The sequence below is a fragment of the Phragmites australis genome, chromosome 6 (assembly GCF_958298935.1).
Source record: "Phragmites australis chromosome 6, lpPhrAust1.1, whole genome shotgun sequence".
In the NCBI taxonomy this organism is placed as follows: domain Eukaryota; kingdom Viridiplantae; phylum Streptophyta; class Magnoliopsida; order Poales; family Poaceae; genus Phragmites; species Phragmites australis.
Window position 1 is genome coordinate 43798104 of NC_084926.1, and position 138373 is coordinate 43936476.

The 138373-nt window shown below is 43.3% G+C and overlaps 9 protein-coding genes, 1 long non-coding RNA gene and 1 pseudogene across 16 annotated transcripts; 8 read left to right on the plus strand and 3 right to left on the minus strand.

Annotated features, from left to right (window-relative positions):
- The first annotated feature begins 6287 nt into the window (after window positions 1–6287).
- On the plus strand, window positions 6288–10010 carry LOC133922721 (cyclin-T1-1-like). The gene is made up of 6 exons (XM_062368170.1): window positions 6288–6720; window positions 6939–7020; window positions 8295–8429; window positions 8536–8711; window positions 8800–8951; window positions 9074–10010. The coding sequence occupies exons 1-6, from the start codon at window positions 6536–6538 to the stop codon at window positions 9646–9648; spliced, it is 1305 nt and encodes a 434-aa protein (XP_062224154.1). The 5' UTR covers window positions 6288–6535; the 3' UTR covers window positions 9649–10010.
- Window positions 10011–11264: 1254 nt separating this feature from the next.
- On the plus strand, window positions 11265–17925 carry LOC133923267 (pentatricopeptide repeat-containing protein At4g04790, mitochondrial-like; annotated as a pseudogene).
- Window positions 17926–36742: 18817 nt separating this feature from the next.
- Window positions 36743–38425, plus strand: LOC133922722 (bZIP transcription factor 44-like). Its single transcript, XM_062368171.1, has one exon. The coding sequence runs from the start codon at window positions 37592–37594 to the stop codon at window positions 38090–38092; it is 501 nt and encodes a 166-aa protein (XP_062224155.1). The 5' UTR covers window positions 36743–37591; the 3' UTR covers window positions 38093–38425.
- Window positions 38426–53142: 14717 nt separating this feature from the next.
- On the plus strand, window positions 53143–54030 carry LOC133920717 (protein FAR1-RELATED SEQUENCE 8-like). The gene is made up of 2 exons (XM_062365316.1): window positions 53143–53181; window positions 53497–54030. The coding sequence occupies exons 1-2, from the start codon at window positions 53146–53148 to the stop codon at window positions 54010–54012; spliced, it is 552 nt and encodes a 183-aa protein (XP_062221300.1). The 5' UTR covers window positions 53143–53145; the 3' UTR covers window positions 54013–54030.
- A 220-nt stretch (window positions 54031–54250) lies between these two features.
- LOC133923268 (uncharacterized) lies at window positions 54251–56645 on the plus strand. Its single transcript, XM_062368673.1, has 5 exons — window positions 54251–54306; window positions 54424–54485; window positions 54572–55029; window positions 55107–55181; window positions 55923–56645. The coding sequence occupies exons 1-5, from the start codon at window positions 54251–54253 to the stop codon at window positions 56643–56645; spliced, it is 1374 nt and encodes a 457-aa protein (XP_062224657.1).
- A 7599-nt stretch (window positions 56646–64244) lies between these two features.
- On the minus strand, window positions 64245–64775 carry LOC133923269 (isocitrate dehydrogenase [NAD] regulatory subunit 1, mitochondrial-like). Its single transcript, XM_062368674.1, has 2 exons — window positions 64350–64775; window positions 64245–64253 (listed from the first exon to the last, which is right to left on the minus strand). The coding sequence occupies exons 1-2, from the start codon at window positions 64773–64775 to the stop codon at window positions 64245–64247; spliced, it is 435 nt and encodes a 144-aa protein (XP_062224658.1).
- A 6163-nt stretch (window positions 64776–70938) lies between these two features.
- LOC133922723 (uncharacterized) lies at window positions 70939–72531 on the minus strand. 2 transcript variants are annotated; one of them, XR_009910526.1, is made up of 3 exons: window positions 72053–72531; window positions 71151–71263; window positions 70939–71012 (listed from the first exon to the last, which is right to left on the minus strand). It is a non-coding gene; the product is annotated as an uncharacterized LOC133922723 (long non-coding RNA). The 2 variants fall into 2 exon arrangements; XR_009910527.1 differs by having other exon boundaries at window positions 70939–71021.
- Window positions 72532–75251: 2720 nt separating this feature from the next.
- LOC133922724 (uncharacterized) lies at window positions 75252–79920 on the plus strand. Its single transcript, XM_062368172.1, has 7 exons — window positions 75252–75513; window positions 75601–75682; window positions 77332–78369; window positions 78477–78539; window positions 78620–78840; window positions 79295–79398; window positions 79583–79920. Exons 1-7 carry the CDS (start codon window positions 75451–75453, stop codon window positions 79695–79697), a joined length of 1686 nt encoding a protein of 561 aa, XP_062224156.1. The 5' UTR covers window positions 75252–75450; the 3' UTR covers window positions 79698–79920.
- Window positions 79921–88539: 8619 nt separating this feature from the next.
- On the plus strand, window positions 88540–96560 carry LOC133922725 (pentatricopeptide repeat-containing protein At2g17140-like). 6 transcript variants are annotated; one of them, XM_062368174.1, is made up of 7 exons: window positions 88540–91103; window positions 91346–91475; window positions 94810–95006; window positions 95280–95430; window positions 95508–95596; window positions 96171–96331; window positions 96419–96560. In XM_062368174.1, exons 1-2 carry the CDS (start codon window positions 88630–88632, stop codon window positions 91473–91475), a joined length of 2604 nt encoding a protein of 867 aa, XP_062224158.1. In that variant the 5' UTR covers window positions 88540–88629; the 3' UTR covers window positions 94810–95006; window positions 95280–95430; window positions 95508–95596; window positions 96171–96331; window positions 96419–96560. The 6 variants fall into 6 exon arrangements, with proteins under 6 accessions (XP_062224158.1, XP_062224162.1, XP_062224160.1 ...); XM_062368178.1 differs by having other exon boundaries at window positions 96177–96331; XM_062368176.1 differs by having other exon boundaries at window positions 95330–95430.
- Window positions 96561–121594: 25034 nt separating this feature from the next.
- LOC133922727 (uncharacterized) lies at window positions 121595–126699 on the plus strand. The gene is made up of 5 exons (XM_062368179.1): window positions 121595–122082; window positions 122217–122295; window positions 123271–124146; window positions 124325–124582; window positions 125690–126699. The coding sequence occupies exons 1-5, from the start codon at window positions 121689–121691 to the stop codon at window positions 125847–125849; spliced, it is 1767 nt and encodes a 588-aa protein (XP_062224163.1). The 5' UTR covers window positions 121595–121688; the 3' UTR covers window positions 125850–126699.
- Window positions 126700–130840: 4141 nt separating this feature from the next.
- LOC133920718 (cyclin-dependent protein kinase inhibitor SMR6-like) lies at window positions 130841–131648 on the minus strand. Its single transcript, XM_062365317.1, has one exon. The coding sequence runs from the start codon at window positions 131458–131460 to the stop codon at window positions 131041–131043; it is 420 nt and encodes a 139-aa protein (XP_062221301.1). The 5' UTR covers window positions 131461–131648; the 3' UTR covers window positions 130841–131040.
- Between the last annotated feature and the right edge of the window lie 6725 nt (window positions 131649–138373).

Here is a 138373-nt window from a genome sequence, read left to right on the forward strand (position 1 = left end):
GCGAACCCTCTTCTACATCCCCAACAAGCACATCTACGTGGCCTTCTCCACCAATCTACACCCACTAAGGGCTTCACCGAACCCTCTTCCCTAAACAACCGAGATCCACCTAATGGCGTCACTTAACCAAGGTCAAACCCATCTAATTTTGCAGTACCGCTAAGTGTTCTTGCAATTAGGCTATGCAGTCAATGTTAATTAGTTCATCTTAGCTCACACATTTTATTTCTACATTTTAGATTGCACTTTAGCTACGAACAAATGCATTTTTAGTAGTGCTGTCTTATACATATAAAATGCTGATATTACGTAAAGCTCACGTTTCGTGCTATAATGGGGAATGTGGTTCTCCAAGACAATACAGCGTGTGGAAAAAAGAAGGCCGGCCTTTGAAAATCTGGCAACGATACGATGTTTCGCATGTGCATCTTGTCAAGTGGCAACATGATATTTTCAATTAGACATACTAAAAGACTTGTCACCTTCCTCTCTGCGGAAAAACTCTGAAGGTGAGCACATCCGGTCTTAAACAGACGTGGTTTATGTTTAGGTACAGTCATACTTTACAAACTTTAACGATTAATATATTTAAAAGTATTAAACTTTGTCAGATTTATCATAAAAAAATGCTTTCAAATAATTATATTTTCTATTAACGTTTGATAACAAATGCTAAAAAAATAATAGCCTCATAACTTCGATAGTAGCCTGGTTGTTTACTACCGGATTGGTTATGTCCTTTTGTCATAGCTAGTTTGTTTATAAAGTTTGAATTTGCGCAGACCATTAACAATATATGTTTCATCCATATCACCTTGTAGGCTCGTGGCTCTGTGACTTTCAGGATCCGTGTGTCGTGTTCGGGGATAAGTTACCTAATTATACCATTTGATCGTTTTGTAGCTATTTTTGATATTGAAGGACCATATCTTTAGAAGTCATGTGCTCCTCGATATATCTATCGTGAAGTACGGTGCTACGTATCGTGATCCGTCATTGCTGTATATATCCCTGCAAGTAGCTAAGACATGTGAACACGGAATATAATGCAATTTTGACTTATTATATTTGCACTTCACCTCATGAGGCCTAAATTGACATTACTGTGCAGTATCCCCTACGCTATACCCTGAAACATACATACGACGGCACATGACTTTGAATTTGTTATTAGCTAGGTCGTAGATCCTCGTTCAATAAAAATGTGTATTGTTCCTCCTTCTGGATACGATTTCTTTCAGTATTTTAATAGATTGAATTAAAATACTAATTAAACATGTGCATACCACTATTAATTAAAAAATTTAATTTGATAATTTTTTGATGCATTGTGATTTTTATGAAATCTTTTTGTCTAACCTAAATTTTTTGAATCTTTCTGAAATTTATTTTTATCCTTGCCCTTTCTTTTTTCCTTTCATTTTATTTCTTTCTTTTTATTGCACCGATACTCTACTTATACCTATGGAGAGTACGAATAAACTAGACCACCACTCTACACCACCACTAGCACAAAGTGTCACCACTAAAACATCATGTTATTAAACTAGTTAAATCATCTAATTATATCGACTAATCAAATTCATGCTAATTACTATTGTACAATTTATTTACTCCAACTGAGCAAATAATTACTATTATACAAATTCACGCTAATTATTATTACATTGAGTAAGTAAATAATCAAATTCATATAATCAAACTAAACAAATAATTATACAAATATAATTGAACGGATTAAATAATCTACTTACTCTAATTACTATTATTGCTACAAGTATTAATTTAATACATAATTTAAGTATTTATTGTAACTCGCGTTACTGCTTCTCCTCGTCTCGGACTGATTCTTCTCTCCTTACGCTGCTTCTCCTCTCCACGCGCTATGCGGTTGCTTCTTCTCTCCTCCCTTTGCTTGCGCTGCTCGTCTACTCTCTGGTCGCACTACGGGTCCTTACCAGCTCATTCTTATTTTATAGCGAAACGCGACAGTGCGTGGGTTAAAAAACCGACAAAAAGCGAAATGACGCGACTAGGCGTATCGAAAGCACCGACACGACGCAATGTGAGCAGGAATGGCCTATATTCGGCACCCGAGGTGTCCAATACAGTGAAGAGTGTCGTATTCGATACATCATGTGCTAAATACTGAAGTTTTCGGTATCTCAGGTACCAGAATCGATTTTTCGGTGTTTAAGATGTCGAATATATGTGCTAGATTTACAAATATACTGATATAATATCTATTTCAGTAAATACGGTGATATCTATCATGTATTTTTAAATTTTTAACTCTAGTTGTCCAAATTTAGAGGGGGCCATGCCCACTTGACCCAGTGAAACTCCACCTTTGAGATGGCCAGACCGCCGGATGCACCATGAGAGGCTGGAGGAACACGAAGACCTCCATTCCTTTTTTTTAAAAAATATCTTCAAGCTTTGACCTGGTGCGCGCGCGGGGTACGGATCAGGGAGCGGGAGCAAGGAGCCCCACGTGGCTGTTGCTGCACGTGGCAGGGAGCGGGAATAAGGGGCCCCACGCGCGGTCGGCTTCTAGACGTTGCAATACAGCTAGTAGCAGGTGCACTTTGCATTTGGGACCTCCGCATCGCACGTAAACGCAGCACAGGCCCCTCTCACTCATGCTCGTCGTCGTCGGCGCGTAGCACAGCAACCAACGCCCCCCTACTCTACTGCACCACCATTTTGTCGGAGTAGCCCAGCCGGGTCGCACTCCCCTCCGCCCACCTGGTCGGCGACGAGACGCCCCCGTCTCAATCCCATGAGGGCATCTCTCTATCTGAGCCAAAAAAAATTTACATTAATTTTATCTCTATTTCTACTTATTTTTTTCTTTCTGCACATTACAATAATAAGAGTTAACTATTATTTATAATCATTCTAGTTGCGCTGAGAGCGAGAGAGCGCGCGCATAGGATTCTCTTGTCGAGGTTCGCTTGTCGAGGTCTGCAGCAGGGCCCAAGGGGACGTTGAACGGCGGCACTGCTGCTCCGATACCGGTTCCGGTCCTGACTCCTGAGCCGGCCGGTGCAGTGCGATTTATAACTACGTGCTGCTGTGCTGCAGCCTGCCGGGAGCACTGGAGCAATAACTACGTCCTCGCGTTTTGCAGCTACTTGCTACGTACTCCACTACTGCTGCTGTAGAAAATCCCACATCATCACCGTCCGGTGACAGCGTCAGCAGCTCCAGACTCGTGGCGGGCAGCGAGGTTTCACTGACTGCTTCGGTTTTTTAATTTCACCATGCATGCAGATAAAATAGCTTCAGAAAATAAACGGCTGCGTCAACAAGGGAAACCGCTGAAACCTTCTTTCAGTTATCAAGTCAATATATAATTCAGTATTTTAATTTCATATGAGATCTAAAAAAGAGGAGAAGATTATCTATTACTTTTTTCTCATAATTTTTTTATTTATTGTTATTAATAAAAATATATTCTATATTCGTAGCTGGTAATGAGCCAGGAATAGTGAATGACGAGGATAGATAATAAAAGTAGATATTATTTAAAATTTAGAGGATTTCATTAGGTAAGAAAAGAGTAGGTAAGATATGATAAAAAATTATGTTATATTTTATATAGTAAAGATTATATGTATGAGAGTCAGTCTCATCTGACTCCTCACTAGACTGCTCAAAATTGTCAACCCTTTTTCCTCTCAGAAAAACGAGCAACGCTGTTTGACCAGCCCAAATACCCAATTTCCGACCAACTAATCGAGCGCCACAAATCATTAAGGCCAGCGCAGGTGCATCATCGGTGGAACAACTCTAGCTGTCTGACTGTCTCATTGGTCAAAACTTGCGTGTATTTTTCTCTAGTTAGCCCCTCTTCCACTCTATTACCATGTGTAGTCTTCGTTTACCAAATCAAAATTCAAATTATAGCGCTCACTATTTACTAGTGATATTATTTGTAGCACGTGTGCATTTTCAGTGTGTGAGTGTGGTGTGTCACCCTCTAATCTTAAAAAAAAAAGTGTTGAACCGCTCAAATCATACCAATTAAGTCATTCGCAAAAAAAATTATACCAATTAAGTAGCTTATTTCTTTTCTCTGTCGATCTCAAGTTCTCATTAGCCCTTGTAAAAAAGCTCAAATTCTCATTTGGTCCATTGAAACAGCATCAATCCTCACGCCCCTGATTAAGAAAATAAAAAGGCTTAGTTAGCTAGCGCATCATTTCGCAGCAGCATGCATGCAGCTGCTTCGTTTGACTAGACTTGCTCCGGCCGGCCCGGTGGGTTGGCGCGTACCAGCTGCATGCCTGCTGCTGCTGCTGCTGCTGGCCGGATCGACCAGCCCTGCCATTTGTCTCGTTCATCCATCGGCCGCCTCTCACTGTAGACTCTCAATGATCCTCTTGATCAAGCTAGCGTTGATTAAGGCAGCTTGACGCGATCCATCCATGGATCCAGCTGCTGATACATCCATGTCGTTCACACGGCCGATTAAACAAACGAACATGGCCAGGCCATTGATTAGTGCAGCTCGATCATGGACGGCTGTTGAGCCTAACATTTGTCCTCGGAGTCGCTGGGAGGAGAAAAAAAACGAATCGCGGGCCTAACGAGTGGCGGAGGTAGGGGAAATAAGTTAAGGGCTACTCTTCTCTCCCTCCTCTTTCACATCATCTATCTTCTCCTCAGCGTCTGTTTGGTAAGGATGCTAACGTTTGTCATCGATTTTTATCAAACTCGTCTAAAGTTTTGACGATCAAATTTGGCGTCACACTTAGGCTAGCCTAAGACAATCTTGCTCCCCTTTTTGTGTGTGTCTATGAAGTATAAGACTTAGGCAATACAAAATGAATCTTGCCACAACTGCGGCTATAAATTAAACATGTGTGTAAGATGATCAAATTTGCCTAATTTATAGTGTGACAAAATATGACAAGGTATGACCCCAAGCCAAACATACTCTCATTCTTCTCTTGCAAACCCCGTGCCTCCATGGTAGATCGGCCTGCCCCTGAATCTAAGATTGTCACGTCCAACCTTAGGTAGCCATAAATTTAATAGCTAGTGTTTTATTTACTGCCATATTTTTAACTTGTCTAACTTTACCCTCATGACCCACCTCTCGGACACTACATTTATTTTTTTGCTAAACTTTGCCTAAGCTTAGGTTGTCAAATTTCTTGCCAACAAGTATGGCAAACCTAACGGTAGGCAAAGGATGCGTAGCAAAACTAGTTACCAACCAAACGGGCCCACGAGTTTTCTCAATAACGTCACGTACAATTAGCCCATCCAGTACACTGGGCCTTATAGCCGTGTACCGGCCCAAAAAAATCCGGCCCGGCACTCCAAGAGATCGGTGTTTTTTTTTCCCACTCCAAGAGATTTTTGGCTCCTCTAAAAAAAGAGATTTTTGCGAAGGCAGAGAGACACGCTGTAAAAGTCACATCAAATTATCCAAGACGGAGTCCACCCAAGAACCTTTTTACATTTTTTAAATCAAAATATTGCAAATATATACCTTACTGTTTATATTTTTAAGAAATAAAAATAACAAATTTCGGTCCACCCAAGCTCCCGGCCCCACACTCCATAGACGCAATACACGCACATGCTGCATCGGAGAGGAAAGGAATGTTAGAAATCTAAGTTATCTTCGTCTAATCGTCGAGCAGTTACTTTCCATGGTTGATTGATCGAATAGCTTTTCGTTTAGGAGGAATATCTTCATGTGAATTTAGCCTATTTATACATTATATTATATCATTTTTTATAAGTTTTACATACAAATTTTTTCATAAAAGATTTTTTTAAACTAATATCTACACAAAATTATAAGTTATAACTCTTATTTTTCATATTATAGGTTTTAAAGAGGTATACAAGACATATCTATTATTCTCTAAACTTATTTATGAGTTTTTCCTTTTACAAGATTTTCTCATATGAGTTAATAAAAATACAATAATTAATATATGTTGTATAATTTTCTACTAGTTTTTAAAAAAGTTTTAACAGCATATCACTACTACTATTTTCATATTTTAACTATAAGATTTTTAGAGGAGTTTTCAAAATGAAATATATAAATACATGGACTAACATCAATCCAGAGAGAGTGTATTAGAAATCAAGTGATCTTCACCTATCCGTTAGAATATCTTCTCAAATAAACAACTCATTAACATGTATATATTTATAATAATCACCAATAAAAAATTAAGAGTTCAAATCATTATTTTATCTAATATTATATTGTAATCCAAATTACTTTAAACAAGGAAGACCAACCAACCGCCTCTCCCGTTCCGCGTGGCGCAGCCGCCAAGTCAAGCCTCCGCCCGGCCGCCTTCGTCCCCAAGTCCACTCGAACCCTCCCCCACTTCCCGTCCACCCCATCCAGGCAAGCCTTCGCCCTTAAGCTTTTCCTCCCTCTACGTCTACTGAATTTCGAGCCTCTCTCCAAGAAGAAAATTCGGATTTTTTCCTCTCTCTCTCTCTCTCTCTCTCTCTCTCTCTCTCGGGCGAGCCGGCGGCGGGGGCGATCGCGATGGGTGCCGCGCGGGTGGAGGAGGTGGGGGGCGACGGCGAGCGGTTCCGGTCGTGGTACCTGAGCCGGGAGGAGATCGAGCGGGGCTCGCCGTCGCGGCGGGACGGCGTCGGAGCGGCCAAGGAGGCCGAGCTCCGGGCCACCTACTGCTCATTCATCCGCGACGTCTGCCTCAGGCTTCAATTGTGAGTGCTCGCCTCGTCCTTCTCCTTTTCTTCTCCCAATCGCGTTCGCGGGCCTGGATGGATTGCTCGGTTCAATCTGTTAGGTTAGATGTTAGGCGACGGCGACGGCGACACCATTGTTGGTAATGGTGGCGAGTTTGCGAGTTGATGTGACATTTTAGTGTTAAGCGTTGGGTCTTTCTGATGAAAGATGCCATTTTTTGTTGTTGTTGTTGCAGGCCGCAGATTACGATCGCAACGGCGATCCTGCTTTGCCATCGCTTTTATCTCCGTCAATCCCATGCCAAGAACGAGTGGCAGGTAAAGATATGTGCAATGCATAGCACATACTTGCCTGATGCATCCATACGACCACCCAATATTTTGCTGAGAATTATGTATAATGTACATTGATATCTGCTTTTTAGTTGGATCTTGTGGGTTTCATCTCTAGCCTACCCCAACTTGCTTGGGACAAAGGCTGCTGTGGTTGTGGTTGTGTACATTGATATCTGCAGATGTAATGTAATAGTTCTGCTTTCTCCAGCACGGAATCATGCTATGGCCTAATAACCTAGCAGACAAAGGGAGCATTGTGTTCTGGTACAGGACCCCATTTGACTATGGTGTGATGTTCCTCCAAAATTCACCAATCTGGCGACCAAACAACACTTGATCCCTGATGAATCACGACCGTGCATCCCTTAACTAACTGTTTGGCATAATGTCTAAATGCATCCAAAATTACGAAGCAAGTTTAATTTTCTTGACATAAGAAGCTTGCCTGACCGCAATGGCTTTCCACATTCCATTTGGGTAAAAGGGATGCCTGACTAACTTTTTTCTTTTTTCTAATGCTTACCTATTATTTTTCCCTAAAGGTCCCTGACTAACTTTTTCCTTCTCTTTCTTTTAGAGAGAATAACTAACTATTTTTCTTGTGTAGATTTTTGAAAGTGTTCACATTTTCCTTTATGACCATCGGACCCTAACATTACCTGACTATGTACCTTCGTCAGGGGTTAGTCGAGGGTAATGTGTGTCACAAGAAAAATATACAGGCTTGGGTATACAGATACGTTCAAGCTGGCTTCATGAGAGGTTGTTGGCACATGCGCACTTAACTCGAGTATGCATTAAGTGATCTACTGGTTGTTTGAGTGGCGTAAATTTCCATGATGCTTTTTATATGGATGATAAGTTGAAATTATTCCCGAGGAGTTGAGCGATTTGCCCCTTTTAAGTAATGGGTGTGGATGTGAGTCTTAGCTTTAAGCAATTTACCTGGATCACCTAAAATTGCAATCGTGGACGAAGGTGTGATTCTTTTGGAGCAACTTTATCGAACTTGAAGCATCACTTTCTAATAATACTCGTATCAGTAAGTATTAACAACTTGTTGCACTGCTATCTAAGTTCTTTCCAGCAATTCATATCAGATTTATGCTTTATTTTTCTTTCGTTCTTGGGTATTTCTCTCTTTAAATTTTGTACGCATCTGAATGCCTTAAAATATACAAATGTATACTATTAATTCCATTCTATTGGTTCTTGAACAGTTGAAGGTTATTCACCAACTCTTTTTATTCTTCCAGACTGTTGCAACTGTTTGCGTATTTCTTGCTTCAAAAATTGAAGACACACCTTGCCCATTAAAACGTGTCGTCATTGTGGCATATGAGACAATGTACCGGAAAAACCCTGATGCTGCTAAGAGAATCCACCAGCAGGTATTTAACTTTTTTTTAATCTTTTGTACTATTACTCCTGACATTTTGCCTGTTGTTTTTGTGATATTTTTGGGATTTGTTGCATAATTTTTTTGATGAAAAACAGGAAGTTCTTGAGAAGCAGAAAGCCCTGATTTTGGTGGGGGAGACACTATTGCTTTCAACAATTAGGTTTGATTTCAGTATACAACATCCTTATGAACCACTAAAGCTCGCTTTGAAGAATCTGGGGATCTACCAGAAGGAAGTTAGACAAGTTGCCATGAATCTCATAAATGATACGTGAGTTATTGGAGCTACTTGTCAATTTGTTATTCTTGAAATTGGCAATATTGTTATTTCTGAACTGATTCTGCACCTATACATGTAGGCTTCCAACTACTTTAGTTGTGCAATTCAAACCACACTACATAGCTGCTGGATCGCTCTTCCTCGCTGCTAAGTTTCAGAACATCAGACTTCCTTCTGAGATGGAAAAAGTATGGTGGCAAGCATTTGATGTTGCTCCAAAACAGTTGCAAGGTACAGTGTTGATACAGTGAACTCATGAAGTTAGTTTTTTTTTTGGCATCCATTGAGCCATTGTTATTTACTTCATAATACCATCAGTTTCTATCATGTCTGACGATCAATCACTCTTGCAGCTGTTGTGCAGCAAATGACAGAATTATTTAAGAAAAGAGACCCATGCTCCATGGGTCCTGCTATGCCCACTCCAACTCCAACTCCAACTCCAACTCCGCTGGATAAACAGCGGATAACAAGGACCCCAGATCCTGCGCTCAGGCATACACAACCTTCAAGGATAAGTATCGGAAACAGTGATACAGAAGCTTCTAGATGTGTGCCCATGGACAGATCGTTGAATAATAAATCCACCAGCAGCTCAGGAAGGAATGGAGAGAATCAGTCATTCCGGACACACCTAAATCATAACTTGAATATTGTTGCTGTGGATCGGAGGTTTGAGAAACAATATTCCCGGGGAACTCTAAAGGCTGATCGTGTTTATCATGTTTGCAGTGGGTCAAAAGATATGCATGCAACAAGAATCAGGGACTTGACCAGACAGAAAAGAAGGATTCAAGAGGTTGAAGGGCCCCCAACTCCTGTTTATATATCTGATACAGATGCTTGGAAGGTTGGGAGGCAAGTTAGAAGCATAATGGTTGTTGAAACGAATTCATCTTGGAAGAAACAGAAGGTAGAGAGAGGATGAATAATATTTTCTTTTCTGGTAAAGACCCATTGTTTGACTGCTAATGAGACAAAGGTCTCCTGAAGGCGATGAGATGAAGTATCTTGAAAGATATGACCGGCCTGTAAATTAAGTTACTGATGCACGTCGAATACACTCAGCTTGCACTGAAATGTCATACACGTCTCATTTATGTTGTAGGCTATTTTTTCTTATCAGTGCATGTGGATGGAGATGAAAATGTAGATTCTGGGCAGGACTAATCGTCAATATTTCGTAACCAAGCTGTATATAGCCTTGGAGACAAATTTTGTAGTAACATGACCGATGACTCGGTTGCCTGTGTATAATTGAATTTTGCAGCAATGTTCATTTGTATACTATCTTCTTGTCACCTCAGAGCTTGTGAGCGGTGTTCTGATGCTATACTTTTCCTGAGATCATCTGCAAATTCACAGTATTCTCGTCATTTCTTCTGTTTAATGTATTTGAAAGTTTTCAAGAGGATAATGATTTTTTTTTGGGGGGGTTTTAGGAGATTTGCTCATCAATACAACCCCCTGCACATTTTATCATAACCTCTACAAATTTTACTGAAAAGTATGGAAATATAATTGGAATTACCTTCGAGTTTTGATGACAAGTATGCTTATGCCAGTTCCATCGTTTTTTTACACCAACCTCCTGTTCCATTAACACTGGCGAATATCTAGATCGCTAGCAGACACCTCCACGACAAAGTCGGGAGCTTGAATGCTTGATGACAAGAATCCAAACATCCTTTCTAGATAATTTAGCAGTCAAAATTTTGGAAGCTTAGCTATAGTCAGCGCATTTTGAAAGTTAACCCCTTTTGGAGTACAAGCATCTGCATCATGATTATAGGAATGATTGGTTGCCTAGCCTAGCCCCTATCTAGGCTTTCATAATACAGGACAAGCGTGTTTGATTAGGTGCACATATCTGTTAGCTAAGACGGGGCTATACATAAGTGGCCCGTTAGCATGTCTGAATTGCTCGTTTTAGCATGGCCAGGCTCAGCTAGTGTAGGCGGAGTGTGTGTGGTGGCCCTGATAGTGTAGGCAAATTAGTTTCTTCCTACACAGGCATCAAAACACCATCTCATGCATATAGGTTAAGCTAATACAGGGCAACCAAACATCAGCTACTTGCATTGCTCAGCATGTGTTGGCTTGCGCTGGCGATCGTGCCGGTGGCCACGGATCAACAGGTGCACCGCCTCTAACATTACACACGACGATGTTTCTGGGCGGAGCACTGCTGCATTTATCCCAGCAACTGGTTCAATTGCTGCGAGTGCTATTAGAGATAATTTCTCATGTGTCACTAAATGTTGATAAAGTTCTCAATTTATTATTGAAAAAATCATAGTCCCTTTCATATAATTAATTTAGTTTTTTCATTCTCTAAGTGCTATCATTGTCATAGCGGAGGTGATTACAATATCACGTAGGAATGAAAAACTGTCATAACAAAGGTAACTGTAGTATCACACAGAGGATGAAAAATCAATGTTGTGACCTCTGTTATGATGGCAATGGCACATTGGGAAAAGAAAAAATTAAGGTGGTATTTGGATATAGATTTGGAATGGGAAAAAGATATGAATAGCTGATATGAGATGCAGGTTTTGGTTTGAGAAATAAGCATCTTATCCTATTCTCATGTTTGGCATTTGGGTATGTTATATGGGCAGGAATTGAGGAACAGATGTATAATTTATTAAAATACCTTTACCTTATATAATAATTTTCATTTTATATAAGAATATTTTGTAATTTCGCATAGCATAACCTCGAATCTCTGCCATAACTTAACCCACCCGTTAGGATATAAATTGTGAGATATGATCCTATTATTTACCTATCCCAAACCCCTTCGTTTCACAAATCCTCGTACCAAACATTATAGTACTCTTATCCCACCCCTATTTACCATTCTCACATCTCATTTCTAACCGTCTAAACGCCAACTAAGTGATAGTATGAAAATGAATATAATTTTTTTCAATGATAAATCAAGAATTTCATTAATTATCTCTTCGATTAATCTTTGAACTGAATTGGATGTGTCACAGCCGACACAAATCGTCAGATGCTTCTTCAAGCTCGTCGTATCACTCACGAGCAATTTTCAAGCCACCGATGTGGAAGCGCCTGCTGGAGACGACCAAGCAGTCCGCCACTGCCCCCAAGCTCTCCACCCTGAAGAACCCCTCCTCCAGCCGCCGCGCCGCCATCACCCCCAGCCACCGCTGTCAGCCAGGCCTCCCTCCTGCGCCTCAAGCAGGCTGCGGCCTCGAAGAAGACCACCTTGCCATCCTCCCTCCCCCACGCCCAAGGTAATCAGCACCTCCCTCCTCCCCATGCACATCGCTCTTCCTCCACCTCTCTCTCACACTGGCTTGGCTTTCCTTTCACTCCTTCACCCTCTCCTGCGCAGATGAGGAGGAACCCCCTCACGCACTCACCAAGGCGCTTGTGTCCGTCTTAGATGGTAACATTACACTCTCCTAGCATCCTGCAACTCTTTCACTTGTAACTGCAATTGTGAGTTATTAGTTCAATGCTCAGGACCTGACGACATGGAAGAGTTGAGGCCCTCGGAAGCGCCAGCGGAGGACTCTGAAGATGCTGGGGAGGTTGTCAGGAACAAGGTGTTGGACATTGAATGGTTTGCGGCGCCACCATCGAGGGACCCACTGATGCATTGGAGGAGGGAGGTGGCGAGGGAGAAGAAGTAGTACATCTTCAAGAACACAGAGAGCTGGCGCTTCACAAAGCTGATGCGGACATGAGCCCATAAGCTTGGCGTGGAGTCGACGCCCGGGTTTTTCGGGAAGCTGGGGGAGAGATTTTTTTTTGGATAAGGTGCTTTATTAACTCTTATCGTTACATTAACTGATACAATCGCACAAGAGTTTGCCTTCGACTAACCACTATCTAAGAAACAAGAACCCGATACATGAGATGCCCACAAAATGGAATATGGGGGTGAAGGAGTTCAATGCGTTGATTAGGGATTGTTTGGACAATGCAGGGACTTGCAGGGACATTGACTCTTCCGTGGAACATATTTATAGGGCATATAACCTTTTTGAGATGATGAGAGACAGGGGGCTTAGGATTGAGCAAGATAGTTATGGCCCATTCCTCTTGTATCTGGTGGACGTGGGGATGTCTGAAAGAATTTGAGATGTTCAATACATTCTTTAAGGATGCAAATCCACAATCCTACTCTAGAATAGCTTATTATGAAATGTTGCTTTGCATTAGAGTTCAAGACAAAGAAAAAATTCAAGAACTTTGTCACTCTGTTGAAGACCACAATGAGGAAGCTCACTATGACGTAGCAGATAAACAACCAAAATCATAATCAGATCTTTTTTTTTCTTGTTCATTCATGGTAATGCTGATTCGTCTTTCATAACTTTTTCATGCTCGCATACTGACATACCATTCTCACAGCAGCATCCTATTGAATGCCTCTGTTTTACAGAAAGTTATATGTTAGCATTTGCTGAAAGCGGCAGAAAGGAGGATCTGATCACCTTGTTGGAATTACTTGATCTAACAAAAGTTTCAGGCTCAAAGTACATATCCAGTATATTCAACTCATTGGGTAGGTTAGAGACGCAGAACTATGCAGAGAAACTTTTTCAGGTGATGAAGTCGAAAGGTAATAAATCGTGTGGAAATGATTCCAAATTTGATTCACATTTCTTTTCATGACAATAAGATGTACACAAGTTATATTAGCAGATAATATGTTCGTTGAATTTTAATTTTATTTACCACTAAATACTGCAGAGCCCTTTTCTTTTCCTCCTCCCTTTCTTGGTTTAACTTAAGACTGTCCACTGGGTTAATTTTTTTACCTGCTAATGTTATTTTTTTTTTGTTTCAGAATCTGCTGATGGAAACATTTCATCCTTAATTTTTGACTATGCTGCAAATACACCGAACATAATGGTGAGGAATTTTTCATGATGACTACCGGTAATATTCATAGCTTTGAATATAAAGCAGACTGTATGTGCAATTCATTGCATCGAACTGAACTACTAATTTACTGCTTTATCTAAGTTAGTAATAATTTTACAAAGTAGAAAGGTATTAGTTCTACACTTTTGTCATACATAAAAGGAGCATGCTAGATTTCCATATTCAAATCACATGCGTGCAGAAATACCTTGCATTTGGAGTAATTACTGGGAGTAGTAGAAATTGTCCAAAAGATTAATCAAACCATTTCTATTTGGAAGGATGGCTTTTTTCATCATGAACCGCTACCTGACCTTATATGGTTATCTTGCCAACCGATCATTATTTCTTTTGGGTTCTTGTTACTATCCTTATATTTAGTCTTTATAAAGCAAATACACTTATTGAATATCGATATTGTTAATTATTGTAAACATTATTCTGCATTCCTCATTGTAAGGAATAATTTATCCATGCAAAGGCAGCCGTTTACAAAGTTAACAAAAGAGCCCTTCTATCTAAACTTTATTGTCAGACCACCTTTCAATGCTGAATTTTCTTGAAGGTTGAAGATGTTGTAGTTGCATTTCATAAATGGCACGAGAAGATTGAGGTAGCACCCTCTATTGCTGCATACCACAAGATCATCTCTATCTGTTGCCATTCATCAAAGGTAGTGGCAAATGCATTCACAACTCTCTTGTAATCCTAGTTGAATGAATGACTTGATTCAGTTGTGTTTTGTACATTATTATTATTTTTCAAATAGTGGAAATACGCATACTCCTGTATTTTGTCACCAGGCATACATACGTTGCATCAATATTTGTCATATTCATAAATGTTCTTTTCCTATTGTATTTTTGGCTTTCTGCTTGCTTGGGTATTACCTAACCGACTTTTATGTTTCCAAGATACATAGCATGATTAACAACTGTTTCATCTATTGGTTTATTTGGCCATCTTCCCAATGATTTTTCTTTTGTAATTCATTTAAATTTGGCTGTCAGAACTGCTATACCTCATAGAAGGTAAAAAAAAATTGTTTACTTGAATTTGGATGCAATGGAACTTTTTGGTTGCTTGGAACCTTGAATGATCTGGTTCTTGATATGGGTTGATGCATATTTAGCATCCCATATGTGAAAAGTTACTTGGGAGAAACGGATAATTATTTGATGTCTTTATTAAAGGGATATACTGAAGTGTGTTGTTCCTTGGGTTACTCTGTGCTTGAATGGTCTAGTCTGGTGCTGGTTGGGCCTTCCCCCCATGCCTGAGCTGAGAGAAGTGGCAAATGTGGCATACTGCTGTCCTGGTGTGCCATGCTTGGTTTAAGCTCATGCTCGGTCCTCAAGCCATCTCTCTCTCTCTCTCTCTCTCTCTCTCTCTCTCTCTCTCTCTCTCTCTCTCTCTCTCTCTCCCTCTCCAAACTATTATCATGTATGGTATACTAAATTACAGAAATAAGTTTAGAGCCGGTGCTGAGTGTTTTAATTCTTCCGTACCCCACAAAGCAATATTGTAACCATGGTATTTACCTTATGGTCTTTGCAGATCAGCTTAGCTCTTGATTTAGCTGACTGCATCTGTAAATCCAATTCCGATGTGTCAATTGAATCGTTTCATCGAATCATACAGGCTTGTGAGCAAAGATACGAACTTCACATGGTAAGTGGGTGAGTATGCAGGTGTATCAAGCAGTTGTGTCTTCCTTATCATGTTAGTTTTTAGGATATATCTTGTAGATTAGAAGAATCGATGCACTGTTGTAGAGGACTGCATATACTAACCAACTGTGAAGGTGTTTCAGAATATTTGAACAATAACAAGCATAAGCACCTATCTGATCACAAAATTTTCTAGTATGAACTTAGACCGGCCTTTTTTTTCTTTAAAAGGACAAAGAAAATCAACCCAACCTAAAAGTTAAAACACGAGTAGTGCCACATTTTCTCAAACTGTTGAAGCATTAATTTGATTGTTGGTTACACTATGCGACCTATCACAAGTCACCATGCAGGATGCATCATAACCCACCCTGCAGTATTACCTATAATTTCCCATTGTAATTCCATTGGAAATAATTGTGTGAAACTCATGCTGTAAATCCCTTTCTATATATAGTTTCTAATGTTACAACTGCTGAGTATCGAAATGTTTGACAGTATCATGACCAATTACGTCAAGTTGGAATTCAAATGACCAGACATATATATATGGCACTCATTAATGCATACTCAAGACTTGGGAACTTTGACATGGCCAAGTAGGTAAATGGTGTTTGCTGATCAGAATATTCTTTGAAATTAGCTGCACTTTCGTGCTTTCAATTTTTCTCACATATCTCTCAATAACATAGAATGAGGCCTGTGCTGTACTTTGTTATATTGGCTACTTTAAACTGTTCTTGTTTCCTTAGATTCCACTAGATAAGGAAATACCATGTAAGCTCCTCGAGGACATTAAGAGCGCACTTGTATGCATGCTTGCATCAAATGGGCAAGTATTAGATGCACTTAGCATATACGATGAAATAAAGCAATCCGGAAGCTCCCTTGAGCCAAAGGCTGCCATAGTCCTGATTGTGAGTAAAGCTATGAAACATTTTTCCTGTTGAAATGAGTGAATCTGCATAATTCAGAATTAGTTGCTGTCTCCATTGTTTATAGCATTGTATTTGCTTCTACAGGAGAATATTATAACAGAAGGTGAACTGGATAGAATGCATCAACTTCTGGAGGAGCTGAGTGACTCAAGCCGCTGGTTTGAGGGGTGTGGCAGAGCACTTCTATACTATGTTCAGCAAAACCATCCTGACTATAATAGTTGGTGTTTATGCAGTTGCCTTTCTACTGCGATTTAATCAAACTTTTTACAAAGTGTTTATTTGCTATGTTTTCCCCCCAGTGCTGCGATTGATTTACTTAAGCAGCTCAAGGCGAAAGATGAAATGAGTACATGTATGGTTGTCGATCAGGTATGTTTTTGGACTGATCTTTTTGGGCATTGACATATCTGATAGCCTTCTGATTTCCATAGTTTGATAAAAAAAAGGTCCAAATATTTTGTCTTAATACACATACCTGATCTCTTGTGGAAATGTGCACTTTTGCCTTTAATTTGTTGCAGAGTTATTGCATGATATCAAATGATCTAGGCGATATCCATAAACTATGACTTGCAGATGCACTAACTTCTTTGCATCCTTTGCCCATCTTTTTTTTTTACCCAATGCACATTTACTAGAAATTGAATTCAGTAGAAGATCTTCATGTCGTTTGTTCAATCAGTGTTAAACTATGTATGCTCTTTACTTACTTTTCACATTGCCTACCTTTTTGTTTCCAGCATGTTGAAAATGAATTCCCTTCTGTGTTGGTTGTCCCATTCAGTATCTGTTTGTTATGCAATTAGACTGTTCATTAAAACAAAATTTGATTACTCATAGTGTCAACCCAATTAAACTGGAATGATTTCTCCAAACTAACAAAACAATAAACAAGTGAGATCACATCAAGCACTCATGAAATACTCACTAGAGACAAAAGGCAGTAAAAAAATGCAGCTTATAACTGCATTTGTTGGTGATGCAGATTCCTCTGAATTGTTTTCCTTAAGGGTGCATTAAATGTTCCAAAATGGAACTATATGTTTCCATTTTTTTGGTCTACGTTATAACTTCATTTACTTGCTTGCGGGCTTTGAAGGTTTTTGGCCACATATGGGATATGGAGCCCACAAATTTGGATCTTGGAATGGAACTTCTCCATGCTGCCAAAGAGCTTGGACTTAACGTTTCTTGGACAAGCCTTGATTTTCTTCTCAGCGCATGTGTAAAGGCAAAGGATTCACAGCGTGCCCAGCAGATCTGGACAGAATATGAATCTGCTGGCCTTCCACACAACGTGCTGACTTCTTTGAGGTTGAATTATTTATCTCTGACATAGGCCAAGAATTGGTAAAATATTTTCTTCAGCATATGGTACATTATGTGGAGCATTGGAAGGTCCTTTTAGGGAGTTCAACACCATGATCAGTGTGCTTGCTTTGATATCACGTCCGATTCCTCTTTATGTGATCTTTACAACATTTGTGCCGGCAGGATGCATCAGGCTCTTTTTTCATCTGGGAGACGGAAGGCAGCTAAGAAATTACTGAAAGAGATAACCAAAGGAAGATGATCATGTGCACTACATAATAGACTCTTGTCATGACATACTACAGTGAGGAATTTAAGCCTTCTGCTATCGTTAGGTTCAGTTCAAAACAAAGAGCTACCAACAAGGGGTAAGAGATCTATTACTTTTATCACTTCGGTTTAGTGAAACACTGAAATGAAATGAAATCAATTCCTTTGCTCTAGCAAAATCTGTTGCTAGCATTGAACCAGATCTTCATAAGCGATTGGTTACTCATGAACCTGATCAAAACCATGGATTAAATGAAATAAATTGAGTGATGGAATGCTCCAGTGGAACAGACAAAGTCTGCCCACTCACTATAGGCTTTTCTGAGCATGTCCTTTTGTTAGTTTCTCAAAATTATTTGCACCGTTTGAAGGAGCTGCATGTATTCCTGTTTCTAGCCTGAAACAAGCAATCATACATCCAAGCCATTACCAAAAGATCATGAGACCACTAGCCGCATTTGAGACCCCTTCGGTGTGACAACTGGCCACCATTCCTGCCTGCCCCACTTGGCTTAATGGTCTCAGCTACTAGAGCCTTCTCTTCTCAATAGTGCAGTCCGTGTGACCACAAGAGTTAGGTCACAGTGAAACAATCTATAGGAACAAGATTGACTGTTAAAGGGGTAAATAGATATCTTAAGAATTTTTTTACAAAATCGATGATTTTCTCTTATTTAGATTACTCAACGTACCTCAAAATTCAAGTAGAAGTAAAAATAAAAGAATTTCTAACAAGATAAAATCGAGACAATACGACTCCATAGATATTATATGAACCATGAGATCCATTTAAGATCAATCCATGTGTCTTAGCACTTGAAATATCAGAACTTGCACAGAAATAAGAAAAGATGAACATCAAGTAACGAAACTCTATAAATTGATTGTTTAGAGGTAAACGAATTCAAAATCTTATCACATAAACGTGTGTATGCTGATTTTATATCTCTAGTCATAAGAAGAATAACCTCACAAAGTGCTAAATTTCAGCTAAAAAATAAAACGAAAATCAAATCTAGAAACTGAAAAACTTGTAAACTTGCAAGGGAACTAATAGAGGGAAACTAGAAGGAGGTGAGCACAATAATATGAAGAAAAATTAACTTTATTCCAGCAGAGGTTAACCCTATTTTAGACAGATTACAAAGATTTTTCTCATAAAGCTCTCACCTAATATATAAGCTAAACACTTTTTTTCATCTTCTAACCCTAGCATAAAACTCTTATATGGATGTTATAACAGGCTTAAAATAGCTAGTTCATATCCTTTTATAGCTCTACCCCTCTATTTATAAGCCTAGGAAATTTGATCCTTAAATTTTCTAACTTTTTTTTTATAAAATACCTATCTCTTGTAGTACACTCCTACCTACCATCAAAGGTATTTTGATCAATTTTCTTCTCGTTTTATCGGACGGCTGTGGCGCTTTCACGACTTAGCTTCGCCTTGACGCAAGTTTCGCGGTGGTGCCACGTACTCCTTCAGTTCTCTCACGGTTTTGAGGTCAAACCGCGAAATCCTAGCACGCTTCTCAAATCATGACTCCCCACTTGCTTACATCTTAAGCAAGCATTCTGGTGTCAACGCGTGTACTCCGTCTTGCGATCCTGACCGTCGGCATGTCTCTTCCACTCCCAATCCCTCAGGTCGTCTTGTCACTTGCACCTGCATCTCCTTCGTTTGACTTTGTCAATACACCGTCTTCATCCGTCTTTCATACTTTGCTTGATCTCGACATGTTCAGCTAGGATCACCCTTGACTTTGCTCGTCCTCCTTGATCATCCGGCACCAAGCACTCCGCTTGGCTCTAATCATCTTGCCATCGACCGCTAAGTTTCATCCATCACCTGCATACTATGAGACAAGCAAACACATATATCCAATTCCAATTAGTCCATAACAAATATGCTCAAATGGAACCCTAAATCAATTCAAATCACATCAAAGCTCATGAAAAATCGAAGATCATCAAACCAAATAAATACCAATGTCAATCACTCATCGTAAGTAAACCAAGACATGTTTCAACTTGGTTTCTTAATCTCTCCCTTGATGAGTGCATTGACAATCCTCATAGCATAAAGATTTTGGTTTAAAGAAATTAAAACAAGATAAACTCATGCAAGTGACAAAAATTTGAGAAAGAGCAAAATATGTCATTTGGCATAATAAAGGTTACAAAAACTCTAATAGAGACAAAGATGAGCTAAAAGCCTCAAAAGTGCAAGAAAAACTCAAAAACCTAAAAACACATGCTCCTACTTGATGATTGCATATTTTCTATTTTTTCTCCCTTTCATTTCTAGATAAATGCAATTTTTCCCATTTTGTTGAATATTTGTGCATAATATTTTTAGGTATATTTTCTCAAAAACGCACAAAGTCTCAAAGTGAGTTCATGTCACAAGCATCAAGAGTAAAGCAAGTTTTGATCATATTGTTCAATTTTTCAAAAGATATCACCACAAAATCATCCATAGTTTCATAATCAGTGAAAAGATTAGAGAAACTAGTGCTAAGTCAAGTTCAAACTAGGCAATTAAGTTGAACCCGACGGGCTATGCAAACACCCACATATCAATCCAAAACTTAGTTTGACAACATAAAAAAGAGCATTATTAGCAGATTAAAAAAACACATGTTAACTTTCTCATTCATTTTATTAATTTAACATAGGATTCAAGATATGAAATTTTTCACAAAGCCAAAATAAGTTATACCTTTACGACACAAAAGAGCACATGCTCTTATAAGGGTTAATCATAGGCTAAATATTTACATAGACAAAAGTCAAAGATCCCTAATCGGTTGAACTGAACAAAGTGGCTTATCACAAGCTAATGACAAGTATCAGAGGTACTCTTCCTGTCAATTCTACAACTAGCAAAATCCGCATCCGAAAAGCCACGAAGAGAAAGCGAAGATGATACAGAAAACCAAAGGTCATACTCAAAAGTGTGCTTGAAATACCTTAGAATGTGTTTCACTGCTTGGCGGTGAGACGTCCTCGGTGAAGCCTGGAAGCGAGGACACAAGCATACGGCGAAGTGGATGTTAGGTCTTATCGCCATCAGATACAGGAGGGAGCTGATCATTGCTCCTATAATCCCGTTGATCCACCTCCTCGCCATCTTCATCCGGATCAAGCACGGTCGAGATAGCCATCGACGTCATCAATAGCTTTACATCGTACATGTCGAACTTCTTCAACATATCCTTGGTGTACTTCGCCTGGTGGACGAAGGTGCCTTACTTGCACTGCTTGATTTGAAGTCCAAGGAAGAAGTTGAGCTCATCCACCATCGACATCTCGAACTTTCTGCTCATATTTTCTGCAAACTTGGCCATAAGTGCATAAGAAGAGTAAAAAAAAAATGATATTATCAACGTAAATCTGAACAAGTAAGAAACCACTGCTATACCTGAGAGTGAACAAAGTTTTATCTACTGACCCCATCACATATTCATGCCCTAGCAAAAAATATCTAAGTCTATCATATCGAGCCCTAGGTACCTGCTTAAGCTCATACAAATTTTTTTTAAGCTTGTATATTCTATGACGGTATTTGGGATGCTGGACATAGACCTCGTCCTCTAAAAAACTATTTAGTAAAGCACTCTTGACATCCATTTGATACAACTTGAAACCTCGAGATGCCACAAATGTAAGGAGGATCCTAATAGCTTTGAGCCTAGCTACTGGTGCAAAGGTCTCTCCAAAGTCTATCCTCTCTACCTGAGTGAAACCTTGAGCTACCAGTCTAGCCTTGTTTCTTACTACAGATCCATCCTCCCCCTGTTTATTTTTGAAAACTCATTTGGTGCTTATGGTGTGAACATTTGGGATGGCTCTACAAGGACCCAAACTTGGTTCTTCTAAAAGTTTTCTAGCTCTTCATATATGGCATTGACCCAACTCAAATAAGATAAAAGCATGTTCAACATCATGGGGCTCAAAGGAAACAACAAATACAGAATTAGTGAAATAAGCATAATGAACAGATTTTGAACCTCGTTACCCTTTCATTGATGTTGCCAATCATCATCTGTGGAGGGTGTCACCGCTGAATGTGTTGAAGAGTTTTGCGCTATGAGATGATCTCCCCCTCAAATACTGCTGGTGTAAGCTCGAAAGCAGCTGAAGTGGAAGTAGAGGCTACAGGACCATTTGTTAGTGTAGAAGAGGCAGGAACCAACTCGGGAGTAAGTGTGGTAGTAGGAAGTAGTGGATCATCCTCGTCATCCCCGAAAGCTGGAAGGTCGCTATTTCTTTTGCTCATCTCCTGGTCACCTGTACACTCAAAGATCGGGCTAGCACAATGGATTGATTCATCAAAGGTCACATCACATGACTCTGTGATGGTGTTAGTGTCAAGATTAAAGATCCTATAAAAATAACCATGAAGATAATACCTAAAAAAATACCATCGGAAGAACATGACTCGAACCTGCCAAGATTACAACATTTTAGGATAAAGTGCCGACATTCAAAAACTCTCAAATGTGAAACATTCGGTTTCCTCCCAAAACACAACTCATAAGAAGTCAAATTCAAGACCGGGAGCAAGAAAATTTGATTGGAGATATAGCACGCCGTGCTAATAGCATGAACCTAAAGCTTCCTAGGAGTATTATACTCATCGAGCATCGTTCTAACCATCTCCACCAAAGTGCGATTCTTTTTCTCAACCATGCCATTCTGTTAAAGAACACGTGAGATAGAAAATTGATGTTCAATACCATGCTCAAGATAGAAAATATCAAATAGATAGTTCTTAAACTCGGTGCCATTATCACCGCGAATTGCTTTCAATGCACTAGGGAATTCTTTGAAAAATCTCAAAACCAAGCTCCGAAAGTGTGAAATACTTCATCCTTGCTCACAAGAAAGAAGACCCAAGAGTAGCAATGGAAGTCATCAATAATGACAAGAACATACCACTTTATGCTCGCCGAACGAATCCGGGAAGAACCAACAGTGTCCATATGGAGAAGTTCTCCTGGTCGTTCAGTCATCACCAAATTGATTGGTGGGTGAGGAGCGAAAACCATCTTGCCATACCGATAAGGAGCACAAACAAGGTTCTTCTCAAACTTGAGCTTGAAAAAACCTCGGATCAAACCTAGATTTGCCAAATTCCTAGAGTTGGGAGAGTTTTTGGAGCTGATTTTCCTGATTCTTTTAGTTCTTCTCGTTGTTTGATTGCACATCTTTCTTCTGAGCTTTGGATGTGGCATAGGAGACTAGGGCACATGAGCTTTAATTTTCTTACTCGTTTGAGTGTTCAAAGCGCTAAAAGAATCAAGAACTCGAGAAGCATCGTGTTTGAAATGCACTTCCAAGTCCTCATTTAGCAACTAAGATACGAAGAGAAGATTGTATCTCAGATGCTCCATCAAAACCATATCTTTGAGAGTGAAACTCTCATTCACCCTTATCATACATTTGGCTTTCACTCTTTCTTTCTGATCATCCTCGAAAGTGATGTACTTGTTCCACTTCATTGGAGTGAGGCTAGAGAACCATGATAAATCTATGGTCATATGGTGAGAACAACCGAAGTCGATGAGCTACTTGCTCTCCAGACCTCGACCTGCCACTTATATAAGAAGAATAGTAGGTGGATGGCTGGGTACTGAGGTTAGATAGAAATCCCTTAGGATTCCAATATTGGGTCATTCGTCCTGAAGCAGTGAAAGCAGTTGAATGCAGATCAACACTAGTACACTGGGGGTGAGAACCACGATGAGGAAAACGTGATCCGTCAAAGCGTTATGACTCAAAGACTCTTATATGTGGACCGAAACCATATTAGTCATGGTAAAATCCACGCCGAGAAAGCCTTAGAAGAAAACTAACGAGCGTCTAAGACTCGTAGGTGAGAGCGAGCAAAAGGCTCATGTACACAAATAGAGGGGTGTTACATGTCTCGTGTACTCCACTCTCACTCACGTCGCTCATATCTCCTACGACGAAATCAAAACTCAACAAGATGACCCTCTCTCTGGTAGTAGGTGCAGTAGTAGCATCTCTTGGGAACTTGACTGCTAGTCATTCTAGGCTTTTTTATTGGGGCTCTCACCTTAGGTTGTAGAGTTTTCTTGGGTTTGGTGCTAGATTCTTCTTGTAGGTTGTGGTGTGGGTTTCTTCTTGATGGGTTGTGGTGTGATATTGATTTTGAACTTCTTAGCTTCTAGGATAGTAGATGTGGTGAAAATAGTCTTACTATTCATATTGTAAGTAACTCTCTTAAATCCCAACCCAAGAGCCGAACGCACCTTATCAGCACACATCTTGGTCTTAGCTAAGATCAAATTTATTTTTTCCTTACCCTCTGAGTACTTCTCCACTAGAGAAAATAGATACTCATTCTCATTCAAGAGTTTCTGAACTTGCCCTCTAACCCAGCTGAGTTTGTCCTGAAAGACTAGGCAAGTGGAATAGTTCGGCTACACATCTTTCGAACACCCAGCACTCACCAATCTAGATTCTAGCTCTTTAAGGCGCTTATCTTTCAGTTAAACATCCTTTGCAAGTAAAGGAAAATTCTTGCAAGCATCTAAGAGAGTAGACCTAGACTCCTCCTCAAGGAGCTTCTTCTCGGTATTTTTAAGCCGACTGGCGACTTGAGCATGCACATTATAAAGCTCGACAAGTTCAGTCATAAGCAACAAACAATTCTCACACTCCTCATCATCAGACTTAGACCTAAGCAATGCAAGTTCAAAAGAAACAGACTCATACTTAGGCCTAAACTCTTTCAACTCACATATAACTTTCTTAAGTAACATACCCTAGCTAATAAGAGCATCATTCAAGGTATCAACTTGGATAGAAAGTTGGTCGTAGGAAGATTATACCTCGGAGGGATAAAGCTCAGGGTTGTTGTCGTCGTTGTCCTCTGCCATGAAGCAGAGGCCAGTGAAGACTTTGTTCGTCTTCTTCTTGTTGTCCTTCACCGGCAGCTCCTCCTTCGAACTCTCCTCCAAGATAGAAGAGGTGTTGATGTCGTCTAGAGCAACCACGAACACCCTAGAAGCTGCCTTGGCCATCTTGGCTATCTTGTCATGGTTCTTCTTGAAAAAGAGCTTCTTGATCCTTATCTTGTGCTTGTTGTGGTTGTGGTAGCGGTTCCCTCTTCTTGAGCTTGGGGAAGTCCGCCTTGAAGTGTGTGGTATCACCACACTTAAAACAGGCACCAGAATCACTCCTCCTCTAGTCTCGGCGATTGTTGTAGAAGCGGGTGAACTTCTTCACAATGAGAGCAAGATCTTCATCATCCAAAGTGTCTATTTGCTCCTCTTTGATAGAAACCAAAGAAGACAAAGCAAAACCACATGATGAAGTGTTAGCATAAGAGAAGCTAGCTTAAGCCTGATTGCCCCCATTCGATCCGGAAACCAACACCATGTTCTGAGATAGAGGGTTTCCAAGACATACAAGCTGCCTTGGCTATCTCGGTTGACTTTAGCTTGCTGAAGAGTCCATCATAAGTCAATGTGTCATAACTTATTGACTCTTAAATACTCGAGATCTTCACTTCCCATATGTTATGGTCAAGAGCATAGAGAAGCTTGATCGCTCTCTCGTGGTCAGAATAGAGCAGAACACCTGTGGATCGAAGATTGCTAATGATCCCATCAAAGCAAGTAAACATCGTATCCAAAGACTCTCCGAGGCCTTGCACAAATATTTGATATTCTTGTTTGTATGTGCTTTGGCGTCTAGCCTTAATCTGATTAGTGTTTTCATGAAAGACACTTAAAGTAGACCAGATCTCCTGGGCAATATGGAGGTGTTGGATCCTGTCAAACTTATTCCGACTTAGACTTGTGAGTAAAATATTTCTACCCTTGTTGGCCTCATACTGTTCAATTTGAATCTGATTCGTGTGAGCAGCAGGAATCACATAGTTGAAATCAACTATTTCTCAAATTGCACTTTCTTGGTTTAGAAGATAAGTCTACATACGCATCTTCCATCAAATAGAAGAATCTTCCCACTTCTCTTCATGTCGTCTACGAATCACAAAGTCGGTAAATGTTAACAAGTGATCAAACCGGCTATGATACCAATTGTAGGAATGAGATTGACGACTAGAGGGGGTGAATAGGCGCATCAACAAATTTCGTGCGAAATCGATGAACTTCTCCTATTTAGATCACCCAACTCACCTCAAAACTCAAGCGAAAGCAAAAATACAGAGAAGTTTTAACAAGAGAAAATTGAGGCAACACGACTTCACGAATGATATATGAACCATAAGTTTTATTTAAGATCAATCCACGTGTTTTAGCACTCAAAAGATCACAACTTGAAAAAAACAAGAAAAGATGAACACCAAGTAACGAAACTCTCCAAGTTAATTATCTAGAGACAAATGAATTCAAGACCCTATTACATAAATATGTATATGAATTTTATACCTCTAGCAACAAGAAGAATGACTTCACAAAGTGCTAAAATTTCAGCCCAAAAATTAAAACAAAAATCAAATCCGGAAACCGAAAAATATGCAAACTTGCAAGAGAAACAATAGAGAAAAACTAGAAGAAAATGAGCACAATAACATGAAGAAAAATAAAGTTTATTGCAGCAAAGATCAACCCTATTTTAGACAGATTGAAAATATTTATCCTCATAAAACTCTCACCTAATACATAGGCTAACCACTCCTCTTAATCTACTCTAAAATCCTAACACAAGACTCTTATATGGATGGCACAAGGGGCTCAAAATAGATGGTTCATCTCATCCCATAGTCTAACCCCTCTATTTATAAGCTTAGTAAACTTGACTCTTAAGTTTCCTAATTTTTTCTCAAAACATCCATATCTTGTAGTACACTCTTACCTATCACTAAGTGTATTTTGGTCTATTTTCTTCTCGATTCATCGGACGATCATGGTGCCTTTACGACTTAGCTTCACCTCAACACAAGCTTCGTGATGGTATCACGTATTCCTCTAGTCCTCCTACAGTTTTGAGGCCAAACCGCGAAACCCTAGCACGCTTCTCAAAGCGTGACTCCTCACTTGCTAACACCTTAAGCAATCACTCTGATGTCGATGCGTGTATTCCGTCTTGCAATCCTGACAATCAGCAAGTCTCTCCTGCTTCTGATCCCTCGGGCCGCCTTGTCATTTACACCGACATCCCTTTCACTTGACTTTGTCAAAACGCCGTCTCTATCAGTTTTCCATGCTTTGCTTGGCATCCACGTATTCAGCTAGGATCACCCTTGACTCCGCTCGGCCTTCTTGACCGTCTGGCACTAAGCACTCCGCTTGGTCCCGATCATCTCACCATCGATCATCAAGTTGTATCTATCATCTGTACACTATAAGACAAGCAAACACATATCTCTAACTTCAATTCCAGTTAGCTCATAATCAATATGCTCAAATAAAATCTCAAATCAATTCAAATTACATCATAGCTCATGCAAAAGCAAAGATCATCAAACCAAATAAATATCAATATCAATTACTCATTATAAATAATCCAAAACACATTTTAACTTGGTTTATCACAATCGCTACCCTACAGTTCTCAGTGTCTCACCAACCAGAAAAAAGATATGTCGATCAGTTCTGTTTCGATGAGTGGTGGGAATTAGGTGTAGGAAAGATGATTTTTTTGATTTCATTGCATGCAACTGCAATAGAGTATATCTGGTTCCGAATCAGATGCATTGCATCATGGCTGCCTCATGTTCGGTTCCTGTCAGACTAATGGATTGGACACTGGCATTACCTTAAAACGTGCATATGTGTGGACACTAGCATTGTGTACTTGAAGATACGAAAAGTCTGAGGCTTAGATATGCCGAAAACGAGATGCTCATTTGTGTCCCCAGATGAAAGAATAAGGAACCAAGAAGCTTAAGTTGCACGACGGTTTGGCATATACCCTAGCCATGCATACTCTTGGTCTCCATCACACGGGCTTTAGCTAGTATTCGCATTCAAGCTTTATTTATTTGCTTGCACCCCTTTTCCTTTTACAGATTTTTTTTTTCATCACTTTGAAAGGTCTTGGGCCAATGAATTGGATGTATGTAACGTTGAAACGTTCTAATGGAACAGAACATGTTGGAACTAGCTAGGCTGTCGTATCAGTCCTGTTCTAGCATTCAATGCATTACAAACTTTGTGAAAGAAATCGCAACACAATTACATTTTGCGCGCTAAACAACGTTTATTATGCCCATTTCATATGCAGCACTGCATAACATTTCATATGCAGCACTGACATATCTGGGTTTTACACACGCCTGATCATCGAAGCCTAGAATGATATATATAATCTCTGTTTGTGACTAAAACCTAACATTATTGTTGATTTGCTATAATACGGAGGGTAAATATTATTGAAGGGAGAAACCGCTTACATGGTAGTATGTGTTGGGTGCCAAACCAGCTCCCAGGATTGAAGCAAGCCAGCATGCACACACCACAGTGCAGCAGCAGCAGCAGGAACAGGAAATGCAACTCCACATGGACGTACGGCCGTTCATCTACCCCATTTGATGCATTCTCATCAATTAATTTTTCACACATACTTATAATGCTTTTCACCTACCTCTCCAGCACAAATAACAGTCTTGATAAGCAATGTGTGCACAAGGGTTAACGAAATTTCGCTTTCAACAGGAACAGCAGCAGCCAGCAGGGGCAGCATCCAACCCACTAACTGGTTAGCATGCAGCATGCACTGCCCACATGCAATATGCCGAGCCACTACTCCCAAAGGTGCACACACCTCTTTTCACCCCCTCTTGAATCTTTGGTAGGAGAGAGGGGTGAGATCGAGGTTCCCTTTTGGCCATGTTGTTGGGTGGGTGCATGCCTGGTTGTTGCATTGGTGCCCCCACAAACGACCATGTAAAGACGATGATATATGTATCTCTCATCCCTTCGAATCTCCCATGAATTCCCAGCCAAGTTGATGAGCAGATTCCCCATGGATCAAAAAGGTGCTCTGCACATCCTCTTGTTTTTGCCAGAAAAAATGACTTGATCACCCACTCCAAAAAAATCGCTTGCCACATCGTCGTCCGCGTAGTATTTAAAATTTAGCGCGTCTAATTACCTTGTCCTTTTTCAAAAACCTCCAGTGATGAGAAATGATCTTTTCGATCGGTCTCTCAATTGTAATGAGCCCATCATCTATATATCACACAACTGCAATTCGTAGTAATAGCAACACGGTTGAACAGTCATTTGCAAGAGTAGGCATGCAGGTCCATGCATGCAAAGCGTAGATAGATAGATGTAGTGCTGCTTCCATTGCACTGCATTGCTCAAGGAGTCAAGGGCAGCATGCACGCATGCATGCATGGAGTTGTCATGGCCCTCAGGAGCACCACCAGCAGGAGGCACACAGGCAAAGGCAGCCAGGCAGCTACGTACCACTAGGGTTGTTCCTTGCTCGTGCTCTGCAATTATGCCTTGGGTACTAAGAAAGAAGCTGTGCACACTGGTTAGCTAGCTGCTACCTTCATCGATGCTTGCCTAGCTAAGCTACCTAGTGGTGTCACCTCACTCCTCGTTGCTCTTGTGGTCACGGCACATCAGGACAGGATAACGCCAAAAATCTCCCTCTCTCTCTCTCTTCGCACCCCCCCCCCCTCCCTCTCCTCAAGAACAGTATAAGGACACATCGATAGGTCAAAACATGAGAGATGAGATCCACCAAATCTCTTAGCTGACCTTTTACTTCCTTACTGCGGCCTTCCGATGCTAAGCAAGGGCAATTACAATGCAAGAACTTTTGACAGGCCGCGCCTGTACCGCCGTTAAGCATCCATTTAGGATCTCGATTTTGCAGTACCATAAGCGCTTGTTGATACAGGTGATTGGGTAGTTTCACAAACGACTTCCAATCCAATGTGCCAATAAGCACTGATGAATCAAGAAAGCAATGTCTGGGAATGAAAAACCTACGTCTTCCTGTAAACATCTCTATGCTATGCATGGGTACTCGTTTCATTCTCAAATAGATATCATTTAGCTAGAGATGTGTGCAGTTAAACTTTAAAAAATTTGATCAATCATATACATAAACATATTTAAGATTTTAATAAATTCTATTAGATTTATCATGAAAAATACACATTCAAATGTGTATTAAATTTATCATGAAAAATACACATTCAAATGACTATATTTTCAATAAATTCTACAACAAGTGCTTAAAAAAATAATGGTTAAAGATATATTAATGACCGTATCGATATCTTAAACAACTCGTAAAAAAGAAAGGAGTTAGTATTTTGCATTGTACACACGCTGTCTAGTTTGGCTCATCGGCAGCTTAGCAGTGCACCATATTTACATCCTGATATCCTCTACCATGGAACATTGAAGTTGCTCTATCACCAGCAATTAATTGTGCACCACGACATATATACTTTCATCCATTTTATCCTAGGAGTAGCTAGAGATCGAAGAATGAAAATATCCGAAAAGAGTGGCCGGTGCAGATCGCTGACGACGTACGTACAAAAGAATGAATACTATATCCTGAAAGAGTGGCTCAGATGGCTACACGGGTCAAGATCATCACTCTATGTCAGAGATCGCAGTAGAGCCGGACGGGCGGACGGCCATAGTGCATGTAACTACAGCTGGGACAAGCCGAGGCCATGCATGCAAAGCCCATAGCCAGATTCATCGAACCAAACTGTTGGATCGATTCGTCCCTGTCGAGTAGGGATGGCAATTGGATCCGTTCTGTGGTAGTTTGTAGAGAATTTTTTTATTAAGGGATGGGTATAAAAATATTTAATCCTAGTAAACTTATAAGAAGATAGGGATGGGAAGACACTTTCGTCTTTATTATCCGTTATATTCTCGATATCACCGTATATATTATTTTTAGTATATAAATATTATATTATATAGGAAAAATAATAAATTACTTTTATATTTTTTGTCTAACCTAAATATTTAACTCATCTTATATTAATTACTATTGTTTGTATCAATAAATTATTTATATATATTAGAAATATATTGTTAATATATTAAAATAATCAAATATGATTTAATTTTATATTCTCGTTAGGGAGTCAATCCTCGTTAAATTTCTCGCCGGATAAAGATAGGAGAAAACTTCCCGTGATAGCTAAATGGGGATGAGAAAGCATTCTCTCCGGTGGGGATTGTTCCTGTTATCATCCCTACTTGCGAACTGTTAATCTGCAGCTGACGTACGTCAAAATCACGAGACGCCAGCCACTGATTTCGAATTCTTATCTGACGGCTAGCTAGATTTCTGCGAAGTGCATGTGAAATTCCTGCAAAGGGCCCGAAACGGAAGGTGCTGCTACTCGTTCTTGAATCCATGGTGGTTACGAGGACCGAGACAGATGAGATCGATGATGGCGGCGGCCGCGCCATTGATGGAGCCATCGATCGACAGCGCCGTACACGAGGCATATCCTTAGTATCTGAACAGCACGACGACTGAAGTTGATGCATGCATGGCTGCCATGTGGTATATTCATCCAAGTTGCAGTAATTTTCACGTCAATACGATGAAAAAGCATTTTAAAATGTGAATCTAGTCTTATAATTTTCATACATTAAATATATTTATAATTTAAGGATCAGTTTGATTTTCTAAAATAAAATATACTCTCCTGTGCAGTAATAGTATGCGTATTTATTTTAGGCTCGGTCTTCAAAGTTGAATTTTAACTAAGATTTTCTTACAAAATATATTATTTATAGCTACAAAATCTATATAGTGTGAAATTATTTTGAATTTTAAACTTAGTTATATAATTTTTATATATTATATATTCTTATTATTTGATTAAGTGTTAGTTAAAGTATATAAAATTTGAATTTAAAAAGAAATATTTTTGAACGGAAGAACCCATTGTAATTGAAACATTGTTGCAGACAGTTTTTTATGGCCACACGAGGGCTCTCATCGGAACTTGCACCGGATCCGTCGATGCGCCCCAGCCTGCAGCTGCAGTCCTGCATGCGTGACACGCATGTGCAGGGCGGTGCAGGCAGGAATGTCGGCGCGAAAGAAGCTTACGAGCCAATGCACATGCATGCATACCGATCGATCGATGGATCCACCAACAGCAAAATTGCTGGTGCAGCGCCGGTAGATCGATCTTGAGCGCTGAATCATACTGTCAGACAGATGCATTTGCAGTTTCGTTTATCCAGCTCGATCGAACGGACGGACGCGACTAGCATGATGAGAGTTCGTTTTCTGCGGTTCAAATTCAGCTCAAACCGCATGCGAACGCGGCTAGCATGCTGAGAGTTCGTTTCTTGCAGGGACGGCGGCTGGGCAAGATGTCACGCGCTTCTGTTCCGGGGCCGGCCGGGCGGCGTGCAACAGCACATCTCTGGACATGGACGAGAGGCCGGAGGCGTGCAACAGCACATCTCTGGACATGGACGAGAGGCCGGCGGCGTGCAGCAGCACATCTCTGGACCTCGCAGGCCGCTCAGTTGATCTGCATCGGTCGGTGCAGGCAGGTGCCCCGCCGCGAGCGCCGGTTCGGGGAAAGCGGCGGCAGCGCTTGCATGGGCGAAAGCTCAGCCCTTTATGCCCTCTTTTGCATGGGCACACAAGAGAAGTACACTGGTGTCAAATAATTCGTATAGTGAGTTATCTTTATAGCTGTTTTATAGTAGTTCTAACTTTTTAATTTTGTATATGAAATAAATGAATATTATAAATTGTATAGCAACGATAACTCGTATAATAATATTTGAGTACTCTCATGATCCTAAATTTTAGCATATCAGATTGTTGGTTCACAGAACAACGATTTCTTTCTCTTACCTCTATATCTCTTCTCCATATCACCTAAATTCTACATAGCATTGTATGACCTAAATTCTACATAGTATTGTATGAGATGGCTGCCGTATATACTTTTTGCTGGAATCCCATATAGAATAGGCTCATTCTAAGAAATTCCAAAGCAAGAATTGCATGGGAGTTTAGTCCCAACATGCTAGTGCAGGGGGTGCACACCAACTTAAAAGGTGGAGCTCTTTCTCTTCTTTGAAATAGAAAAACAAATGAGATAGTGGAACTATGGCTAGACATACGTGCGCACGTCGCGCGCGTATTCACGTATTTTCACGTGGTTCTAAGTCAGTGTTATCCTTTTGCTGCTTGAGGGCAGCCTGCTCCTGTAATAAACCCTGAAAACATGATCTGCACTGCTTCGTCTTCGATATGCATGGCCGCAAATCGTCATTGCATCCAAGTTGCGCTGCTTCCTTGTCATCATCAAGCCCGAGGTAAGTTCATGTCGATCTTGATAGTGTTGCTAGTGTTAGTTTATTTCGCATCGTTATTTATGAATGAAACATGCCTTCTGGCAGAATCTAGACTTAGCTTATTTAGCATATTTCCAACACTTTTATGCATGTCCGCTCTCTCTGTCTCTGTTTTTTTCGTTTTCCTTTAGCCAGAAATTGAATGTATTGAGGAGTGAGTTATCTGGATCTCTGATCCATATCCAATTGTAATTTTTTCTCACCTGTTATCAATAACCACTGCACAGGGACTTGGATTTGGATGCTAGAATTTCTCTTGTTCCTTTTTCGTTTGGGGTCGATTTCAGAACTCAGAGCCCATTTCGTGAAGAAATTGAGCCCTCTCAAGTCTCATCAAGCAAGCAGAGACTGGAGTTGGTGTCCCGTTCGAAGAAATGGATAGAGAGGGAAAGACAGCTAGGCAAAAGGCATGACTGAGAAATACGTTTGTCCTGGAGTTACATGCATGGTTACAGATGCGGAAGGAAAATTCCACTATCAGACTGTCCATTTATGTTAAAATTCGTGTTAAAAAATTAGATGATAAAAATCATAGAATTAATAAGAGAATCAGTAAATAAATAAATATAAGGTGGAATGAATAGACGAACGAAATGATCAATACTAGGGGGATTGGTGCGCTTATGCTGCGCCCTTTTTTTTCACAGAACATGACAAAAGAAATCAATTTATGATATCTCAATATTTACTTATGAATTTATTAATATTTAACACATTTACTTAATTATAGGGAAAACAGTAGTACTTTCATGCATGCACATAATTTTAATACGTAGACAACAGTAATACGAAACTAACAAAATTTATTTCATATTTTTTGAGTTTTATATATTTTTCTTTGTATTTTAGATTATTTCAGTCGATTTATCAATAATTCTAATATTCATGTTGATATTTTTTGGAATTTCTCAAAAATAAAATTATATTATATGTGTAAATATATGTATATGTATATATATATACATACATATATGTGCATACATACATATATATATATATATATATATATATATATATATATGTGTGTATTTGTATATCTATACATGCACATATGTGAGGTTCCACTGCTACACTAGCTACAGTGTCCGGACCCGTGAGAGCGCTCCAAATCTTTGGAGCGATAATATTTGTTATAGATATCCACACTCCCACGTGAACTTGCCTTTCCTTTCATATGGAGCTCCAGCCAATCGGAAGCCGAGGAAAGCTCTGTCCACCAATTCACGTATGCAGCAAGACGCAACATCTTTTTTCTGCTCCACTCGATAATGCTCTTATATATCTTGCTCCTGCCCTCAGCTGCCTGAGGACTGCAAATGGAAGATTTATCCGTCCAATTCAAGCGTAAATCCTTTCGAATTTCGATTCTGCAGGCGAGCAAAGTTACAAAACTGAACTTGCGAATGGCTAAAACTAGAGAGAAAGAGCAGGAACTGAAAGGGAAAGAGAGGGCCAGTATTTGGGAAATTTAGAGGTGCAGAGTGCAATGCTAGGTGGTAGATGACTGTTTTGTTGATCGTTTTGGCTACGTAGAAAAATTAATTTTTCATTACAGATTATTTATATATGTATCAGGTTGCTTTATATATGGACGGTGTGCGGCAAGAGCACCAACATACGGTGACATCCGTATGAACCCTTATAAAAAGAGTGATCAATAAGATATTTATCTAGTTTGGATGTTAGTCTAAACTTCGAATTGATACTCCGATTGAGACCGCGAGCCGGTTCTTTTGTTTACTCATTTTGGTTTTAATCTTCCTCTTTTTTATTTTTGAGTTGCGCGCATCAACACTATATAAAAATCAGAAATATACTCTTTTTTATTTATATCATCTTGATGTAATAATTAGAGTTATTTTAAAAAAAAATGATATATGGTAGATGCCAATGCTTGTAGCCAGGCTGTGAAACCTATAGCTAGGTCGCTCTCGAGCATTGTAACAAGCTCGATCAGTGGTGGCAAGGTCAAACACCCGATCGATCCATGGAAGGAGACCCAGAGAATCAGAAAATTCAGAATGTGTGCAGCCCTGACCCAGAGCTAGTTTGTTTTTTCTTTTCTTTTCTCTGAAAAGGTGAGCACATTGGGGTTCGGAAAATCAAATATATCTGATTTCATCTGATGAAATACTTTATGGACTGGATCATCCGTCCATGAAAATGAGGATGGAACTGACAAACATTAGCACAGCAAAGCATGCGTAGTTAACAAGGTGACCATTTCGTGTTCGCCGAAAGATTCAGAAAAAAGAACACATCTTTTTTCAATATAATCAAAGAACACATCTTTTGGTAAAATACTGTAAGAAGAGTATCCAGAACAGAAGAAGGGGCAGCTTGCATACGGATCATGGCGCCATGGCGGGATGCCGGGATTGGTCCATTCGAGATTTTTTTTATTTTTATCATTGGTTTATGAAAAGTTAAAACGGAGCTGGACGGCGGCTCGGCTGGAAAGAAATTTTCAGAAGTGCATGCTAGGATTGTTTATTTATGTTAAAATTTGTATTGAAGAGATATGTGAAAAATTTATAAAGTAAGTAAAAAAATACTTGATAGATAGGTATGAGACGAGAGTGATAGAAGGTAAGTTGTTGCGCACTCGGAGTTGCATTTCCCGGCTCGGCCACCTGCAGCAGCGGCGGCGGCTCAGAGCAGAGGAGCACGAGGGGGTGTGGATCGATCGGGCCCGCACGTGCGGGCACGCCGCGCGCACGCACGCACGGACGGGCAAGCATCGTCCTGCACGCACGCCGATCTATAAGGGGGTGGAGATAAAAAAAAAAAGAGAGAAAAATTTAACCTTGGTCTAGTTTGGTGTACTGCCTGAGTATCTCTGCACCTGTTGCTGTTCTTGCTGTTGATTCCCAAACCCTGTGCAGATTCCGAACCGATTAGGATTCGCAGTCGCTGGTTCGACCTTGATCGGCAGTAACACCAGCAGATGACTGCCGGTTTCGATCAGATCAATCGGGCCAATGCCAGAAATTCACATGGCCCTGCAGTGTTTATTGCGCTAGCCGATTGGTGGTTGGTAGGCAACGTCCATTCCGTTTGCAGACGATCCGTGGCTCAAGAGTGCGAGGATGTTTGCATCAGCAGCAAGAGGGCGGGCGTCTTCTCCCTGCCCACCCGGACTGGAATCGGAATCAAGGTCGCACTCCACCTGTTGTATTAAATAAGAAAAAAAACTTAATAAATTGAATTGCTCGATTAATTAAAAAATCAAATAAAAATTATAAGACAGCGAACAAACTAACTAAACTAAAATTAGAGTATCGCAGAGATGGCTTCAACTCTTAACTATCTATTTAACTAGATTAGACGTAAAATGATTGACAATATCTTGAAACAGAAAAAAACTGAATCCACCGGGAGTCTCTCCTATTCGATGCCTCAAAAAAAAAAAAGAAACAACACCAAAGACGCTGCGCTGTGGCCAGTGACCATTCCCTTTTCCAACCTCTCATGGTTCCGCCTCTTCTCCTCTTCTCCTCCGGAAACAGATTCCCACCTTCCAGCCTGCAGATTGACAGAGCGAATCCCACCTCCCTGTTCCCTCCGGCTATAAATCCCCCTGCCGTCGCTGCCCCAACCCCATTCCTTCCTCTCCTCTTCCTCTGCTCCCTCCGCTGTAGATGCGCAGGCATCTCTCTCATCGGCAGGAGGAGAGAGAAGCAGAGTGAGAAAGCTAGCTCTCAGCCAGCCACCGACCACCCCTCACCACCACAGATCGTCGAATCCGGTGCTCCAACCTCCCACCTTTATAAGCCGCTCTCTGCTCGATCGCCATCGCCCAGCTCCCACCGCCTCGCCATCGCTCTGCTTCGAGCTCTGTCGCAGGAAGGCCGGTAGCTCCGATTGGAGTGCCAATCGGAGCCAAAAAGAGAGAAAGCACATGCTGCCTTTCGTCCTAGAGTTCCTCGTTGATGTCGCCTGTGATCAGTGAGATCCTCCTCTCGGGGTTTATGATCAACTCCACACTCCGGCGCCGCACCCACCTCGTCCAGTCGTTCTCCGTCGTCTTCCTCTACTGGTTTTATGTCTTCTCATAAACTCCTCGCCCCCTTCACTCCTCTCCGTCTTCCTCTCTTCTTCGCCTCTGCCCTCTAGTAGCGTCGTCTCTCTCTGTCTGTCTGTCAATCTCATCATCGTGCTCCTCGTTCGTCGTCTCTGTTTCAGTTTGGCTAGTTTTCAAAAGTCTTTAATTCGCATGCACTTCCCTACTGCTGCTGCTACGTTCTTCTAGTAATCTAATCTTTAGAAGTGATTACGAACAAGAAGAAGGAAGTCGAGGCCAGAAAAAGAGCTTGGATTTCTTTGCTAGTTTGGTGTGGTGTTGTCTTGTGTAACAAGGAAGAAGGAATCAAGAAGGAGAGAGCTCTAAGTTCTTGCAACAAAGGGCGGTTCTTGGAAGGAACCCAGCAAGAAGAATGGCTTCCTCAAGCGGGAGCGGCATCTCGGGGTCGCTCTCGGCGGCGACGGCGGCCATCGCGGCGGCGGTGGGGACGGAGGAGGAGCTGCGCGCGCTCTTGGAGCAGCGCCGCGCCAAGCGGATGCTATCCAACCGCGAGTCCGCACGGCGGTCGCGGATGCGCAAGCAGCGCCATCTCGACGACCTCAACGCGCAGGCCGCGCAGCTCCGCCGCGAGAACGCGCACGTCGCCACCGCGCTCGGCCTCACCACGCAGGGCCTCCTCGCCGTCGACGCCGAGAACGCCGTCCTCCGCACCCAGGCCGCCGAGCTCGCTGCGCGTCTCCACTCCCTCAACGACATCCTCGTCTGCATGAACACCAACGCCGCCGCGGCCGGCGCCGCCGCCGTATCACTCACCGCGGCCGCGGCCGCCACAGACCCCTTCCTCACCTTCGACGGCGCCACCGCCTTCGACGACCTCCTGAGATCCTGCCCGGAGATGTTCCCGCTCTGCTAGCTGAAGGCTGAAGGCACCATGGTACAAAGCATCAAGGAAAAAAAATCATCTTCTTTTTTTTTTGCTTTTGGTGTTTCAGGTTAATTTACTAGCTAGTGAGAGGGAACTGAAATAAAATCAGAGGTGGTGAGCCATGAAATTTACTGTGCTGGGGTAAGCAACTGAGCACTGCACCTAACTAAGCTATTTGCTGGGATTAAGGTTAATGAACTAATTAGTAGTAAGTATCATGTGTGATTCTGAGATCTGGTCTGGTAAGTGTCATGTATTGTACTCCACCACTATGTAAGAACTGGAGCAAAGGAAGTGCCATATATATTTACAATTTACTCACTCGACCAGTGCTTTGCATTACTTTTCGCGTTGTATTAGTTGCTGTTAAATTTTCTCTCGCTTTTTTTCTAATGCCTTGGTTTTTTTACCCTGTGCCTCTGAATTATGGTGTGTTGTACATGTTTACATGCTTCCACTGGCCCTGAGTGTTGTGATGCTTTCTGACTGTCAGCTTCAGATTGGCAAGTGCTGCAGTAGCAAATCTGATGTTCATCTGCAGAAAATTCCTGTCAATATTCCTCAAGGTAGTGGGAATAACCAGAGTGATAACAGCCAGTCTTTTATGGCTGCGATAGAATGGAATAACTGCCTCAGTTTTTTTTACCTTTTTTCCTTTTTCCCTTTTGGGATTTGGTTGAGCACAGTATTGATGGCCATTGTGGAGGGAGAAAGAGATTCTCCAAATTACTCCCATTGTTCTCTCCCACTTTCAGTCACTGTGCCTTCTGTTGTTTGTTCGAGAATTTGATTGTACTCTACCAGAAGTCTACTTTCTTGTCATGACCAACACTGCTGCATCTCTTCAAGCTAATGGAAGTAGCACTAGCAGGAGTCTAGTGAGTCCTTAGTGCCATCTCATGTAGCTCAGGCTCAGCTCAGCCCACATCTCCCAGCCAGTCCCACAGCACACATATATCTCATTTCATCAGACTAACCACAGCTCACATGATATCTCTTGGTACCCACCAAACCACATGCAGCACTCTGATGATTCTGCTGCCACTCACACACACACACAAATCTGATCTTCCAGTGGCTATAACTGGAGTTGCGGATCACCAACTACTCCTAATCCCCAAATGGTCACTGACAAGTATGATTCATGATGCTCTTGTGTAGTTACTGTGGCGATACATGCATATGCAATGGAATGGACCACTGCAAATGCAATTGGTGCAATGGACCTGCCTGCTGCTAATGGACCTGGCAATACAAGCACATTGATGGAGCAGAGCCAGCTCTCATACAGTGGGGATTGCAGAGGCCATTCTGCAAAAGGGAGAGAATCAAGGCCAAGAAGGTGGTCACCCTCACCTCACCTTCTTGCAGCCCAGCCTCCACCTTTTCTCTTCTCCACCCACACAGAGGAAGAAATGTCAAGAACCACCCGGAATATTCTCCGTCTCCGGTCCGGCCGTTGTCATGGCCGGGGTGGTCGGCGGGCAGATGCGCGGACCGAAAGTCTATGGATAAGAAAGGGGTCTCATTGCCGGTTTGAGTAATTAAGAGTCACCAGCAATGTTACTTAGCTGATGTTGTAGATGTGAATGCACAAAGCTATCCTGAATTCCTGATATGAACATGATTAGTTTGAACTGTAGTGCATTTTAAATTATTCATGTGTCAAGTTTTCTTCTCCTTGGTCAAGTGAATCACCTACCCATCTTTCTGCTTGATCTGGCTAGCATGATGTTGCTTGCAGAAAGGAAATGCCCCTGGAGAATAAGAACAGTGTCGCATTCCCCGGGTAGAACCGTAGAGGGGGCGCGGTGTTTAAAAAAAGAAAGAATAAGAACAGTGGACTTTGGTTTTCTTGGTGGTAGTATCTCTCAAGATTCTTCAGGTACTCAATGGCATGGCACCAGAGTCACTGCATTACTTAATAGTACTTTAACATCAATTGGCGTGTCAAAGTTCAGTTTTTTTTTAAAAAGGTGTGGAAATTGGAGAAGAGCGAGAAGATATTTTCTCCTTGTAGTTTGTACCTTAAAACGAGTTGATTCTGTTCTTACACATCTGACACTTATATTTTACAGAAGATGAAAGGAAAGAGGAAAAGAATCTCAATTGCGGTGATTGTTGCTTTTGGATCAGTGTCACTTGAGTCCAAAGGTAGGTTCATGCATTACACATGAGGCTACTGAAGCAGCAGTCTGCAATGGTGGTTAGAACTTGACAAGGCTTTGTTCCAAAAGATACAATCAGTGGCCAGGAGGCTAGGGAAATTCCATTCTTTTGTAGAATTGACAGATTTGCATTTTACATATTTGCAGAGAAATATTGTTCAAAAATATGAAAAAAGAACAGAATCATTTTTCTGTAAAATGGTTCTGCACCACAAACATGACCAAAAGCCTAGAAATATCTTATCTGGAGATGCAAAGTTTATGCAGAATAAACGCTTTAAAAACATGAAAGAAAATTTGGCAACCAAATACGAACCAGAATAAATGTCGCCTTAACAGCTCTCCATAGAACAAAAGGCATAATTGTATCACACAAAGCGTGCTAAATGCAGGATAAGACATTTCTCATCAATGATAGGAATTTCTTAGCAGTAGATTAGTAATTCAGATCTTACCAAATCATGGTGATTAGTGCAAACACGATCTATCACGCAGAGATATGGTCTGAAAAAAAAAAATGATCTCCTGTTTCTTTCTCGCAGAAACCAAGGCACTTTTCAATTACCTCGGCAGAATTGTACTTGTGTCCAATTGAATACTGCTTATGATCATGGGTTATGCATGCATTAGTCTGCTTGTGTTGTCTCCTAAGCCCATGTGGCCGGTGATGCCTTGTGCTTAGCACTCATATGGGGAGGGTTGGAGACAAAGGCTGCTGTGTTCATGTTCAGTCACATTGCTCCATCAGTACTGGAACAGTACCCCAGATTACATTCAGTCATTGTTATCTGAAACTTTTGAAGGACTAGTACTTTGATTTAGCATTTTTGTAGGTGCATAAGATGCAATGTATAAAGGATTTCTGCGTGAAGCTTATATCACGATTAGGTTTTTTTTTCTTTGAAGAAAAAAAATATCGCAATTCGGTAGATTTATAATAGATTCGGAGTTGCATTTTGTTAGATTTTTCAAACAGAAACACGCAAGGAACAAGTTCTTGAACCTGATATGAACCATGCTTTATAAAGTAGATCCTCAGTTAATCCTCATGTATAACTGCACCACAGTACCAGATGCTGAATTCTGACGAATTTCAGAGACATTCCCGAAGAGCATAAAGCGCACAGATTAAAAATTCGGAACCTGGACCATTTGATTCTACCTAAGAATTGTATAGACAATTGGCAGAATCTGATTACATTTGTCTGCTTCCCTTGCATTCCATGTTGCAGCGGGATTTATCTAAAAAAAATGTTGCAGCGGGTAACCATCGGCAACAGAGAAATATGCGTGGTCGGCCTGCTTTATTGTTGTTTTTGGAACACCTTTTCTGCAAATGGAAAAGATAAAACCAAATAATGTACACATTCACATGCACATTGCCTCTTGCCTTTGTACCAGATGTAGCTGATCCTGCATACATACTGCTCTGTAAAGCAGCCATGCTCCTCTCAACTTAGGGCATCTCTAGCAGTGGAGGTATCCAGTACTACAACGTTGCAGAGAGAGTATGTAGTTGTAATTTTGCCGGTTACTGTATCAGCACGCAACGCTGTTCATAGGGATGACAATAGGTTCGGAGCGAGAAAAACACTGTAGTAGTACTGTTACTAAGGCTGATAATGGGTCCGAAGGGAGGAAAAGAGTAGTAGAAGGTAAGAAATATGGTAGTTATTGAAGATGAAAAAAATAAGAGATACTGTAATAGTGATAGGGGATGCTGTAATAGTATTTTGAGAATAAAAATTTGAGATAGCTGCTAGAGATAGCCTTATACACTACCTTGTTGGTTTGTTACCCTTTTCTTTTTTGCACATTAGCACATGGTTTTGAAACGCTATGTGAGCAAAATGAAAGGCGAAAAGGTGGCATTATTGCGCCGATGCATGATGAAAGAGCCTGTCATGATCACTGTGTGAAGGCTAGGTTTTGTTTCTAATGTTCAGGGGGGCAATGGACCGGCGAAAGCTGGCTGTTGCAATGCCATAAGCATTCGTTGCAATGTGCATTCATGGAAGGTGAAGGTTGGGGTAGGAACTTACTTGTAAGGGTAAGAAGTGGCTTAGGTGCTCCTCACACACATCTGGAGACCAACCATTGGGATTATGGCCCGTGACTGGATGCACAAAGTGCAGGAAAACAAAGTACAAAGATCAAGTCCTAATAACAAGAATACTTTTACCTTCCTGAAAGGTTATTCATATAAACATGGTATTTTTAGCAATAAAGTTAATGTGTTCTGACAGTAGTTGCTCTTCACATTCTTAAAAAGAAAGGATTTCGCATATCAGGGTTTGTTGGGATGACATGGTTGCGTATAATTTTAGTTGTATTTAGCACAATTATCCAACCTTTTTGTGTATTTGAAGATTCTGTGTATCTATATATTGGATGCGACTACCATTGCCTAATTCATACTAGTATAATGCATATGCTAACGCTACGGCGATATTTGGTAATGCAAATAAAACAACTAAAAGGCGATATATGTTTTGGTAATTAAGTATAGAATGAGATAGATTTAAGATTCAAGCAAAAAAAAGAATAATACAGAGAGTTATTATATTGTTAATACATAGCCACATGCGTAAAATAATATTGCAACTTTTGTATCTTTTGAAACCATCTAAATTCTGATGCACATAACAAATTTCTATATAACTTTAGGAATATTGTCTTTAAATTTATTCTCATTGTACTTCAATATGTCTATCAAGAACTTAGTCCTCAGCATATTCTCATCCTGTACATACATTATTACGGATCAAAACATTAATTATATAATGGTATGGACAAGTACTAAATAAACGAGAGTACTCCAGATGTTGTAGCCAAGATCCATTCGTTAAATGGATTGAATGACAGATAGTTCACCTGGAAAAGTGAATCACACATATTTATGAACAGAAATCAATCCATGAAACATGACAAGGCTGAAATAATTAAAAAAATAGCAATTTTACAAAAGCAAAATGCTAGGTTTGCATAAGTATCAGTGCATCACCATTGCCTAATCACAAGGGAGGGGAAGATATATCTGAATCTTGTGTGTAGGGTCATATTGCCATTCAGCTCAAAACCCACAAAATTAACAAGCAATTCTCTCTGGGTCTTGTTCCGCGTAGCTTTGACAATTTCTTATCCAACATCAACCGAAAAGAGTGAAAATGGAATCATAGTGGATCATAGTCTGAACAGAGAAAAATTAAATTAAAAGCACAAACCGCCATACGTTTAAGAAATTCAAATTGGTGCACACACTGATGGATTTTTCTGTTGATGACAGCACCGATTACAGACAAATGCATCGAGCAACCATAAATAGGGAATAATGATACATTACAGGTCTTGTTGAACAAGAGAAATGATAAGGTTTGACACAGCCAATCCAAGGCCATACAACTACCTCAGCTAAAAGTAATAAAGGCTCCAGCTTATAGACAATCAGAGCTAACTAAACCCAAAGTAAGAACTCATTTCAATATCCATCAAACTATAATGGCCAGTCCGGCAATCTTCTACACACACGTACCCATTATTCCGCCAAATCCACCACCACTCCTAGGTGTTCTGCAGAACAGACCAAACATCCAGTCAATAGCACATTGTATAGCTTGGTTAGCAAATTCTATAGCTCAATTTAATCAACAAATTGGACAAGTTGGTTAACACCACTATAGGCCATGGATAAATCCCATTAAAAATGCAAAGATTTTAGGCCACTAAAAATGATTGGTGGATGGTTCAACAATGTCATGTAAATTATATGAATCTTACATGTACAAGAAGTTCAGCGAGAACCTAACTGACAACCAAATTTGCTAATGTGTATCCAGTAGACGCAGTTATGATACCTATAGTTGATTTAGGACAGATTCAATTCTCCTTTCACCACAATAGGACAAGATAATGATCATATAAGACTTATGTACTACTAGAGCAATGCATATTGACCCGGTGCAAAAAGAAAAAATTATATCAACCCACCTGAGGCAGAATTAGCATTTTGACTTGGAGATCCAGGTTGGAGCTCCATGTTCTGAGTATCATAGTGAAATTTTTTGGTTTGTCAATGCCGATCACCACAAAGCACTGACAGGTGAGATAATCATCCAATAGTAGGGCATCACTTCTTGAACCGCTGATCAGAACCACTGGCCGCTACAGTAGGGCATCAGCAGCGGCCGCTACAGCAACCACAGCCTCCATCTCAACCACCCTCACCGCCGCCTTCGCTTGCTGCGCGCTCCGTCACAGCGGCCTAGCCGACTCGAGCCCGGGACTGACCCTCCGCTTCTTCTCCGCCGTCATCTAGGGCTCGATTTCTCCATTCGGCGACCCACCCCCTGCGGGGACCGCCAGCGAGGGGGACTCCTCGTCCCCGCGCCGTTGCTTCTTCGGGCGCCTCCCAGTGGCATCCCACGGCGGCGTTTGTTGCAACGCCAGCAGCATCGGGGGACCATATTGAGCATCGATCACCCTAAGAAAGTATCCTGCTGCCAAGTCAAATGGTCACACATGCCATGGTCTCAATACGAGTGATAGAAGAATCTAACCAATGAAACGAAATAGCTGGAACTTTAACACACCATTTGTGATGTCCCAGATAAATGCTGCAGAGCAAATAAAAAATCAAGTTAACCAAATCAAAATGGGTTGTACAACAATGTTATTTTGGTGAATGTTTACATTCACTTCTTCACATAGGTTTTTCAATTAGTAGCACACTAGCGTATCAACCTGTGCGATTGCACAGGCTAAAAATTTAGCATACAACTGAATTTTAGATATTTGTGTTAATAATAATTGTATGCTAAGATACATCAGCTATTTATATTTAAATATTAGAATATAAAATATAAATGTAATTTTTATTTATAATATTGAAATCATATTTATTATTTGTGAATAGATCTAATTTATAATTTTCATTTTATGTGTTATGCACATTGATTTTTATTTGTTTCTTGATTTTTTGAAATTATTATTATTTTTAATATTGTCACCGTATCTCATATTATTTTTTTGAGATACATTATAAATTCTTTGATATTACTTTTATGTGATAATCCGTAATATGTTTGCGTTCTGTTGTTTTAATTTTGTAATATCTGATTACACGTATATTTAATTGGTATATTTTAATTGATTTGGAAAAGTGTGTTTATTGCTAACGTAACTAAGTTGGAGTTTGCTAACGTAACCTTGTTAGACAAAGGATATCTATAAAAAAAAAGGAAAGATCAGGAAGTAAGTAGTCTTAGAGTTGGACTCTGATTTGTTTTTTAATCTTTTGTTTCTTCTGGTTGTTGATCTATGGTTACAGTTAGTCAATCAATCAATTTGACGGTCGGATGTTTTACTTTTTTATGAGAATTTCTAGATTTTTCTAGGATTAATGTGGAGGCACCAAAAGGAGCCTCCAATTAGTAAATATAAGATGCAGAATAATAATAAAATAAGCAATGCAAATTCATTAGCCAACATGATGAACTGATATACTTTATGAAGGCGAAGTTTCATTTTAACCACAAGTTGATGAGAATGACTTGTAAACTCTAGAATGCATGCTCATTCCTCACTTGTCCAAAAGTCATTGATCACAAATACGTTGTTATGATCAATTTTGCTAGTTACTGTTGAGTATATATTAAAAAAGGACAAAAAAGGCTTGCTTTTGCAACACTATGACTACAACATCTTCAATGATGATACTTTGTCATATATGGTTTAAACTAAAAGAATAGTAATGATGAAGATTGTCAATCCTTGAACAGATATATATCACCTATTCACTGTCATTGTTTCATTACTACCAAGAATGACAGGAACAACATACATCCTTGTGGACCATCGATGAGCCTCTTATGAATTCTACACGACCTTACAAACTAAGCGAACATCACTCAATTTGGGATATTTTGAAGCACATAATTATGTATGAACTATTCCCTGATACCAATATCTAAACCTCATAGCAAGCATTCCAGCTAGAAATAGAAGAAGAAAAGGTAAACTGATCCAATACATATGGTTTTTCTGATAACTCTATTCTACCATGTCTGAATCGAATGCACCAGTATTATTTTTCAGTCATGAAAAATAGGCTATAGTATTCTCGTTTATTGTTATATTGATACCAGAAATTATCTAGTATGCATTCTTGGACTTCATTTAGGATTATATGATCCTTGTGCTTAAATTTATATGAATTTGGCGAAAATATTCTGAGCTTATTTTCAACTCCAAAACTGAAAGATTCAAACCCGCTCAAATTCATGGATCTCTTCATACCTGCAAAATAGATGATCGCGAAAATAGGTCAGGCAACTTATTATCCTTTCCTTTTATATGTTCAAAAATAACTTTATAGCCATTTCCAGTAATAACATCTTCAAACAAAACCCATCTTCTAGTAGAACTCTTCTTACTATTGATTTGATTATAATATCTACATATTGCTTCACAGTCTGTTCTAACTGTAAATTCTCTAAATCCTAAATATAATCGGAAAGAATTTATTGCATATATTATTGCTAATATTTCTCTATCAGTATTATTTACAGTTTTTAGTTTGTAACTTCATGAAGCATACCTACATATTTTTTCTTCTGCTTTTGGTGAATATTTATTAGGTTTTTGTTTTAATATAGCGCACAACCTTCTTTAGAGGCATCAGTTTCGATAATAAAATAATTATCATCTAAAGGTAATTCTAACGGTTTTAAGTCCTTAACTTTTTCCTTTATCAATTTTACTATACAATACAGAAGATGATATACCTGAAGACACCAATAATCGAAGGCATTCAGATGAAGATGAAGACACCAATAAGTGAAGGCACTCAGGCAGAAGCAAACAAATGACATCTTCACGTGGGTTCACGTGAAAACAAACGAAAGACACCTTCATGTGGGTTCACGTGGTTTTCACGCTCTGGCAGACGGTAGGCGAATATATTCCAGGGCTATGTGATTCCTGACTATTATCTAGGCAAATTTAAATAAGGAGGAAAGAGACCCTCTTGCGGCTATAAAAGGCAGCTTCAGGCACCAGACACGACCACCAGCCTTCAAGCATCCTCCAGAGTAGAGCGAGAGCATCCATAGCACTCTCTCATTCCTAGTAATAGTCCACTTGTAAAATAGGCTATATTGAAGAAGGAAGTTGTGCTACCACCTCTGTAAGGTAATCCTCCGTTTGTAAGTAAGTTTTTGGGGTTCCCGAAAGGGAAAACCATTTGTAAGCTATGCTTATGGAAATGAAGTAGTGTTGTCTTTGAAAATCCCTTGGTCTTCTAGTTTGTCTATATGAGATGAGTTTTTATGCTATGTACCCTATAGGAGAAACCTCTTCGGTAGTTCTCAGGTAATCCCTGCATCTGGCATAGCCATAATAGGGGAAGAAGAACTCTGTGTCCGTAGAGAAGTGTTCCCTTCGGGTGGAACTACCTGGGGTGACAATATAAACTTATCACATATATACATGACTAGGGATATCCAGGGAAAGCTTTGCTACTTCTGAAATAAGCTAGCAATAAGAACGGTGAGTATCGAGTAAGATTTTTACGACTATTTTGCAACCGGCTGATTTGTTGGTTTCGCCAATCTGCAAAGATCCTAAATAGCATCACTAAATACCATTGAATCAAAAGAGGTCACTTTCAATATTAAATATTTTATTATTATTGTTACTATTCAAAATAGTATTTTAATAATAAAAAATCAACTCTTTACTGTTCACGCGGTGTGCAAACACTACTAAATAGTACCTAAATAGTACCAAATAGTATCTAAATAGTACTTCTTGAATAAAGAATTGCACACAGAATAATATCTGAATAGTAATTCCAGAGGACGAGTTAATACTATATCCTTACACCGTCCCGCGATTAAGATTATTAGTGAATAGTAAATCGAATTTGAATAGTAAAATAAAAAATAATTTTTAGAAATCGAATTTTATTTTTAGCTATCATATAATATTGGTATCAGAGCCTGGTCATCATTGAAAAATTAAAATATCTAAATTTAGAAGTCAGTACAGGAAAGGTTATTAATATAAAGGATAACATTAATATTCGGTGCAGACTCAATTCCTCTGAAGAGCATAGTTGGCATTCTTCTCATAGTCAATTAAATCTAATTGTAGTCTTATTGCAAAACTTTTATATAACTTGGGGTAAAAGAAAAGACGGCTTGGACTTAAAATTAGAAAGATTATATAAAGAACACAAGCAGTTAGAAGAAAATATTCTCTTATACATAACAAAATAATTTTGGCTTTACAAATCTTAGGAGAAAATAAGACCGAGCAAAATAAATCAATTCAAAATAGTGATTACATTAAAGAAGAAGTTACTTTGTTATACGAAAAACTAGACTCTTTGCTGTTGCTAGATAAGCTATCTGATGAAAAGGAAGTTATAAAGAAATTCAAAGAATCGAAATCTTTATATCAAGATTTAGTTAATATTAAAAGGCTACTAGAAGAAGTAAAGATCTTGGTTCTCTCATAAATATATGACAGAATATAAACAAGCTTTAAGAGAAACAGAAAAATATTTAGTTGATCCTGTTGGTTTTTCTTATTACGAATCACCTAAAGAAGACTCTAAGATTATAATAAGGCAGAATAATACCATTCTACAGTTGCTGATCCAGATTTTAAATAGAATCAATATAGAAGAAAACAACAAAGAGATCGTTTTGTCTTCGTTCAGAATAGTTGCATCCACTAAGGCTATAAACTCACAAAGATGGACATATCTAAAAGCTTCGTCAAAAGCTAGTGAACCAAGATACAAGATCCTTAACTTTAATGGATAGGCTAAAGGGTAAAAGTGAGAATATAGATAACCTAGAAGAAGTCATAGATATAGAAAAGGACCTTGAAAGATATCAAAAGGATACTTTAAGAAAAATAAAGCCTCAATAATTTTATCAAATGGGAATGTTCGAAAGTAAGAATGGGTTATACAGAATATTTAAAGAAGTAGAGTTAAGTATTTTGACATAACCAGTAGAATTAAGAGTTGTTAGTAAGCAGTTTGAAAATGATTTAAAATACTCAGGTTACAAGTATATTCACCAAGGTATGTATATCATAGGAATTAAGGGCATAACAAGGAAGAAATTAGGAACAAAGGTGCTAATAACATTATTAGATAAAAGATGGGATACAGTAAATAAAGCCGCATTAGGTTTCTTAGAAGGAAATATGAATGAAAATAAATTAATAACTTATATAGCTCCAGACTTGATGATGCCTATAAAAGAATTTATAGAAAAAATGAGCTTTGGTTTCCAGACCAAAGGATATGAAGAATTCAAGGGAACAAACTTATTAGTAAGTATAGAATTCATTGGAAGGTTAACTAATAGAAGTAGAACCAGATATAAAGTAAATGTCAACGATGTAATTGAAAGCATGCAGTCAAGGGGAATAAAGTTTATGATCCCTTTAAAGATAGACTCCGAAGTAAGAGCAGGAGAAGAATGGAATATAAGTGAGTTAATAGAAAGTAAAACTTTAAAATAACCCGAAAATTATATAAGTTACCAAAATTGCAAAGGCAATACTAGTATTAGATTTATAAATTATAAGTCAAGAGACTTAGATGATTTAGATTCGGTTATATTAGAACAAGATATTGAAGATAATAGGAGGCACAGTGTATCTGAATTTATGGAAGAACTAGATTTAGATACTGAAATAAAATATTATGAAGAAAAATTAAAACAAATATCCGTAGAATATAATAACGCTATGACAAGTGAATGGCCGGCGCTAAGGGACAAAGAACTTTATTTCTATAGAGAACTGTCAAGGTTAAGAAAGCTAAAAAGAGATAAGGAATTAAGTACAGAAAGCTCAGAAAGTAACAAATATATAAACAAACGAAGTGAAGAAAGCGCAAAAGAGGTCGATAACAAAGATAAGCAAATAGCTAATAATAAACCTGCAAGTGAAGATGAGCAGTGGGATATAAATGATAAATTATTATTAGAAAGCTATGAAGAAGAAGACGAGCTAAATAATGAATTATACGCTGAAGATGACGCTTATGATACGTCAAAACAATATAAGGATTTTATAGACTCCTTAGATGATGTAGGGTTGCATAATTTAGAAAACGCAATGGAAGCTATGGAAGTAGACATAGGAAAAGGGAAAAGGAGAAGATATGGTGAAAGTTCGGTAAAGAATGAAGGGGAAATGGAGAGACCATCTAGAGTATCCGGAAGATGGCCTCCAGAGAAAGAAGATTATCCTTATAATTATATTCCAAGACAATATACATACATGGGTTCTAAGAGAAGAGAATTTGAAAAGACTGTAAAGTTTCAAAATCATAAGAGTGATGGTGCGATACTAAATCTAGCAGCACATGATCCTATTGATTGGCCTAATATCATAAGTATATGGAAAGGTTTGATAGTTTAGAAATACATACAAAATCAACATAACATAGGAAATAAAGTAGAAGATATGATAACCTATTTAGAAATATTTTTAGGAGGATCAGCGAAGGTTCTATGGGAACAATGGGTAGAAAATAACCCTAACCTTTATGAAGAATTGAAAAGAGCAGGCAGCAACCCAAATAATTTTGCAAACATAATATCAAACATTATAATAATATAGACATTCAGAAAAAAAAATAGTAGCACATACAGAATAATAACAAAATAAGCAATGCAAATTCATTAGCCAACATGATGAACTGATATACTTTATGAAGGCAAAGTTTCACTTTAACCACAAGTTGATGAGAATGATGTGTAAACTCTAGAATGCATGCTCATTCCTCACTTGTCCAAAAGTCATTGATCACAAATAGGTTGTTATGATCAATTTTGCTAGTTACTGTTGAGTATATATTAAAAAAGGACAAAAAAGGCTTGCTTTTGCAACACTATGACTACAACATCTTCAATGATGATACTTTGTCATATATGGTTTAAACTAAAAGAATAGTAATGATGAAGATTGTCAATCCTTGAACAGATATATATCACCTATTCACTGTCATTGTTTCATTACTACCAAGAATGACAGGAACAACATACATCCTTGTGGACCATCGATGAGCCTCTTATGAATTCTACACGACCTTACAAACTAAGCGAACATCACTCAATTTGGGATATTTTGAAGCACATAATTATGTATGAAGTATTCCCTGATACCAATATCTAAACCTCATAGCAAGCATTCCAGCTAGAAATAGAAGAAGAAAAGGTAAACTGATCCAATACATATGGTTTTTCTGATAACTCTATTCTACCATGTCTGAACCGAATGCACCAGTATTATTTTTCAGTCATGAACCTATCAACTTAGAAATAGATGGTAAGTGATCTAACATACAGGGCAAAACGATAAGATTAAAAATTCAGTTCTCCCATTGGATTCTCTCATCATGCATGGGTTTAGCAGTAAATCAGGAAAATGGATATATAGACACACACACATACGGCGAGGCTATTTTACGCCTATACGCAGTTGCTATTCGCACTGCGCATATCTCCCAGTTACAATCCGAAACACTGTGAGTTACAACTTGTTAGGTGGACCAGTTACAACTTCACGTCCAGAAATGCATAATTGCAACATGAGAAGCTAACACCGTGAGTTACAACTTGTTATTCGCACTGCGCACATCCCCAGTTACAACCCGAAACACTATGAGTTACAACTTGTTATGTAGACCAATTACAACTTCACATCCAGAAATGCATAATTGCAACACGGGAAGCTAACACTGTGAGTTATAACTTATTATTCGCACTGCGCACATCCCCAGTTACAACTCGAAACACTGTGAGTTACAACTTATTAGGTAGACCAGTTACAACTTCACATCTATAAATGCATAATTGCAACACGAGAAGCTAACACTGTGAGTTACAACTTATTATTTGCTTCCGTAACCGTATGAAGAGCATATTTGGTCCGTTTCGATCGGGAAAACATTTTTTAGCCATAAAACTTTCGATCGCAGCCGTAAATTTGCTTCCGCAACCGTATGAAGATGTCCTTTGGTCAGGGAACCGTATAACCATAAAATAATTTTTGTTGAGAACGAGTTGATTTCCAGCTTTTTAATCGTACACAAAACAATCAGGGAAACGTATAACTTAGATTGGCCAGTAGTAAAATATACATTTATGAACCATATATGAATCATACAGAGAGTCGTAAATCATATTGTTATGAAGCGTAAAATTTAATTTTATGGTAACGAGTGATCTTTCGTACACATAAACATATTCAAAGTATCCATGTAACCATAAATCAATTATGATTAAATCATTCGTGCTTTTATTTTTCAGAGTCGTAGCCATTTAAAAGGGCTCCATTCAATTTAGATTGTGACCGTAACTATAATTAATTTAATACGGTACGATGCTGTTGTTATTTACGGAGGGCGTTATGAGGGGGAAACAAAATGGGCGCCATTCACGGGATGACGGTTGGGCCAATGGGGGGAGGTTACATGAAAATAGAAAGGCCTCAGGAAAAACCGGCCAAATCAAATAGAGAATTAATCGGGGGATTGCGGAAAAGGATTAGGGTTGGAGGTTCATCCGAGTGTATGCCATGGGACGACACCATGAACACAGCGCTGTGCGTAAGCAGCGCCAGAGAGAGACGATCTCTATGCAAAGCAATATACCCACGTGCCCTTCACCCATCACGACGCAGCAGTTTGTGCGATCTGATGATGACCACAGCGACTTCTGTGCTCGAACCACGACTGCGTCTCAACCAACTCCCGAGAGGACGATCGACCTGACAGCTCGGATGTTGATACCTTCTCATGCATCGGATACAAGGACACCTCCATCAACACTGGCGCCGGAAGAGATGGCAACACCTGAGGAGGGTCTAACATTTACTCACGTAAGTTCATTGGGTTTACTGCATTTCGATTGCCAAAGTCGTATTGTTGTATATTTCTATACATCAATGTAAATCCATATACACAGACATAACCATTTTCCAAACATGCAGTGAACCGTAAAACATAATTTGACTAACCGTAAAATATAACATGAAGAGAGCTGATTATTTCATACTGATAACCATATTCAAAGCCTTCAAGTGACAGTAAAACATATGTTTCCCAACCATATATCATCTTTTGATGATGACAATGGTTATGCTATATTGAATAAATTGTTACAATGACATTGTTGTTACTAATTAATACTTTAGGGAGACAATGTGGATGAATCCATTATACCAAAGGTGGGAATGTTCTTTCCAGCAGAGGAGGATGCGTATGAGTTCTACAAACGGTATGCAAAGGAGGCTGGATTTGGAATAAGGTGGGACAGGACTAAGAAAACAATTAGGGAAATATCATGCTCATTGGCAGGGAAGTGGCAGTACTTCAAGCCAGGGGAAACAAGGAAGCGGAACAAGTTCTCTAAAAAAACAGGGTGCAAAGCATACATGAAGCTGAAGGAAGTGGAGAATGAGGACAGAGAGTATGATGGCAAGGTGATGGTGGAGAATATTAGGCTGTTACACAACCATCCGTTAGCGAAAACACCAACAGTAACAAACCAGATGGAGTGTCACAAGCATAAGGATGAGACGGTGATGGAGCTTGTGGACGAACTAAATACAAGCAATGTGCCAATCAACTGTACGAGAAATATGCTGAGCGAGATGCATGGGGGAGAGCAGAACGTCCCACTAACAGCACGTGACATAGGAAACAGGTAATAAAATATTTTAATGTGACGATTATGGTAACATACTATAAATATATACGGCTGTATTGTGTTACATAATACTGTTTGGATGCAGGAAAGCAGGTAAGACGCGGGAGGAGAATGCAGATGACATAGGGAAATTGATTGAATTTTTCCGTTACTGTCACGAACAAAAACCACAGTTTTATTGGGACGTTGATTGTGATAAAGATGGATACATCAAGAACATGTTTTGGAGCCATGCAAGCATGCAGGGGGACTATGCGGACTTTGGTGCCAATGATGCAATGACCTTTGACACAACGTATAAGACAAACGCATATGAGATGCCTCTTGCAATGTTTGTTTGATCGAACCATCACAACCAGAACGCTATATTTGGGTACGCACTTCTACGACACGAAACAATTGATGCCTTCAGATGGTTGTTTGGGACATTCAAGAGGTGCATGGGAGGGAAAACACCAAGATGCATCCTAACAGGTAAGAATCCAGCAAGCAGTTAAATATTGCACGCAATCTTTTGTTCATTTATTGACCGTATTATATGTTTTCGGGTAAAAATTCAGATGAAGACCCATCAATGAAGGTGGCAATACCTGAGATGTTCCCGGGTATAGTACATAGGCTGTGCAAATGGCATGTGGTAAATAAAGTGCAGACTAAACTCAATGAGCTGTACGAGCTGCACAAAGAACTGAAAGATGTGTTCAATTCAACCATCAACCATCCACTGACACCAACAGAGTTTGAGAGTGCGTGGGCAGAGATGTTGTCAAGATTCAAACTGCAAGATGACCCGACATTAAGAAGCCTGTACAATATAAGGGAAAGGTGGGTAAAGGCATTCTTCAAGCATAAATATTGTGGAAGGATGACATCTACACAACGGAGCGAGAGCACTAACATGATGGTTAAAAACAACTTTGTGAACCACACAACTGTGCTCCATAAATTTGCCAAGCAAATGCTGAAGGTTATCCAAAGGCGGAGAGCAGCCGAGGCCGCAGAGGAATATGGTGGCATGGTGAGTGTGTTCGCATAGTGCAAATAATTTTACGGTTAGACCATATGCATTCTAACATTTGATATTGATAAATGCAGTGCAGAACAGATGAGAGTGGATGGGGATTTGTTGATCAGCTACGACGGGTGTATACAAGAAGAGTTTTCGAGCAGGTACAGAGGACAGTGACTTCAGCAACAAGGTACCGAATTGACGATGATCCTGTGGGGAGAAAAAACCACTACCTGGTATCACACACTAGAAGAACAAACAAAATATCATGGGGTCAATATCAATTCAAGGTGTGTGCTGATATTGAATGTCAGAAGTTCACGTGCGAATGTAGGACATGGGAACACACAGGTAACAACAGTTTTGGAAATATAATTGAACATGATATCTTTTACTGTTGTGATTGGTACCTTTATGCACTTTGACACGTGAAGTGCTTATTCTATTTTAGCTGGTGCAAACATACAAGTGGAGTTAATATGGGGGTGTAATATAAGTTGTATGGTTGAGTAAATGATATTTTATAGTTAATATATTAGTTATATACGGTCAAAAAGTGAACCAACAATTGACCTGTTTCCACGTTCATAACCATATTAATAATAACAATGTAACCATACTAAAATCATCCATGTAACCATGTTAGAGGAATTATGGTTGCATATACAGTTAAAATATGGTTCCATATTCTTAACAATATTCAAAACATCCATGTAACCATATCAACAGCATCTATAAAACCATATTAAAGGATATACGGGTGCATTGATATATAAAATTATGGTTCTGCATTCTTAACAATATTGCAAACATCCATGTTTTATGGAAATATAATTGAACATGATATCTCTTACACAGGTTTGTTCTGCGAACATCTGATTCGAGCATTCATGCAAGCATAGGTGGAGAGTATACCAGGGAGCTATATTCTTAGGAGGTACACCAGGAATGCAAGGATGGAACTTCCATTTGACCGACATGATGAGAGATTGGTTGGACCGGATGGGACAACACAGAAATACCGGCAAACAACGCTGCTAGTGGTTGCAATGGCAATTGTTCGTGCAGGAAGCATGTCAAGACCGGCATACGACAAGGCAATGAAAGATCTGAAAATTCTAAGAGGACAGATTGAGAACCTACCAGCAGACATTGGACATTCACAAGGAGAAACAAGTACAATTACCTCAAGACAGGGTTGGGAGCAAACATATAGCAGCCAGGCGACAGATGGCATGTGCACAGAAGAAAATCATGATGAAAACATTCACACTACAACCGTAAATGGAATTATGGAGTCAAGAGCACCACATATAATCAATATGGTCAACCGTGCACCCCCTCCAAAGGCCAAAACCAAGGGACGTAGGGTGGATGAGGGAGAGAAGCGAACACTAGGCGCAAGAGGGCCTAAGAAATGTAACCGAGCTTGCAAGCTTTGTGGAATCGCAAATGGACATAATAGAGGAACCTGTCCAGAAAACCCAAAGAACAAGGACAGGATTGCCAAGCTGAATCAAGGTCCGAGAAAGAGGGGGAGGCCAAAGGGTAGCGGGAAGTCAACGGTGGCAGGCAATAAAAATAAGGTTTGCCGGTCGCTGGATGAAGATCTGCACGTGCGTTGAGTTTCTGAGAACTATTCTGAAGAAGAATATTCAGTTGGGGATGAGGAAAATGCAACTACAACGGATGAAGATTCAGAATGAATTAATATACTGTTAGCTTGATTGCATTTTAATGGTTATGGAAATATTGAATTTACTGTTGTAACTGTTGCATTAATGCACTTTGGAACGTGAACGTGAAGGTACAATAATAAACGTGGAGTTAAATGAATGCTTCAATCGTCGAATTTATATAGATATTAACAGGGCAATGACATGGAAGTGTAAAATTAGTTATACGGTCGTGAAGTTGGGAGTTTACGGGTATGAAAGAAGATTTTTACGGTCACAAATTGAACCAGCACTTATCTTCTATACTGCTGTGACTGTTTCCTTTATGCACTTTGAAAAATGAAGTGATTATTTTATTTAAAGGTCGATACGGTCGAGGTCCTAACTGTATGCTTCAATTGTGTCATTTTATATACATTATCAAATCACATAAGGGTGCAGAATTTTGTTTTACGGTTGATGAACTGTATGTTTGACGGTTGACAAATATAAATTTTATACGCGTAACGCTGGCACCAGAAATAAGAGATTAATATAGGTTTTACGGTTACGGAAACTAGTAAATAACGAGTTTGATGATAGGGTTATACGGTCAAAACTTGAGCCAGGAAAATGCGTTGATTTCTTATATAGGGCAATCAAATCGGAGTGTAAATTGTATTTTACGGTAGCTAAACCGATATATAACGGGTACAAGAATGTAGTTATACGTTCAAAGCTTGAACCAGGAAAAACAGTACATTACCGAAGTAGTAACTCTTATATGGTATTGTGAATAGGATTTTAAGCCTAAAACTTGACTCTATCAGATTATACGGTTTGGTGAATACAGTTAGCACATATGAGATATAATTGAACAGTAAGAGTAGAACGAAGAATCTTGTATGCAAATTCCGGGCCAAAAACACATAATGATATAAACACAAAAGTGGTTTACAGCTAAGGTCATCGGCTATGCCATTCAACAACTTAACATCGTAACTTGAGTTATTTACAAATAAGGATTATGTGTTCGAACTAAAACGGAACTCCAGATAGCCGGAACCGCTCGATCTCAGGAGGCAAATCTTTTATATCGTTCAGAGTGTGGAACAACAAGTAATGGAGCATCTCGGATCGGAGCTCACCAGACTTCTCCTGCATCAAAAATATAGAAATATTGAGAAACCAATGTATTCCTATGAAACCAATGTTAACAAAAAGAAAAAAATACTAACGGGCGCAATTGAAGTGCGAAGTGAAGACTCCTCTCCGTCAAAGAACTCTATGAACTTCATAGAGAAGAAGGCGCAGTCATTCCTGTTAACCATTACGGGAGCTTCAGTAAAAGGGACGCGCCTCATGTTTGCAAAAACCTTGAAATCTTTCTTAGAAATCCTCTGAAAAGAATCACTCAAACGCTGCATCATGGTATCACAAAATTCTTTGTCGTGATGTTGTTCCCATTCTGTTCCGATGGATTTGTAGTCAAGGGAGTCAAGTACATCAATGCGAGTGTGCCGGAAGTTTATGCAATAGACAGAGATGTGCTCGCGGTGGGACATCGAGAGGAAAACCTATATGGTTGATCATGTTAATCATGTCAGTATAAATGTTTTACTGTTTAGATTGCCTTGCATTGACATGAAGAAATCAACAACTATTATGTCCATTAAACTCACCAGTTTTGCCTTGGACCAATCGGTGGGAGGAAGGTTCTCCCTAACCATGTTGTCTAGCGCGGTAGGGTCAAAGACTTTATCATTGCCTTTGTTGAGTTCCTCTGGATTGAGTGCACACTACATGGGAATAAACATTCTATTAGGAAAAAGTAGATAACAATTGGTTAGCAAAGATGACAAATGACATAATGTACGCACACAAACTCTGGGTGGCATAAAAATCCTGTAACCGTATGATTCTGCCCGGTGCAACTTATCGTCTTCCGCCAAGCATTTAACAAAATACTCCATAAAGAATATATTGGTCATTCGCCCATCTGAGAATGAGTCAGCAATATCTGAACCCGTCCATGCAAATGGGAGGAATTAAATCAAGTAATGGCTGTAGAGTAGAAAAATAGAGCCCAGCATGAAGGATACATACATATGAATCAAATATTTATTATAATTTTGTAAATATTTGAATTGGATTATATGTTACCTTTTTAATGGTGAACTTGGGGAGCATAAAAGGTCTCGTAGTTGCATTGCATGATCAACTACAGGGACAGTCCTGCTCTTTCCTGCCTTGAATGGCGACGAGTACATTGGAGGTTTCCGATTCGCTCTCTTGTAATGACGAGGCAGCACATTGTTGGTCGACAATTCGGACGTTTTCGCCTTGTTTGCCGGTGGTGGCAATGGGTTCACCTTAAACTTTTGATTTGGATGCTTTTCCCGGAACATTGCCTCTAGATCATGTATTCTTTCCGGTTTTGCAAAAACATGCTGTGTTGGTGCCTCCTATAGTCCATAGCGAAACCAAGGGGAAAAAAATGTAAATTAGGTAATGCATATGTGTCCAGAAGATTATAATTGGTGTTTCCATACATCTACGAAAAGGTACGGTTGCGTGATGAATGTATATACGGTTAACACATGGGATTGGAAAAACATTTCTTGTTCTGTTGTTCTAAATTACGGTTAGTTTCAAAAAAAATTATGGTCACAGATAATCCTATATTACCATAGATGCTTGGACTGCCTCGTCATTCAAGTATGCATTGAAGTTTTCGTCGATATGTAATTTTGAGATAATCTTGTCAACAGCATCGACAGCATCATCTGTATTGCTGTCCTTGCCTAAAAAAACGAAATTGTTATACGGTACAGTCGAGTAGTGGTAACTGTTGTAATACAAAAAAAAAATTAGACAAAGAAGATAGAAATGATTGACACCTTCAGCAGAGCCTTCCTTTGTGGGATTTGCCAAGGTATTAGCAAGTACCTCCTGGTTCAGAACAATTGAAAGGAGCCCCGTACGGTCGGAAGCTGCATATTTGGTGTGCATGTGTTATAACCGTAAATTTAAAAATGTGAAGGGGAAAATACATGAGCTGGAAAATGAGATAGCAACTTTGACGAGGAGTAGAATCGTCAGCCATATTTGATTCTATCTGGGGAGGGGTTGGATCATTAAGGAAACTGAAGGCGCCATTAGGGTCAAAAGTATCCTCATTGACATTAGCTTCCGATCGACCAGACTCATGTGGTGGAGATGTAGATGCATGTAGATTGGGGATGACATGAGGCGAGGAATCATTTCCTCCCGGAGACGTGTTAGCACCTGGTGGTGGCGAACGCTGCTGCTCATCATCAGTAACATTAACATGTCCCACATAGTCTCCGGATGCTACACAATTGCAAAACATCACAAATAGGATTTTGGATGAATAAGGTATTTATTATACGGTTAGCACACATACAAAATACATTGTGTGAAGGTGTGTGGGGTTATTCTACATACCTATGTCAGCCTCTTTAGAGAGGTTGGGATTTACAGTTTCAAAATTGCCTTCAGTTTGTGGAGGTTGCTGCCCCTCAGCATTATGTGGTGGTTCTTTAACAATTTGGCCATCTGTGACAAAATATATGAAAATGCAAATGTTATGAATAAAAAAAAGGGAAGTGTTCAATAAAAAGTAAGAAAATTATGATTGAGATACCGGAGCCTTACTGATAGCGTGATACAAAATTGCAAACAGCACAAATAGGATTTTGGATGAATAAGGTATTTATTATACGGCTAGCACATATACCAAATACATTATGTGAAGGTGTGTGGGGTTATTCTACATACCTATGTCAGCCTCTTTAGAGAGGTTGGGATTTACAGTTTCAAAATTGCCTTCAGTTTGTGCATGTTGCTGCCCCTCAGCAGTATGTGCTGGTTCTGTAACAGTTTGGCCATCTGTGACAAAATATATGAAAATGCAAATGTTATGAATAAAAAATAAGAGGTCCCGGCCTTCTAAGAGTCGACGAAATTCTTCGGCTAATCGACGCTGACGGGACGCTATTGCCTGCTGAGCATCATCAATAACATACATATTCTCGCGTATTTTCTGCTTAGCATCATATACAATTGCCAACTTGGCGCTGATGTAGGAGTCAACTTCTGAAACCATCGTGGAAAATTCTTTCGCTCTACGGCCAGTAAGAATAGATGTGGCACCAGAGAGTAGATCATTCAGAAGCGGAACTTCCGTAGACTTCTCTGATGTGCTGCAGTGGCTAGGACCAGCCAAGATAGCTGGATGATGCGATTGGTAGCACGATCCCACCTGACTCATGAACTGTTAAGAAAAATAAAAATAGAATGTAGCTGTGAGGTCAAACAGATGGAGGATGCTATAACCATATTAATAATATGAATGTAACCATATTAAAATCAGTATTGTAAACGTGTTTTTGTCTAATACAGCCACAACATGTATGAAGAATTACGGTTGAATATACAGTTAAAATATGGTACCATTTTCTTAACCATATTCAAAACAACCATGTAACCATATCAACAACATCCATAAAACCATATTAAAAATATATACGGGTGCATTGACAATAAAATTATGGTTCTGGATTCTTAACCATATAACAACATCCATGTTGCGGAAATTAGAATTAAACTAGATAAATAGTACCTGAGTACCACCATAGACCAATTTTCCATGTCTGTCGGTGAATCTATCATGCATTGTAAGGTGCTCAACCTTGTGTTTGTCGAATAATGCTGCACGAGGGATTGAAATCCTATCGCCTTTGTTCAGCTTGTGATTGAGATTATCCAAATAATATATCTGTTACGCAAAGGAACAGCAAACAAATTAAAAGAAACCAAAGGAAATATTAAAATAAATGTTATGCAGAAATTTGAACTAGGATTTTATTACTTCTAAAGGGTTCAGTGCCTCACCAATAGATATGGGGAACAACCGGATATGGTCGGGTTAATGACCTTACAATCACGACGTTGCCATTGAGAAGCTGCTGCTCTAATGTCCTCAACAACAAGCTTGCACCAATCAACTTCTTCAATCTTGCTCATATCCATAGTAAGTCTGACATCGTTGTTCGAAACATCATATGATGATGTCGGGAACAAAAGCCTATTAAACACGATCATGAAGAAACACCTCAATGACAACTCATCCGCAAGGCCCTTGGAAACTTCAAGCTTGAGCCTTTCGATCGACAATTTCTCACCAAGCATATCAAACAGATCTTTTTTTGCATTTGTAATCTCCTTGGTCTTGGTAAAGGTGAGCTCTCCACCGCCAATTGGTAAACCAAGAACAATGTGAACTGACTGGGCAGAAATTGGGAGTATTTTATCATGAGATAAAATAAAATTCATGTGAACTATATCAATATGATCCATAAGAAAACAGTAAAGCTCGCGACTCTCGACAGCATCAATTTTGATTTCCAGAAATTTGCCCCATCCAAGACGACGGATTTCTGCCACTTGATCATCAGAAAGTGACCTGATGGCTTCCAAGACATCTTTTAGATTGCATCGAGACATGAACTTACCCTTTTTACCATCTTTACCCTAAGGTATGCACGAGAACATAACGAATAAGTCCATTGAAAAATGGAACAGCATATGCAATATGCGTGTATGGGAACAAATTGCTAAAGGACAAACAAAAATACCTCCAGCAATGTAAGTTCTTGCTAGATGCGTCTGTTCACATTACGTCGCGGTGGAGACTTCTCAGAGGACCTATTCCTGGCCAAAGCCTTGATGGTTCGTGAGTCATCAGGTGACTGTAAATAAAAGATTATTGTGACCGTAATTGTATGGTCAGATTAAGGATGTAATTAACAGAATGTTTTGACAATAATTTTTTTACCCTGATGATCTGTGTCTCAGGACGGGGTGAACGTGGTGAATGTCGAGTCGCAGAAGCCAGCCTCTTCTTCGGAGGGATTACTGGGGATGCTTCGGCGTCCTCAGCGTGACGTTTGTGTGATAACGGAGCCTTACTAATAGCTTTTCTCTTTCTTGGCAATGGGTTAACAAAGTCGCCATCATCTGTTGGTTGTTCCTGTTCAGTATTGTGGGCCGTGCCAGATTGGTCAGGACCTGGACCAGCTTCCTCAGAATTTGGACCTTTTTCTTCATGGGCCTGATGACCAACAACATTCATGTCGTAATAAACCTGGCTGTTCATGAATGCGACACGGGTTGTGCGCTCCGGTATGTGATCAATGCGACGCATCTACAGATAAAAAAATAACAATGATGTCAAACTGTAGCAGGTGGGTATTAAAACAATACCCTATGAAAATGTACAAATTTATAAATATTCCGGATGGAATGCTCCACATTGCATCTAATATACTAAAGTATGACTTCTGAGAACGAAAACTGGATGATAAACAATAATGAGGTGGGTAAAACTACCTAATCTGATATAAAATCGTTGTCAGGGGTTGAACAAATCAGCAAAATTTATAAGGCAACAAAACCATACAACTAAAAACTGAGTAGGACCTGAGAATAGATTTTACCTTTGATTGATTATCAATCGGATGCCCAGTGGTAGAGTCCATGGCGCCGCTCGACGGAGGAGAAGCGATGCGGCGGAGCAGGATCACGAACTCACCCTCTACGAGGTGGCGGAGGAGGAAGAAGGCGGCGGCGGAAGGTGATCCAGGCGGCTAGAACGTATGATGAATTGAGGAATTTCCGCCGGAACCCTAGGAACTACGAACGAAGATTGCGCAATGACGACAAAATAAAAATGGTAACCGTAATGTGGTAAATGGTAAACCACCCCAAACCGCACTCCGCAGATGGCGCGGTTTCCAAAATATTCGGGGAACAATAACAACCCAAAAAAATAATAAAAAAGAAAAATTGAACAATTGTGTTTTAACGCTCTAAACATGATTGAGTAAAAGTTTTAATGTTAAAACATGAATGACAAAACCGACAGGGCAACATTTTTTTGTAAATTGTCCTGTCGTGAATAAATAATGTATATACGGTTAAAACAAATGAGTAAATACGAATGGGTAAGGTTATGTGCTGCAAGGGGGACCGTGAAAGAATAAAATATATATGGTTATATTATCTAGTTCAGTACGGTTATGTGCGGGTTCGGCGTCAACATGACTGTCAAAGGTATGTTAGACGTATACGACCATATATAATATAAAATTACGGTTGGGAATCGATACAGTTAATTGCCACGTCGAATCGTTAAATAAGAAAGAAATATACGGTTGAAATATGAATGGAACACGATTGCGGTTGTTTTGATCTGGTTGCTATATGGTTACGGTTATAAAGATTAAATAATTACGGTAAGGATATAATACATAAACGGTCGTAATAACATAAAATTTTATGATCGTAATAATTGCTGGATTACGATTGCGGGTTGGTTGGCGGGGTTTCGCGAGTTTGGTCTGGGTCGGGGGGGGGGGGTGGGGGCGGGGCGCGGGGTGGTTCGGGGCTGGTCTGGGTCGGGGGGGGGGGGGGCGGTGCGACTGGTGTGTTGAATAGCTATTTTTAGCGCAGGGAGTAGAATAGACGGATAGATTCAATCATAGTTTACATTAGCTAGCAAGTTAGCACATACACACATTAGCTATTACACACTGCATTAGCAAGTTGAGTAATTCTCATAGAGAGAGCAACACATGAAATTCACCATACCTTGAGGCTCTCCACAATGCCGGGCACGACCTCATACTCGAGCCCTGAGTACTCGCCCTCGGTGTTCTCTCTGATGACGACGATGTCGATGTTGTCGTGCCTGGTGGGCAGCCTGGGGAGGTTGAAGCAGTTGACGAGTGAGGCATAGAGGTCAAGCTCCTTGCGGAGCTGCACGTTGAGGGAGGAGACACCCCCACCGATGGTTGTGGCGAGGCCACCCTTGAGGCAGACCTTGTTGCGGCGGATGGACTCGATGACCTCGGTAGGCACCATGGGCATGCCATCGTGGACCTCGTAGGTCTTGAAGTAGACCGGCACGTGCATCGCCTCCATCACCTGCCGCACGGCACAGGTGGTGAGGGGCCCAACGCCATTGCCCAGGATGAGTGTGACGCCGCGCGGGGCGCCGTCCCCTGGGCGGGGCATGTAGGTGACGATGCGGCGGGTGACGGTGCCAACGAGCGAAGTGGATGGAGATGGTGAAGGGGAGAGGAGGCAGCGTAGGAGAGGGGTGGATCACCACGCCATGGCCGGGGCTAGGTTTTTGGGCGGATACGAGAGGGGAGAGATGGGGCGGCGGAGCGGATGAGGATGGGGCGGGTGGCGATGAGGATAGGGATGGGACGACGATTTCGGGATTGGAAGAGGAGACAAAACTATCGTGGGCCCATGAGTGTTAGATGAACCGGGCGCTTTGGGCTATCGAATTTGATGAAACCATACAAGAAGAGGTCAGAGCGCTTCATTTTGAGAAAGCAGAATTCTTGTGTGCACAGATTAGGTGGATGTAGGAAATATTATCTGTGTGGAGGCAAAATGTTACGTGGATATAGAAAAGAGTTGAACTGGTATATTGTATAGGGGTATAGATACATCAACTAGAAAGAGGCACCATCATCAACTTACCTATTAAGCTCTATTATGACAGTGTAGTGCTATGCTGTGTGGTAAAGCAGTTGTTACCTTACTCTGCAAGGATTAAAGCATCTCTATCAGATTGTAAATGCTATCTTCCATCCTTGATCGCCATTCTGTTCCAGACCTTTTGCAATCCATTTTTCCTTTCGCGTTTTTCCAGTCTTACAAAGAAAAAGGTAAAGGATCCCCTTGTCTGCCTTACTCGGTTAAGATTCGCAAAATAGTTGGCAACAATAGTTCTTGTTTACTTTGACACTAGTGAAACAATGACATGAAGAGTTCTTAGCTAACATTAGCCCTTTTCTGATGAAGATAGCTTAACTGATTAACTACTTGCAAAGAGTGATTATTAAGGAATGTAAACTGTCTAGCATATGATCATGATCATGATGTAAACTCTCTTCTCCCCGTGTAAATCTCAAATCTTGATGTATCTTACATACATCCTTTTAATGGAAGTTCAGGTTGGTCTAGTGCTTACCGACTTACCGTAGATCTGTCGGAAAAAATATTATGGAGTATGAACATTATATCTCCAGATGGTTCCTTTGATTCCATTTGGCACCTCTTTCTTTCTTCCCATCATTGTGCAAATGGGAATCTAAGGGATTGTAGAACACTAAATCCACTGTTGGACTACAGTGTTTGAAAACTAAGTTCGATCCCTCACTGAGAGAAACCTTCAACAACTCAATTCAGTGATTGAGGAGAAGTACAGGTCAAAAAGAGTACCAGATTGCGACATGACAAATGCTCTGGTTAGCTCTAAAAAATTGTCAGTATTCACTGATATGAAACTTGCCATTCCATATCACAATCATGCCTGTAGCAACATCCTTCTTTACTTAGGCGTAACTTTTTTATTCCCATATATAAACCAATCAGCAGAGAATTCAAGCCCCATATATATACGCATCTTAAAATTGCTTGTAATTCGTTGGGTATTATATAGTTGGCATTGTGGCAAACCAATATGTAAAACATTGGATCTTGGCCTTTGATTATGCGATCTGATGACCAGCAGTGAAGAGCCAATGCCACAATATTGTTCAACCAGAGGGTCTCATTCCCAAATGAGGAAAGCATGGACCTAAAAAAAGCTAATTAACTCAGCATAAATTCAATTGGAGAATATCAGAGCTTCTAACTCTGCTCAGTTAGCTTCTCATAGGCCATGGCTCTCTCTTTGTAGCTTCTGATAGTTACTTGTGCCATTTAATAACACACATATGCATGTACTCTCATGGCTTCTTGCAAGATAAGTCTTAATTATGCAACAAACTGACATTGCATTCATGCATGAATTTACTACTCAAATTAGTGAGCTAATCAATGCCCAAATCTAGTCACGATTTCCCCACCAAATCAAAGAGTTTGAGTCCCAGTGGGACTCTTTGAAACAGAACAGCTGAGCAAGTCATTGTCTGTTTAACTTGCCATTCAGCTACTACATGCTGGCATGTCATGGAAAATAACAGGCAAAATCCTTTTTTTCTTCTTTTCCCCTTGCGCACATGGTTGCTTGCTTCCTGATTCTTGGTACAATCATCTTTAGGACCACCGTTAGTGGGTCTTTAACTTCCAACAAAGACTTGAATCTTGTCTTAGCTAGTTCAATTAACTTGGAATCAAAGAAATAAAGTTTCTTGGTGATGTGAAAAAAGTGAAATATTCTTTTAAAAATTTTGATGTTCACGTGCTGATGCTGGAACATGATGATTTTGTCAAGAGCTATGAAGTTAAGCGAATCTTTGGCAAAGTTGAGTGCAGTTGACCTAACATAAGAAAACTATATGATTAGATCGGTGTTCATTTGTTTTGCTAGGAAGCAAGAGTCAAAATTTATGTTGCTTCTTCAGCCACCCAACCATGCGAAAACGAGAGGAGTTTCAGTAACTTCGAGAAGGTGGCATGACATTTACTGGAGCGAGTTCAAGCGAATCCATAAAAGGTATTCACACACTTGACAGGCACTGAGGTAGCTCTGCCTGGAATTTTCTTTTAAAAAGTTACCAAGGGTCAGTTTCGCATTCACTTAGCAATATAATTAAATTTTAAAGCCATGAAGTAGGATTACTAGTATTAATTCAAAACAGGGTCCATGCACAGTTTGGAAATTAGAATCTTATTCACTTTTGCACATGAGATGGTTCCACAGGATTGCTGATGATCACCACCTTCAGGTGCCTGCTGTATTATTGACAATGCAAGCAGGTAGGAGTACTCTCCTGAATGCGTGCTCTTGATTTCAGCAGCACATCCCAGGTCCCAAGGTACTAGCAACCATAGAAAATTAGAAAAATGTAAGGAACAATTAAAAAAAATGCACCAGTACAAGAGTAGCATGTGCAGTCCAAATTATGATGGCAGCAAAGTCAAGCGATCAAGCATATGTCCGCATCAACCTCATTTTCTGAAGAGCGATGCAACGCTTACAAACTTGAGAATTTTTTTGCACCTCCAGGGGATATTATTTAGTTCATCAATTTGATGAGAATAATCAATGGACAAAGCATTGCAAATTTTGACAATACAGTTTTGCGAGGTATGTACAAGAACAGGATGTTTGTGATATGGCTAGGTTGTGGAGCTACTCGCCCTCCTCCGAGGCTATTAAACTTTAGATGGATCTTTAAACTTTATTGGTGCTTGCCAAAACCGAACAATTCAAAATCTTAAATAGAGCTGGCACCTAACAATTTGACTAACAACCTTATCTCTAACCGAAACCGACTAATAATCTTATCTGAACTTAACCAATCTAGCTAAGCTAACAAACTCTATTTCTAATTAAACATCTATCCATCCGCCTGAGAAGCAGCCGCAGATCCTCCCGTCTTTGCCGGACTTGCCTGTAGACGCGTCCGACAAAAGCATCCACATCATTTGCATCTTAGCTTGATGTGATTATTGTGAAACTGAAGAAACGAAAGTAGAAATATGCTACTATTTTACAAAAAAAAAAAAGTCCATCAGAACGCCTATCATAATTTTCCTCATCAGTTGAGATATGTGTGGCGATTTCATGTCATTATATTGTTCAAGAGCTAACAAACCTACATTGGAACCAAAGAATCTTCACATGGCTTCAAACAGAAGTGTTTTGCTTTTCAAGAATTTATGTGCCGTGGAAAGGCCCATTTTTCATGTCTCCCGATGAAATTGTGAATGATATATGTAGTTCGTGCAACATCAGGCTCTAGGTTTAGGGCTTGCTTCTGGTATGCTTTTCCCTTTTCATCATCGACGTTTATCTGAAAATATACAAGAAAGTTAATTCAAGGCAGAGTGCTTGGAACAATTAGAGCAGATCCCAATTTTTTAGTGGTGAGGCAGTGTGAGTGTGTGCCTGACGTTGGTGAATTCCCAACAACAGAGCATCATAACTCATTAACTATTCAAGACTTCTATAGATGAATCAGATGGTAATGAGGCATGTGACAGGGTTGATGTAACAACCCAGAGTCCAAACCAGACTAGGCCCACTCACACGTTGGGTGGACCACATACTCACACCAACCCGTTTACACTTTCGTCCTAGCTTCGCGTAAAAATATTAACCCAGAGTTGATGACATAGACTCATGTTGCCCTTATAAGTTGGCTCCACTCTAGCTCAACTAACAAAATGGTACTAATTTTGTACACTCATGCACTAATGGGCCACTCATGGGCTCTATCCAAATTGGGCCGGATATCATAATTGATTCTCGAACACATTTTTGGTAACTTCACCAACTATGTCCATTCATACACAGCTGTCTAAGCAGCAATCTAGCAGCTTGTGCCGGACAACAGAGGAAACAGTATCTCATCATGAACCGGTGGTTCAGATGCCTCAACACTGTATCTCAAGAACATTAAGTGACATGTCTACACAATCGTTGCACCAAACCGACCATGGCATGCTGCAACTGAAAATAGCTGCAAGTGATGAGGGACTCAGCAGCTCACACCTTTTCAACGTGTTCTTCTGTTTTAATTGTTCTTGAACTCCCAGCTTGATGTGTTACCACTTATCAGACATTGTTACTGATGATACTTCAATTTACTTTTATCGCATTTTTCTCAAGAAAAAAGGAAGGGGGAAGGACAAATCTTTAGGATTTTGAATCGTGGTCCCTGAAGGGACCAAATGAATGATGACATGTCTATTGCTACGAAGAGTACCCCTAGTTCAACATTTGAGTTGTTGCAACCGTGCTTTAGTATTTTAGTACATTATTAACTTTACCAAATAAATAATGTAAGTGAAGAAAATGTGTACAAAATGTCTATGAACTGTAAACAGCATACATGACCGCCATGTGCATGTTTTGCATAATTTGATTGGGAACTTGAATTAACCAGGTACTCTATCCGTGACATAAAGAAACCGATGTATGTCTGAATCTGGGCATCAGAAGCCTCGGTAAGCATGCTCAAGGCACTGCATCCAATTGGTTTTCAACTTATGCGGATGAGGCTGAAATTTTGGCCTCAATACTCTGTATTTCTACTTCTAACACTTGGAACTAATAGCTCCATCTTATTTCCCGCCTGCTACATGCTGATCCTCGATTCATCTTTGAGGAAATCAAGATTGTTTACAAGGCGCTTTATGTTTTATTGCTAAATTCCAAGGTAAGGACATTTTTTGTAGCCCAGAAACGAGCTTCTCCTGTAAAGTTTCCTTCATCTTGTTAGAACAGCTACTTGTGGTATTCGAATACGTAGTATGACAGATTCAGTAGGAGCAACTCAGTGAGCCAAACATGCATATATGTTCTTAGGCTGTGTTTGTTTGCTGCTTCTGAAACTGCTTCTGCTACTGGCAGAAGCCAGAAGCCAGAAGCCAGAACAAACGAGGTTCTGGAGAAGTGGCTTCTGGAGAAGCCAGAAGCCTGTTTCTGAGGAAAATGAACTAAAGCTGAGAAGCTCGCTGAAATGTGCTTCTCTGAGAAGCTATGTGCTGAGAAGCCAAAAATTTATTGTAGAAGCCAACAACCTATTTTCAAAAGCACTACTTTTCAGAGAAGCTCAAAAGCAGAAGCTCAAACAAACACGGCCTAACCAAACCAGTGGTCTCTCAAGTTACTTCAGTCCAGAACTCCAGATGCCGCATGCATGGACCGATGGATTGTCCCCTGCAAACAAATTCTCCGATCCAAGGACAACCCACAGGTAAACTACGCTTGCAGACACATCACAACGAGTACTGAGGTTCGCTAGCACTACAGGAAGAAAACAAGGGAGAAAAGGCTGATCCCCACTTTTTTTTTTCTTTTCTTATTTGGCATTCACTATTTCCATACTGAAATCGATAGTCCTGGATATGCAAAGGAAAGGTCCGGAGAAGTACTTCAGATATTAGAAACCATGAAGTTATTTATAAATCATGGAGAAAAAAACAATATTTTTGGCGATACTATCAAGTAAAACTGTAGAAGTTGACTAATTGTGGAGGCCCCTCCTGAAGAAAAATCTGGAGATGTGAGACATTTGAAACTCCGTTTCAAGTGATTAATCGCTGTTTGAGAGCATTGTTACACTTACACCTATATGCTGCAAGGAGATATTTTTCTAGAGAAGTAAAGAACAAACGGAAAACCTAAGCAAATATTTTAAAGCAACAAGAGCAAAAATTGCATACCTGATGCTATATGTCGTTTGTTCAATAGAGTCCCAATATCTTTAACTCTGTAACATGGTTAGGATCAAGGTCTGGCACTTGGTCAGCTTCTTCCAGATCCTCTACAATATACTCCTGCCACCACTGGAATATCAAATGTTGCAAGCAGAATTTTTAATACAAGATTTATAGGGCAAACGAGAAGAAAATAAGTCATAAGGGGAAATATCAATCAAAACTTGCTGTTTCAATTTTCCTCTTTCTTTCACCAACCTTGGTTAACTCTTGCTTTGCAAGAACATGGTAATGCCGTTCAGTGATCCTCTGCCCACATGTTATAGCAATGAAGAACCCATACAGCAAATCAACCAAAACAATAGCCAATACTGCAATGTGAGCAATTTTTTCCAAATATTAATCTTTTTCCTCAACAAGTGCTTCATGTAAAGTACAGGAAAAAATTCTAGTTCATGTACGCATACAGCAGTTAACAGGGTATAGCATGCACACCAATACTTGCACAATCAAATTTGTCCAGTTAAATGACAACAAAGGGGAGACATATGTCAGAGCGCAAGCTATGTGCTTAACATACTTTTGAAATGATTTTAACGGTTCTCTAGTTTCCCATGAGCACATAGAATTATCGTTAAAAATTTGTTTGTGTGCGATTTGTGGAGTCCTACAAGATTATCTGAAGTAGGAAAATCAATCCACATGATATTTTCCATGATTACACACACAACACTGAGAGAACCATGACCCACTAACATAAAACAAAAATAATTATATGATATCTTTTATCTTAAAGGCCCAAAGCTGTTACTGCTATCATAAACTACACCAAGACGATTTATGTCCTCAAAATAGACAAGACATACATAGAGAGATGTTAATTCCACACCATATTCAACTGTAGCTATATGAAACGTATGTATAAAGATTGAAGTGAACTTTCTTTAGATAAGTAAATACCAAAACACATTGTCAGCATTGAAAAATTGAATCCTCATGAGCATTGGACAGGTACAGCAGAACAAAATGCATAAGTACTGGCTCTCATTTAGCTTACAGATAAGCATATATTCATAAAATTTCCAGAATCACAGTTGAAACCGAACTAAAACATGCACAAACAGTATATATCACTACAAAAAATTATTAAATTAACTTACTTGACATCGCGTAGAAAGCATATGGATGTTCTTCATAACCAAACATTTCTAATAGTTCATCTCCGTAAAATCTATATACCACCATACCCAACAAAGCAACTACCTATCAGACAATAAGGAAAACCAAGATTGTAAGAGAAAACAAAGAAGTGTATTAGTAGCGCGGTGCAGTATGACTGTCCAGGCCTCTTTCTTGAGCAGTCAACCAAAACGTTTCTCTTTACTGATTATGTAAAATAGTTTATGTTGATTTCTCATGATGTAATGATAAAGAATAGCATATTCTTATTCTTAGTACTCAACCAAGGGCACAAGGGAAAAGTGAATAACTTAGTTCAGAAAACCACACTACATATAATTTGGAGCATGCATGATGCCTCATTTTTCCCTAATGCAGAAAGCAGAAACACTGATATGTCTGCTTCAAGCCTTAGCTAAATCAATAGAATCCAGAAAATGAGAAACAATGATTCAGCGCAAATTAAAATGAGTTGTTTATGAATTATAGAGTAGTTACAAAAATTAACATGGTTTTTGGTGCCTCTTAGGAGCTCTCGGGTAGTATTCGTAGCAGGTACCATTCATCTGTGTCTCTGCATATGGGCTCGGGTGGCAAACGAGAGCGCGCATCTGGTAGAATGGCATCTGGTAGAATGGTATTTTGGCATGCGTCGTTCAATAGGGTGGTAAAAAAGTTAATTCTCCCCTAACCGGTGTTGTTCGACTAGGCTACATCTGGTTTAGGTTAAGTGGGTTAACAAGAGGATTAGGCACTAAACTTGTCCATGGCTCTGTTACTTTTGTTGAGTAATTTAAGTAGGGATGGCAATAGGTCTAGATCTACTAGCTAGTGCCATCCTGTATCTATACCCGTGCCAAAAAATCATACCCCTTATAAATACCATACTCACCCACAGATATAATATTTTCTCGTACCCATACTCGTACGGGTAATAGGCACCCGACGGATTACTCACACCATACTTATGTGTGACATGTGGCGAGCTAGTGGTTGGCGGTGACCACTGGGGTTGGGTGGGGTGGTGGAGGTCAGGAGGGTAAGGCAGCAGCGGTACTCGGGGCAGTCGGCCAGTGTGGATCCGGGAGAGTAAGGCGACGACGACACTTAAGCGATCGGCTAGTGGCGATTCGGTGGGAATTCGATGGCGCAGGGGTGGAGACCTTGTGGTGGAGGCAGCCATCATCGAGGGAGGATGGGCGGGCGGCGAAGGGCGACGTGACAGAGGAGGCCACGTGGCAACGATGATGAGGCAAGTTGCGACAGCACAGGTGACATGTCTACCTCAGCCTATGGCATGCTCCGTGGTGGCGTGGTGTCCTCGTACTCATCGTTGAGTTCAGTCTTGTTGCCTTTGTCGTTAGGCCGCATTGCAGGTGGCAACCGGGTAGGTGAGGGCAAGTATTAACTAGGGTTTCATTAGGCTATTTGAGCCACCACATATGGGTCGGATCTGCAGGGACAGGGAGGTCAGGGACCTATGGGTAAATGGGTATGGATACCAGGAGAACAAACACCGGATCCGCTCCACTCGATTGGTGATGGTTTTGTCTGTTAATAGACCCATATGTAAGAAAAATAGAGTAATTACTCATCGAATAGCGGGTAACGGGGCCATTATCATCTCTAAAATTGAGGAATCTGTGTAGTATATATTTTCCTAAGAGAATAGACAGAAGAGTTGTGCACATTTGCATTGAGGCCGATGACTCGAGAGTAGAACTTGAGTTGGAGATCCCTATTTCTTAATTCTGCTATGTTGTCTTTTTCTATATATTTATGCTATTTTTAGTCATGTGTATTATATGCCCATAAAGATGCTGCAATATATATATAACTAATATGCACCAATAGGTTTAGACGTATATAGTTTGGTTGAAGTTATTTTAGGGTCTTATTTTTCATAGCCACATGTTGTCATATTTTGCCACATCTAAGGTTAGTCAGGTTCAATCAGTTTAGACAGTCGTTTGGTTTGCAGTCACTGTTGGGACAAAAAAAAATTCCTGTTGCTATGACTTCGCATGTTAGAGATTAAAAAAAGTGTGGCAAAATTCTGTTAGACAGACTAAAGTGCGGTGATGATTTTTTTTGCCCACAAGTGTGACGGGTTAGATAAAAACATTTGGCAAGCTTAAACATTCTTAGGTTATGAACCAAACATACCCTACAAGTGGCCCTCTCGGATCTATTGCTAACCACACCTGACCTATCCATAGATCATCATCATCCAAAACCATATTAAGAAGTATGGATTTCACATAATTATTGCAAAAAGCATCTCAATTTTCGCATAGTTTGAAAAAAGAATCGTCTCACAAAGTGCCCATAACTAGGTTACTTAATCGACACAAAGAACAGGGTAATGCGTTAAGCTAACTTATCTAGATTTGGTTAGCAAACACCGGTATCTAAACTCTAAATAAGCACACCCAAAAATTATTCCAACGTCCTGTGCCACTTATCGGTAGATGCACGAGAGGGTCCCAAGTCAGAGTAGTCGAGGCAACAGAAAAAGATTCCAGCAATAAATTTAATATATAAACAATAAATAAGCAAACCTTACACATATCAGAAATGCAAAACATAGTAAAACTTTCGTGTTAGATAAACGACATATTGCATCAGAGGAAAGACGATTGTTTCGCTACTCACCTACGATTGATGCATCATGCCTTGTTCAATCAAAATGTATAAAAAGCGAGCGCATTCAGTTGGGAAAACGTGTGGCTACACTCTCTAAAGTTCAAAACCTTCTAAACACTCATACCGTGGAGTGTATATGGTGCGAGTGAGTGAACAGGTGTGTCTTTTACATATACTCTCCATTAGAAAACCATCCAACTCTATGCTTTTCCTTTTGATGAAGTTGTGGTAGCATTAGCATTGGGTGGCCACCAAGTTGCACGATTCAAAATTTAAATACTCCCAAATATGACGCTAGGTTGCTGATCTCAGTATTCAAAATTCAAACCGGCACATCCCTAGCACCAAATTCAAATCCTGCCTTCCCGGGGGTTCCACCCAGTCCAACAGAAGGCCGCTCCTGTAATTAAAGCCAGGCACATTAGCCCAGCCCCCGCACGCCGCGGGCGCCACCCCAAACAAAACCGCGCCCACCTCCGCTCGAATTCAAAAAAAAAAAAAAAAACCCGCACCCATAAATCCCACGGGATCCCCACCCCATCCCATCCCATCCATCCCACCTACCTCCATTTCAAAACAACGCAAAGCTTCCCGTCTTCCTCCCCCACTCCCCGCTTCCCTTCCCTCCTCTCCGCTCCAAACCCTAGCCAGTAGTACCCGCCGCACAGATCCCGCCCCGCTTCCCCGGCCGCGCCTCCGTCCGTGCTCGACGCGCCTCGTCGCCGGCTCCCGGATGGACCCCGCGGGGCCGCGCGTGACCACGGATCCCGCCGGATCGGCCGCGCCGCCGCCCAATGTGGGTCACCCGCGTCTGGTTCCTCGTTTTTGGTTTGGATGCCGTGGGGTGAGGTGGTGACGTAGTTCTTGGTGCGTAATCTTGCAGGAATTGGGCGGGAGGGGTGCTTCCAGCGGCGGGGCTGCTGCGGAGGGGAGCGCGTCGCAGCCGGCGGCGGTCGGATCGGGAGGTGGATTCTTGGAACTTTTTGTTTTTTCTTGCGCCTTCGTCCCGATCCGTATGGCCCCGTACTTTTAACGAGGGGTGAACTGAGAAATGCGCCGTCTTTCTTGGAGTGGCGTTGTTCTCGAATCTTTAAGTAGCACTGCGTTAACTAGTAGCTCAAGAATTCGAGGCGTCAGGGTAGGGTGCAATGTGCAACAGATGTAAGCGTGCCAGTACATGCACGTGTTCTACTAGATTTTACGGAGTTATAGCTCATGCGTGTTGCTTCTGTCAAGCATCCGCATTACGGAGAGGAAATTAACAATTTGACGCTCAAAAGGCTGGGCTTCGATAAATTGCCACTGTAAAGATGAGCCCACTTGATTCTTTGTCACTGTGGACAATTTTGCTCATGGTCTGCTTCTTCTTCTCCTCTCCGCCTGGTGTGAGACGGCAAGAACCCGTCGAATTTAGGGGCTAGGAACTGGTTTCCCGCAGGCATGCGCTGGACGACTCGGTTGTCGTGCCGCCACTGCCGCTGTGCGTGCCATGGTACGGGAACGACAACGCGTAGTGGGGGTGGTTGCCAGTGGCGGCATAAGGGTGGGGCGGCGGCAGTGGCAGCGGGACATGTGGGGTCATTGGCGTCACCGGTGGTGGAGGCCCGGGGGCCGGGAGTAGGAGCTAGCGGCGATACCCATCGTCCTTGCGGTGGAAGCCACAAGCCACACTCTTGAGTGTGTCATCCCCTGCGCCGGCGCCGGGCAACTCCCCACATCCGTCCACAACGTGCTCGCCCAACGCTGCCGCGTGGTTACGCGGGCATCGTGGTACCTCACTTCGGGAACCGCCACCACCGCGTGGTTCCCCGGGATCGATGAGGCAGCTAGCGCCCTGGGCACGACGGCGTGCGCGAGCGGCGGCATGGAGCTGATGCCCATCTCATCGATGGAGAGGAGGAGAAGAAGAAGTTGACAGGTGAGACCATGGGCAGAATTGTCCATAGTGGCAAAGCATCAAGGGGGCTCATCTTTACGGTGGCAATTTGACGAAGCCAAATTTTAGAGTGGCAATTTATCGAAGCTCGGCCTTTTGAGTATCAAATTGTCAATTTCCCCATTACGAAACATCATAATTTTACCACCTTTCAGTAGCAACACATGCTTACCTTCGATAGTAAGATGCATAAAATGTGCTAATGACGCACACCTTGGAGAATTACCTTTTACCAATAGATTTATATTCCTGCGAACAACCGTGATTTTTGGGAGTTGTTGTATCTATCAAAACTGTACACATTTACTCTTTAGTGCTGGCTGCACTCTTCAGCAGCTCGATAAAGTGAAACTTGGCTGCAATACTCTTGTGCACAATGCGTCAATGCGGTAGCATGTACTATCTATTACAATTCTGTTCAAGCTTCAACTAGTTAATACTTTTAGACTAGTCTGCACTCACAATTTTTTAGGGAAAAACAATGTGAGTGCAGACTAGTCTACTCTCACATTGTTGCAGCACTCTTGTACACTGCCGGTGTTGTAATTTTTCTGAATTGAATATGCTAATGGAAAGTGCTTTGCTTCTTTTGTCTCACAAGTTACTTGTTTTTACTTTGTTCCACACTGCCATAGTAATCTTACTCTTGCTTGTCGCTTCTATGATTCCATCCTGTAGATCTGAGGGCAGGAGTTGCGGAATCTTCAGATCAAGCAAACGAGTGTTTGCAACCATGTAACAAGAAGGATATTCCTCAATTGATTTCTGAAGGTGCCACGGCCACGCGATGTGAAGATAGAGTGTCTTTGCTACCTCAGACTGGGGCACTTCAGGCAGACGCTGCTTGTCTGACCTTGGGTCGTGATTCCAATGCAGCAACGTTGGAGAAGCTGCATGGTAGCGATTCTTTGGCTCCTGGTAAAGAGAACATTGGGACAGATCTCCAACCTAAGTCTGATGCAGAACACGATGAGAATAGGATGAGTGCCGTGGGTCTTGGATTGGACCTGAACATAGCAGATAATTCTGATGCAGCAGAGCTTAATCCCTTCTCCCCTTACAAGAAGTTGGGGCAGTCAAAAGTTAGTGATCCATCCGAATGTGCCAGTACTACTGGTGCTGCAGAAGAAAGTGAGTCGCACAGAAAGTGGAGAGAAATGAAGCGGAATGGCTTTCTCTCTTCATCTCATGGAACTGCAGCAGTGCCTAAGCCACGTGGTCGACCCCCCAAAAGGAAAAGGGATGATGAATTCAAAAGGAGCACTTCTATACATAATAGACAGACTAACAAGTTTATGAAGGTTGCTGCTCCTAGTGGCCTATTATCTGGGCTAAACCCTGGAATCATAAATCATGTGAGAAATAGCAAGCAAGTTTACTCCATAATAAAGGCTATGGTACACTCGGAGAGGCTTGAGAATGAGAACCAGCCTGTTTGCACTAGTCGAACAGGTGAAAGAGAGAAAGAAGTCAGTGAGAGAATTCAGGAGCAGAAATATGGGGGCAGTTTAATGAAGTGCCATTTCATGATGAAAGATAATAATGTGGCGTTTCACCAAGTACTGCCTACTGCATCACAGTTCCTTCCAGAGGATGGCGATAATCTTAAACTGCGACTCTCATCAGCAGTCACTATGGCTTCAGATAGGACCTGCAGTACATCAAGTGATGATCTGGCATCTAATCATGATTACATGACTTTATTATCTGTAAAAGGTATGCTTCATTGCTTATCTAACTAATCGTTGTCTGTTAGTGTTGCGTTATATACTACTTATAGAAATATCCATATCTGATAGTTTTCTTGCTCTTCCGATGATCAGCGGCCAGTGTTGCTTCTCAGTGGTTGGAATTACTGCATCAGGACATAAGAGGGCGCCTTGCTGGTAATAAATCTGGAGTCTGAAATAAGTTTCAAAGTTGTATTCATGCATTCTTCTTGATACATTTTCCCCCATTTTTGAAGCTTTGAAGCGCAGTCGGAAGAGAGTCAGGAATGCCATTCACACGGAACTGCCGTACTTAGTATCAACAGAATTTTCATCTAATCAAGAGAATGAATCATCGATTGCAAATTCTTCTGAAGCTGGATGTATTGACAAAGCAGTTTCAGAAGCACATGTGGCACGATGGAGGTCTCTCTTTGTTCAGATGGACAAAGCACTTCAGGAGGAGGGGAAACACCTGGTGAGTTTATTATTGATTTGATCGGAGTATTTTGTGATGTAGTAACTAGTAAGGGGCTATACTGAATCCTGTTTTCCCATCCTTCATGTTCTTGATGTTTAACACATTAGAGTCTAGATTGCCTCATTGTTGCTGGTCCATCTTAGCAACTGTGACCTTGATGTTTGTGTTCCATTTCTTATTGATAATATTAGACGCACACAATTAGTATATATGTGCATAGAGCATGTATGCCTACTCAGGCAAATTTGTGTTTCATTTTAGGGTTAGTTTGGTTGCTGTCCTCGCTGGACGTGCCTGGCCAGGCAGCCTGCTCAGGCATCCGATTTCGGACGCCTGCGGCTGGGGCTGCTGCCTGGCGCCCGAGGTGCCTGGGAGGGCACCAACCAAACACGCCCTTAGTCCTGTGAAGGTATAAACCAGAGTGCCTGACCATGCTAAATACTTGTTGCAGGAGAACCGGTTGAAGCAAGTGCAAGAAATGCAATTGAATTGTGATAAAGGCCTAAAACACATGACCTGCGATGGTCCACCGCTAGGACCTATGGCTGAATTATGGTTAGTTCATCATGACATTTGACCATAAATGATTTACTTGTTCATGTTCGAAACCAAGTGTTGATATATGAAACTCAGTTAAACAAAGTAATCAAGTAGCAACTGAATCACTGAATCATCTTCACCTCATGCCAGCGTAACTGCGCAAGTATCTAACTGGAGTAATTCTAATCTGTCTCCTCAGGAAGCTGAAGAACCCGGAGATTTCTGAGAGCGAGTGGGCAGTGCAAGCCGCTGCGGCGTCAATCTACTCGACGTGCAACATGGTCATGAGAACCGAAAACGTGCCTTGCTTCTGATCTCACATTTGGAAATAATTTCGCTTTGCTGATCTTTACCTCAATATTAGGTTCCCTTTCTTACCTTTAGCCTTGTAAGTTGCAATCCCTTATTGGTTACAGTAGTGGTGAGTGCCGCTTGCTGTAACGTGAAAACTTGTCCTGTATGTTGTTCCCAAGTTACTATTTCACAGGCACGTGAAATAACATATTCATTTTATGGAGTTCAGAATCTTCAATGCTATCCTTCTCACCTTCTGGTCTGATTTCTTGGCATGAAATGAGAATTTCTATTCTCTCGAATCTTTGGGATAAATGTTTACCGAAAATGGTAGCTGCCCTTGATGGTTGCTCATTTCTAGGCCAATTGATTTGCATCGATCAGGAGCTTGTTTGGAGAACGGGGATTTAAGTCTAGATCCAAATTCTTTAGATTCAATACAAATTATAACTAAAACTTAAATTTCAAAGCAGTTTCCCGTCCAAACACCCTGAGTATGGTTGAGTTTGAGAAGGATGGGTAAAAAGGGTGAGTCCGAGTTCATACGAAGTGACGCCAGCAAGCAAAAGCTGCAAGCCAAGCGGGAAAAAACACTTGGAGAATCAAAATGAAAAAGGGAAAATTGGTTCTGAAGCACTCAAAGGTGTAGGCTTTAGAAAACTAGCATCAAAATATCCTTGTACATTTAATAGCACCCGGAAGTTTTTTAGCATTCTGTGAGCTACCGTGAATATTGCCCTTGTTTTTCATTTTTTTCGGCCGAATAAGAATTGTGAAATACCACAACTTCCCTGCCCATATCCTCATGTTGCACCTGCTTCCTTTCCTTCCATTGGAAGCTGAAAATGAGTGGAGGGTGTAACATCCTGAGCTTTATATATATATATGCTCATAGGTGTGTATTTAAATATATTATTTTGGCTAAATATTCCAGAGACTACCAAATTAATTTCTAAATTAATCCATGTAATAAATTGACCATATGCATTTTGGTTTAATTGTTTTTATGGTTCTTTGAGTGGAGATTTGGTTTTAAGGGTCTCTCAATTTCAAATCTATTTCTTAGTTTCTTTTCATCAGAAATTCGAATCTCATATTCAAATCCTCGTTCCAATATTAATTCTAATTCAAATCCAAATAGATTTATCCCAATCCAATCCAATTCAAATTATTCATTTGAATCATCATACATCCAAATTCTAATTCATATACATTTATTGAATTATTCCAAGTCTAATTTCAAATTCAAATTATTCAATTTGAATTATTACAAATCTCTCACTCTCTGATCTTCACCTGCAAAAGATTACACCCACAACACCGGCCTTCCTCTCACTGATCTTTCTCATCGAGTAGCCAAAATGGATCACGCCGCCGCATTCTCAAAGTTGCAAAAGCCAACTTGCCTTCCTCCTTCTCCTCCTTTCCTTCACCTGCAAGCAATCATCCATCCATACATACACACAGAGCTCCAGCTCCACTGCTCTCCATTCTCCCTATAGAAGGTCATCCTCACACAAAAAACATTCACAAACACAGAGCCGGTGAGCCGTCGCCCGCGCAGCCGACCGCTCAGCCCACCGGCTCGTGCTGCCATCCTGCATGCATGTCGTCGCCACGCGTGCCACGTCGCCGCTGCTCGGCTGGCCGCCAGCTAACCCCGCCCGTGCGCCGTTTGGCCACTCCATTGGCCAAACCCCATGGTATATTATGATGCATCCCGCCAAGGTTCATTATTAGGATAAATCAATTTGGATTTGAATTCAAGAAGAGAATTGATGCAAGATGTCAAAGTTGTAGCCTATGCATCCATGCAATTGAAACAACAGGAATAGAATTATCCAACCCATGATCTGGAATTAGCGGCAGTCATGTATGTACTTAAAATATGGAGACACTATCTTATCGAGAATAAATACGAAATCTATACGGATTACAAGAGCCTTAAATATATTTTCACTCAATCGGAGTTGAATCTGAGGCAACAGAGATGGTTGAAATTGATAAAGGATTACAATCAGAGGATCCAGTATCACTCAGGCAAAGCTAATGTTGTGGCTGATGCCCTCAGTAGGAAAGCTTACTGCAATAATCTACAGGTTCAAGAATTAAGGCCAGAACTTTTCAGAGAGATGCAACAACTAAATTTGCACATCACACAAGGACAAGTTCACACTATGGTGGTACATTCAATACTAGAGGATAAAATTCGTGAGGCCCAGTCAAAAAAGGAGGAAATTATAGAAATCAAGAAGAATCTCGGTTTAGATAAAGCACTAGGGTTTAGAGTAGATCAATAAGGAATTGTGTGGTACAAGGATCGGTTATGCATGCCAGATCAGGAAAATCTTAGGGAGTTAATCATGGACGAAGCCCACAATTCCCCCTATTCCATTCATCTTGGATACACCAAGATGTTCAAAGATCTGAGGACCAAATATTGGTAGAAAAGAATGAAGTTTGACATAGCAGGGTTTGTCGTTCGATGTGACACCTGTCAAAGGGTCAAAGCATAGCACAAAAAACCAACAGGATTACTGCAACCATTGCAGATCCCCAACATAGAAGTGGGATGAAATTGGTGTGGATTTCATAGTTGGTTTACCCAGAACTCAGAATGTAACGACTCCATATGGGTCATAGTGGATTGCCTAACTAAGGTAGCCCACTTTGTATGGGTCAAGACAGCCTATGGCGGAGACAAGTTTACAGACTTGTATATTGACAATATTCTGAGACTACACGGAGTTCCTAGTAGAATCATCTCTTATAGAGAACCCTAGTTCACATCAAGGTTCTGTAATAGTTTACACATTGCCCTGGAAACTAAATTGGATTTTAGTTCTGCTTACCACCCATAGACTGATGATTAGATGAAAAGAGTAAACCATATTCTGGAGGATCTTCTGAGAGCTTGTGCGATCACCTACGAAAAAGACTAGGAGACAAGTCTATCATTTGCAGAGTTCTCTTACAATAACTGTTTCCAAGCTAGCTTAAAAATGTCGCCATTTGATTGTATGGACGGAAATGTCGAACACTCATACTATGGTCGGAAGTAGGAGAGCGTTTGCTCTTCGGACCTACAATAATAAAAGATGCAGAAGAGCAAGTTGCTAGAGTCAGAGAGAATTTGAGAGTAGCTTAGAGTAGGCAGAAAGGTTATACCGATAACCAAACGAGGAGCTTGACCTTCAACGTTGGAGACTACGTCTACCTTAAGGTGTCCCCAATAAGTGGCACTCAGAGATTTCAAGTTCAAAAAAAATGGTACTCAGATATGTGGGACCATACAAGATACTCGATAAGATTGGAGCAATGGCCTATAAGCTAGCCCTTTCGGAAGAAATATCCGTTGTGCACAATATGCTCCATATATCATAGTTGAAGAAATGTTTGAGAGTTTCAGAGGAGCATGTTTCTTTAGAAATCATGGATCTATAGCAAGATCTTCAGTACAAGGAGAGATCCATCTGGATCTTGGATGTGGCAACTCGTCAAACCAGGAGGATGTCAGTTAGGTTCTACCGAGTACAATGAAGTAATAATACAGAAGCAGAAGCTATGTGGAAACGTGAAGAGGATTTGATGGAGTTTCCCCACCTCTTCAAAGAGCCTTCTAAATCTCGAGGTCGAGATTCCGTTTAAGTGTGGTAGGTTTGTAACATTATGAGCTTTAGCATATAAAAAATAGCAAGTTTCACTCCAAATTAAAACTTTGTAATCAACTAAACTAGTATAAAATCAAAGAAATATATATATTTGAATATATATATATATATATATATATATATATATATATATATGGTGTGTATTCAAATATATTATTTTGGCTAAGTATTCCAAAGAGCACCAAATTAATTTCTAAATTAATCCCTGCAATAAATTGATCATGTGCATTTTGGTTAAATTGTTTTTATGGATCTTTGAGTAGAGATTTGATTTTGAGGGTCTCTCAAATTCAAATCTATTTCTTAGTTTCTTTTCATTAGAAATTCGAATATCATATTCAAATCCTTGTTAATCCAAATTGATTTATCCCTATCCAACCCAATTCAAATTATTCATTTGAATCATCATATATCCAAATTCTAATTCGTATACATTTATTGAATTATTCCAAGTCTATTTACAAATTAAAATTATTCAATTTGAATTATTACAAATCTCTCATCTCTCTCAGTCTCTGATCTTCACCTGCAAAAGATCACACCAATAGCACTGACCTTCCTCTCCCTGATCTTTCTCACCGAGGAGCCAAAATGGATCACGCCGCCGCATTCTCAGAGCTGCAAAAGCCAACTTGCCTTCCTCCTTCTCCTCTTTTCCTTCACATGCATGCAATCATCCATCCATACATACACACAGAGCTTTAGCTCCTCTGCTCTCCATTCTCCCTGCAGAAGGTCATCCTCACACACAAAGATTCACAAACACAGAGTTGTCGCCCGCGCAGCTGACCGCTCAGCCCACCGGCTTATGCTGCCATCCTGCTTGTGCGTTGTCGCCACACGTGCCACGTCGCCGCTGCTCGGCTAGCCGAGCCTGTCAACCCCTCCTGCGAGCTGTTCGGCCACCCCTAGCCGAGCCAGGCTGCCGCACCAACCTGGCCCTTCCCCGTACCGTCGCCGTGCCCTTCCCTCGCAGCACGCATAACTGTTGCGCTGCCACGCTGGCCCTTTGGAGCCTCCCTCTGTGCCTCCTCTCTCCGGCCATCTTCTGTCGCCGGTGAGCTTCTCTCTATCTTCGGCGCCGCCTCAACCCCCTACGACTCCCTCTCTCTCCTGTTGCCCCACCCCAGCTCCCTATGCCTCTCAATCTGTCTCCGTAGGCCGCCCATGAAAACGTCGGTCACCTCCCTTATCCTCCGCCTCCCTCTCTAACATATGGGCCCCACCACTCCCCTCTCCATCGGCCATGATCCAAGGTGGACTACACACCCGAGCCGCCCCCGGTCCATCGGCCCATGAGTTGAGTTCATGAAGCAGTGCAGCCCACTGGCCCATGGCTCCGGTTCACCATGCACCACCCTTAGAGTCTCCTTTAGTTCACAAATTTCACTGGACCAAGTCCACCAAAACAGTGACATCTTTCTTTTTCCAGATTTATCTTTTCAGCAAATCTTCCGAGCATCATAACTTTTCCGTTCTAGCTCTGATTTTGGCGATTCTTTTGTTGAAATTCATCTTGTTTGTTGTAGTGCTTCTGTTGTAGTACTGGTTCTTGTTTGTTGTTCGTTGCGTGTTTCTTGGTTGTGTGATCTTGTTACACATATACCAAAAACTGAATCTTAACCCATCCTATGCTTTCTACATATCCCCGAAGACAAGAAGTTACCGGATATGTCGGAAAAGAAATCAAGCAAAGATGATCAACTCCCAGGGCTTAAAACCCAAGCTGTAGAACTAAAAGCTGTAAGCAACCCATCCATAAAGTTCATATAAGACGACAACAATTAGACATGCTACCATGTCAAACCAACAGAAGAAGACACTCAAGACAATGAAAGCAATTCAGAAATATAGGAATTCAGTAAGGAACAAGAAAACCAGGGCAACAAGAAGGAACTCTAAAGATGCTAGACCTTAGCAAGATCTGCTACAAGTGTAGGTAGCCTGGGAATTTCATGGCAAGTTGCCTAATAGCATCCCGGTACAAGGCTCGAGACCCCCAAAGGCTTTGCTATATTTGTAAGAATCTAGGACACCTTGCAAAGGATATCCACAAAAGTAAACACTACAACATCAGTCTACATCATCGAAGTATCACCATCAATAACTGGAACGACTATGGAAGATCATGTAGACCATTGGAAAGGTTACCCATAACTGGAAACCCAGAAATCAATGGATATCAATCCCAATGGATACTCCAACTAGTTCAACTTAAGACGTTGTTTAGCTTTACCTTGGAATCTGTACCTTTGTTCACCCTTCAGAGAGTGTCTTCTGTCATGGAAACTCTGATGGCTGAAAAAGTCTTTTGAACTCCATATACTCAAAAATAAGTATCAGACATCTTTTGGACACTCCTATGTTGAAATCTCTTTAAGTGGGGTAGTGTTTTTAGCAAACCCTACGACCCTGAAAAGAAATGACAAGTTATAGTCTTGAAATTAAGTGTTTGACAATCAACAAGGTAATGTAGCCTATGAAAATTGGAAGTTTACCTTGGTAACCCAGGAAAGATTGAAGAAAAATCTTGACATCAATAACCTAACACCCGAACTCACAGAATTTTACAAAATTTCCCTCGGAAGGAAGTACTTATAGTATGAAAATGACCGTAACTGGAAGTACTCCAGATGAACGACCCGATAACCAGAAGACCCTATCGGATGACAATAAATGATCTACCTGTGTAGTATCATAAAGGAACTAAGAAGTCAATCAACAATCTTGGACTAAGAAATTGAAAGGGTTAAACTGCGTTTTAGAGCAACATCAGACTAGTACGAGAACTCCAACCGAATCTCAACAAAGGACAAAGTGATAATCCATGAATGAATAAAGGACTATAGTGTCGCATACCCTATAGAACACCTGAAGTCAGAACCACTTTAAGTGAGGTAGCTCCTTCGGTATCATGGAAACCATACCGTTTAAAGGATGCAAACGTGAAAATATGTTTGAATCAAGGATAACTACCGGACAAAGACAGCTAAACCACCGCTGATTGGTAGGGATTATGGAATCAGAACCCAAGAGTTATTGGTATATCTAATGGATTAAAGGAAATCAAAGTTATCAATGGGGTTATAGATGATAATATTGATATTTTAGAGAGAATAACACCTGAAGTTCGATGATCCCATGATTTATCATTGCATTAACTTTGATTATTGGGTTTCAAACATATTTAATTAATGGATATAATCAGAATGAAGTCCCGAGATTAGAAATATTAGAATCACTTGGAGTCATGACAATATTCGATGAAAACCAATATGTGTTGGGGAATGGCCTCACGGCCCCTCTTCGGATGGTGAGTCAAAAACCTCTAATGGACACAGATTACTAATAAAGATTATAGTTATGTTATTTCAGGATAATGCTTACCGTTGAAGGGGCCCTTCGGATAAGTGACGAAGGTAGCACCAGGCCTTCGAACCAATCGAAGGCCTACCTACGTCGCCCTCAGGAAATTCCCCGAAGGGAGCACCGAAGCCATCACCCACAGGCGGAGCCTCTGAGGGGCCTTTGGAGGTCAATCGAAGGCCGATTCGCAATGCCTTGCCGAAGCTGATCGAGGGTGCGCCGAAGGTCCCATTCGTGATAGACTTTCCGAGGCTAGGCCGAAGGGGTGACGTTCGTCGGAATCCAAGGATGGTGAAGGGTGAAATTGTAAAAATGCCAATGTGCTTAGGAATGTACCGAATTACCCCCCAAATATGCTAGGAATATAGCAATTTAATGATGTAAATTATAACAGAGAGTGGTTGAGTACGGGCTATAAATAGGTCATCACTGTACCTAAAATAACAATTGACATTAATGATATTACGTAGTTTCCCATAAGCGTGTGTCACCGTAACAAGCCTTTGGCACCCTTTAAAGGGCCGAAGGCCCACCACTGTGTTCGGTAGACTAGTTTCTAATAGTTTGCGTCGTCCGTGGGGATCGAACATTCTGAGGCCATGCCACCCAAGAAGAAGCTGAAGCATGTTGATACATCAGCAACATTGTTGGACCAACCGCTTCCAATGGGGGCTTCGGGTGAAACACTTCCTTCGTTGGTGTCGGAGTTGGTCAACACTTCGACCGGTGTAGGCAACGATGACTAGCAGGGACAGGATGGTGAGAATGCGATTGTGCTAGGCGATGGCGAAGGTTGTCAAGAAGAAGCTCTCCAGCAAAATGCAAATACAACAATATGAAGGGTGAAAGCTAACCTTCGGGTCTGCTTCAAAGTTTCGGCAAATCCTTCGGCAGAAGAGAAGGGGAAAGCACATCTTGTTTAAGAGCTAGTTGACTTTGATAACTCAGAAGAGTACAAAGGAGAGGGAGAAACCAAAGAAGAAAGAGTGGCAATGCTAGAAGCTGAAGAATTGGAGAGGCAAATTGCACAGCAAAAGTGCATGCTGCATAGTTTGGCAACAAGTTGGAAGACCGCGGAGTACCGTCGATGAGCCAACGAAGCCAGAAGAACTCTGGAGAAATGCAAGAAGAGATTAACATATTGCAACGAGCAGGTGAGCAGACCCGCCACGTGATGACACCTCCATCAGCATTTGCAGCACGACTAGTGCAGGACCTTCGACATAGGTCATGTGTAGATCATTCTCGTAATTTGGTAGCAAACCCGAGCCCTGCTACTTCAGAAAGCCCAAGACCTATAACTAGGAGCATGGTTATTGCACAAGCCTAACCAGGTGCAAGCCCATGACCTACAACTAGGAGCATGACTGCTGCACATGTCTCACCAGCTCTTTGTTCTTGCTTCCCTTTTGGATGTTGTTGTTTTCCTTTTGAATGGTTGGCCTATTCTTATTTTACTTTTGAACTGTTTATCCTAGTTGTATGGATATTGTGCTAATTTTTTATTGATGTGTAATGGGCATTATGTGCTACTGAAATACGGGTTCAATTTATGGTATGGATATGTAGTTGTTTATATGTGTGCAGAGTTCTGTTCTTGCTGTATAAATGAATGAAAGAAGGGGTATTTTGATAAGAGATAACTGGTTTAGATGGAAAAAGTCACAGAATGCTTAAAAAAAACTAAACATTCAAAAATTTTGGTACTATTAAAATGTATAGAGACATTTTGGTGCTAGTTTTCTAAAACCTGCACTTTGGGTACTTCAGAACCAATTTTCCCATTGAGAAAACAGTAGTATGTCCGGTCCCACTTATCAGTGCCAGCGGACCGGGGCGTTGACCGGCCCGTGCGCACCAGCCCCGGCGGTTTAAACCCCTCTGGGACGCCCCCATCGCCGGCCAGCACCCTCCCATGTCCCCCTCCCCCTCCGCCGCCCACCTGCTCGCGCTCCTCCACCGCAACGCCGCCTCCCCGGCCGTCGCGCTCCGCCTCTTCCTCCATCTCTCGTCCCCCTCCTCCCCGCCGCCGCCGGGCTCCACCTCCTTCCTCGCCCGCCTCCTCGCCGCGCGCCCCGACACCCACGCGCTCTTCCCGCGCCTCCTCCGCCACATCCTCTCCTTTCCCGACCCCTCCCCACACCTGCTCGCGCTGCTCTCCGCCTCGTCCCCCGGCCTCCCGCTCCGCCTCTCCCTTCCTGCCTTCCGCTCCCTCCGCGCGCTCGCGACCGCGCCGCCGCCGCCCACCCCCGTCTACAACCGCCTCATCCTCGCCGCGCTCTGCGAGTCCTGCCTCGATCTCGTCGAGGTGCTCTACAAGGACCTGCTCCTCGCCGGCGCCGAGCCGGACGCCTTCACTCGCAACCTCCTGCTCCAGGCGCTCTGTGACGCCGGCCGCATGGAGCTCGCCCGGAGGGTGTTCGACGCAATGCCGGCAAGGAACGAGTTCAGCTTTGGGATCCTGGTGCGCGGGTACTGCCGTGCGGGGAGGAGTTTCGATGCCCTTGAGGTGCTCGACAGAATGCCGAGCGTGAACCTGGTGGTGTGCAATACGGTGGTCGCGGGGTTCTGCCGGGAGGGCCTAGTGGAGGAAGCCGAGACGCTGGTGGAGCGGATGCGCACCCAGGGGCTTGCGCCGAATGTGGTCACATTCAACGCGAGAATCTCTGCGCTCTGCAAGGCTGGGCGGGTTCTGGATGCATACAGGATATTCAAGGACATGCAGGAGGAGTGGGAGCGCGGGCTGCCGAGGCCTGACCAGGTGACGTTTGATGTGATGCTGAGTGGCTTCTGCGAAGCTGGGTTGGTTGACGAGGCGAGGGTGCTGGTGGATATTATGAGATGTGGTGGGTTCCTGAGGAGGGTTGAGAGTTACAACCGCTGGTTGTCGGGATTGGTGAGGAATGGGAGGGTCGGGGAGGCGCAGGAGCTGCTGAGGGAGATGGCGCATGAGGGAATCCAACCTAATAGCTACACATACAATATAATTGTTGCTGGGTTGTGCAAGGAGGGCAAGGTGTTTGATGTGAGGAGAGTGGAGGATTTCGTGAGTAGTGGTGTGATGACACCCGATGTTGTGACTTACACTAGTTTGCTCCATGCTTATTGCTCAAAGGGCAATACTGCTGCGGCTAACAGGATTCTTGATGAGATGGCACAGAAGAGGTGTGTGCCGAATTCGTTTACGTATAATGTTCTGCTGCAGAGTCTATGGAGAGCTGGTAGGACCACAGAGGCTGAGCAGTTGTTAGAGAGGATGAGTGAGAAAGGATATAGTTTGGATACAGCAAGCTGCAATATCATTGTCGATGGACTATGCAGGAATAGTAAATTAGATGTGGCTATGGGCATTGTTGATGGGATGTGGAAAGAAGGAAGCGCGGCTCTTGGCCGACTGGGGAATTCGTTCCTTAGTGTAGTTAGTGATTCTTCCAGCAGCCAAAGATGTCTTCCTGATCGAATCACTTACTCTATTCTGATAAATGCATTGTGTAAAGAAGGCAGGTTCGATGAAGCAAAGAAGAAATTACTTGAGATGATAGTGAAAGATATTTCTCCTGATTCAGTTGTTTATGATACCTTCATTCACGGGTATTGTAAGCACGGAAAGACCTCTTTGGCTATTAAGGTTCTGAGGGACATGGAAAAGAAAGGTTGCAACCCAAGCACAAGAACATACAACTTATTGATTCGAGGATTTGAAGAAAAACAGAAATCAGATGAAATCCTGAAACTGATGAATGAAATGAAGGAGAAGGGGATTTCTCCTAATGTACTGACCTACAATAGCTTGATAAAGTCCTTTTGTGAACGAGGAATGGTGAACAAAGCCATGCCTCTTTTGGATGAAATGCTACAGAACGAAATAGTTCCGAACATAACTTCTTTTGACTTGTTGATTAAGGCTTTTTGCAAGATTACTGATTTCCCTTCAGCTCAGATGGTTTGTGATGCTGCTTTGAGAACATGTGGGCAGAAGGAAGTGCTCTATTGTTTAATGTGCACTGAACTCTCAACTTATGGTAGATGGACAGAAGCCAAGAACATTCTAGAAACAGCACTTGAAATGAAGATGTCTGTCCAGAGTTTCCCATATAAGCAGATCATTGCGGGGCTCTGTGAAGTTGGGGAGGTGGATCATGCACATACCCTACTCAAGTTGTTAATAGCTAAAGGGCATTCGTTTGATCCAGCAGCATTCATGCCAGTGATAGATGCATTAAGTGATAGGGGAAAGAAGCAGGATGCTGATATGCTGTCAGAGAAAATGATGGAAATGGCAGACTGTGATGATGGTCTTGCAACTGGTTCTGGTAAGATTACCCCTGGAAACCGGAAGCATAAGCGTGACAAGGATGATGAAAGTGATTGGCGTGCTCTTTTGCATAGGTATTGGCATGATCAGCTTTCTTGTGCTGTGTTTTCAAGATTCTTCTTTTGTTTATTTGATTGCATGTTTTCTGCAATGCTTAGAGTATAAATCGATGTTTTGAATAAAATAAAATATAATAAAAGCATATGTACTGAGAACTTAGAAAGGCAAACTATTCTAGCAGAAAATTAGGTCTTCATGTTTTATGTTTGTTTCTTGGACTTGAGCTGCAATGACTGACTGCATTGTTGATGTGCAGAGATGACAGTGCCCGCACGATTATGAAAATTACCAAGAGAGTGCGGACAGGATGGGGTCAAAGAGGCAATGTATATGAGCATAAACAGCAGCAGAATGATGACTTTTACGTATTAGAGAACACTGGCTGAGTAAGTCTTTCTTTACCTAGACAACAGACATGCATGAAAAGTGTGAGAACTTGCTTGCAACTAGCTAGGGTTGGAAGCTTCAATAGGGTTGCTCAGTGTATTAGTGTAAGATATATCCTTTTACTCCCACCAGTCACAAACAAAGCATCATAGTGGACACTGAATATGGTCTTTGAAACATAATTTTGAGCACCGAATTCTATTGTAATGTATTAGTAAAATCTAATAAATTTCATTACCATGGAAGTATTTTCAAGACAAATCTATTCATATCTTTTTTATATGTCTGATCTCAATAAATCATGATTTTATTGTTAGTCAAAGTTAACATGGTTTGACTGTATGCATCATGACATGGCATTGTTTTCGATTGGGAGGGAGTACTGAACTCCGCCTATATTGTACCAACATAGCTGGTCCCAAGCCCAGGTTAAGGAGGAGGGTTGTGATAGGTTTGGCGAGTCAACGTAAAAAAACTCAGCCACTCTTATGGAGATGAAACCCAAAAGAAATCCGTTGGGGCGTAGCCCTCTTAGCGACGCGCCATATCTGAACCCAGGTGTGGTGTTAAATGGGCAAGGGCCGGGCTGTCACCCCCTTGGTGACGTGCCGTATCTTGATCTGGATACGGTGATAAGTGGGCAAGGATCGGGTCATCGCATCCTTAGTGGCGCGCTACATCGGCGCCCGGGTGTAGTGAAAAATGAGCAAGGATCTTCGCATTTGTCTTGACGGGTGCGAAGGGTAAGGAAGCTAGCTGAGCCAAGTAGGATTCGTTTAGGTAGTTGGAACGTGGGGTCCTTAACAGGTAAGTTGTGAGAGTTAGTTGATACAACGGTTAGGAGACGTGTAAATATTCTATGCATCCAGTAAACTAAATGGAAGTGACAGAAGACGAAGGAGGTGGAGAATACCGGCTTCAAGCTATGGTACACGAGGAACGCAAGTAGAAATGGAGTTGGCAACTTGATCGACAGGAGCCTCAAGAACGGAGTGGTGGACGTCAGGAGGCATGGAGATAGGATTATCCTTGTTAAGCTAATTGTTGGGGATTTGGTTTTGAACGTTGTTAGCACGTATGCCCCTCAAGTAGGTCATAATGAGAGTGTCAAGAGACAATTCTGAGAGCACTTGGATGACATGGTTAGCAGTGTGCTTATTAACGAGAAGCTCTTCATAGGAGGAGACCTTAATGGCCATGTAGGTACATCTAATGTAGGGTTTGAGGGGTGCATGGGGGCTTTGGGTTTGGCGGTAGGAACCAAGAGGGAGAGGATGACTTGAACTTTACTGTGGCCTACGACATGATAATCGCTAACATCTTCTTTAGAAAGAGAATCCTATTTAGTGACCTTTAGTGGTGACCACCACTCTAGCCATATTGATTTTATCCTTGCAAGAAGAGAGGATAGACATGCTTGCTTAGATTGTATGGTGATACCTGGAGAGTGTGTTGTCCCTCAACATAAGCTTGTGGTGGATAACTTTCGCTTCCGCATATGTATTCGATGGGACAAGGGCATCAAAATCGCAAGAACTAAGTGGTGGAAGCTCAAAGGAGAGGTGGCATCGAAATATCCAAGAAGAGAGGATAGCGGGTCCTTGGAAGGAAGGAGAGAATGCAAATGATATGTGGATGAAGATGGCAACTTGCATTAGGAAGGTGGCTTCAGTGGTGTTTGGGGTGACCAAAGGAGGTCGACCATGGAAGCGATTTTTTTGACAAGGCAACTTATGGAGAGATATAGGGAACAAAGAAGGACGTGCACATGGTATTCATTGAATTGGAGTAGGCTTACGACAAAATACTGAGAAAGTCATGTGGTGGGTTAGAGAAACATAAAGTCACAATAAAGTACATTACCTTCATCAAGGATATGTACAATAACATTGTGATAAGTTTTCAGACAAGTGAAGATGTCATCGATGACTTTCTGCTTAAAATAGGACTACAACAAGGGTCAGTTTTGAACCCTTATTTATTTGCTTTGGTGATGGATGAAGTTACAAGAGACATTCAGGGAGATATCCCTTGGTGTATGCTCTTTGCTGGCGATATGGTGCTAGTTGACGAGAGTAGGATAGGGGGGGGGGGGTTAATAGGAAATTAGAGTTGTGGAGATATACTTTAGAATCGAAAGGTTTTAGACTTAGTAGGACAAAAACCAAGTATATGAAGTGTGATTTCGGTGCTACTAGGCATGAATGAGAAGATGTCAGTCTTGCTGGAGAGGTGGTTTCCAAGAAGGATGCTTTTCGATATTTGGTATTGATGCTACAAAAGGATGGTGATATCAATGAATCATAAAATCAAAACCGGATGGATGAAGTGGCGCTAAGCTTCTAGCATCCTCTGTGACAAAAAGTTGCCACAAAAGCTTAAAGGTAAGTTCTATAGGACGACGATTCGACTTGTGATGTTGTATGATGTCGAATGGTGACCTACTAAAAGGCGACATGTTCAACAATTAAGTGTAGTAGAGATGCGTATGTTGCGATGGATTTGTGGCCATACAAGAAAGGATCAAATCCGAAATAATGATATACGTGATAGGGTAGGGGTAGCGTTAATTGAAGAAAAGCTTGTCCAACATCGGTTGAGATAGTTTGAACATATCCAATAGAGACCTCTAAAGTCACCTGTGCATAGCGGAATACTAAGGCGTACTTATAATGTGAAGAGAGGCAGGAGTTAACCAAAACTAACATGAGAGGAGTCTGTAAAGAGAGATTTGAAGGAATGGAATATCCCAAAAGAACTATGCATGGATAAAAGCACGTGGAAGTGAGCAATCCACGTGCCAACACCGTAACTTATGCATCAGTCTTCTTATACTGTTATTGCTTTTATTTCGTTACTAGTACTAGTACCTTTATTATCGTTATTGTTTCCACATTATCTTTTTAGTTAGATCTTGTGGGTTTCATCTCTAGCTTACCTCTAACTTGCTTGGGACAAAGGCGGCTGCTGCTGCTGTTGTTGGGAGGGAGTACCATCTAGGCAGAGATGCCTTCAGTGGTAGTTGCTCTTTGATTTGGGTTATGTTCTCTGATCATTTTGGAGATCCACTGATGTAATGATATTCTCAGTTTTGATTTAAGAAAATATATACATGCCCTTGTCAAGTTTCTATATAACCCATCTGTGCCTACAGTCTGGTTAGTTGCCTTGTACATTATTGAAGTACTAAGTTGACCCAAATAATCCACTGACATGTCATGGATGTGTCGCTTTTATGATTGATTTGGAATGTCTTCTTATATGACCACAGTATTGACAATGTTGTTCTAGAGAATTGGATAATCATATGGTATGCATTGTTTCGTTGTGCAGGTTTGTTATGTGATCTTATCAAACTGTTAAGAACTGCAGCATTATATTCTTTGCTACCCTTTCGGACAAAGCTTATGTTTTAAGTAATTCTGTCAAGAAAGGCGCGAGGGGGATTGTATCCTACATCTCGTCTATGTGATTACTGTTGTGTTCAATCATGAACTCTTTAACACTGTTGGGAGCTCAGCTTATATCTGGTAAGTTTATGGGTTGTATTTCATCCTTCAGAAAAAACTGTGCAGCAGTTATTTGTATTGACTCAGCCCCATTCCACGTGGGAAAATTATTTTCTCAAGTTATTTTTAATTTTTTATCATGTTGATTTATGCATACTTTAAAAGGATTGGTAGTTGAAATCCACTTATAAGTTTGGCATTCAGATCATCGACGTACTGCTATGAAGTATAACTCTTATGATTAGATTATTTTTTATAATTTTTTGTTAAAACTTTGATCTTTCACTTCTTTAGGATTTGCGTGCTATTCCAAACATTCGGGTTTCCTTTGAACCGATGTTAAGATATATGCAGATTAGTTTAACCGGTTGAGGCCTGAATGCTATTGATCAGATATCAAAGCTCTGCATTGTTCTGAGATGTGAACTGTTGTGCTTTCAAAAATGTATGTAGCACAGTTTCATTTGCACAACGCAAGTTCATTGCTTCTGAACGATCCATTTCTTGCTCATTGTTGTACAGGGATCCGCTGGTGAATTGAAGCAAAGGTTGGCAATTAATGTTGTACACAGCTGCATACCCCGTTGATATTGTGCCAGATCGGGAACTTGGTGAGTACTACTGACCTAATTTGACGTACCTGTCATGTTTGTTTTGTATATAGTTAATTCCTTTCTTAGACTTTCATATCTAGTACATGATCTGTTGATAGATAAATGCACATTTCACCGTGATGAAAGTACAGCTCATGATATTTACATCTGAAAGCAGCAGCAGCAGAGTTAGAGAGATATTTTAAGTGCTACTCTTTCCACTCTTTATAATTAGATCTCCCAGGTGCCATCTACACAATCCACCAGATAAAACTATTGGCTGCTTTGTTCCCTTATTCTGTGGAAACTAGGGATTATTTCCTGTTCTTTTGCACATCAGCTATACCCTGCTGTTGGGGATCAATGAAGTCGGCAGTAGGTGTACTAGTTTGCTTTGATCTTTGAGGTCCACGCGGAAGCATTCTAGATGTTGGTGAGAAATAAACAACTCAACTAGACCTTTTGGTTCTTTCGTGGTATGGCTGTAACGCCGCCCCACCGTTTATTGCTATAGACCACAAACCGCCTTCTTTTCTGCCTCCAGCAACTTTTCTACAACTAGCCATGCTTACACGTGTTTGTGTGGCCGTAGGAGCAGCCTCAATAAAGCAAGGGACGAGGGGGGCGGATGAGGTTGCCTGCTTCAGACATGGACATCGCCGTCCTCCCATCTGACATTCTGGTGGAGGTGACTGCAAACATCGCGATGACGTCCTTGACGCCCCAAAGCGATATCGTCAACCTCAGGCGATCGTAAGTCCATCGCCTCTGAATTCTGATCTTCTCTGCCTGCTACCGTGTCAGATGTGACAACCACGACGTGACTACTGCCTTCGGCAGGTGCAAGGTGTTCCGCGACGCGACGGCGGCGAGGAAGGTCGGGAGGTGCATGGCCGTGCACAGGGAGTGGAGGCTGCACTGGTGGGACAAGGCGAGGTTCCTGTTGGTGCTCCGGCGGTGTGCGGCGAGCGGCAATCCCGAGGCATCGTACATCCTTGGATTGGTACCTTCTGAAACACCAATTCAAGCAGAGTTGCACGGCTCGGCGCGTACTGAAGTTGTCTTGCTCAAATTTTGCCATCTCTTCTGCTAGGAGGAGTTCTGCAATCGGAGGAGAAAGGCGAGCGGGCTCCAGCACCTCCGCCGCGCCATGGAGCATGGCCACGCCGCCGCGGCCTACATGATCGGCATGATCACGGTGCACGACTCGCGCTCGCCGTGCGGCATCGAGCAGGTGCTGGAACGCTTGGATGAGTTCTCTGCGTCTGCATCCACTGGCCCCAGGACAGGGCACAGGATTGCCTCCGTGCGCACAGAGGCTGTGTCGGTCATGAGAAGGCTGACGATGCGTCGGTGGAGGATGCCCGAGCCTCCAACGCCCTGCGCGAATCCGTGGTGCGGTGAGATGGAGGCGGAGGCAGAGACGGCGGAAGCCTGGGACGGTGACGGCGACGAGGAGAGGAGATTTTGCAGCCGGTCGTGCAGGTGGAAACACGAGTATTGTAAGTTTATTGAGAAAATTTAGCCATTTGAGATTGCCTAGCAGCAGCATGTCTCTACTGTATAAAACACAATTTGTTTCCAACGTCACCTCTGCTCTCCTCCTCTCCCATCTGGTAAGAATTCCTAAAATTCAAATGATTTATTTCCTTTTATTATTTACTCCTAACCTCCAACTTTCCTGTCTTATTACCCGTTGCGAATATGACATTTATTTTACTAATAAAAATTAAAAGAAAAATTAATAGATAATCTCTTTTTTTTATCATATCTGAAATTAAACTATGTCATCATTTTTTATGTATTTTTTTTGACAGTGTCTCAATAGCGTATCTGTATTTTCCTATTTTAATTTTTTTAATGTTATTATGTTTAATATTACCGTTCTACTGGACACCGCAGATTATATCCTTCTCCGTACTGTATGATAGCGTGTAATAGTCACGGACTGTAACTTGCTACGTATACGGTGGAATTGGAGTCGTCGTGGACCAAATCTGAATGCTTGCATTTTTTAGTGAACTGCCTCGATCGACATGGGAGCATCCAGCGGAGAAAAACTACCTGAGCTAGAGATCCCACGCCCTATAATTATTAAAGAGTAGATATTTAGGTGAGATTCTTGAGAGGAACTGTTGCTTTCGTCTAGAACATATAATCTCTCAAACTAAGAATTCGACCCACAGTGCTAAAGTAGTTTATCATTTTGTATTCTATATGTGGATTATGATTCAAAATATTTGTCAGGGGATGATTTTATTAGAGAATATTGTATAGCTATGCAAATTTGTAACCTGCTTAGATTAGCCCCTCAAAGGATCCTGTAATCTTCCTAATCTGGGCTCTTGCCTGCCTATATATGAAAAGCCATCCTGGCCTATTGGCTATATTGATTGCCCCATATTCTTTCCATTCTACACGATATCAGCTTCCTTCTTGGCTCCTTCTGTTGCCTAACCACCGCCGGATTAGTCACCTCTGCCAGCTCCCTCGGTCATCGATGTGGCCAGCGCGTAGCGCTTGCTGCTATCACCGCTACCTGAGCCCTCGCCTCTCCTTCGTCATGTCTACTATGGCCGCCACTGACGATGGCTCCTCTGCCACCGTGGCAAACATTGGCTGTCGGAGAGTGAACTCCTGTCGCAGGGATCCCGAGAGACCCCTTTTTAGAGATTCGGCCGGGGGGATGATCCTGGAAAAGCTTGTGTGGGAAATAAGCGGGAACGGAAATAAATGCGATGGCTAGTGGGAGACGATCACCCTAATGCAAGGAAAAGTGGGTACGCTGGGTTTTAGACAGGTTCGGGCCGCACGGAGGCGTAACACCATACTCCTGTATGAGCGCTATATTTATCCTTGAAGGGGATTCTTCAAGGAGGTATCTGGTTCTAAGGGGAGAACTGTTTACAAAGAGCTTGAGGCTCTTATGTTCTAGCTTAACTTGAGCTGGTTCGAGTGTCTGTCGATCTATCTTTGGCCTGGTTCGCCGGAGATTGTTGGTTGTCTGGTCTCTTGGTCGTCTTGTGGTCGGGGGCTGTTGCTCTCTCCTTTTTTAGTGTTCTCCATCCTTTCCTTTTATAGGCGCGCCGACCTCAACATATCCTGAATGGGAAAGAGGGGACGCGAATGCCAAGGTGCCACGGAGAAAGGCGTAATCATTTCATCTTGGCGAAGTGACAGGGGCGGTGGAGAAATGCGGCGCGCATTCGACAATCAGCCGCTGCGGAAGCCTCGGGGCGCCATAAAAGGGGCCCACCGGGCAGCCTCAGAGGTGCCCGGTGCGCCCACCCTGTCTGTTCTTCTGCCAGGGCAGGGTGGCAGGCGGAGCGCTTCGATTCTGGCAACGTTATCCCGAGGCACCTGGATGAAACGGGATGGGACCCGTGCATTTAATGGACCCACGGCCCCCTGCCAGTGAATGGCAGGGTCTGACACTGGGGCGTGGGCAGCTGAGAATGTCAGGATGTCAGATCGCGCGTGCCTATTAAATGCGGCATTGGGCCTTTGACTGGATGACACCCTGACGACGGGACCCTTCGGGTCGTTGAATGATCTTGCGCTTCCTTCTTGGTATTTGGGCTCTGCGGATCATCGGGGAACTAGGGTGCTCGGGAACCAGAGGCGGCGGCCCCGAGCACCTTCTCCCGGGACTTAGCTTCTACTTACCTTGCAGGGTGGTGACATGTGGTGGATGGCCGGCCTGGCCTCGGGACTTAGGGACCCCTGGTTCTAAATACACCGACAGTAGCCCCCGGGCCCGTTGGTAGCCGATGGGACGGAGACTGCGAATGGGCCCTTCGTCGTGACCGAGGCCAAGGCTGGCGCGGACGCCATGTGGCAAGCTTTCGAGGGGTGGCCCTTGCGGACCTAGACCTCAAGTATGTTCCAACGGGAAAATGAGTGGACGCGTGTCCACACAACTTCCGAAGGGTATGATAACCATACGGGCGGCACGCGCGGTTGCCGCGCAGATCGAGGAAAATACGCTTGGCAACCGCTGACATCGCGCGATCGGCGGGAGATTCGCCTGACAGTTGCGCCGATCGAGGCGACGCTTCGCCGAGCGAACCGTTCGGGCGGCAGCTTTCGAATTTTGAGATATAAAAGGGGGAACGGATCGGTCCGTTCCCCTTTTTACGCTCTCTTGCACTTGTGCTCTTGCCTTCTTCGTGCTCCGAAGCCCTCAGGAAACTCCCAGGCGACCGGAGCATTCTCCCTTCTCTCTCTTTTCACCACCAAAAAACATCCCCCATCTTGCCGAGATGACGAGGGTGGGAGGAGGACGTCGGGACAAGACTTCGGACAGCATCTTGCCGGAGTCTCGTCTGAGGAACGAGGAGGCGGCGGACAAGATTAGGAAGCTGCTGGTGCCGGAAGGTCAGGAGGGTGCTGTGGCGGTGAGGCCGGCGACTCTGACGCCGGCGACGACCGTCCCTGGGCGGACCGTCCTCTTCACCTCCTTCGTGGCAGCGGGGCTAGTGCCGCCGTTCTCCGCCTTCTTTCTGCAAGTGCTGGAGACGTACGGCATTCAACTGGTGCACCTAAGCCCCAATTCTGTCGTGGCGTTGGCGGTCTTCGCGCATCTCTGCGAAATGTTCGTGGGGGTGATGCCGTCGGCGACGCTGCTTCGCCACTTCTTCGTCCTTCGGCCGGTGGGGAAGAAGAGGGGGCACTCCACGGCGGACGTCGCGGGGTGCTGCAACCTTCGGCTCCGGGAAGGCCTGGGGGACCATTACATTCCCCAGGTGATGCGCAGCAAGTGGGAGGAATGGCGACGGGACTGGTTCTTCGTCGACATCGACCCCCACGAGCGCCTCGAATTGCCAGAGAAGGCGGCGGAACCTCGGCGATCAACGTGGGAGGCGCCGCCACCAGAAGATGCGAGACTGAAGCCGGTGCTGGAGCGCATTCTGGAACTGCGCGAGGGCGGGCTGACCTCAGTCATGGTGGTGGCGGATTTTCTGCGTCGTCGGTTGGCGCCTCTGCGAGAACGGGCCCGGCCGAGCTGGTTCTACACCGGGCCGGAGGACATCACCAGGACCCAGATTGGCGCGAGCTGGGATCTGGGGGCGGCGGAACTGCGGGGGATGACAAGGGTGATCACCGGAACGGAGGATATGAGCCGGGCGGAACTCCCGTGGCCGGAGATGGCGCTCTGTGCCAACCCCAGCCGGGTGGCCATTATGGCGGGGCTGCCGGAGTTCGATGCCCAGGGGCCCGTGGACCGGCCAAGAAGCCGGAGTCCTGAGGCCTCCGAACTCCCCGGGCTGGAGGAACTACTTGGCGATGAGGTCGCTGGTAGCTCGGCGCAGGCTGATGAAGGGGTCGCCGCAAGCGGCAGCCGCCGTACCAGAGAGGAGGGCGCCACTGAAGTTGTTGAGGAGTTGGCGCCGGGAGATCGGGGAAAGCGTCCCCGGGCCTTGATCCTAGTGCCGGATTCTCCGCCGTCGCCGACGGCAGCGGCGGCATTTCCGGTGCTGGAGCCGCGCCTGGTACGGATGGGGCCTGCATCGGCGCCCGCGACCCGCACGGCGGAGACCGAGACCCGTGCGGCGGCACCCGTGGCCCGCACGACGGCGCCCGTACCCCGCGCAGCGGCTCAGCCGAGCCCCCAACGGAAGAGGCGGCGGGAGGAGTCAGGACCGACAGCGCCGGACCCGGACATCAGGCTCCCAGCGGCCAAATGGCGGTATCGGTGAGTCTTCTTGCTTGCTTTTCCATGGGCATTTCCGGCCCGAACTGAGTTTTGACAACTTTCACTTGTCTCCCGTAGGCCGGCTGCAGGCGCTGCTGTGACGGAGAGAGAGCAGGCGCCGGGGCCAGAGCCGAGCCTGCCCGCAGCGACGGCGGAGGCCGGCATAGGAACGGCGGAGATGCCAATTGACGTGACGGGCCCTGGGAGAGAGGCGGAGGCGGCGGCTGTGAGAAGGGCGCCGGCGGAACCTACCCCGGGCGCGGAGAGCCCGGGGCGGATAATGGTGGAGGTGGATGTTCTGCCGGGGCCGGCGGACAGGGCGGCCGATGCGGGAATGCGGCCGCCGTCCGAGACCTTGGCTCCGGCGGAGACTACCCCGGGGAGGCAGAGCCCGGGGTGGATGGCGGCGCAAGGCCCGGCGGAGAGCTCGACCCCCCTGGAGGCATCCCGCGGAGAAGCCTGGGCCCCCCCAGTGCCCGGCCGGCCTGCCGATCCCTTCCTGGCCGCCATTAAAGGCGTCCAAGTAGCAGTCGGGCAGCTGGGCGCAGTGGTGAAGGCCAAGGAGGGGGAGCTCGAAGCCGAGCGCGCCCGCCTGGTACTGGAGAAGGCGCAGCTGGTGGGCGCCCAGGAGGAGGCCCGTGCGGCAGCCGTGCGGGAGCAGAAGCTCCTAGAAGACATCCGCGCGGAAGCCGCGCGGGAGCGAGAAACTCTGAAGACCGCGCGGGCAGAAGCCGCGCGGGAACGAGAAGACGCCGCCCGCTTGGCTGAGGCGTCGAGGCAGCAAGCTGCCGAGGCCCTTGCCAGGATGGGGCAAGTGCAGGAGAGGGAGGTGGCGGTCGCAGCCCGGGAGCAGGCCGCGGAGGAGCGGCAAGCCGAGCTGGCCCGCCGGGAGGGCGCGGCCGAGAAGACGCGCGCCGATCTCCAGCGCTGGGAAGACGATCTCCAGAAGATCAGAGAAGAATTCAAGCGCTAGGAGGAGGACGTCTCCCTCCGCGAAGTGGACAATGAGCTATCGGCGTCGGATCTCGGTGCCCGGGAGGATTCGGTGGCCCAGCAGGAGGATGTGTTGGCCCGGCGGGAGAATGAGTTGAGTCGCCGAGAAGGCGAACTGAGTCGCCGAGAGGGCGAAGCTGCTGCTGCGACGGCCGCCGCGGCTACCAGGGCGGAGGAGAATGCGAAGCACGAGGCGGAACTGGCCGAGCGCGAACGCGCCTTGTCCGAGATGGTGGCCAAGACGAAGCAGGCTGCCGCCCCCACCGCGGCTGGCGGTTCTTCCGGTCCGGCCGGGGACCAGGGACTCGAGGCACAGCTGCGGGCCGCCAAGGAGAAAATCGAGACTGCCTTTGTCTCGCGGGTCAACCTTGAGCATATGCTGGAGGACATACTCCGACGGATGCGACGGGCCGTGGAAAAGGGTGGTCTCGGACGGCTTGTCGACGACAAGAAGGGAGACGGCCCCGCACGACAAGTGTTGGGGCTGCAGCAGGTCTGCGAGCGCCTCGAGACCCTGCCCTGGGCAGTCCAGGAACTTGCTGCCCGGGATGGACGTGGCTTGGCACGTGCCGTGGCCGAGCACGTCCTGGCCTGCTACCGAAGCAGGGACCCGAACTTCCCACTGGAGCCGGCGCGGGAGGGAGTGGTCGAGGCTGAGGGGGAGGCCGCCCGGGCAGCGGTCCGGAGTAGCGCCGCTGAGGTGGCGGCCGGCTTCAGGCGAGAGGTGCCGCCGCCGCCAGCCCCCGGGGATGACTCAGAGGATTCAGCCGACGCCTCTGCCGCCGACTAGATCTTTTGTAGCCTCTTTTCTTTTGTTGTAGATGTAGGAGTGAACCCTTAGAAAATGCCTTGGAAATATCCTGTGAATATTAAATGGCTGTTTTTCCCTGGGCTCGCAACTCCAGTTTCTCTGTGTGTTCGATGCTTCTTCCGATGTTTTACTTCGAGGTCCCGGGGAGTACTCAGTCGGGCCGTTCCCGACCTTCCCGTCCCCGAGGATGAAGTTGTCTTGATCGCTGTTACTGGCACAGTCGGCCTTCAAGCTCTCACGAATCCGCATCGCCTAAGTTAAGAACAAAGACAGAGACTTCCTTGCCCGGGAGATGGATCGATCCCGCCCGGAACACGCCGTGCCTGATGAACACTTTTTCACTTTGCGACCACTCAGTTAGTAGAAGGGAGACGCGTGCGGGCGAGAATGTGACCAAGAGTCCTCGCGGTCCGGTGGTGCCCGGGCTTTAAACGGGCCAGGCCGAGCACTGACAGCCCGCCCCCGAGACCTGAGCTCCGGACTACCCGAGCAGCTCGAGCGATAGGATTACCCAGGGCACCCGAGGACTCGGTAGTGCTCGGGGTCCTTAAAAGCGGACCGAACACCACGACCACCACGAAGGGCTTCGGTCAGACGTTATCGCAAGCACGCTACTCTTTTCTGCAGACCGTTCTGTCGTTCTGGGAAAAAATAGTCACGCGGCAGGGTTTTGCGTGCGAGGAGGCCACCTCGCCGAACAGATTAAACCGCGAGAGCCCCCGAGAGTGACTCGAGGACATGAATTTACTTAAAGCAGACTTGTCTGAATATAACCACTCACCGGACAGCTGTCGGCCTTCCGGCTCATCGATCCAGGAGGGATGTGCTTCCGAGCTCGGGTGCCCGGGGACTCGATTCTTTCAACGGAGCGCCCGAGTGCCCAGAGGCATACGAGGCTCCTAGGGTCGGGTGATCTCGACCACCCATGCCTAAGTGGTAGGACCACCCGAGGACCCTTGGAGCCGACCAGAGACCGGGGCATTGAAGCCCTCGCGGCCGAGCTGCTCGTGATCGCCAGCCTGTGACTTAAGAGAAAAAATAGGATTTCTTTGTCTTGTGCGCTCTGTCAGTGCGGTACTTGCTATAGACTGCTCTCGTTTTCGACCCGAGACCTCTCGAACACCCAAACCGGCGGACAAGAGCGGGCAGAGGCATAACCCAGAGGTCCTATGGTTTGGTGGCGCCCGGGTATGACAGACCAGACCGAGCACCGACAGCCCGCTCCGGGGGCCCGAGCTCCGGACTACTCGAGCAGCTCGAGCGATGGGATTACCCGGAGCACCCCGAAACTCGGTAGTGCCCGGGAGCCTGTCACGACACCGAACACCACAGCCTACCATGGCGGACGTAAGTCAGCGGCGACTGCTCGCATGCATACCGATCGGGATTCTTTTGTCAGCGGGGAAAAAGAGAGAGCGAACTTTTTCTCGCACAACCGAGCTCCTCACCAGACAGATTAAACATACGGAATCCAGAAAAAGTATTTTGACATAGCGATTGCTTATTGAAAAACTTAATGTGCAATATTTACAAGGTTGGGCGACAGCGACTTACCCCACGGGGCGAAGCCTTCAGACTGCTCGGGCGGGGAGAAGCCCCCGGCCTTGCTAACCTGAACCGCGAGCACGACAATCTACGGGTAGAAGCGTCGAAGATGCTCGATGTTCCACGGATTCGGGAGTGGCTGTCCTTCCTCCGTCGCCAACCTGAAAGAACCTGCCCGGGGGACCGCGATCACGGTGAAGGGACCTTCCCACACAGGGGACAACTTATTCATTCCTTCGCGCGACTGGATGCGTCGGAGAACTAGGTCCCCCACCTCGAGAGACCGGGCCCGGACATGGCGCAGATGATAACGCCGCAGACTCTGCTGGTACCGAGCCGCCAGGACAGCAGCACGCCGCCGGCGCTCTTCCAGGTAGTCCACGTCGTCGCGCCTTTGATGCTCCTGCTCACCCTCAGAGTATGCATGCACTCGAGGGGAGCCCAGAGTGAGCTCGGAGGGGAGGACTGCTTCGGCGCCGTAGACGAGGAAGAACGGAGTCTCCCCGGTGGCGCGGCTTGGCGTAGTCCGATTGGCCCATAGCACGGCTGGCAGCTCGTCTACCCATCCCTTTCCGTGCTTAGCGAGCACGTTATAGGTCCGGGTTTTGAGGCCCTTCAGTATCTCCGCATTGGCGCGCTCGACCTGCCCGTTACTCCGAGGATGAGCGACGGAAGCGAAGCAAAGCTTGATGCCGAGATCTTCGCAATAGTCCCCGAACAAGGCACTAGTGAACTGGGTGCCGTTGTCGGTGATGATTCGATTGGGGACACCGAAGCGGCTGGTGATGCCGCGGATAAACTGGAGCGCCGTGTTTTTGGTCACCTTGACGACTGGGACCGCCTCCGGCCACTTGGTGAATTTGTCGATAGCGACATATAGGTATGCATAGCCCCCGACTGCTCGGGGGAATGGACCCAGAATGTTCAAACCCCAGACCGCGAAAGGCCATGACAGGGGAATGGTATGGAGAGCCTGAGCTGGCTGGTGAATCTGCTTTGCATGGAACTGGCATGCCCTGCAGCGCCGAACCAGCTCGGAAGCATCTTGGAGAGCTGTAGGCCAGTAGAAACCTTGCCGGAAGGCTTTCCCGACCAGCGTGCGGAACGATGAATGGCCACCGCACTCGCCCTCGTGGACCTCAGCGAGAAGATCGCCGCCTTCTGCCCGAGTGATGCATTTCAGGAGGACACCTCCTGCGCTACGTCGGTAGAGATCCCCATCTACTATGGCATAGCGTTTGGACTGCCGAGCAACCCTTTCAGCAGACGCCTCATCCCCAGGTAGGAACTTTTCTTTCAAGTACCCTCGGATGTCAGACATCCACGAGGCATCTTGAGAACATTCGGCGAGCACAGCGCACTCGCCGGACGGCGGCGCCCTGACGGGGCTTCCCACTGAGGGCACCGCCGGGGTCCCCTGAATTGAGTTCGAGGTTTCCCCTTCATCCTGTTCGGCAGGCAGGACGGAAGGCCGTGCGAGTCTTTCTTCAAAGACTCCGGCAGGGGCGCGCGCACGTGAGGAGGCCAGGCGAGAGAGCTCGTCGGCCGGAGCATTGTCGCGGCGAGGGATATGCTGTAATTCGAGGCCGTCGAAGCGTCTCTCGAGTTTTCTGACTGCATCCACGTACGCTGCCATTTGAGGATCCGTGCACTGGTACTCCTTGGAAACCTGGTTGACGACCAGCTGGGAGTCCCCTTTGACCAGGAGGCGACGAATCCCGAGCCCCACCACAGCCCGGAGGCCGGCGATGAGACCTTCATACTCCGCCATGTTGTTGGATGCGCGGAACTGCAACTGTACGACGTACCGGAGCTCTTCACCTGTTGGGGAGGTGAGAACCACTCCGGCCCCTGCGCCTTTCAGCGAGAGGGAGCCATCGAAGTGCATAACCCAGTACCCGGGCGCGTCGTGCCCAGGATAGGCAGAGATCTCTTCTGGGATGACGCAGGGGACGGGCGTCCATTCTGCCAAGAAGTCGGAGAGTGCCTGGCTTTTGATTGCCTGGCGACAGACGAAGTGTAGGTCGAACTCCGCCAACTCAACCGCCCATTTGACAACGCGCCCGGTGCCCTCCCGGTTCCGGAGAATGGGTCCCAGTGGATAAGTGGTAACCACCGAGATCTTGTGCGCCTGGAAGTAGTGGCGCAGCTTCCGGGAGGCGACGAGCACGGCATAGAGTAGCTTCTGCGCCTGGGGATACCTTGTCTTGGCCTCCCGGAGGACCTCGCTGACAAAGTACACCGGTCGCTGTACCCGGCGGGCCCGGATGGTGGCCCCACCTAGGGGGCTGCCACAGCCCCCAGGGTCGGCGGTATGGTCGGGGCTGGCTGGGCACTCGGGCTCGATTCCTTGGTTGGGAAGAGCAGTGTGTTCGGGCTCGACCCCTTGCCCAGGGGGAGCCGCGAGGATAAGTGAACGGTCGGGGGCCTCTGGGAGCTGGGACCCAGCACCCGGCCCCGAACATTCGTCGCGCTCCACCACCAGCACTATGCTCACGACCTGTGGAGTGGCCGAAACATAAAGTAGTAGGGGCTCACCTTGGGAGGGAGCCACCAAAACGGGTGGCGAGGTAAGGTACTTTTTTAAGTCGCGGAAGGCCTGCTCGGCTTCCGACGTCCAGTCAAAACGACCGGATTTCTTCAAAAGCTTGAAGAGGGGGAGCCGTCGCTCCCCGAGCTTGGAGATGAAGCGCCCGAGGGCTGCCATGCAGCCGGCGAGGCGCTGGACCTCCTTGAGTCGAACCGGGGGTCGCATCTGCTCGATGGCCCGGATCTTCTCCGGATTGACCTCGATTCCTCGGCCAGAGACCAAGAAACCAAGGAGCTTGCCCGCCGGCACCCCGAAGACACATTTCTCCGGGTTGAGCTTGAGGCGGGTAGAGCGGAGACTGTTGAAAGTCTCGGCAAGGTCCTCGAGCAGGGTGGCGCGGTCTCGGGTTTTGACCACGAGATCGTCGATGTAAGCCTCGACGTTGCGGCCAACCTGCGAGTTAAGAGTGATACGAATGGCGCGCTGGAAGGATGATCCAGCATTGCGCTGGCCGAAAGGCATTGACATGTAGCAATAAGTCCCCACCGGGGTAGTAAAAGCAGTTTTTTCCTCGTCCCCTACGGCCATGCGAATCTGATGATACCCAGAGTTTGCATCTAGGAAGCACAAAAGATCACATCCCGCAGTTGAATCTACGATTTGATCAATGCGAGGTAAGGGGAAGGGATCTTTAGGACAAGCCTTGTTAAGGTCGGTGTAGTCCACGCACATGCGAAGCTTGCCGTTGGCCTTCGGGACGATGACTGGGTTTGCTAGCCAGTCGGGGTGGAGGACTTCTCGGATGAATCCGGCGTCGAGGAGCTTGCGGACCTGCTCGCGGATAAACTCCTGGCGCTCTGGCGCCTGCCGCCGGACCTTCTGCTTCACTGGGCGGGCGTCCGGACGCACAGCCAAGTGATGCTCGATCACCTCCCTAGGGATCCCGGGCATGTCGGACGGTTGCTAGGCAAACACGTCCACGTTAGCCCGGAGGAAGGCGACGAGCGCGCTTTCCTATTTGCTGCCCAGGTCGCTGCCGATACGGACAACTTGGGTAGCGTCTTCGCCCACCTCGACCTCCTTCGTTGGAACAGAGGTGTCGGCGGCGAGTCGGGGTCTGGATGAAGAGGGTCCCAGGCCCCCTGAAGAGCCATCAACCTCGGCCTGCGCTGAGACCAGAGCCATGTATGATTGTTCGGCGCAGGAGACAGCGCCGCCGGAGTCAGCGATCACGGAAATAGAGCCTGCGGGGCCGGGCATCTTAACCGTAAGGTATGCATAATGCACAGCCATCATAAACTTGGCGAGCGCCGGACGCCCGAGGATGGCGTTGTAGGGGAGAGGGAGCTCCGCAACATCGAAGAGGACGCACTCCGTGCGGAAGTTGTCCCGGCTCCCGAATGTGACAGGCAACTCAACCTGCCCGAGGGGCAGGGAGTGCCCGGGAGTTACTCCACAGAAGGGGAGTGACGGCTTTAGGCGTCGGGAAGATACTTGCAGCTTCTCAAAAGCCTCTTTAGAAAGGAGGTTGAGGCCGGCACCACCGTCGATCAGCACTCTGCCGACCTTAACATTGCAGATAGTGGGAGACACTACCAGAGGTAGCCGTCCCACGGCTGCAGTACTGACGGGGTGATCAGCCATGCTGAACGTGATCGGAGCATCCGACCACCTCAGGGGTCTTGTGGCCTCCTCGCTCGGGGTTGCCGAGCACACTTCGCGCCGCATGACCTTGATGCCACGGCGCGAGCAGGGTGTGTAAGCGCCCCCGTCGATGAAGGCGACCGCATGCTCGGGCTCCTGGAAGCCGAGCTCGGCGTTGTTGGGGACGACCTCGGTATCGCCTCCTCCGCGGGACTCGTCGCGCTCCCTCTGGCGCTGCTCCACGAGTCCTTTGACCGTACGACACTCCGTGAGGTCGTGCCATCTGGTCAGGTGTATGGGACACCATTTACCTGGCTCGGGCCCCGCGGGAGCAAGGGCCCTCGCTAGAATAGGAGCTCGGCCAGGGGCCGGGGCTCTTGCTGGAGCTGGCGCCCTAGCCGGTGCCGGGGCCCTCGCGGGCACAGAGGCCAGAGGAGGAGCCCGAGCAGGGGCCCTGACGGGGCGCCGATCGACACCCGGCTGACGCTCTTGCCGGTGATCGGGCTCTTGCGGCACCCTGTGAGCGGGGACTTGGGCTGGCTCGACGGGAGCGGCCTCGCGCTTCCTTCTCTTTTTCTTTTCCCGCTTATCAAAGCGGGAAGAACTTGGCTGATCGGAAGCGGGGCGAGGAGCATGCCACGCCCTGGCCTCCGCAGCCTTGGCGCACTTATCGGCCAGTGCGAAAAGTTCCGCAGGGGTCTCGATCTCGTGCGTACCTAGCTTCTCGAGCATCCGCTCATCACGGACGCCCTGCCGGAAAGCAACAATAACAGCATGGGGGGGCCACTCGCGGAATAGTGTTGCGAACCTGGCTGAAACGCTGTATAAATCGCCGTAGCGTCTCCCCTTCCTGCTGTTGGACGGCGTGGAGGTCGCACTCCAAACCGGGACGTGCGAACGTGCCCTGAAAGTTGGCCACGAACTGGTGGCACAGGTCATCCCAGGAGCGGATAGATCCTGGGGGTAAGTTCATAAGCCAAGAGCGGGCGGAACCCCTCAAGGCAACATGAAAATAGTTTACCATCACCTTTTCGCTGCCTCCGGCCGCTTGGACGGCCGTCGTGTAGATCTGGAGGAACTCGACGGGGTCGATGGACCCGTCGTACTTCTCCGGCAGCTCGGGGCGGAACTTGGAAGGCCACCTCACCCGGCGGAGCTCGGTGGTGAAGGCACGGCAACCGGTGCCGTACCCCGCAGCACGAGCGGGGGTTCTCGGTGGCGAGAAGCGGCGAGCCGGGGATCCCCGGTGGTCGTGGGCCGGGAGAGAGGAAGCCTGGTCCTCTGCCCCAACCCCCTGCCGGGTCTCCCGCTGACGTTCGAGAGTGACTCGGGCATCTTCGTGGCCCCTCCGCTCCTCAAGGTGCAAACGAAGGTCCCGGGCTTCGGACATGGCCAGGGGGACGGCGCTCCGCCTGGAGACCCCTCGGCCCGTGCGGGTGTTGCTCGCTAAGGAGCCGGCTCTGGCGGCACCGTGCTGAGAAGTGGCGCGAGGACTCCCGGCCTGCACCTGGCGACGAGCAGTGCCGACCAAAGCGACGACATCTTGCATCCACCGGCCTTCCGGAGTGTTTGGCGTGGCCTGAATGGGCGGGTGTCTGAGGAGAGCATGTGCTGCAAGCAACGCGCTCCCTGGGCTGGCCTCACTGAAAGCGAGCCTGCGCCGAGGCGGCACCCGACGTGGTCCAGAGGCGGACCTGGCGGCCGGGGTCCCGACCACCTGCTGGGGGTCGGAAAGTACGTCGGCAGCGGCGGCGGCGCTGATGGGCCCAGCGCCTTGATCCCCTTGGGCGGGAAAAACCGCACGCGTGGATGGCGGCTGCCGCGGGCACGCAGCAGCGACGGGGCTTTCTCGGTCGTGGGGCAGCGTTCCGTTACTGGAAGTGGAGCCGAAACGCTGGAGACGGTGCCCACCGGCCATCTTTTCCTGTGGAGAAAAAAGTGAAACAAACAATCCAGGGATATTCCCCCCTACCTGGCGCGCCAGCTGTCGGAGAGTGAACTCCTGTCGCAGGGATCCCGAGAGACCCCTTTTTAGAGATTCGGCCGGGGGGGTGATCCTGGAAAAGCTTGTGTGGGAAATAAGCGGGAACGGAAATAAATGCGATGGCTAGTGGGAGACGATCACCCTAATGCAAGGAAAAGTGGGTACGCTGGGTTTTAGACAGGTTCGGGCCGCACGGAGGCGTAACACCCTACTCCTGTATGAGCGCTATATTTATCCTTAAGGGGATTCTTCAAGGAGGTATCTGGTTCTAAGGGGAGAAATGTTTACAAAGAGCTTGAGGCTCTTATGTTCTAGCTTAACTTGAGCTGGTTCGAGTGTCTGTCGATCTATCTTTGGCCTGGTTCGCCGGAGATTGTTGGTTGTCTGGTCTCTTGGTCGTCTTGTGGTCGGGGGCTGTTGCTCTCTCCTTTTTTAGTGTTCTCCATCCTTTCCTTTTATAGGCGCGCCGACCTCAACATATCCTGAATGGGAAAGAGGGGACGCGAATGCCAAGGTGCCACGGAGAAAGGCGTAATCATTTCATCTTGGCGAAGTGACAGGGGCGGTGGAGAAATGCGGCGCGCATTCGACAACCAGCCGCCGCGGAAGCCTCGGGGCTCCATAAAAGGGGCCCACCGGGCAGCCTCAGAGGTGCCCGGTGCGTCCACCCTGTCTTGTTCTTCTGCCAGGGCAGGGTGGCAGGCGGAGCGCTTCGATTCTGGCAACGTTATCCCGAGGCACCTGGATGAAACGGGACGGGACCCGTGCATTTAATGGACCCACGGCCCCCTGCCAGTGCATGGCAGGGTCTGACACTGGTGCGTGGGCAGCTGAGAATGTCAGGATGTCAGGATGTCAGACCGCGCGTGCCTATTAAATGCGGCATTGGGCCTTTGACTGGATGACACCCTGACGACGGGACCCTTCGGGTCGTTGAATGATCTTGCGCGAACCTTCGGGGAACCGTTCCTTCTTGGTATTTGGGCTCTGCGGATCATCGGGGAACTAGGGTGCTCGGGAACCAGAGGCGGCGGCCCCGAGCACCTTCTCCCGGGACTTAGCTTCTACTTACCTTGCAGGGTGGTGACATGTGGTGGATGGCCGGCCTGGCCTCGGGACTTAGGGACCCCTGGTTCTAAATACACCGACATTGCCCCTCCTGTCATCCTCAACCTGTTCTGCACCGTCGCTGTCAAGTCCCATGTCTTGGTGCTTCTTGCTCTGAAGGCCCTGAATTACACCAAGTGGTTGTCCTTCTTCAAGTCCATGTGTGGGAAGTTCAGCCTCAAGTCGCACATCGATGGATCCGCACCAGCACAGCCTGACAACACCAACGGGGCACATGCCAACTAAGTTGTTCTCAGCTGATTGTACGGCTCTATTGGCGATGACGTCTTCGATGTCGCCATGGAATCGGATCAGACCGCGTGTGCCCCCTAGGTCACGATCAAGACGCTGTTTCGTGACAACAAGGAGTCCCATGCGATCTTCCTTAGCAACCAGTTCCACTCCATCATGCAAAATGATCTGACTGTTGCAGATTATTGTTAGAGCGTCAAAACCTTAGCGGACTCCTTGCGCAACATCGGCCACTCCGTCTCTGACTCGCAACTCGTCCTCGACCACTTGTGTGGCCTCAACCCTCGCTACTCCAACACCACTGACGACATCTCCAATGCGACCCATTCCCTTCTTTTGCCAAGGCGTGTTCCATGCTCTGCCTCAAAGAACCACGCCTTGCCAACGAAGTGAAGAACGCCACCAACACCTCTCTGCTCGCCTCCTGCGGCAGGGTGGGTGCTGAAGGTGATATGCCCTAGAGGTAATCATAGAGATGATTGTACCATCTGATCGAAGTTGGTCGAGGAGCACGATCGCCTGCTCAGAGTTAGTTGAGGGGCACGACCACCTCCTCGGAGTCGCTGCACGATTTGGTGTAATTGGGATCGGATGAGGTGCGAGTCGATGGAACATTACGATCAAAAAGATTAGCTTGATCTCCCACCTAGCCGCACGTGCAACTTGCCCCTACCGGCTGGAATCACCATCGGTGTTGACAGCGCGCGCCACTTAGTAGTTGGGAGAACAATAGATCGAGGTTGTACGTGTTGTCGTCGTTTCCAGAAAACACGAGCTGTCCGAGCCTAGGGCTTATAAAGATAACATGTTGACGTTGTGACATTAAAATTCGATTCCACGCTTAACTCGTTTTTGCAGAGAATGTTGTGACTAGTATGACCTTATTATCTATGTGATGCATGTTTGTAATTTTCATGACATGCGTGTCATGGTTAATTTCAGCCCAAGGCTGTCATGTTATTGTATAACAATCTGCATGCCGACATGTGATGCTTCATATTCTCATGTAATTTGTCTAGTGCTATTAGGTGTAATAGACTAATACATAACCATGAAGACTCGAAGTATGATGAATCGGAGGACAGGGACTATAGCAATAGAGATCACCATGTGAAGGAGCCATATTATATCACAATTAATATGATTATCTGTGATGCCTATTTATGTTCCTATCATGCTGTTTTATTCATGTTTTCTATGAGATGGATATATTTACATGATAGAATAGCTTCATCGGAAAAATTAAGAATAATTGATGTCCTTCCAATAGCTGCACCTACTTAAATTTTGATCATTGTTTGGTAGGTATGCAAAAATAAAATATCATCTTTTATCTTAACCAGTTAGGATGGATATCGGACATCCACACGTATAGTGTTAGTTTACTTAACAAAGCTATCAAAACGGTATTGAACTTTGGGGCATAGTGTTGGGACCAAGGCATTCGATGACACCCGACAAACAGGAGTCGCATAGATGTGATTAGCAAGATGTTGCTTACCTATGTCACCTAAGTTTCTAGCTGTGATGCCAAAGCTCACTAAAACCTAGTTGAATATGTATCTTGTTCCACTATATGTGTTAGAGGGAAACGGTTTCAAAATATATAGTGAGAGTATCTTTTGTTAAATTGTTTAATGAAAGATTACATAAACATAGTGCTAAACTTTGCAATTTATTTCTGTTGTAGATCGTGGCATCTATTGTTAACGTCAATTCCAGTTTTAACTTGCGTTCGATTCTTGAAAAAGAAAAGCTATCTGGAACAAACTTTATTGATTGTTATAGAAATCTGAGAATTGTTTTCAAACAAGAGAAAGATGAGTATGTTCTAGAGGTTCTTTATCCTGATGAACCTGCTGATAATACATCTGTCGCTGATCGGAGGGCTTACGAGAAGCATACTAACGATTCACTCGATATTAACAGTTTCATCCTTGCCACTATGTCCTCAGAGCTTCAGAAGCAATATGAGAACGTAGATGCTCACGATATGATTGTGGGACTCTGAGGCATGTTTGAGAACCAAGCTAAGGCCGAGATGTTCAACACCTCCAAGTCCTTGTTTACGTGCAGGTTGACCGAAGGAAGTCCAGTTAGTTCTCATGTGATCAAGATGATTGGTTACATTGAGAGTTTGGAAAAACTTGGTTTTCCCCTTAGTCCTGAGTTGGCTATGGATGTGATTCTCCAGTTGCTCCATGCGAGCTTTGAGCCGTTCATTTTGAATTTTCATATGAATAGTATGGAGAAGAGCATGTTCGAATTGTATGGATTATATATTCTAGATCTTGAGGATATCCCTATATATAACGTTAATACGAAGAAGACTCGGCTTAATGATTTGAATTCCACTTTTAGTTGGCATTGTTGCTTAGGTTATATAAATGAGAAACACATACAGAGGCACCATAAAGATGGTCTTCTTGATTCATTTGATTTTGAATCATTTGATACATGTGAATTTTGTTTACTTGGCAAGATGACTAAGACGTTTTTCACCCGTCAAGGAGAGAGGTCGAATGAGTTGTTGACCCTTGTACATACTGATGTATGTGGACCAATGGGCTCTATAGCTAGGGGTGGTTTTCAGTACTTCATTACTTTTACCAATGACTTTAGTAGATATGGTTACATTTACCTAATGAGGCACAAGTCTGAGTTCTTTGAAAAGTTCAAGGAGTTTCAGAATGAAGCACAAATCAACTTGGTAAGACAATTAAATTTCTACGATCTAATCGTGAAAGTGAATATTTGAGCCATGAGTTTGGTGATCATGTAAAGCAATGTGGAATTGTTCCACAGTTGACTCCACCGGGGACGCCTCAACAGAATGGAATATCTGAACGGAGGAACCAGACTTTGTTGGACATGGCTCGATCCATGATGAGCCAATATGATCTTCCATTATCCTTCTGGGGATACGCTCTAGAAACTACTGCGTTCACTTTAAATAGGGTTCCATCTAAAGCTGTAGAGAAGACACCATATGAGATATGAATCAGGAAGCATCCCGAATTGTCTTTCCTTAAGATCTGGGGTTGTGAGGCCTATGTAAAATGTTTGACGATAGATAAGATCACTCACAAATCAGATAAATACTTTTTTGTGGGGTATCATAGGGAAACCGAAGGATATTACTTTTATAACCGGGAAGAGGCAAAGTGTTAGTCACCTGAAATGATGTTTTTCTGGAGAAAGAGTTTCTATCAAGGAATATCAGTGAGAGCACGATGCCACTCGAAGAGATTCGGGAACCATCAAAAAGTGTTTCAGCTCCTACTGAACCACAATTGGATGTTACAAAACATGTTGTGGAGACACCAGCCCCACGATAGTCGGAAAGGATCAATCGCACACCTGAGAGATTTATGTTCCTAACAACGGAGCAGCATAATATATTATTGTTAGACAATGATGAACCTAAGACTTACTCGGAAGCGGTGGTGGGACCAGACTCTGAGAGATGGCTTGGAGCCATGAGATCTGAGATAGAATTCATGCACAATAATCAAGTTTGGAACTTAATTGATCCACTTGATAGTATCAAAGCAGTTGAGGGCAAATGGATTTTTAAGAAAAAGATAGATGTTGATGAAAATGTTCACCTCTATAAAGCACGATTGGTGGCAAAAGGTTTTAGGCAAATTCAAGGTGTTGATTATGATGAAACATTTTCGCCCGTCGCAATGCTAAAGTCTATCCGAATCATCCTAGCAATTACTGCATATTATGACTATGAGATATGACAGATTGATGTCAAAACGGCTTTCCTTAATGGAAACCTAAGTGAGGATGTGTACATGACACGACCTGAAGGTTTTTTCGATCCGAAAAATGCTAGGAAGATATGCAAACTGCAAAAGTCCATCTATGGGTTTTAGCAAGCTTCTCGGAGTTGGAATCTTCGTTTTGATGAAGTGATCAAAGGGTTTGGTTTCATCAAGAATGAAGAAGAGACTTGTGTTTACAAAAGGGCTAGTGGGAGCACACTTGTGTTTCTGGTTTTATATGTAGATGATATATATATTGATCGGGAATGATATTTCGATGCTTGATGCTATCAAATATTCGTTGCAAAAGAGTTTTTCAATAAAAGATATAGGAGAGACAGCATACATATTAGGCATAAAGATCTATAGAGATAGGTCGAGAAGACTGATCGGATTAAGCCAGAGTACATACATCGATAATGTATTGAAAATGTTCAATACGCAGGATTTCAAGAAAGGTTTCTTGCCATTGGCACATGGCATTACTCTCAGCAAGAGTCAATGTCCTTCGACCACTGATGAGCTCGAGAGGATAAGTGTAATCCCGTATGCTTGCGCTATCGGGTCCATCATGTATGCTATGCTTTGTATAAGCCCAGATATCTCATACACTCTAAGTGTTATGAGTAGATACCAATCAAACCCAGGTGAAGCTCACTGGGTAACAATAAAGAATATCCTCAAGTACTTGAGAAGAACTATGGATATATTCCTAGTCTATGGAGGTGAGAAAGAGCTCGTTGTAAATGGTTACACCGATGCTAGCTTCCAAACCGATAATGGCGATTCGCGATCGCAATCTGGTTTTGTATTTTGCCTCAAAGGAGGCTATTTGGATCGGAAAGTTTGTTTCTGAGTTAGGTGTGGTGACTAGTGTTTCTAGTCCAATGGATCTCTATTGTGACAATAGTGGAGCTATTGCGCAAACCAAAGAATTTAGATCGGATCAAAAGTCCAAGCACATACTGCAGCGCTATCACCTTATTCGAGAGATTTTAGATCGGGGTGACGTGAAGATATGCAAGGTGCACACGGATTTGAATATTTTTGATCTGTTGACAAAGCCACTCCCGCGGCCCAAGCTTGAGGCGCACATGGGAGCTATGAGTATTAGATACTTACATGATTGACTCTAGTGCAAGTGGGAGATTAAAGGTGATATGTCCTAGAGGCAATCATAGAGATGATTGTATCACACATCTATTTTCATGTACTACTGAATAATATGTTATTCCAAGAATGACTTTCGTTTACATTGATTGGCAAATATGTGACTTGTTCATGAAACTCTTTGTTTATATCATGATGTTATTCTTAGTTGATCCTTGGACGCATATTATTGTGATGATATATAAGATCAGCACATGTATTGATTGATGATCACGTTTTATGGATCATAGGTATAGAGATATCAGGTCAATAATGTGGACATTTATGTTAGAGAATATGATGTTGTATAGACCCACCTTTATTACTGAGATTGTTATTTATGATATGCCATCAATTGTTATCTCAAATGGTGTACCTGCAGGATCCTTAGACCTGAGATCGTCATTGATTCCCAGAAAGTGTAGTGGCATACTTTGAGTTTGTCAAACGCTATTTCGTAACTGGGTAGTCATAAAGGTAGTTTTTGGGTTTGTCATGAAACATGTAGTGGGGTATGAGCGATTAAGATAGAATTTGTCCCTCCTTGATAACGGGAGAGATATCTCTGGGCCCCTCGAGGTAGTTGGATTGAGAAAGTGCATGGCCATTCTGATATGATTAAAGAGTTAATCATGATGGATCCACTACTTGATCGAGTAAATGGTCGAGCTATCACAAGAGTGGCACATATCCCGCTTTGAGCTTGACTAGTATCGTGAGGCGAAGGGATCAGTGCATGTGTATATCAAGGTTCAGCCGATATGATCTTTTATACTCGGGAGTCAACATGTCCTGCTAGTGACCACTATTGATTTCAGTTTGGAACGGGTTTCCGAGTCGTATCCGTTTGTACATGATCCTAACGGGTCACACACTTAATGGGTTAGAACAAAACATGCGAATTGGATTCATATATGAGTTTTGATTGGATTGTGATCCATGAGAAGTTAGAGTCCTAAAGGGCTTCCAACGTGGGAGCCCATTGGCAAGCTCTATATAATGAGAGGTGTGGGTATGGTGTGCAGAGGTTGAGCCACTCTGAAACCCTAGCCGCAGCCTTCCACACGATCTCCCAAAACCCTAGCAACACGTGCGGTGCTAGCGCATTGACGCTCGGCGTTTCTGCCCAGTACGTGTGGATACCGTAGAGGCGCTGATCTTCTCGGTGAGTTAAACGCAATGTGTTCAGGACTGGTCACCAACCGTAACGAGTTGGTCGATGAGCACAACCACCTGCTCAGAGTTGGTCGAGGAGCATGACCACCTGCTTGGAGTTGGTCGAGGAGCACGACCACATGCTTGGAGTTGGTCGAGGAGCATGACCACCTGCGCGGGGATGGTTGCGGATTTGATCGAGAAGCTGCTCGAGGAGTTTGACGCGCACGACGTTGGATCACTCTACTCCAACTCTTCTTCTGCTGCACTACGCGTCGAGCGGTAACGATCTATGATCTTCTACTAGCATGATTTCCTGGGTGAATGTGGTAGAAAATTTTGTTTTAGTCTAGCATAGCCTGCCCGTTCCCCAACAGGTGCCACTCCACTCAACAGTCAGCGCTGGCCAACCAGAACCACGTTACCTCGTTTGCCAACGACGGTCGCGCCCAACTGCTCGGTGACCGTAATCGTTGTGGCAAGAACACGGTCAACAGCGGTACTGATGGCATCGGCACCCTAGTCGGTCGTGTGTCGCCTCCTTAGCCGACCGGCCCCTGGGTTTGTTTTAACCCGTGGGGGGCCCCGGCTATGCGCAATGGTGCTCGCCGTATCGCCCTGGCATCCTCAGCACGGCTCCTCAAGCGCACACCATCTTCGCACTGCGTTTGGTATCCGCTCCCTTGGCGTCGTCTTGGGATCAATAGGGTCTCATCACCACCATGAACCAGCTTGCGATCCAGGGAAACGACACCTAGGTGATGGACAGCGGCGTCATCTCCCACATGGCACCGAACGACGATACAATTCTCTCCCCCCCAAACCCCCTCTCCTTCGGTCGTCACTGTTGGTAACGGCTCTCACATCCCTGTCACCTCCCGTGTCCACTCGTTCCTTCACACACCTTCTTCTAAATTCATTCTCAACAATGTCTTAGTCGTTCCCTCCCTAATCTGTAACCTTCTTTCTGTTTGACAGTTTACTCGTGATAATAACTGTTCTATAGGATTTGACGAGTTCGGTTTTTCTGTCAAGGACCCACGGACACGGCGAATCACCCTTCGCTGCGAACTATCACAACGCCCTCGCTAATCCCAATTGGCACGCTGCGATGGTGGAGGAGTATAAGGCCCTGCTCGACAACGAAACTTGGCGCTTCGTATTGCATCCACTGGGCGCCAACATCATCATCGGCAAGTGGATCTTCAAGCACAAGTACCACTCCGACGGCAGTCTTGCGCACTACAAAGCTCGCTGGGTCGTTCGTGGGTACTCACAGCAACACGGTGTTGACTACGATGAGACGTCCAGCCCAGTGGTCAAATCGGCTACCATCCGGACTGTTCTCTCTATTGCTACGTCTCGTTCCTGGCCCATACATCCGCTCGATGTCAAGAATACCTTCTTGCATAGCACTCTTGATGCAACCTTCTATTGCCAGCAGCCCTCTGACTTTGTCAACCCTTCTCACTCTGACCATGTGTGTCTTTTGCAAAAGTCTCTCTATGGTCTGAAGCAGGCTCCCCGAGCATGGTACCAGTGGTTTGACCGTACATCCGTCGCCTTGGCTTCGTCGCCTCTTCATACGACACGTCAACTCTTCGTTCTTTGCGATAGCGACCACCTGGCCTACTTGCTGCTCTACGTTAACAACATCATACTCACCACCTCCTCGAGCGATTTGCTCCAGTGCCTCATCGACATGCTTCACTCGGAGTTCACGATGACAGATCTTGGTGTTCTTCACCTCGTCCTTGGCATCTCCGTCATGCGCTCCTCTAACGGTCTCTTCCTCTCCCAGCGCCAGTACACCTCTGACCTACTGCGTCATGCCAGCATGGCTGAGTGCCACCCCACCACGACACCGGTGGACACTCATGCCAAGCTCTTCGGCCATGACAGCACACCGATGACTGACCCTTCAGAGTACCACAACCTTGCGGGTGCTCTCCAATATCTGACACTCACTCGTCCCGACCTGGCATATCCTGTTCAACATGTCTGTCTTTTTATGCATGATCCTCGTGAGCCTCATCTCGCGTTGATCAAGCGTATACTAAGATACGTCAAGGGCATCATCGACTCCGGCCTTCACCTCGGTGTTTCCCCGGTGACATCCCTTACCGCCTACTCCGATGCAGACTAGGTAGGCTACCCTAACTCCCGACGCTCCACCTCCGGTTGCTACGTTTACCTCGGTGACAACCTCGTCTCCTGGTCATCCAAGGGACAGACCACGATGTCACGCTCGAGCATAGAGGCCGAGTATCGTGTCGTTGCCCACACCATAGCAAAGTGCTCCTGGCTGCGGCACCTCTTACAGGAGCTTCACATTCCTGTTGCTTCAGCGACTGTTGTCTACTGCGACAGTGTCAACGTTGTCTACATGTCGACCAACCCAGTTCAACATCGTCGCACGAAGTACATTGAGATCGGCATACACTTTGTCTGTGATAAGGTGTCTCCTCGAGAGGTTCGAGTGCTCTATGTGCCCTCTTCTCATCAGTTCGCGGACATAATGACTAAAGGTCTGTCAATGCAACTTTTTCAGAAGTTTCAGTCTAGTCTTTGCGTCCAAAATCCTCCCACCGGGACTATGAGCGGGTATCAGAGAATATTGTATAGTCATACATATTTGTAACCTGCCTAGATTAGCCTCTCTAACTGAGGATCCTATAATCTTCCTAATCTAGGCTCTTGCCTGCCTATATATAAAAAGTCATCCCGGCCTATCGGGGGCGTGGTGATTGCCCCCATATTCTTTTCATTCTAAAGATTTCATAGGAAAAAATTAAGACATAAGCTTACAACAGACTAATGAAGGTAGGATGGAGAATCTTAATTCTGAAGTAAAGAAAATTAAGGAAATATATTTAGCTACGTACCTTATTCTTGAATCTTGAACTAAATTACGAAAGATTGCCTATCTCGTGTATTCGTGTCACGAAATTTGTGGAGGACTTCACGAGCGACTGAGACTCAAAATCTCTACCAGTAAAACACAAATTGATTTTCATATCATCTCTTCTCCTTACTCTCCTCCTATCTAATAAAATCCTTAAAATTTAAATAATTTATTTATTTGTACCATCTATTTTATTTCTCTACCCTCTTGTCTTTACTGCCTACGGATATGTTACCGATTTACTAATAAAAATAAATGAAAAAAATCAGAAAGAAAATTAACAGATAATCTCCTTCTAATTTTTTAATCTTATATGAAATCAAACTACAGTATCGTCTGAGTATTCATTCGACGACACTTCGTATGACGTATTTACATCTCTATATTTAAATTTATAATTGATATTATCATATTTAATATTTATATTTTTATTATAATAGCTAGTTACTTGACGAGTCACTTTCTAACGTCCTGGCGCGTCCGTTTGACGATGAACGGTCAAGATCTACTAACTGCGAGTCCTAAACCTCGGAGGCACTTCGGTTCGCTAGAGCCAGCGACAACGCCATGGCCGCAGCCGCCGCCTCCGCTCCCGGCGACCACGCGCACCGGCGGCAATGGCGGTACACGTGGGAAGCCCTAGCCCATCTCCCCCTCCTCCGCCTCTACCTTTTCCCCCGCCCCAGCCTCTCCGCCACCCCCTCCGGCCTCCGCCTCGACCTCCGCCTCGACTCCTCCCTCCTCCTCCTCTCCTTCTCGCTCGCCGGGGACGCCGTCGCCCTCAGGGTCCCCGTCCCGAAGGTGCTCGTAGACCCCTCCGCCCCTCCCGAGTGTCGCGCAGCTGGCGACCACGTCGAAGTCCGCCTCGCCCTCGTTCTCCCCGTCGATCACCCCGTCGTCGCCGCCGCCTTCCCCCCGCCCCCCGGCACGGAGCCGCCAGCTCCTCTAGTGCTGCGCGATGGTGAGTCATTTCTGGGCTCTCTCCCCTTGCGAAATCAGGCTTGGGAAAATGTTCATAAACTATGCTCATTTTATCTCTGTTTTTCAGAGGAAACTGAAAATCCATTTTTCTGATTCATTTTCATGGATAAACAGATTTAAAGAGTCTATCTGCTGCAGATGTTCACTTGTATTGCAAAAATTGTTCAGCAAGACTGACAAAACAACCACTAAGGTATGGAGCATTCACAACTTGTGACCTCCAGTTTTTTGCACTTTGTGGTTTTCGGTCGTCAGTTTATGCTTGGCTTATATCCAGTGCAGAGATTTGTAGAAACTTGACTTGCTTGAATCATATTTCTGGTACCGATGACCGGTGGTTCACACTTTGCACCACTGTACCATGGCATTCCATTTAGTATGCTATGTGAAATTAATCTGCACGTCTAATCTGTTGCATCAGTATTTTGCGAAAATTGAAATGGTGTTGTTAGGTAGTGTTTTACCCCATTGTACTCTATCAAGCTTAAAGTGGAGATGCTAGTATGCTACTTTTCTTTTTGTGAAGTTAAACAACTTCTCACTGTTCACAGCTTCTGCGCAACCTATGCTATTCAGATGTATTGACTTAGAAGATTTCCTGAACTTTCGTATCTTTTTGCTTGGTTTTAAGTTGGAGAGATCTTACTATATATATGAGATGTGGATCCTGCTTGATCACAGAGGTTTGCAAAGTTGCAATGAATTGAAATGTTCTAAGAAGTGTTGACATTAGATTGTTCTACCTCTGTTTCTTATTATCCCGGAAGCATCTGAAGCTGGCTGCGGGACAACATTGGCAGAGTGGGACATGCAAAGGATTAGTAGTTTAGCAGTCCTCTGTTCTGTTTGTCACTTGGAAGATATATGATTGGATTTTCAGATATTTCCAAAATTCTAAATTTCTAAAACTACCTGCATTCTGCAGATCAGAATCAGGTTGCTGTTATCTCCCACCAAAACTGCCACTAAGACAAGAGAAATTTTATGTTATTCCAGATTTTGGCTACTTATGAGCTGGTGTATATTGGCTAGCTTTTGCTCATGGTTTCCTGTTTATAGTTCTTAAGACAAGAGTTGAGAACCTGGATAATTATTTGTTATTATTCAATTTTTGATTTGATATTATCTTGGTGCTGAGCATAATAACCTAGGTACCTTTATTTCTCAGGAACATTATGGAAATGCCATCTTTGAATTGGGAAGATGTGGCTGACAATTGGTTCGGTGGATGTTGCACCTCATTTGGTGGTGCAAGCGAGAAGTTAGTATCACAGTATATTAATGCATATGGTCGTTTAGAGGGAACAAGTCTACTAGATGCGACCTCCATTAGTATAAAAACGGACTACCTTGAGAAGGATTCAGTGACTCAGGTAGCTTGTTCAATGCTTAGTAGTGATTTTGTTGCTCTAGAAGAAGCTATAACTGATGTTAGCATAGGAAATGATCATGCCCCTGGGAAGATAAAATTGAATAATTCAGAAGAGCAGGAAAAGACCGCTTCTATTCATGCGCAACCTCCAGTTGTTTTGGAAGAGGAGCCTTATGTCAGTAATAGTGAAACAAATGGAATCACTCTTCGGACTGATCAATCTGGCACTATTCCTCTGGAAAATGATGTTTATGTGAACTCTGACAAGTCTAAAAATGGCTGTTGTGTTGAGAACATGGAGAAATCTAACGAAGAGACTGATTTGTTGCTGGTAGATCCATGCCACTTCTGTTGTGACAGTGAATACAGTGGGAAAGCTGAAGATAACCCTTCACTATTGTCCTTGGGGAGCCAGAACAAGCAGACTGTGTTGGAGACCAAAAGAGATTACAAATTAACAAAAAACATTTCTCTCGGTAGTAGCTTCATCATTAAAGCATCTAACCTTTTGAATGATTTTGAGTGGGTTGAACTTCTTTGTGCTCGATGCTCATCACCCCTTGGGTCATACCCTTCTCAATGTTCGCGTGTTCCTGCTGATGGCCGAGTACGACTCTTTAAGTGCTACACATCGACAGAACTTCCTGCTGCGGGACCTCATGATGTGTTCAGGTCATTTTCGGCACTGCTTCTTATATTTGATATAATCATCACTTTCAATTCTGATTATATTGTCAAAAAAACTTATATTGTCAAAAAAAGATAATAGTTTTAGTCTGATATTTCTTGCTCTGAATGGATATCCCACACTTTGCTTATTGCTAATATGTCTTGCATTATCTATGTGCAGGGAGCATACACTAGAAAGACTTTTTGTTAATTTGTTGCTCGAAATTGCAGAGGATGAAATATCTTTTCGTACAGTAGTCCGAGATTTGAAAACCAAGAGGCCCATCCTGCAAATAGTTCTTCTTAGTTCAAAAGCATGGCTATTTTCTGGTTGCTGCTATGAAAATGATATGGATGGTTCACATGGAACAGCAGATCTGAAACCTAGTGCTAAACTCTTGTATTCTGATTGCAGCAGTGCTTCAGAATTGGACATAAGGTATGATCTCTGCTAACACTTACGATGTTTTTCTATCTAATCATGTAAAAAAAACTTCTGAGCCCTTTTCCCCCTTCTCAGATGCATGCATTGTGCATTTTATAGCTTGCCTCCCATGGGTTTCAGTGAGTCCCTCCAATAAAAGATTAATGACGTTTTGGGATGCATGTAGTGAAAGTCTTTAGGTTTTGTTGATGTCCGAAATGTCATATTTTTTGGGGGGGGGGGGGGGGGGGAGGATGTAATATGTTTTCTCCTATTCTGGTGTTGCAGTGAAAATCTTCTATGCTCAAGTTTCTGGCGCCATACTGTTTTTACATACATGCATAATTTTCTTGAAATAGTTAAACATAAATGCATGGAATTATATTTGCACTTCAGCACCAACTTATGCCAATTGGGACTTTGTTTGTGTGCATTTGTTTGTGTTTGCACTTAGTCTTACTAGCTACTGTGATTTTGTCAGGAAACCAACTAACCAAGTATTTGATTTTATTCATAATTCATAGTATTCTGTCCAATATTTGTGTTCACTTCACTACTTTGTATAGTAATGAAAGGCTACATTTCCAGTCAAAAAATAAAAACAATAAAAGGCTACATTTAATTTCAAACTTTTGTCTGAGTGGTGCCCGTCTTTAGTCGGATTGTGAAATCAGCAATTATTCTGTTACTTGATGACCGATGTTAGTATATGTTGACCTTCTACATTTGTAGTTTTATTTTTGCACTACAATAATTTCTTGAATAAGATGTGAAAAGATGCACGTCTAGATACATTGTTTGAGACTTGAGTACCATGATTAGTCCTCAGTTGCATCCTTTCCCCAGCCTCACCCATGGCCAAGTGGCAAGCAAACTGTCAGGCTTTCAGCCGATGCTTTGCATATCTACTATATTTGTTGCATATTGCATGTAAAGCTCAGTTCTTTCAGCTTATGACTTGTATGTACCTGTATTATTATTATTCAGCTATGTATTGACAAGTTTATCTATTTGCACTTCTGCAAGTCTGTTGTGTGCAAAGCTGTAAGGGCAGCATATCATGTGTATGTGCTTTTTTTTGGCTGTTACCTTTTCTTATCTTGTGCTGTATCCAACATGCAGGATAGTAGAAGAATGGTCATCCAAATATCGGGCTGAAGAGTTGTACATGATGAAGCGTCAAATAGATGAACTTATTGAATGCCTAAACTCAGCTTTGGACAACTTTCCACTCTCTTGTTCTTCCCTTGAAGGGATGTTCCTCTCATCCCTGGAGCGCTGACTTGAGTACACGATAAGCATAGTCTGAGTCATCATGCTCCAGCTGATCACATTTTCATATCCACTGGGACTCCAATATTAATTTTTTTTTTCAATCGGCGTACCTGATCATCCTTAGTCTCTACTAATCTGTGAGCACGCTCCTTGATCATCTCTTTAGTAAATTGACAGATGTCTGGGCTTGTCTTCTGCTGTCAAAACACTTGCAAGATGTCAGGGCTTGTCCACTTGTATTCTGTACTTATGGTTTGGTACGTCTATATTTTCTCAGCAACAGCTAATTTCGGTTCTTGGAACGGAATGATTATATTTGGTGACCTTTTAGGACTCAGTTAAAGTTTGAACTAAATTCTAGAGATTTGTAGCGAAATCCACCCTATCTAAAAAGGCCCTGATGGTAGTGAACAATCTTGTATGTAAAGCAGCCAAGTCTTGAACGTGCAGTGTTGGCCTAAGCTCCTGTAAGCCTGCTGGTGTCTGCAAGCCAGAAACAACCATCTCATTCTGCTTAGATGAAAATCGTGGTTTTTATCTATGGGTAATTCCACTTGCAAGAATCTTAGCTCCAGGACATCAATGATTATCTTATATGATCAGCAACGTACTGGATCAACTTAGAAGCACAGAAGGAAATATGATTATATTGGTATATAGTTAAAGGAGACAGGTACCTGGTCGAGCCTTGCTCCTGCACTGGTACAACCGTACTAGTGTTCGACCACCACTGTGCTTGTGATGGGAGAGGAGAACTAGCCTGTCCTTGTGTAACATAACATTAGTCCCTTTGGAAAAACCTGTGATACACATGCATGACTGACTAACGATGAATGCGTGCATACCAGTCTTTAACATTTCATTTTAGTTTGCATCCTGACTGTATGATCAGGTTCCACATAAAAACAGTACCTCGTTTGATGATATCAACCGCATAATTCTGCATATGCAGTGAAGCGTTTTACCACATCGTATCTGCATAGAACAAAAGAATCCAATCAATAAAGCCTGTGATAATTGAGATGACTTGTCCAGGCAAAATTGCATTTGTGCCACGTGTGCCTGGCCAGTGGCCACCGACTTGTCATGGAACTGTACATGTGTACATGGTGCTCCTGGCTGTGGCAGTGTTGTGTCCACGTCACAGTATCTTGGCCACCGCATCATTGCATAGACCCTTTTGTCAAAAGGGAAAAATGTAAAAACCCTCAAAAATCACTTGGATTTTAACTTTTCTCACAGAAATTGTTTTATTAAAAAAAACCTTCTAAAGGTTCGGCTTTGTTGCAAAAACACCCTAAAAATTCAAAAAAAATCTAAAAAAATTAGAGACAACTTTTGTGATTTTTTTTCAAAAATAATATCCTTTGCATCATATTTCATGGAGAGGAAGTTTGAAAAAAAAAGAAAAATATACAACTCATTTATTAATTCGAGTTAAAGCATAGTTAATTATTTACTAATCCAAAAATCATGAAACCAATTTTTTTAGTCTTCTTACATGATCCTCTATCTTCTAAAAATACATGAAATTTTGAAATAGTTATTGTAACGTGCAGGATTGAGTAAATGTGTTGCAGATAGATTAATTCATAACTAATCCATAACACCGCAAAATTAGTGAAACCATTTTTATTAGTTTACTTAAACAATTATTTGTGTAGGAAAAATAATGGTAGACACAACAAAGTTAAAATAACATGAGTTAATAAATGAGTTGCACGTTTTCTTTTTTTTCTTCCAAACTTCCTCTCCATGAAATATGATGTAAAGGATATTATTTTTGAAAACAAATTCATAGAAGGTTTTAGAATTGTTTCTAGTTTTTTTTAGAATTTTTTGTGATTTTTTTTATTTTTTTGAATTTTAGGGGGTTGCAATAAAGCCAAACTTTTTTTGGGGGGGGGGGGGGTTGCAACAAAACAACTTCTATGGGAAAGTCAAAATCCATGGAAGGGGCTCATACATGATCTATCAGGTGCTGTTACATAAATGGTAAAGCACACTAGGGCCATGCATGGGTGAGTGAACAATGGTCTGCCTATTGACTGAAAGACGTCATATTCTCCAGCACTACATAGCTGGGAAGAAGAAACAACAGTAGGTTTTTGCATTGCTTGCTTGTGTGATGAATGCAAATATTGGAGGGAATGGTATAGTGATGGGTGATTATATTACACATGCTTTCTATGTTCAATTATTGTGAAATTAATTCTTACTATCAAATAAATTTAGGTAAATACGTTAGAAATAGACGACAACTTTGTAGTACTAGTGAGAGAGCATGCTTTAGGTATAGAACCTCTGTCATTTTCTGAATAATATACGTACATGCATAAAATGGGGATTGGACCTGATTTTTCTAGTGCCATCCCACTTGCCCAAGTAATGCATGTATTTCAACAAAGCTTAGCTTTGGTTCTTGTCGTTCTCATTCAACATCTTACAAACTTAAAATCAGCGCAACTACAGAGGTAGAATTTTAATCTGGTGTTCTAGGAAATTAGCCATGACACTCATCTCTTCTTGTCTCTTTCATTGATCACATCAAATTCAATAATTGGATCACCATCTTGGTAGATGGATCATGACAAACTTTGGAGTCTTGTTACATCAACATACATACACAACACTGAATAACGGTACCTCTCTTGTCGTCTAGTTAGTTAAAGAAAAGACACCATGGCCCTATAATGGCAGGCATAATTAAGTGGAACTAGTACGTCCCCTCTAATCATCTTCAGTACGTACCCTTAACTGGAGCTTTCATCATTTGGACACATACCCAACCCTTGGACATAATGCAAATGGATCAACTAACCCTAGCTTTATTTCTCTGGCAAGAGGTCATCCTAGCATGAAAATCCTAATTGTTTGATCACCTTCACAAGCCATTTTGAGTCACTTTCCTCAGGACTCAGAAGTCATCCATTTCCCATTTTTATATTTGGCTTGTAATGACAATCCTTGGTTTAGGTGTATCCAATTGCAAGACATGCTGAACACATACAATTGTATTGATAACTATGATTACTCACCAAACTTCCCCTAATATAGAATGGACTTTGATTTTTTTTGCATGAAGAATGCATTTAATGATTAGATAACTTGCATAGAGAAAGAAGGATCAGCTTACTGTCAGACCAGGATGAGTTTTTCATTTTACAAAAAAATGTTGGCACTTGACTGTGACATGCATGCCTCTGACTAGTACAGGAAAAGACATACAGAAACATCCAATTAGTTGGTTCTTACACTCATACAGTGCTTAGTAAATAATAATAGTAGTAAAGTTGGCAGTGGCTTTTCACTGAAGAAAAAAAATAAATTATTGTACTCTACTTGACTGCGCCGGTCAAACCAGAAGAAGCGCGAGGCCGGTGGCTTTGAGGCAGGGAAGTAAATTATATGAGATCAGATCTCACACGTAGACCCTTGTCTTTGCGTGACACATGTATTTCAGCATATCTATACGCACATACGTGAGCCGTTAGATCCAAAGTGTATAGCACAGATGGAGGTTTCACGGGTCTTTCTCCCAGATGTCTCACAGAATTTGCTTCCTTCAGCCAGCAATGTAGATGTAGGGGGCCAGGCATGGAGGGATCAAGGGAGAAAAGGGGGAGCACTAAGACCTAGTGGGAGCCGTTATACTAGTATCCAAATACTTACCTGTCTAGTTCAGCGGATCAAACTGTGGTGCATGCATGCAGCAGTATATGAACCCTAATATTTACAAGGGTTGGAACATTCGATTATATACACCGGCCTATTGAAACTAGGATATATATACACACACATGCTGAGAGAGAATTTTGATCTTCAAGGGCGGTGACAAAAGGTAACATGCAAGTCAGTAGAATGCATCTCCATATGACGTTACTACTATAAGCTTTTGTTCATTATTGTTAATGTTTGCTTTATACAAAATGCACATCTCATGGAAATTGTATTGCTGTGTATAAACGTGTGCCTGAAGTCTATACAAAATATGTTGCCGTGTTACAACTATAGGCTTTTTAAGTGATCGGAAATATATGCTTTACTTTTAGAATAGCGTGCATGATACATTAATTATTGTATCTTAATTATTGAATTTGTACAAAGAAATGAGTGGGTAACTTTTTTGTGAAGCATACAGATAAGTCGACAACTTGCTAAAGTTCTTTGTTTAGATTAATGAGTACTTTTAATTGGGATCCTAACTTCACAGTTTTTCCCCCTCTTGCTCGAGAAAGAAAACAGCTTTGGGAGCAAACTACTGATTATGATTTTTTTTTTCCTGTTTGGATAGGCTTTTTTTTTTCAATTTTTCTTTGAAAAAAGCCAGAAGCTATCTAAATTGCTAGCTTTTGGCTCCGGTTTCTGATGATTTTTGGCTAGCTGAGGAAACAACTGTAGCTGAAATAAAGTAAAAGCTGAGAATCAGGTTCTAGCTAGTTTTTCTAGCTTTTAGGTGTACTGAAAAACTAAAAATTTATTATAAAAATCAACAACTAAAATCCAACAACTACAGTCACTTCCTCAGTTAGCCAGAAGCTCTGAAGTTATAGGCTATCCAAACATGCCCTATATCAACTCTAAAGTGACTCGCATGTTTCCGAGGATTTAATTAGATTTCCTGTTAGGATTTCAAATTTTGGCGGGATAGAGCTTGCCATGTTGATTAAACAATGGATGAGACATCTATATATTAATTGCTATTAAAAAACAAAGTGTAAAATAACTTTAGACGATATCTGAATCTCTGCCAACATTTTCATAGAACCTTACCTTGTGAATTAAAGCCTGCAAACATTTGGCCAAGTTTAATTAGTTCAAAAAAACATTATACCGTCTGCCTTAAAAACTCATTGCTTAATTATTATTATTAGCACCTTAAGTTATGCACTGTGTAGTATTCACCATTTGGCAATGAGCAAGCAAACACTCCCTTCCCTCCAAAATCAAAATAGAATATAGAAGAAAGAATTACACTTGCAGCAAACAGTTAAAAGATATAATTTCCTGAAGGAATAGTCATTCCATCCAACAAAACTTCACAAAATCAAGACTCGCATAAACATGTGCTACAAGGGAATCTTTACAACTTAACTGCACTCTACCACGTACTCTCACTCACATTCACTCACTCAAGCACTGCTTCGCCCTTAGTCCTCGATCACTTGAATTCGAGCATTACATACACAATTGATTCATTAATTTCCCTTGGCAGCTCGGCTGATAAAGACGGCCTCCAAATCCGCCGGCACGCGGAAGAACTCGAGCGCCTCGCCGTCGTCGCAGTTGCACCGGCGACCGGCGGCGCTGCTACTGACGATCGACACCGCCGTCCTGGGCTTCTTCGGAGCCGGCGGGCACGTCGCCGCCTCGGCGGGTATCATGCACCCTTCCCCTCTCGGCGTCACCGCCCCTTCCTCCTCTCCTTCCCCACCTTCCTCCTCCATGGTGGCGGCGTGCCGTGGCCGACTGATCTTGACGGGATTGAGCTGTTGCAGTAGAAGCGTGATCCCGGCAGGGCCTAGGACCCAGACCTTGTTGCCGTCTTGGCGGTGATTTTGCACTCGCATGTCATGGCGATGCTGATTATGCAGCTTCTTCACCCCTTGGATCCCCATGTGATACTACACCTACTATGCGCGCGGCTAGCTGATGAGTGATAAGCCTTGTGTAGTTGTCTCCTTGGTCTGTGTTAATAAGCAGCTAGCTGAGAAATCAACCAAAGGAAGGGCAATGGAGTACGTGCAGAGTGAGAAGGAGAAGGAAGGGTGCAGGCCGGCTAAATAAGTGAGAGGCTTTAGCCTTTAGTAGCTGGCTGGAGTACCTTCTTTTATCAAAGCTTAAGGGCTTGTATATATAATGAAGCTGAGGAAAAAGGTAGGGTAAAGGGCGTGAGGGGTGGCTGGGAGGGAGTAGATCGATGAATACAATACATTTTGGGGGCCTTTGCAAGTTTACTATCACTACTATAGAGATGGGTATCCCTATCTTTTTTTCATTATCGGTTTAGTAATAATCGGTAATAATAATATATTATTGCCGATTTGTAAGGTTTAGACGCATATAAAAAGTTGAACCAGTAAGAACCGACAATGATATTAGTTATCACTGTCGGTTAGTGACACAAATCAGCAGTGATATTCAAATTATCACTGTTTGTTTAAAAAAGACGTACATTTAATAACTGGTAGTGATAATGATTATTTTTGCCAGTTCGTATTCCAAACCGACAATGATAAATAATTGACAAAGATGAGCCGACAGTGTTAATTATTATTACTGTCGGTTCGTATTCCAAACCGACAATGATAATTCTTCTATAAATAGAGCCCGTCTCTCTCAGCCGCGTCCCATCTCACTTCGCTTCCAATCTCAAGAAGCCGCTCCCGAGAGATAGTGGTGGTCGAAGTGGAGCGGTGGTCACCGTCTTTGCTGCGGCCACCTCTATCCCTTGTACCCGGCTTTCATACGTCATCCGAGCTAGTCGCCATATCCCAAGTCGTAGCCACCTCGCAACCACCCGGGGCCACCTCATGACCACCGTCTGCTGAGCCCGTCGTGCTCCCAATCTCAAGAAGCTGCTCCCGAGGAGTAGTGACGATTGAAGTGGAGAGATGATCATCGTTTCCACTATGACTTCCACTACCCCTTAGGCCCGGCCTCTCCCAAGGCAACTCGTGGCCGCCCTTGTTTCCCCCCGAGCGCTCGCCGTCTCTGAGTCTGTCATAGACGTTGCCATCTTTCCATCTAAACGGGCTCATCTCCCTATCTTCTCATCTCCTCTCTCCATCTCCGAAGCAAATATTGTGTGAGCGTTAAAGATTGTGACAATAGGTAGATCAAAACGAATGGCAAAAAACATAAATGTGTTGAAGATGATTGTATTTTGGCCATTCATTTAGGTTTACTATTGTCACTGTGAATGTGCATTTAGATATTATCATTCGTTCAAGCTAGATTGTGGCAATAGTCACATCTAAATGAGTGACAGAAAATACTTTTTTTAAAATATGATTGTGTTCTCGCCATTCATTTAGATATACTATTGTCACTCCGATACCATAAGATGTAAAACAAATATTTTGTCATATAAAATACTCTATCTCAAATATTTCGGCATAGGGTCTCAGTCTCAAATTTGATCTCAAATTTAAGGTTGATCTCCACACTAAAGAGTTCACGGTATAATATTTTTTACATAAATAGATGGATCATCACTATCGATTTACTACCGGTTCAAAGCTATAACCAGCAGTGATCGTTGTATTATCACTGTCACTTCAAGGCTTAAATCGGCAGTGATAATCATAGATTATCAATATCGCTAATTCACTACCGATTCAAAAACTGACAGTAATACCAATTTTAAACCGACAGTGATGACATTTTCTGTAATAACATACGTGTATTATATATATATATATATATATATATATATATATATATATATATATATATATATATATAAGCACCTTGTGCACCATTGTTCATGTTCAGGCCAAAGAAGAAGAAAAACTGTAAAAGCTTCATATGTTATACTACTACCACTACTACACAAAGGCCAAGTGCAGTCTGCACCCAAGCGACCGTTGTAGAACTGACTGAATACTGCGATGTGCCAAGTCGCCCTGTGTAGCAAAAACCGATTGGACAAACCTTTTACCCAATCAATTTTTGGAAACCAATTGGAATGAGGGTTTTTGAACCGATTGGATTTGCACTTCTTTAGTAGTGTACTATATACGAACCAGCTACGATTGATCGGACAAGGAGAACAGAGGACGATGATGGGGCCGTGGCTAGGGATGCAAGTTTTTTTTCCCACCGACCTATAACTCAATTGAAATAAAGATACACTTCTACCTATTTAAACTGTAAGATTAAATAAATTAAAATAGTGATCCAAACTACTCAATAGGTACCCACTCGTATTCCTAACCGCAGCGGAAGAGGTGTCCACATACGACATGCAAGGAGGAGATCGTGGTCGTCTGTGACCAACCGTGAGAGTAGGATTCCTTGCCACCTAATACTTACCCATGGAGCTCCGCTTTACTCGTCAGAAGCTTAGTAGCATTGGCTCACGTGATGAAAAGCCAAGCTCGACACTACCACCTGTAGACACCTAAGAGTTTGTTTGGTTTTCTAAGAATGTTTCGTAGAGCTAGTTGTGAAAAAGTAGGCTAAGCGAAGTCATATTTATTGAAAAGAAAAATATTTAGTTTGTGTCTGAACACGCTGAGCTGAGTTTCTGTTTGGTTGACTGAATTTAAGGTCGTATGAGTGGATATAGAGTCTACATTCATCAGACCAAAATAAGGTTGTATATTTGCATCAGTCGAACTATGCCAAAACAGTAAATACGGACAATAAAATAAACTTTACTTTAAAATTATACACATCCACTAGATCATACTAGAAAAAATTTGGATAACTAAACATACTTCAAGAGTTTGAGACTAGGAGGGGGTGCGGATCCCCCAGGGATTCGAGGGGAGACTCGAAGGAGGAGCGCGAGCACTTCCGCTCATCGTGGCGAGTCGGCCATCGCCAGACGGGAAGGATGAGCCCGAGAGGTAGGCACAACCAATCCGATATGATTAACTTACTAGTAATCTATCTATTCTCTAAGGGTGTCTCCAACTAACAGGCCACATCAGCTAGCTATATGCTGCACACTCAAGCAAAAATCCTACGTGGAGGAGGAAGATAGCTACGTGTACCGAGCATAACTTAATTGGTTAGGATTTTTACGGTGGAACCTAACTATTCAAATTTGAGTTCTATACTCTGTACATATGCTCACATTTACAAAATGGCTATATATTATATTGACACCGTATTGGTATAGAGACTAGAAATTGTATTTTCTTCATTAAAAAAACTATGAGAGAAAATATTGCCTACTAACTAGTAGATAACTCATGCACTCCAATGCGCTTACTCCTTATTACGTATTGGGCTATATTAATTTTAGAGATAATGATATAATTAGAATATTAAAAAGATTATCTATAGTGTTATCTACTGATGATAAGGTCAAACCTTATAGATAGTAGCCATTTATATTATTAGAAATACCCTAAAGAGCAATTGTCTGTGTGCACATACTCGCAAGAAGGTAATGATGCACCGTACCTCGCACATGGCAGTTTTGCTAGGACTCCAGTAGGGAAATTCCCTACCTGCATAGCTCTTATTATTAAGAGCTATTAAAAAAGAACTGTACAAGGCCTCACAGAGAGGCAAACTTAAGACAAAGAACAGAAGAGGGGAAGGCCTATACAAAAGAGCTACTCCATAGAGAAAGAAGGGAACGGAGGCTGCCTTTCATTTTATGCATCTGCAAGTGCATATAGTCATAAAAATTATTTTCTATTTCTGAAAGGATGAGCTTTCTTTTGAAAGATTTCCCCGTAGTCTTTCATGGGCACACTTGGATGGACTGCAAGGCCCAATGTGAAAACCGCCCAGTTATACCATTTCCATGTTGTTAATGGCGCAGGCCCAAAGTAAATCTCACTTGCTAACTCATTCTCCCCTCTAGGATTGGCAATAGGTCAGGTCAGATTCAGTTAAAGCAAAATCATGCTCGATTCGAAACCCACCAGCTTCAATCAAATCTGAATCAGACATAGAAAACAGGTAAAAACTTGCACCCGAACCCACACCCGTTGGGTGCCCATCGGGTTTCGGTGCTCACCGGGTTGTCACTCTAAAAATCCACATCTCTCTCTCTCACTCTCGGCAGCCCTTCCCATCGGTTCGTCGCCTCCCATCTTTAAAGAGTTGTCGTGCCTCCTCCTCCCGCCGCCTGTCGCGGCCCTCCTCACGTCATCGCCGCCACTCCGTGTCATGTGCTGCTGTTGCCTTCATGGCTCTCCGCATCGGGAGCCGGCACCGGGATCCTCTCTTCACCCTGGATCCTGTCGTCAGGGCACCGTTGACGTCGGATCACGAATCTTGCCGCTATTGCCGCTACCAGATTTTCACATCCCTGGCATTCTATTATCATCGGTTCTCCAACAGCCAGGATCTGCCCCCGTCCATCGACGTCGCATATCATCATGTCACTGTCGCCTTCCCGTCGCCGTCGCGAATTCGACGTTGTCCGCCGGTCGTCGGGATCTCTTTCCAGCGGGATTTGCTTTCCTCAACCGGCCTCGTCAAGCATTGGCGTGGCGGCATGGGGCGGCGGTGGCACGTGGGGCGGTGGCGACGACGTGTGGTGGCGGCGGGCAGAACGAAGCGTGGCAATGGCGGCGACGTGTGTAATGGCGATGACTGAATGGGGGTTGGGTACTCAGGCACAGATGAGATGGAGGGCTGAGGCCGGTTTTGACTTGGTGGGATAGGCTTTGAATGATAGCTAGGTCTGAGTTTAGTAGGCTACAATTTACTGTTTGAGGCAACCCGATGTGCACCATGAGCAAAATGTAAAATCTGAATCCAACCCGACCCGCTAGACCTATAGATAAAAATTTAGACCCGAACCCATCAGATGTAGTCCCCTCTCCTTTTGGCCGAATCATGTGTACTCACACACTGTACGAGCTCCACGATGCAGTATGAGAAGATTCGATCTGGGACTATGATGCTGTATGATGATTGATGATCATGCATCCTCCTGTCCATGCATGACAAGTAGATATCGCCATGAAAGGTCAAGCCCCAGACAGGCCTGCACACTTAACTCATGGACAATTCACTGACTAGTATACTGAACCTACTGTCATCTCAGTATCTCACTCTCATGTTCGTAGTACTCAGCACCACCCATGCGATCTACAGTCATTTGGTTACCTCACTTTGATCATCGAAAACATGCACGATGCTCAGTGCAGTGCAGCATCTTTGTTCTGTTCTGCTGCAAGAAGACATGACTCATGAGTGTTGTTTAATGCTGATTCCTTGCTGGCATTTCAAGACAAAGCAACCAAACTCCTTGCCTTAGTTGGGCACTGGTGTGTGACATGGGAGCCAGCTCGATTCTGCCACACACCACACTGTCACTATGGCATTGGCAGTTTGGCACCTGCCGTTTGGCTTTGCCAATATATATAGAACGGCTCCCAGATCATCCATCTCGTCTTAATCCCAGGCACCTAATTTGGTCTCAGAAGGAAAAAAGGCAAATCTCAAGTATATAATTGCCGTGGTGGGGTCCACATGACGTCCTAGCCATGCGCATGGACAGCTCAAGCACGAGATGTTACTCTTTGTTTTTAACAGTACAACCCTATTTGTACGTTCTTTATTAGAGACTTATGGTAAAAACGAAATGGAGGATCAAACTCCCACGGGCTTAGCTCCACCGTAGAGTGTTACCCCTACGCTCCATACGTAACTACTTGAGCGTCCCAAAATTCGTCCACCCAAAAACCGAACCTGGAGCTCTTACTTGAGCCAGCTGACCACTTAAGCCGTTGCTCATTTGCACAAGATGCCACTCTTTTCAGTAGAAGATCATTTCTGCCTGATCTGCATGTGCATATCAATCTACCATTCTGTCAGAAAACTAGAGGGGGGAAACGAAGAATTAGACAGCCAGAATCACAAAGTGAACGCAAACAGTGCAGCAGCATGCGTCAACTATCTGTCTAGTTACTTCAACTGTATTTGTTTACAGTATTTCCCTGCAGATGTTATCGAGTGATCGCACTTCACTGTGGCTCTCTGTTCTCTTCTTCTGGATATACCTGCATCTGCATGCGTCGTGTTCCCAAGTAGATAGTGAACTGAAGCAGACCTGCGGTTTTGTGGGGGCCCACATGTAAGATACGTACCGGAAGGAGTGGGGCCAGGAAAATTCTCCTCGCTGGATCCACTCTGGAAACCTTACCAGCCTCTTTCATTTGCTTTGTGATCCTGGTATAAATTAAAGGTTGTTCCCTACCTCCACATGACCACTTGCCTGCAAGTGCACAAGCCTTTTATCAGAAGTTCAGAACAGAAAGTTTTACTTTTGCTCCTTTCTCCATCCTCTATTTCCAGATGTTTTCTTTCTGACGGTCCAAATGTCCAATCCTTAGGTTATTTTTAGCAGATATTTTAAAAATATATCTTTTATAATACTATTATAATACTATCTATTTTTTCATCTTCAACAGTTACTTTATTTTCTAACTTATATTATTTTTCATCTTTTTTAGCTCATAGTCATCTTATGTGAATAGTATTGTCGCAGCTCCATCCCGTGTGCAAATATGTCGTTCCTATGTCCCTACCAATTCGATCCCATGTCACTGTAGCACCGGAAACAATACTGCTGGAGGTCAGATACGGGATGAAATCGATCGGTAAAATCACTGTAGCACTGGAAAGCAACTGCGCTGGAGTTGGCCTTAAGCCATCTCAAGAAATACTCTAATTTATCCACTATAACACTATTACAGTACTCTAATTTTTTCATCTTCAATAACTACCCTATTTTCTATCTTTAATTACTATTTTACTATCTCAAATTCACACGCATACTCACAATACAGTGACACGACAGCTTCCTTGTGTCCGCAATAAAGCTGCCTTACC

Bases quoted from the DNA above. Each gene is read 5' to 3' on its own strand.
- LOC133922721 (XM_062368170.1), top strand. From the start codon at position 6,536: ATGGGTGCCGCGCGGGTGGAGGAGGTGGGGGGCGACGGCGAGCGGTTC. The intron at 6,721-6,938 runs GTGAGTGCTCGC...TTGTTGTTGCAG, and splicing joins GTCTGCCTCAGGCTTCAATT to GCCGCAGATTACGATCGCAA. The intron at 8,430-8,535 runs GTATTTAACTTT...GATGAAAAACAG, and splicing joins CTAAGAGAATCCACCAGCAG to GAAGTTCTTGAGAAGCAGAA.
- LOC133922722 (XM_062368171.1), top strand. From the start codon at position 37,592: ATGGCTTCCTCAAGCGGGAGCGGCATCTCGGGGTCGCTCTCGGCGGCG.
- LOC133920717 (XM_062365316.1), top strand. From the start codon at position 53,146: ATGGCAACACCTGAGGAGGGTCTAACATTTACTCAC. The intron at 53,182-53,496 runs GTAAGTTCATTG...TTAATACTTTAG, and splicing joins AGGGTCTAACATTTACTCAC to GGAGACAATGTGGATGAATC.
- LOC133923268 (XM_062368673.1), top strand. From the start codon at position 54,251: ATGCAGGGGGACTATGCGGACTTTGGTGCCAATGATGCAATGACCTTT. The intron at 54,307-54,423 runs GTATAAGACAAA...TGATGCCTTCAG, and splicing joins GCAATGACCTTTGACACAAC to ATGGTTGTTTGGGACATTCA. The intron at 54,486-54,571 runs GTAAGAATCCAG...GTAAAAATTCAG, and splicing joins ACCAAGATGCATCCTAACAG to ATGAAGACCCATCAATGAAG.
- LOC133923269 (XM_062368674.1), bottom strand. From the start codon at position 64,775: ATGCCCCGCCCAGGGGACGGCGCCCCGCGCGGCGTCACACTCATCCTG.
- LOC133922724 (XM_062368172.1), top strand. From the start codon at position 75,451: ATGGACCCCGCGGGGCCGCGCGTGACCACGGATCCCGCCGGATCGGCC. The intron at 75,514-75,600 runs GTGGGTCACCCG...GTAATCTTGCAG, and splicing joins CGGCCGCGCCGCCGCCCAAT to GAATTGGGCGGGAGGGGTGC. The intron at 79,399-79,582 runs GTTAGTTCATCA...CTGTCTCCTCAG, and splicing joins GGACCTATGGCTGAATTATG to GAAGCTGAAGAACCCGGAGA.
- LOC133922725 (XM_062368174.1), top strand. From the start codon at position 88,630: ATGTCCCCCTCCCCCTCCGCCGCCCACCTGCTCGCGCTCCTCCACCGC. The intron at 91,104-91,345 runs GTATTGGCATGA...GTTGATGTGCAG, and splicing joins TGGCGTGCTCTTTTGCATAG to AGATGACAGTGCCCGCACGA.
- LOC133922727 (XM_062368179.1), top strand. From the start codon at position 121,689: ATGGCCGCAGCCGCCGCCTCCGCTCCCGGCGACCACGCGCACCGGCGG. The intron at 122,083-122,216 runs GTGAGTCATTTC...ATGGATAAACAG, and splicing joins TCCTCTAGTGCTGCGCGATG to ATTTAAAGAGTCTATCTGCT. The intron at 122,296-123,270 runs GTATGGAGCATT...TTTATTTCTCAG, and splicing joins CTGACAAAACAACCACTAAG to GAACATTATGGAAATGCCAT.
- LOC133920718 (XM_062365317.1), bottom strand. From the start codon at position 131,460: ATGGGGATCCAAGGGGTGAAGAAGCTGCATAATCAGCATCGCCATGAC.